Source organism: Bos indicus x Bos taurus, chromosome 7 (assembly GCF_003369695.1).
Source record: "Bos indicus x Bos taurus breed Angus x Brahman F1 hybrid chromosome 7, Bos_hybrid_MaternalHap_v2.0, whole genome shotgun sequence".
Taxonomy (NCBI): Eukaryota; Metazoa; Chordata; class Mammalia; order Artiodactyla; family Bovidae; genus Bos; species Bos indicus x Bos taurus.
Window position 1 is genome coordinate 66,433,261 of NC_040082.1, and position 123,215 is coordinate 66,556,475.

General features: G+C 48.5%; 2 protein-coding genes across 3 annotated transcripts; one reads left to right on the plus strand and one right to left on the minus strand.

The window, feature by feature from the left end:
• The first annotated feature begins 59,076 nt into the window (after positions 1–59,076).
• BTBD2 (BTB domain containing 2) lies at positions 59,077–82,045 on the plus strand. Its single transcript, XM_027546524.1, has 9 exons — positions 59,077–59,474; positions 72,790–72,909; positions 76,014–76,170; positions 77,140–77,245; positions 77,330–77,527; positions 80,006–80,198; positions 80,326–80,413; positions 80,654–80,800; positions 81,069–82,045. Exons 1-9 carry the CDS (start codon positions 59,092–59,094, stop codon positions 81,228–81,230), a joined length of 1,554 nt encoding a protein of 517 aa, XP_027402325.1. The 5' UTR covers positions 59,077–59,091; the 3' UTR covers positions 81,231–82,045.
• A 12,179-nt stretch (positions 82,046–94,224) lies between these two features.
• CSNK1G2 (casein kinase 1 gamma 2) lies at positions 94,225–118,518 on the minus strand. Of its 2 annotated transcripts, XM_027546525.1 has the most exons (12): positions 118,254–118,518; positions 103,009–103,440; positions 96,977–97,017; positions 96,782–96,851; positions 96,557–96,705; positions 96,227–96,461; positions 96,068–96,153; positions 95,898–95,982; positions 95,650–95,798; positions 95,463–95,546; positions 95,258–95,364; positions 94,225–95,137 (listed from the first exon to the last, which is right to left on the minus strand). In XM_027546525.1, the coding sequence occupies exons 2-12, from the start codon at positions 103,190–103,192 to the stop codon at positions 95,083–95,085; spliced, it is 1,245 nt and encodes a 414-aa protein (XP_027402326.1). In that variant the 5' UTR covers positions 103,193–103,440; positions 118,254–118,518; the 3' UTR covers positions 94,225–95,082. The 2 variants fall into 2 exon arrangements, with proteins under 2 accessions (XP_027402326.1, XP_027402327.1); XM_027546526.1 differs by lacking the exon at positions 118,254–118,518 and having other exon boundaries at positions 103,206–103,309.
• Between the last annotated feature and the right edge of the window lie 4,697 nt (positions 118,519–123,215).

The following is a 123,215-nucleotide window of genomic DNA, read 5'->3' on the forward strand; positions in this document are numbered from 1 at the left end:
TCAACTTTCCTATGCTATTCAGTAGTTACTTTTTGATCATCTATTTTATATATTTTACTGTGTATATGTTAATTCCAAACTCTTAACTTCTCCCACTTACTTCTGAAGTTTGGGGGCTCTGCAGAGGGCAAGAAGTACTCCAGGTCCCTTGTGGAGGCACGCTGCCTGCCACATGCTCCCGGCTCCCTCAGCCCCAGGACACTCCAGCCTTGGTACCTGAGTCAGTCAGGCTCCAGGGATGTGACACCAGCCCAGGTCACTACGGCCTGAGGGGAATAGAACCAGCATTTCTTTTTCTGTATTTTTCTGTTTTTGCCCTACGATTTGAACTGGAGTATATAGGTGAATTACAATCTTGTGGGGTTTTTTTTTTTTTTTTCCCTTTTCCATCTCATGCAACTTGATTTTCTTGGTGACCAGAAGTTTCTTTTCTAAATCCATTAGGCTGTGTTTCTTTGGAAAAGAACTTCATTTGTATCCATTTTTAGATTACACCTAGAGGGGATATCATATAATACTTCTCTCTCTGTCTCCCTTACTTCACTTGGAATGATCATCTCTACTTTATTTCCTGTGGCTGGATGGCATTATTTCCTACTTCCTTATCATTGAGAAATATTGCATTGTGTACCTGTGCCCCATCTTATATTTACATTCTTCTGCAATTTCTACATTTATCTTGCTTCCCAGACTTGACTACTGTACGTTGTTGGGCCAAGATTTTAGGGGTTCCCATGTCTTTAAAATTTTTCATTTTCTATGGGTTTAAGCCCAAGTCTGGGACTGCTGGGTCCTAAAGTACTTGTGTTGCAGTGAAAAGGGAAAAAAGAAGGAATTTGTTGCAGTGAAAAGAAAAAAAAAGAGAAATGAAATTTTGTGTTTCCCCTTCCTGAGAACAGAGAAGATAGAACAGTGAGCAGACCTGAACATTCCTTGTTTGTTTGTTTAACTTTAGTCCCTTCTAGCTCTGCATGCGGAGAAGGCAATGGCACCCCACTCAGTACCTTCTGAGCCACCAGGGAATCCCTTGAAGGTTAAGACCTATGCAGATAAACCTAGACAATTGGCCACCTGGCTACAAGTCCCCTCAAAGTTTTAAGTTTAAATTAGGATTCAGGCTTAATTTTTTCTAATTTGTCTATTAATGTTCAAGTTGTCATTCCTCCGACTATTTCTGAGTCCGAATGGCTCCATCCATTTGGACAGGATGACCCAAGCACTGACCCTATCTTGACCACAACCAAAATCATCATCAAACGTAACTTGGTTCTTACTCCTTCTTTGACCCCTAGTTACAATAACTCTTTTACTGATCTATGACCTCTGTTTTCTTAAACTACCTGTTAAGACTTGTCTCCTCCAGATGACAACAGTTACATCAAGATAATAATGATGTGGAGAGAAAACCCACACCCCCAAAGAGATTACAGCCACTCCTCCAAACAGATCCTGTGGGAATAACCACAAAAGTCACTCTGGGGCCCCTTAATAACACAGGGCAAGAGCTCCGTGACCCTGATTAGATAGGGTCTATGAGTCCCATGTCAGCATTGAAGAAGTTACAAAAGATTACCCTCTGTCCCTCATCACCTCAATAAAGATTTCTTGGGGTTCATGTCTCTCAAGAAAAATTTGAAGTAGGAGATAGATGGGCCCCTGGGCTTAACAGCTGGTGATTGTCAAACAGCAAAACTGAGGGTTTGTCTTCAGCCAGACAACAAGAACAACACCTCTTTCCCTTTCTCCATTGATTTGGAGGAAATAAAATGATGGGGGAATTTGTTGCAGTGAAAAGGAGAAAAAAAAAGAGAGAAAAAAAGAAGAGTGAGTTTTTTTTATTTTCTTTCCTGAGACCAAAGAAGATAAAGAGAACAGTGAGCAGGCCTGAGCATTCCTGCTGCTGCTGCTGCTAAGTCGCTTCAGTCGTGTCCGACTCTGTTCGACCCCATAGACGGCAGCCCACCAGGCCCCTCAGTCCCTGGGATTCTCTAGGCAAGAACACTGGAGTGGGTTGCCATTTCCTCCTCCAATGCATGAAAGTGAAAAGTGAAAGTGAAGTCGCTCAGTCGTGTTTCACTTTCACTTGAGCATTCCTAGTTTTGTTTTTTTCCTTTTTACTTTAGCGGCTCCTAACTCTGCATGTCCGTAACTTAGTTTTTCTGCTCCCTAACTCTGCAGGAGCGGCGCTTCACACCTACTGTCCGTTGCTTACCCTTACGACACCTTCCCCTTGTGGTTACACATCAGAAAGAAGGCTGCAGAGCCAACGAGCTGCCAGCCTCAATTGCCGGGTTACTGATGCCAGCCTATGACTGTTTTTGAGAAGATTCTAACAGTTGTTCCTCATCACCAGCCCCTTACTGGGAGCCTTGCCCTATATGAGCCCCTAGACGCCTCATGGCAGGTGCAGGGCACAGTTCTTGGGGCATTAGCCTTCTGGGTTGCCCTGTCCACTGGCTGAGGATTAAAGCCACCTTTCTGTTTCCTCCAAGCTCTGTCACCTTATTTTTTTATTCAGCTTCGGTGGACAGAGAAAGCTAAGATTTTGGCCAGCAACACTTCTGTGTTATTTTTAAGTGGCCCTCCATGTATTCTCCTAAGTATGCTGTGAACAGCGTGCAAGAGCACTTTCTCTCCACACCCTCTCTAGCATTATTCTTTAAGATGTTTTGAGATCACCAATCTGATGAATATGAATGCTTACCTCATTGGACTTTTGATTTGCATTTCTCTAGTCATTAGTGAGGCTAAGCATATTTTTACGTGCCTATCTGCTATCTGTAGGCTTTCCTAGGAGAAATATCCATTTCAATCTTTGGCCCATTTTTTTTTTTTTTCTTGGTTTGTATGTATTTTTGATATTGAGCCGCATGAGCTGTTTGTTTTGGAGGTGAATTCCTTGTGAGTTTCTTCTTTTGCAAATATTTCTTCCTATTCTGAGGGTTGTCCTTGTCCTTCCTCGAGGGTTTTCTTTTGGTATGCAAAACTTTTACGGTTAACTTGGTCCCGTTTTCTGATTTGTGGTTTATTTTTCATTCTTCTAAGAGGTGGATCCACAAAGAACTTGCTGCATTCATGTCAAATTGTGTTCTGTTTATATTTTTCTCAAGAATTCCATAGTATCCATCCTTACAATTAGATTTTTAAAATCTGTTTGGAGTTTATTTTTGCACGTGGTGTTAAGGAGTATTCTAACCCCATTCTCATTTCCATGGCTAAAGGAAGCTTCACAATGGCCTCCACAGTGGCTGTTACCAATTTACATCCCAAGCATCGGTGGAGGAGGGTTCCCTTGTTTCCACACCCTCTCCAGCAGTTACTGTTGTTATAGTGTTTGGCCGTGGCCATTCTGACTGGTGTGATGTGATACCTCGCTGTAGTTTAGCTTTGTATTTCTCTAATAAATAGTGGTGTTGACATCTTTTCTTGTGATTATTTTAAAGGGTGTGAGTTAAACTTCTTGAAATTGGCTTCATTATTGCCTGCCTTGTTTTGAATTCTTTTCCTATGACCATCCCTAAGGCGTTTCTTCATGCCTTAGGAGGGCAGGTGTTTTTTACTTTGTGAAATGAAAATATCTCCTGCCATATTAATAAACAAGAAATGCCACAGCCATCAGCAATTTCTGGCCTCCAAATGTGAATGAGGGCTCCTCAAACTGCGATCCAGCAGATGCTGATGATTGCTGAGGAGCTGGGGGACTGCAAGAAGCAAGGTGAACAATTGGTCCCAGACAGCTGAGGCGCATAAGGAATGAGTGAGCGCAGCGAGTCCAGAGGCTTTCATCTTCCCATACACAGAATGCTAAATTCCTTAACTTGATATCTGATCTTTGCTGTTCAGACTGCCTGCTCCCTTTGTTGCAAACTTGTATATAGCCTGACTCCCCCTCCTGCCTCCTTGGAGCAGTCTTCTCAGAGCTACTGAGATGCTGTCTCCCAGGCTTGGAGTTGTAAACATTCCTACCAAGTAAAATAGCTTTCTACTTTCAGGTTCAGTTCAGTTCAGTCGCTCAGTCACGTCCAACTCTTTGCGACCCCATGAATCGCAGCATGCCAGGCCTCCCTGTCCATCACCAACTCCCGGAGCTTACTCAAACTCATGTCCATCGAGTCGGTGATGCCATCCAGCCATCTCATCCTCTGTCGTCCCCTTCTCCTCCTGCCCCCAATCCCTGCCAGCATCAGTCTTTTCCAATGAGTCAACTCTTCACATGAGGTGGCCAAAGTACTGGAGTTTCAGCTTCAGCATCAGTCCTTCCAATAAACACCCAGGACTGATCTCCTTTAGAATGGACTTTCAGGTTATGAAACTTTCAGGTTATGGCTATATATTTTAGTTGACAACTTACAGACCTTGAATCCTTGTGAATGTTAAATGCCCAGCAGGCCTGCTCTTCATGGTGCTGTTACACGCTACTGGCCACAAGGGGGCAGCACGTCTTCATGCAGCACTCTTTTTTTTAAACTGTTATTTCCTTGTTTTCTATTGGAATATAATTGATTTCTAATGTTGTGTTTGTTTCAGATGTACAGGAACTCGATTCAGTTATATTAATACATAGACTTTTAACTATTTTTTGTTTCTTTTTCACATATAAATGATCACACTGTGTTCAGTAAACTTCACTATGCTATTCAGTAAGTACTATTTGATATATATTAATGTGTGTGTGTGTATATATATATATATATATATATTTAAGGGACTGTTACTTCCAGTCCCTTAAGTTATCCCACCTACATCTGGAGGGCAACAGGCACTCCAGGACCATTGTGTAGGCCCACTGCCTGCCACATCCTCCCAGCTCCCTCAGCCGCAGGACCCTCCAGCTTTCGGACCCAAGCTAATCAGGCTCCAGGGATGTGACACCAGCCCAGGTCACTATGTCCTGAGGGAAACTGAGTCAGCACTTCTTTTTTGCTTTTGCTGTTTTTATCTCATCGTTTGAACTGGAGTGTATAGGTGAATTACAGTCTTGTGGGTGGTTTTTTTTTTTCCTTCTACCACAACTAGTTTCACTTCTACTAATACATATTGAGCTTTTTCCATATAGGTTATTACAGAGTGTGGGGTAAGTGTCCTTGTGTTATACAGTGGGGTCCTGGTCATTTACTTTATAAATAGTAATGTGCATATATTAGTCTGAAGCAACTCATTTCTTCATGCCACACATCTTTATATCTTGGTGATTCGAAATTTCTTTTCTAAGTCTGTGAGGCTCTGTCTCCAGGCAAGAAGTTCAATGGTATTCATCTTTAGATTACACCTAGAGGTGATATCCAGAGAAGACAATGGCAACCCACTCCAGTACTCTTGCCTGGAAAATCCCATGGACCGAAGGGCCTGGTGGGCTGCAATCCATAGGGTCGCTAGGAGTTGAACACGACTGAGCGACTTCACTTTATTTTTTTCACTTTCATGCATTGGAGATGGAAATGGCAACCCACTCCAGTGTTCTTGCCTGGAGAATCCCAGGGACGGGGGAGCCTGGTGGGCTGCTGTCTATGGGGTCACACAGAGTCGGACACGACTGAAGCAACTCAGCAGCAGCAGCAGAGGTGATATCGTATGATACTGATACTTGTCTCTTCCTGTGTCCTTTACTTCACTTGGAATGATCATCTCTACTTTCTCTCCTGTGGCCGGCCTTGGCATTATTTCCTCCTTCTTTATGGTTGAGAAATATTGCATTGTGTACATGTACCCCACCGTCTGTATCAATTCAACTGTGCTTCTACAATTAGCTTGATTCCCAGTCTTGTCTATTGTACTTTATGGGGTCAAAATCACAGAGTTACCCATTTTAAAAAATATTTTGGCTGTATTCCCGACCCCACCCCAGTCCAAACATGAGACACAAGCCTGCTTAGGCTCCAGGGATGGGATAGCAGCCCAAATTAGGGAGGTTGAAAGGAATAAACTGGGCATTGATTTTTTTCTTTTTATTTAATCTCATGCTGAAGCCATGTCAGAGTACAGTCGATCTGCAGTTTTGTGCTTGCTGTTAGTGTACAACCACCTGACTCAGTTACGACATATACATACAGCGTGTCTGTTCCTTTTTGGATTCTTTTGCCATAGAAGTTATGGCAGAAGCTCAAGCTAAGTTCTACTTGCTGAACATCAGGTCCTTCTTGAGCATCTATGACAGCTACAGATTTCTGGGTATATAAGGAAGGAAGGAAAGGGATAATCCTTTTGGATTATCTATTACGCATACAGATTTCTGTGTATACGTAAGTCCCTACCTCCAAAGTCATCCCTGCCCTTTCTTTTTTTTTTTTTTTTACTGGAACCCTCTGTGTTTGAATTCTGAGTCTCTTTTTGGGTTGAAACTTAGTTCCTTTGTATCTCTTTTTAAGTTTTTCCTACAAGGGACTTCGGAGAAGGCAATGGCAACCCACTCCAGTACTCTTGCCTGGAAAATCCCATGAACCGAGGAGCCTGGTAGGCTGCAGTCCATGGGGTCACTAGGAGTCAGACACAACTGAGTGACTTCACTTTCACTTTTCACTCTCATGCATTGGAGAAGGAAATGGCAACCCACTCCAGTGTTCTTGCCTGGAGAATCCCAGGGACGGGGGAGCCTGGTGGGCTTTCGTCTATGGGGTCGCACAGAGTTGGACATGACTGAAGCGACTTAGCAGCAGCAGCAGCAGCAACAAGGGACATCAAAGACTGTTGTCTTCCTCAGTCTGACTGATTTTACTTATTGTATGATTCTTCAAGGTCCATCCTCTTAGCGACAGTGGCATAATTTCATAATTTCAATGGTGCTTTTTCATGGCTGAGTAATGGTCCACTGTCTATAAGTAACACGCCTTCTTTAACCTTTAATCTGTCAGTGGACACTTTGCAGGTTCTCTTTTAGCTGTCGAAAGCAAAGCTGCAGTGAATGTTGGGGTGCACATGTTTTTATTGAATGATGACTTTCTCAGGATATTCGCCCAGGTGTGGGAATGTCTGATCCTAGGACTGACTCTCTCTCAAGATTTTTTTTTTTTTTTTTACATTCGGAGGCTGTGCTTTCTAGTGGCTATTGTCAATGTCCATTTCCACTGAACATGCGGTGGGGTTACCTCACCTGCCGACTCTCTCCTGCTTTTATTGTTTGTAAACTTGTGAGGATGGCCAGTCTGACTGATGGGATTTGATTTGCCATTGTTGTTTTGATTGGTATTCCTGCAGCATTAGGGAGGTTTGCTTTTGTTTTTTCTTGTTTCCTTGTGAGGAAAATTTACTGTGGCAATTGACTTCTTGAGACTCTGCTGTGTTTGAAATTTATTTCTGCAACCCCCACCCTGGGAGATTTCCTGTGGGCAGCTGTCATTAACAGAAACCCCAGGGCTTGTGAATTAGAGGTGCTGGTCAGCCTCTCTGGTCAAGTTGTAGTTACAGGAAATGTTTACAGGCGACTGCACTTTTTAAAGCACATCTCTGGTTCCTGGGAAAGTCAGCATCCTGGGCTGTGGATTAGAGTGAATTGTACCTGAGCAAACACCTAAGGGCTTGTGTTTCACTACTTTTCCCCCATAAAGCATCACACACACACATACATATACCAGACTAATTACTACTGGGTCCACAGCACCCTGCTGAGTGTGCTTCTGTGCCTAGGAGGCTGCACTCCAGAAAGGAGGCTTGAGTTGGAAGGCCCAGCACGAGGGCATATTCAGGGTTCATAATATTTGCTCCCCAGTCCCTAGAGGGCTGGATCCTGCTGGGAAGTCTGGTCCAAGCCAGAACATATCAGACAGTAGATGTTTAAAAAGGGTTCAATGAAAGGCACCCTGCCAGGCTGTGCCAAACCAACCCTAGTCCAGCAATGGGACCTAAGTCTGCTTGGGCTCCAGGGATGGGGTAGCAGGTCCAGTCAGGGAGGTCGGGGGAATACAGTAGACACTGCTTCTCTTTCCTTCTCTTTAATATCATGCCGATGTTATACTGCAGTATGGTCTATTTGCAGTGTTCTGATTGTTGTCATATACAGCCGCCTGATTCAGGTATAACGTATCTATGAGATACGTCTATTCTTTTTTGGATTTTTTGCCATAGAAGGTCAAACAGAGTGGTGAGCATCAGGTACTGGTGGATTATGTATCTCAGATAGTTTTCTGTGCATTCAAAAAGGAAGGTAGGAGATAATTTCTGTGGATTCTCTCCTAGAGATACAAATTTCTGTGTATAAGTTAGAGGTATAGGTTCCCATGTATGTGGGAAAGGAAGGAAGGAAGGGAGAAAGGAAGAGGCTAATCCTTGAGAATTATTGATTACACATACAGGTTTCTATGTCTGTGTAAATTCAGATCTCCTAATTCATTTTCAGGCCCTTCGCATTCCTTTCTTTTTTCTTTTTCTTGGAACCCTTTGTTTGTGTTTGAAATCTCAGAGTTCCTTTGGGCTTATAAATTTGATACTTTGTATGTCTATTGATATTTTGCCTAAAAGGTACATCACACACTGTTGTCTTCCTATGCCTGACTGACTTCTCTTAGAAATGATCCTTTAAGGTCCATTCCTGTGGTTACCTGTGGACATGTGACCCCAGTTTCAATGTCTGGGGAGGGGGGTCACTCTAGAGACTGTGGACGTGTGACCCCAGGTACAGGGTCTGGGAGGAGGGTCACCTTCGAGAGTGTCCACATGTGACCTCAGGTGCAGGGTCTTGGGGTTGTGTGGGTCTCACCCCTCAGCACAAATCAGGATCGTGTGTACTCGGAGACCTCCTCTCTCTCCTTTTCTGGTAACGTGTCTTGTTCCCCTGAGATTTCCGACATCTTAGTTGAGGGTGTTGCCCTGATTTACCTGTGATCCTTTGTCTCCTCTTGTTGCATTCATATGAGGTCAGGCGCCTTGGGGCAGCTGTGCTCTATGCTCTGCTAAATGACCGATAGCCCTTGGTGTGCAGTTCCTGAACCCCAGTTGAGATTCTGGTCCCAGCAGGTGAACCCCGTCCGCTAAGCCCGTGTTGTGGGGAAGGAAAGGAAGCATGTGTTGCAGGTGCTGAGCAAGGGGTCCAGGGCAGGCCGTGCTCAAAAGGCTCACATTCTCTGAAGGCTTCCATGGGAAGTTTAAAGCCACGGTTAAGGAGGGGGTGATCTGCTCAGGGACCTTGTCCTGATTGGCTGGTGGTGAGGTCATCAGGACTTAGCATCATCACCTTCTGGTTCTAACGAGTCTGGAGTATGCGTGCTTGTGGAGCCTGCAGTCAACTTCTCCACCTGGTGGGGGTTTCAGAGTGTATAAGACAGCTCAGAGGTCGTGGCTCAGAATATTATCTACAGCCCTTGAAGAGGGACATAGGTCCTTGACTTTGGTGGTGGTTTAGTTGCGTCTGACTATTGCAACGCTATGGACCGTAGCCTGCCAGGCTCCTCTATCCCTGGGTTTCTCCAGGCAAGAATACTGGAGTGGGTTGCCATTTCCTTCTCCAGTGGATCTTCCCTACCCAGGAATCGAACCTGGGTCTCATGCATTGCAGGCAGATTCTTTACCAACCAAGCTACGAGGGAAGCCCAAAGTCCTTGACTTGGTTTAATGGCTAAGTCATTGTTTTGTCTTCTTTAACAGTTTTCCTTCCTTTCTGCTTCTTCTCATTTCTCTTGTTAAATGTACTCTTTGGAACTCAGAGAAGCCTGGGAGTGTAAAGGTTTTCTACAGACAGAAGGCAGGCAGAGGACATGTTATGTTTTCCCTTAAAATTTGATCATATTTTGGATTAATGGATTAATCAATGCTTTGTAGGATCTTCTCCTCTTGTTTTATTCCCACCTCTTCCCAGGAAGGTCAATTTCAGTGATTAAAGGTCATGGTAGGGACTTCCCTCGTGGTCCAGTGGCTAACAGTCTGTGCTTACAATGCAGGGGCCCCAGATTCATTCTCTGGTCAGAGAACTAGATGCCACATGCCACAGCTAAATGATCCCATGTGCCAGACCAGCCCCTGTCAAATATTATGATAAATAAATTACAAATATAAAAAACCAAAATTTTTAATTAAAATATTTGGTAAAACCCATACATGGCCATTCTTGCAAGTCCTTATTCAGAGAACATATGGCCATGATACATGTCTGCAGACAGGATCCTGTGACAGTTAGAGAGATGTCACCAGAGAGGCCATGCCTCTGATACCAGAACTACAAGAGGCAGAGTTCTTGGTAAACAGGCAGGATTTGTGATTGCTGAGTTCGTTCACTTGTTTTAATCTTTCCTTGGATGTATGTCTGTGCTTGAAACAGAGCAGGACCCTGTTGTCCTCCCCGCCCCCCACCACGTCCTCCGCCTGCCTTTTGTCTGTGGACGTTTTAGTCAAAAAGTAAGTTTAATCAGAAAAGTGAGAAATGCTGAAACAAAGGAAAACAGTCAGAGGAGACTAAACAATAATAATGCTGTCATTAAGCATGGTCAAGGACCTTTAGTTCTTTCTCAAGGTCTATAGATAATATTCTGAGCCACATCCTGTGAGCTGCCTTATAGACACCAAAACACCAGATGGAGAAATTAACTACATGATGACCAGACTGAACCCAGGACAGGAGCCGCCACAGTTCAGAAAACTGGCCACAAAAAAATGGGAACACACTGACCCTGGAACTGAAGATTAACTGTACTTGAAACAAGATGACGCTGGTCAGACCCCGATGACCAATTTCGAGATAACTGTCAGAGCTGACTGTGCTGTTTCTGCGTGTAGTCCCCCCTCCTCTGTTCCTACCCCCTACCCCCCGCCCTCATCTATAAGAGCGCTCAACCCTTGCTTGTCGGTGGTGGGAACGGTCTTTGGATAGACGTCCCCCACCCCGTTCCCCACAATTCCAGCATCTAAAATACGCACACTTTCCTTTCTGCCAATCTGGCCTGTTTGTTGGTTTTGAGCAGCAAGCAGCCAGAGCCCACGTACTCGTTCAGTAACATGCTGATTAACAATTGTTTTAATAAATAATTAGGTATTGGTTTAGGTTTTTTTTACTGTTAACTATTAGTGGGTTTATGTATTCTGATATAAGCTTTATGCAAGGAGAAACATTTCTTGTTACTAATATGAACAGTATTGCTTCTATTAATTAATAAGTTCAGTTCACTTCAGTCGCTCAGCCCTGTCCAACTCTTTGCAACCCCATGGACTGCAACACGCCAGGTCTCCCTGTCCATCACCAACTCCTAGAGCTTGCTCAGACTCATGTCCATCGATGGATGGCATCTGCCATCCAACCATCTCACCCTCTGTCTGTCCCTTTCTCCTCCTGCCTTCAATTTTTCCCAACATCATGGTCTTTTCTAATGAGTCCATTCTTCACATCAGGTGGCCAAAGTATTGGAGCTTCAGCTTCAGCATCAGTCCTTCCAATGAATATGCAGGACTGATTTCCTTTAGGATTGACTGGTTTGATCTTCTTGCAGTCCAGGAGACTCTCAGGAGTCTTCTCCACACCACAGTTCAAAAGCATCAGTTCTTCGGTGCTCAGCTTTCTTTACAGTCCAACTCTCACATCCATACATGACCACTGGAAAAACCATACCTTTAACTAGACAGACCTTTGTCAGCAAAGTAATGTTTCTGCTTTTTAATATGCTGTCTAGATTGGTCATAGTTTTTCTTCCAAGGAGCAAGCGTCTTTTAATTTCATGGCTGCAGCCACCATCTGCAGTGATTTTGGAGCCCAAGAAAATAGTTTGTCACTGTTTCCATTATTTCCCCATCTATTTGCCATGAAGTGATGGGACCAGATGCCATGATCTTTGTTTTTTGAATGTTGAGTTTTAAGCCAGCTCTTTCACTCCCCTCTTTCACTTTCATCAAGAGGCTCTTCAGTTCCTCTTCACTTTCTGCCATAAGGATGGTATCATCTGCATATCTGAGGTTATTGATATTTCTCCCAACAATCTTGATTCCAGCTTGTGCTTCATCCAGTTCAATATTTCATATGATGTTCTCTGCATAGAAGTTAAATAAGTAGGGTGACAATATACAACCTTGACATACTCCTTTCCCAGTTTGGAACCAGTCTGTTGTTCCATGTCCAGTTTTAAGTGTTGCTTCTTGACCTGAATACAGATTTCTCAGGAGGCAGGTAAGGTGGTCTGGTATTCCCATCTCTTTCAGAATTTTCCACAGTTTGTTGTGATCCACACAGTCAAAGTTTGGCCTAATCAATAAAAAAGAAGTAGATGTTTTTCTGGAATCCTCTTGCTTTTTCTGTGATCCAACGGATGTTTCTCTGGTTCCTCTGCCTTTTCTAAATCCAGCTTTAACATCTGGAAGTTCACAGTTCACGTACTGTTGAAGCCTGGCTTGGAGAATTTTGAGCATTACTTTGATAGCATGTGAGATGAGTGCAATTGTGCAGTAGTTTGAGCATTCTTTGGCATTGCCTTTCTTTGGGACTGGAATGAAAACTGACATTTTCCAGCCCTGTGGCCACTGCTGAGTTTTCCAAATTTGCTGGCATATTGAGTGCAGCACTTTACAGCATCATCTTTTAGGACTTGAAATAGCTCAGCTGGAATTCCATCACCTCCACTAGCTTTGTTCATAGTGATGCTTCCTAAGGCCCACCTGGCTTCAGACTCCCAGATGTCTGGCTGTAGGTAAGTGATCACAACATCGTGGTTATCTGGGTCATTAAGATCTTTTTTGTATAGTTCTTCTGTGTATTCTTGTATAATTATTAAATTAGCCTGGTATTAATTAGTAGTTTATGTATTTATTATTGGTATTTAGGTGATTGTGCAGTTGACCCTGAATGCTTTCTTAATTGATAACTGCTTTTAAACTAACTGTGGTATTGTATATGTTTATTCTCTAGAGACATCTGTTGTTGCTGTTTAGTTGCCCAGTCATGTACGACTCTTTGCCACCCCATGGACTCAGGGTCCTCCAGGTTCCTCTGACCATGGAGATTCTCCAGGCAAGAACACTGGAGCGGGTAGCCATGCCCTCCTCCAGGGGATCTTCCCAACCCAGGGATCGTCAAGTCCCCTGCATTGGCAGGCAGTTCTTTACCACTGAGTCACCAGGGAAGCCCAGAGACATTTGTACCGTGTAACTAAAAACCTGTATCTAAAAACTTATATCTTTTAAAATAACACTGAAAATTATGTTAAAAGTTACATTTTTAAGTAATATTTAAAGTAGAACTAAAGTTCTTTTCTGGGAACCAGCTATCACCAGGCTTATAAGGCTTATTAGCTTTACTCATAAATCATAGGATGAGTTCTTGTAAACTGTCCGTAAGCAGCTCCTCTGGCTCCAGGAAATTTAACTTCTTTCATCATCCTTTATGATATTTTGTCCATAGCACCAGCTTTAAATTTCTATCTTCTACACAGAGGTGCTAAGTGAGTCTTTTATTTACTTATTAGAGTTGAATCTGGTGGGAAGTTTTGTCTGGTTTTAGCACAAAGTGTTCTGAGATTTAAAATCTCCTCTAGGCTTCACTTTGATCCATCCAAGCACACTTTCCAGGATGCTGATCTTGTCAGGACTTATCTCCTCTTGTATGTTAGGGGCTTATTAATGGTTATGAAGTTATTGATATTGGAGGGGATGACTATGTGTGCTTAATGGCTCAATCAAGCTCTCTATTCTTTATTTACCATTAAATTATCCTTTGGTTTTTGTATTTCCTAAAAACTTTTGTGTAAGTTATGTTCCTGAGGTACAAAATGTAGCCTCCATCTTCCCTTCCCATGGGCTATGCCTTGACTGAACATCTGATAATTATGGTAATTATGCCTTCTGCTGTTCTTCACCAGGGTTCCCTGAGGATGGGGTTTACCAGAGTCTGTCAATTATCAAACAGGCTCCTCTAGAGAAGCGTGAATCACTGCCAAGTTCTCTGACTTTTAAGCTGATGCCCATCCTGTTCTGCTGAATAATTTTGTTGTTATAATTATGTTAATGTAGGGCTAAGCACAATCCCAGTGTGGATCTTCATTGGTATAATCAGAAGTGTTAAAGTCAGCTTCATAACTTATTTATATATTTTTATTATTTTATTTTTAATTTAAAAACTTGTCTTCTACTTTTATTGATATGTACTTGACATATACAGACTGTATAATTTTAAAATATACACACCATAATAAATCGACTTACATATATGATGAAATGATTACCACAAAAAAAATTTAGTGAACATCCAATCATATAAATACAGCATTAAATAAATAGGAAAAGTATTTTCTTTGTGTTGAGAACTCTCAAGATTCTCTTAACTGTCATATGTAACATGTTAATAGCTGTGTTAATTAACCATGTTAATTTTATTTCATAGCTTATTTTCTTTTAGCTATGGATTTTTACACCTTCACTAGGACTTAACTTTATTTTGAGGTAATCCTTAACATGCTTCACACTGGATTTCTACTGATATGAGTTAATCTTAGGCCAAAGTGGCTGACATACAGTGTGCCAGCACTAATTAGTTAATTTAGCTTACTCAGACTTCCTCTTGTGTGTGCTTGGACTCAGTTCATGTACAACTCTATGCAACCCCATGGACTGTAGCCCACTGGGCTCCTCTGTCCATGACATTCTCCAGGCAAGAAACTTGGAGTGGGTTGCCATTTCCTTCTCCAGGGGATCTTCCCAACCCTGGGATGGAACCTGCGTCTTCTGTGTCTCCTGCATGTCAGGTGGGTTCTCTACCTGCTGAGCCTCCTCTTACGGCTTCCCTTTCATCCCTGCCGTTTCCCACGGGGCAGGGTTACACAAGGCATAGTTTTTGTGCATCTGGTGTCAGCTCCTTTTAATCTTCTTTGTTTAGAGACCATTCTCACCAGATGCAGATAATTGCATATGTAATTGTATCCATATTAGACATTAGTAGACTGGAACTTGTGTGTTTATGGGGTTATTAAATCCATCCAGGTATTTACAGGGCTTCCCGTTAATTATTAAGCTACATCACCAGGTTGAGTAGGACTTTGTATGTATAAGATTTACGCACTTAAACGATATATTGGTATTCAGTGCAGTAGTTTGTATTGGGTTAAAATTAAAATCGAAATATTTAACATTTTTTTCTTTTGAAGATTATTAAAATGTACTTTATTGCTTATTTTGTTTGAGGAACATGGCAGGTCCAGAGGGATGTCTTTTTTTTTAACATACATTGTCTTTTTTATTGGGGTGTAGTTGCTTTACAATCTTGTGTTGGTTTCTACTGTACAATGAAGTGAATCAGCTAAGGTATACATGTATCCTCTCCCACTTGAGCCTCCCTCCTCCCCATCCGGCCCCTGAAAGCCATCACAGAGCACAGAGCTGGGCTCCCTGTGCAAGGCAGCAGCTTCCCACTAGCTGCCTGTTTTACACATCAGATCAGATCAGTCAGATCAGTCGCTCAGTCGTGTCTGACTCTTTGCGACCCCATGAATTGCAGCACGCCAGGCCTCCCTGTCCATCACCAACTCCCGGAGTTCACTCAGACTCACGTCCATCGAGTCAGTGATGCCATCCAGCCATCTCATCCTCTGTCGTCCCCTTCTCCTCCTGCCCCCAATCCCTCCCAGCATCAGAGTCTTTTCCAATGAGTCAACTCTTCACATGAGGTGGCCAAAGTATTGGAGTTTCAGCTTTAGCATCATTCCTTCCAATGAACACCCAGGGCTGATCTCCTTCAGAATGGACTGGTTGGATCTCCTTGCAGTCCAAGGGACTCTCAAGAGTCTTCTCCAACACCACAGTTCAAAAGCATCAATTCTTTGGCGCTCAGCCTTCTTCACAGTCCAACTCTCACATCCATACATGACCACAGGAAAAACCATAGCCTTGACTCGACGAGGTGGTGTATATATGCCAGTGCTCCTCTCAATCTGTCCCACCTTCTCCTTCCCGCACTGTGTCCGCAAGTCTGTTTTCCAAGTCTGTGTCTCTATTGCTGCTCTGCAAATAGGTTCATCAGTTCCTTGAGTCAGCATTTTACTTCAGTAGACAAGGACATGGGGGCTCGTACACAGTTTCATTAGCTGGGGCACAATTAGCTCCTCGTGCTGTCTACTCCTTGCCCAGTGGCCGAAGATAGACTGGTCTGGAGGGGGAGGGGCATGTATTCAGCAAAACTAACTGGAAAATGGGACATCAGGGAAGGCAAAATTGTGGTAATTTAAAGTGGCTCTACATGGTGGCTTTTGTTAAAAAAACAAAAACTCAGTTCCAGGAGCCTCTCCAGATCCAAGCCTGCAGCTAACACAGAGCATCTGTATTAAACCCAGCCACGCCACTCTCAGCATGTTGCCACACAATCATTTACATGGAGTGTGTCAATTTATTGGGCTTCCCTGGTGGCTCAGCGGTAAAGAATCTGCCTGCAATGCAGGAGACCTGGGTTCGATCCCTGGGTTGGGAAGATTCCCTGGGTTGGGAAGATCCCCCGGAGAAGGGAACAGCTACCTACTCCATTATTGTGGCCTGGAGAATTCCATGGACTGCATAGTCCATGGGGTTGCAAATAATCGGACACGACTGAGTGACTTTCACTTTGATTTTGTCAATTTATTACAGCTGCTACACTCAACAACACTTTGATATACTACGGGTATCTCTGCTGTTTGCTATTGTAAAATCACACAGAATCTGTGGTGATACAGCTCAGTTCAAGTGTGGCTTTCCATTAAACAGCTTCAGTTTACTCATCCATATGATAAACTTTTAACCATGGTCAGAGTGGGCCTACACAGCTCAGAAGATGGTTTTAAAAGTCAAATGAAGTAATTCATTTTTCATTAATTTGTTTGCCTATTTTTGGCTGTGCTGGGTCTTCATCGCTGCTCAGGCTTTTCTCTAGTTCCAGCAAGTGGAGACTACGCTCTAGCTGTGGTGCATGGACTTCTTGCAGTGGCTTCTTTGTTGCGGAGCACGGGCTGTGGGTGCAGCTTCAGTAGTTGTGGTGCACAGGCTTGTAGGATATTCCTGGACCAGGGATCGAACCCGTGTCCCATGCACTGGCAGTCAGTCTCTTCACCACTGGACCACCAAGGGAACCCATGAGGTAATTTTTATACAGAGAGATTTTACGGAAGCCATACACGCAAACAATTCCAGTAGTTGGAATTCTTCAGAAGGAAGTAATGAGCGTATCATTTCAGTTTTACATTTAAAGCTTTGCTTGCATAATAGTTTAAAATTGTTTCTTAAAAACGCAGCAATACACATGCCTCTAAGCAGGAAGTTGATGTAGTGGGATGCTGCGGAGAGACAGCAAGGAACTGTGTATATCTACACACACACTCATCAGCAATGTCGTTAGTGACTGTTTTCTCTGGGTAATGGAATCACAGAAAATGTTTAAAACTTTCTGTTTGCTTTGCAGTAAGTTATGAATTTTCTCCCATATATGTATAACTTTGATAATTTTAAAAAAAGATAATACTTGGGGGGGGGGAATCAATGTTTCCCTGTAAAATAGCATTTAGATAGCTCTCCCCAGAATTTTCATTCTACAGAATTCCATTATTCGAGGCTTGCGGTAGAACAGTAAGTGCAAGGCCATTCCCGAGTGCTATCAGAAAAGTCTGTTTAGCAAAATTAGTGCCTTTCCAAGTAATCACACCAGCAAAAGGATTTCTTTTCCATCTCCCATCATTATGAGTTTAAATTAAATTCTCTCTTCTCTTTGTTTCCTTGTTCTCTTGTCTGTGTTGTTTCACTGTGGCTTAGAAGAGGATCATTTTGTGACACTGTCTTGTCTCTTTGGAAACTCTAAGAAAATACAGAAAGAATTGGCCAAGTTGGAATGAACACAAACAGTGAAATCCATTTCATAGTCCTTTTGTGGACTGTGATTGTCCAGCACATCTCTGTCTTTTCTGGTTCTGATGCTGAAATGCTTCACCTCTCATTTTGTACGGCCTCGGCCACCTCTGAGACACAGTGTCCCTCCTAGCTGAGGAGGAAGGATTTACTCCCAACATAAAAGCACCAGCAGGAAAATTGTTCTCATCCCCCCAATGTGTCTAGGGATCTGAGATAATGGAAAGGATGCTTTACTTGCTTTGTTTACTCCTTCTCTTGCTCCCGGATGGAAGCTTAGGCTCCTAAATGTTTTTGTGTTCTACTTATTCTACTTATTCTAGCAAAAGGTTACTTTCTTCCCTACTGAACCTCAAATGAGAGCTTTCAAAATGTAACTTCTCTCTTCAGGTCATGCAATAGTAACACATATACTGACGTGTGTGTAATATAGTATATACTTTGCCCAGATGGGCTTGTAATAGCAGAAATCTCAATGAAATTATTTATTATGTATTGTTTTCCAAAATATGCACTGTTGAAGACCAGCTCAGTGGATGGACTGAATAGAAGCTCCAAAGCACTTCCCAAAGCCATACTGGCAAGAAAAAACATGTCATGGTAAACGTTTAGTGGTCTGCTGCCAGAACTGATCCACTACAGCTTTCTGAATCCCAGCGAAACCATTACATCTGAGAAGTATGCTCAGCAAATCAATGGGATGCACTGAAAACTGAAAGGCTTGCAGCCAGCACCGATCCACAGAGTGGGCCCAATTCTTCTCCATGACAATGCCCCACCGCACGTCACACAGCTAACACTCCAAAAGTCGAACGAATTGGGCTTCGACATTTTGCCTCAACTGCATATCCACCTGACCTCTCACCAACTGACTACCACTTCTTCAAGCATCTTGATGACTTTTTGCAGTGAAAACACTTCCACAACCAGCAGGATGCAAAAAATGCTGTTCAAGAGTTCATCATATCCCGAAGCACGAATTTTTTTTTTTTGCTACAGTAGTAAACAAACTTATTTCTCATTGGCAAAAATGTATTGATCCTAATGGTTCCTATTTTGATTAGTAAAGATATGTTTGAGCCTAGTTATAATGATTTAAAACTCACAGTTTGAAACCACAGTTAAGTTTGCCCCCAAATAGTAGATGGACAACAGGCACATAATAAGAGGCTCAGCATCACTAATTATTAGAAATGCAAATCACAATGAGGTACCACCTCACTCCAGTCAGAATGGCCATCGTCCAGCCCTTCTTGTAGGCAGAACACAAGTCAGAGATCTTTTTGTGTCTTTTACTATAAAAATGATTAATAACAGAGAGGCAGAAAGTAGCATGATGTTTTGAAAGGTTCTTAATTCTCATCAAATGAAAATTTCTAGCAAAGTATTTATTTTAGATAAAACTGAAAGATGGTATTAAATGTGAAATTTTGAAAAAGAAGGAACCAAAGAAGCTCTGATGCAAACATTGTTGAATTCTTTTGTCAATCTCAGGGAGAGAGTACTAAATGTTTAATTGCATTTTAATGATGATAACCTTGGAGTTAGATTTCTCCAGCAGTGTTAATGCTGAGGGAGGCTATTTAATACATTTTAAAAATGTCATGTATGTGGGATTCACATAGATAGCAGCAGTTATATGCACATGCAGATAACTAACATTTGCTTTGCTAATATGTATCACTGTAAATCTAAGACAGGGCACAGAACTATAGATTCAAACATTTATCCAACCAGCAAAACAGGCAAATTAGCTAGTTGCCAGGGGATTTTTAATTGGAAAATTGCTGACTAGATCCAGGTATGGTACGGTATTTTAAATTAGTGTCTTCCTTTATCAGATCATTTCAATAATTTGAGGACATAAGAAAGAAGCTGCACATATTGTCTTTCATAGTTCGTGCATGAAAAGGGTGTTGATTCTACATCCGAAAGAGTGGAAGGCTCTTAGTCCTCAGGGCAACAAGCAGTATGCTGTAACTCTGTTCCCTTGGGCACATGGAGCTTTGGAACTTCCTGTAAACCCAAGTCCAATGCTGTTCCTTTGCTTAAGTCTCAGGTCTCTGAGTAAGCTAGTAGGCATGCTACCATCAAGAGGCATGGGCAACCAAGTTTCATCTAGAGAACAAGAGTGCATGCCCAGAGTTTCATGTAGAAAGAAAACAATCCCTCAGATCCATCAGACTGGCTTTTACATGGACATTCCTGGGGATGAATGTGTGTGATTTAATCTGCTTCTCAAACCCAGGACACTTGAACACTTGCTTGAGATCCCAAAGGAAAACAGAATCATGAAAGGACAAAGCAAGCTTCATCACCAAAGCCTTTATGATGGTCTCTGGTGGTAGACGTGACAACATGGAGAACATGCCTACATCAGATGGTCCCCAGAGCCCAGGACTCCAGCAGGAGGACCACAACCACAACCGTGGGCCGCCCAACCTGGAATATCAGAACTTCAGTCCCTACCACATCTCCCAGCATGCAACAATTAAAATTGTTGAATGGGTGAGAGAGTATCACTCTCATGACAGTGAGAGATGATCTGGAGCAAAGAGCTTGGAAGGAGCAAACTGTGCTTGTCTGATCACCTGCTGAAAGGTTGTTGTTGAATCACGCGAATACACCGGGATTCTTGGCCCCCGGAGGAGAAGAATTCAATCCGGGGCCAGAGACGAGGCTTGATCGCTCAGAGCTTTTGTGTAATAAAGTTTTATTAAAGTATAAAGGAGATAGAGAAAGCTTCTGACATAGGCATCAGAAGGGGACAGAAAGAGTACCCCCCTGTTAGTCTTCAGCTGGATGTTATATAGTCACTAGCAGTCTGTTAATGAAAGAAAGGAATGTCTTAAAATTCAGAATGGCACCAGGCCCCTCACCCATAAGATGCATTTTGGGATAATCTTGGCACCAAATGGTTTATCCTGGGCCATAAAATGATTAACTTGAATCTTGAAGAAGGACAGATCACCATACAAATAGTTTCATTTACATAGATTAGGAGAACAATATCCATACTGGTTTGTCAAGTAGGTTCTGGGCCAAGAGGCGGAACCGACTTGGAGACAGAGTTTAGGGTAAAGGCATAGTACATTAGCATAGCTTAAGACGAACATTTCCATAAGAAAAAGGCATTGGTTATCTCTAGGCTCCAGAATAGCTAACTTCAGGCGAAACCAGGTGTCATTATGGCAACACAGTATTTTAAGAGAAACCTCCCTTTAAATTTGTATAGAGAAGGAAAAAATATTGCTAGTTTGTTTCTTCCTGCCGCTTAAGAGAGATAAAAATGTCTGACATTTGCAGGCTGTTTCCTCCATTTGGAGACCCCTGGCCTTCCTGCCTGTTACCCTCTCACTACTAGGGCTCATCTCTGTGAACTGTGAAACTCAGTGGCCTTATTCTGCACAACACCACACACAGAACACATACACAACACACATACAACATATACACAGAACACACACAGAGAACACATATACAGCACATGCATAGAACACAGCACACATAACACACACACACAGAACCTTTGTCATAGGAGTAGAGTGAGGGGAGGGCCTTGGTCCCTTTAGGCTGCTATAACAAAAGATCACAGCCATCCCTGGTGGCTCAGAAGGTAAAGCATCTGCCTGCAATATGGGAGACCCAGGTTCGATCCATGGGTCGGGAAGATCCCCTGGAGAAGTAAATGGCAACCCACTCCAGTACTCTTGCCTGGAAAATTCCATGAATGGAGGAGCCTGGTTGGCTACAATCCATGGGGTCGCAAAGAGTTGGACAAGACTGAGCAACTTCACTTTCACTTTCAGGGAGGCTTATAAACAATAGATGATTCTGGAGGCTGAAGACCAAGTGTGACTGGGGTCACGGTCAGGGTCGGGTCCATGTGGACCTCACAGGGAGAAAGGGGGAGGGGCTCTGTGGTCCTTCTGAAACAGCACTGACCCCATTCCTAGGGCTCCACTCTCACGATGAAATGTCTCCCCTGGACCCCACTTCCTAATATCACATGGGCATCAAGATCTAATGCATGAATCTGGGGGAGACACGAACATAACAGGAGCTGAAGTGAACATCCCTGGGCTGTACTTTTGAGTTACTGCTTTTTCTATCTTTTCACTTAACAAGATAAATTTAAAAGCCAGATATGATCAACCAGGATTATTCTTTTTAAAATTAAAATTAATAGAAATGTTGCACCAACTTTGCATACTTGGGATAAACCACCCTTGATTGTGGTGAATAACTATTTTTATACATGGTTGGGTTCTATTTGCTAATATTTTCATGTAGATTTTTACGTTTATGTTCATGAGAGATATTGGTTGGTAGTTTCCTTTCATTTTTTAGAATATACTTTTGGCTGTGCTGGGCCTTCATTGCTGTGTGGGCTTTTCTCTAGTTGCAACACACAGGGGTAACTCTCCATTTGTGGTGCGTGGGCTTCTCACTGAGGTGGCCTCTCTGGTTGGGAAGCATGGGCTCTAGAGCACAGGTTCAGTAGTTGTGGTGCACGGGCTTAGTCGCTCTGTGGCAGGTGGAATCTTCCCGGAGCAGAGATCAAACCTGTGTCCCCTGCCCTGGCCCGTGGATCCTTATCCACTGTTCCAACAGGGAAGTTCATTATATGATTTCTGTTGTTCTAAATTAGTTAAAGTGTGTGAACCAGAATGTGGTATGGTATAGCTTTGTGAATCTTCCATGTAAGCATGAGAATAGTGTGTGTTCTGTTGTTGCCGTAATTCATAGATGTGAATTGTATCCAATTGATGAATGTTATTTTTCAACTATTTATTTATTTGGCTGTGTGGGGTCTTAGTTTGGCGTGCGGGACCTTCATTGCATCATGTGGAATCTGTTGCTGCAGCTCACAGACTAGTTGTGACGTGCAGGCTCAGCAGTTGGGGGGTGTGGGCGCTAAAGCACGTGGCTTCAGTACTTGTGGCACACCCTTGGTTGCTCTGTGGCATGTGGGATCTTAGTTCCTGAACTAAGGATTTGGTTCAAACCCCGAACCAGGGTTTAAACTTGTGGCCTTTGCATTATAAGGCAGATTCTTAACCACTGGACCACCAGGGAAGTTCCTACATGTTATTGTTGAGTTTAACTGTGTCCTTCCTGATTTTCTACCTGATGATCTAATAGACAGGTGCTGAAATCTCCAGCTCAGATAGTGGATTTACCTATGTCTTTTGCAATTCTATTAGTTTCTCCTTCACACAGTTTATCCGTTATTAGGTTTATTCACATGAAGGATTGTTACGTCTTCCTGGTAATTGATCCCTTTATCATTATTTAATGCCCTCTTTATCCGTGATATCTTTCTTTGCTGTGAAATTAATGGGCTACTCCTGCTTTCTCTTGACTACTGTTTACATGTGTATTTTCCTTCATCTGTTTGTTTTTATACTCAGCGTGAGTTTCCTATAGACAACGTATGACTGAGTCTGCTGTTTTGATCCAGCTTACAATCAATTATTGGTCATTTAGAGCACTGACTTTCAAAGTGATTATTGATGTAGTTGGATTAGTATCTACCATATTTGTTACTGTAGTTTATTTGTTGCCCTTTTCCATCTAATTTTTTGACACTTTTTCTGCCTTTTGTGATTTTACCTGAACATTTTGTATGATGTCATTTTCTCCCTTTTATTAGCATATCACTTAAATATTCTTTTTTGCCTTTTTTAGTGGTTGCCCTAGAGTTTGCATCATACATTTACAGCTAATCGAAGGCCACTTTCAAATAATGTCATAATTCAAAGGTAATATAAATACCTTAAAATAACAAAATAATCCTAGTCCCTTCTTTCAATCCCTTGAATCTTTGCTGTCATTTTTAAAATTTATATATAAGCACATTGTTGTTGTGTTTAGTACTAAGTTATATCCGAGTATTTGTGACCCCATGGACTGTAGCCTGCCAGGCTCCTCTGTCATTGGGATTTCCCAGGAAAGAATACTGGAGCAGGTTGCCATTTCCTTCACCAGGGGATCTCCCTGGCCCAGGGATGGAACATGCATCTCCTGCATTGGCAGGTGGATTGTTTACGGCTGAGCCATCTGGGAAGCCCATATACAAGCATATATAAGTATATAATATATGCTTACATAATTGAATATATTGTTGGTAGTATTATTTAACTAAATGTTATCCAATAGATACATGAGAAATATGAAAAATAAGTTTATTTTGACTTCACTTATTCTTTCCTCAATGCTCTTTCTTACTTTATGTAGGCCTGAGTTTCTGACCTTCTCTCTAAACAACTATTTTTTCCTTCTGTATAAACAATTTATTATTTTCCTTCTCTAAGCAACTTATTTGTACCATTTCTTTCAAGGCAACAAATTCACTCAGTCTTTGTGTGTCTGAGAAAGTTTATATTTCTTCTTAATCTTTGATAGGAAATTTTGCAGGATATAAAATTCTAAGTTGGTTATTTTTTTCTCAACACTAAATACCATACTCTCTTCTTGCTATCGTGGATTCTGAGAAATCATATGTAATCCTTAGCTTTGTTCCTCTAGGGTGTTAGAGAATGATTAAAGAAAATTCAGGAAACACAAACAAACTTGAACCCTTCATGAAGCAAACAGTCTCCATTTGGAAAACTGCAAAATGAGGGAGAAGGCAAGAAGCTTTTCTAAGAAAGAATGAATAACAAGATGGAGACAAATAGAAAATTTCTGACTGGTTGGGCAAAACAGTCAATCTCGTCTAGGATGAGAAGGAGCAAGGTAATAAGTATAGATCCCAGAATTGGTTTGGCCTTTGGGGATTGACTGACTGGATATGCAGTGTTTCTGGTCAAGAGGAACATGTCTAGAGACACAAAAGTCATGTAAGTTTCAATTTGCTGCCATGGCACTCTAGGCAGGAGCAGTTCAATCTTGGACCTAGAAAGTTATTTCAACACCAGACAAAGTGCTTTGTTTTTGTCCCCTCTCCCCACCCCCATGTCTCTCAGGATTTCTTGTTTATCTTTGGTCTTATGTAGATTGAGCATAAAATTCCAGCCAGTATTGTTTCATAGCCCTAAAAACAATGTCATTCAAGTGCTGCATTCAGTATGCCAGCAAATTTGGAAAACTCAGCAGTGGCCATAGGACTGGAAAGGTCAGTTTTTATTCCAATCCCAAAGAAGGACAATGCCAAAAAATGTTCAAACCACCACACAACTGTGCTTATTTCACATGCTAGCAAGGTAATCCTCAAACTCCTTCAAGCTGGGCTTCAGCAGTATATGAACGAAGAACTTCCAGACGTACAAGCTGGATTTAGAAAAGGCAGAAAAACCAGAGGTCAAATTGTCAACATCTATTGGATCATAGAAAAAGCAAGAGAATTCCAGAAAAACATCTACTTCTGTTTCGTTAACTACACTATAGCCTTTGATTGTGTGGATAGCAACAAAACTGTGGAAAATTCTTAAAGAGATAAGAATACCAGACCATCTTACCTGCCTCTGAGAGACTTGTATGCAGGTCAAGAAGCAATAGTTAGAACCAGGCATGGAACAACAAACTGTCCAAATTTGGGAAAGGAGTACGTCAAGACTGTATATTGTCACCTTGCTTCTTTAACTTCTATGCAGAGAACATCATGTGAAATGCTGGGCTGAATTAGTTACAAGCTGGAATCAAGATTACTGGGAGAAATATCAACAACCTCAGATATCCAGATGATACCACTCTAATGGCAGAAAGCAAAGAGAAACTACAGGGACTCTTGATGAGAGTGAAAGAGAAGAGTGAAAAAGCTGGCTTAAAATTCAACATTCAAAAAATGAAGATCATGGCATCTGGCCCCATCACTGCATGGCAAATAGATGGAGAAATAATGGAAACAGTGGCAGACTTTATTTTCTTGGGCTCCAAAATCACTGCAGATGGTGGCTGCAGCCATGAAATTAAAAGACACTTGCTCCTTGGAAGAAAAACTATGACCAATCTAGACAGTATATTAAAAAGTGGAGGCATCATTTTGCCAACAGGGGTGTGTCTAGTCAAAGCTATGGTTTTTGCAGTAGTCATGTATGGATGTGAGAGTTGGACCATAAAGAAGGCTGAGTGCCACAGAATTGATACTTTTGAACTGTGGTGATGGGAAGACTCTTGAGAGTCCCTTGGACAGCAAACAGATCAAACCAGTCAGTCCTAAAGGAAATCAACCCTGAATACTCATTGGAAGGACTGATGCTGAAGCTCCAATACTTTGGTCACCTGATGAAAAGAGCCAGCTCATTAGAAAAGACCCTGATGCGGGAAAGATTGAAGGCAGGAGGAGAAGGGGAAGACAAAGGATGAGATGGTTGGATGGCATCACTGACTCAGTGAACATGAGTTTGAGCAAACTGCAGGAGATGGTGAAAGACAAGGAAGCCTGGAGTGCTGTAGTCCATGGGGTTCCAAAGAGCCTGACATGACTTAGTGACTGAGCAACCACAAACTGTTTCATAGATTTCATTTGTTTCTTTCTCTCTGCTCCTTCAGTTAGGCTCCAATGATCCTAACCAGGTGAGTTAGGTTCTCGCTCCTAGGTCTCCCCAAGTGCAGCCTTATTAAGAAGATCAGAGTGCTCTCTCTCTCTGTTAGAGCATAAAGGGTTTTCTCACTGATATTTAATGTGAGGATCTGGTTGAGCTTCTCAGGGTAAACCCCACAATCTTGTGGGTGTTCCCCCCATCATTAGGTCCTTCTGGAGTTTTTAACCCACGTTGTCTCCACTGAGGCTCTGGCAGTCCATAAATTACAGTTAAGGCTTTCCTACCCCAGAACTGGCTCCTGTGGTAATTTCCACTTGTGTGTCTCCACTCCAGATGTCTCGTTCTCCCATGTGGGATTCAGGAGCAGAACAGAGGTGGGTAGTTCCTGGCCCCAGGGCAACTAGGCAGTGAGGAAACCTGAGTAGGCTAGCCTCTGAAAAGTGGTTTCTCTTGAGGACAGGCCTGGTAAAGGACTGGAGCATTGGGAAAAAATGATACTCAAACATAAAAGTGTCATGAAAAAGTCCTTGGACCTTATAAGCAAAAGCAACCTTCCTTAGTGCCAATAAAAAGTGCACATTAGGTTTTGACCTGACTTACTGATCATCAATCCTTGAGTTGAGAAGATCCCTTGGACAATGGAATGGCTGCCCACTCCAGTATTCTTGCCTGGAGAATTCCATTGACAGAGGAGCCTGGGGAGCAAGTCCATGAGGTCACAAAGAGTCGGACACAACTGAAGCGACTGACACACTTTTGCTTCTTATCCAGTGTAATGGAGCAAGGTGTCACCAGTGACATGTTTTCAATGACATTTATATGATAACGTTTAAAGCTTTGAGAATGCAGTTTTGTTACTTTGACTTCATCCTCTCTATACTCAGAAACCGCACATGGTAAGTACAAGCTGGGAGGACATCTGTGCAAGTAATTCAGGGAAGTTTGAGAACGTGACTGTGTGATGAACTCCATGGCAGACCAGTGTGTGCGAGTGACTGGTTTTCTTGGAGATGAGATATTCAGGGCCACATAGGAAGACAGTTCAGACATGATTTTGACCAAGGCCTTCCCAGCAGGGTAACGCCTAAATGACAGACTCTGAAGAATAAGTCTGTTCCTGGGAACCACGTGAGTGTCTCTCATCAGATATCTGTTTACATGACGAATCATTGCCCGAGATACTGAGCCACCCTGAATCCTTGACATGCTGTTTTTGTGCAATATAGAAACTCACAAGCGTTGTCCTACGTGACTGTACAAACCACCCAAAACATTTTACAGATTCAAGGCCACTTCTCCTTGCACCTGCCTCATTCTTTTTAGAGAGAGAGAGAGATCTGTTTTTAAGGTAGGGTTCAAATGGTACATGAGACCAGAATCTCTTTTTCCCTTTAAAAAAAAAAAAATTATTGGAGTATAACTGCCTTACAGCATTCTGTTCGTTTCTACTGTACAGCAAAGTGAATCAGCTGTATGTATAACTATATCCCTTCTTCTTTTCGATTTCCTCCTAATTTAGGTCACCAAGGGGGACAGAGAGGTTGGATGATTTGGGAGATTAGGATTAACATATATATACTATTGACACTATGAATAAAATAGATAATTAATGAGAACCTACTGTACAGCACAGAATCTTTTTTAAGAAATTTTATTTATTTGTTTATGGTTTTGCTGGGTCTTCATTGCTGTGTGGGTTTTTTCTAGTTGTGGTGTGTGGTGGCTTCTCTTGCAGCTCCTGGACTCTAGAACACAGGCTCGATAGTTGTGGCACAGGCTTAGTTGCTCTGCAGTATGTGGTATCTTCCCAGACCAGGGATCGAACTCATGTCTCCTGCATTGGCAGCTGGATTCTTTACCACCGAGCCACCAGAGAAGACCCCAGAATCTTTTTTAGAATACTCTTCTCTCGGCAATCAGATTGATACACTTTTTAAATAATTTTAAGTTTCTTTTTCTTTGAGTAGGGGAAGTTAATACTGCTTCAAATATTTTCTGAAATTAGGTTTTAAATTTCACATTTGTGTATCCCAGGAGGTAGGCGGGACTTCCAATATAACCATAAGGGTCAATCGCACAAATTCATCTTTAATCATAACATGTTTACATTGTGGAAATGTGCATAAATTATTAATTACAGCTCATTAAATTTTTACAAATGGCAACTCACACCAGTATTCTTGCCTGGAGAATCCCATGGACAGATGAGCCTGGCAGGCTACAGTCCATGGGGTTGCAAGGAGTCAAACATGACTGAGCGACTAACACTTTCACTTTCAACTTTTCTCAAGCAAAAAAAATCTAGGTATCTTTTGTTCGTACTCTCATAAATTAAGACTGTCTTGTTAAGATCTATTGGGACTGTACCTTGGTCATCATGGTCTGAATTTCCGCGGCTTCTTCTCAAAATGCCTTCAGTTGTCACCAGAGCTACTCCTGTTCTGTACTCAAAACTTGCCCCCCCCCCAACTTTTAGCAGGAGTGAGCATACGTCTTTAAGCTCAAGGGTCCAGAGATCTCAAGCCAGGCCCCTCAAGAAGTTTATAGACAGTTTTTCAGGGGCTGTAAATCTAATCCCAGAATACAGACCAAGATGACGACTCATCCAGGAGACAGCTTCTCCAGAAGACCCGGGGAGCGAGCTCCCAGTGTCAGAGGCTGGTTGTCCTCTTTCAGTCTGCTCTCCTGTGTTCTCTCCTTGCATCCTCGCTTTCTTTTTCACTTACTTAAGAATCTAGATTATTAACAGATACTCAAACCTCTTATCTACAATGTGTATATGTTTCCCATCTTTAATTTTTCTTTTCATGCTTTGAGTCACTGCTTGTGTGTCTTTTGATTAAGATGCATGTTTAGTATAATTATTGTTTTTTACTTGTGTTCCTTTGAATGACAACCAGCTTCCTCTGATGCTAGTTCATTGCAATAAGAAAGGTTCTTTTCTGTGTAATTGGAATCAAACAATAAGTGCTTTGTAAATGACAAAGCAATGGGTCAAGTGGCCAGAAAAATAAAACTCCCATCAAACCTAGACATGAAGATGTCTGCCTGAACAATAACAACACTTGGCAACTTTGTAGTCCATGTTTCACAGAAATAGAGCTTGGACACCCTTAGCTCTTGCTGAATACAGGACTACAAAGCCTGAGATGTGTCTTTCTTAGTATTATTCCATGTTGCTTTGCTCAAATGTGTCATCACCAAAATCTGAAATACTGAGAAAGAGACTTTGTCCCTTCAAGTGGTCCAACAAGTGATCTTTGAGCAAAAAGAAATAGAAAATCTGACAGTGATAATTCTGAAAAACCGCCACCAGAGCCTTACCATATATCCACAGCTCACCAAAAAGCAGTGAAGATGGAAATCGCTTCTGTTTGCAGACAATGGTGTTGTAATATACATCCTGAGCTGACATGGATGTCAAGGGGGAGGGGCTGAGAGCTTAAACCCATGTGGCTTTGGTTTTCCCTGTGATTAAAAACTATATATCCCCAAGATACATTCCTGTTACTCCGTGAAGGCTGCGAAAATTAAAAGACAGGGTAAATCTGGCTCTGGGAAACACTCAGCCCAGAATATCAACTGTAAATCAGCAAAAACACCTGAATTATCAAGTTCAGTTCAGTTCAGTCACTCAGTCATGTCCGACTCTTTGCAACCCCATGAATTGCAGCACGCCAGACCTCCCTGTCCATCACCAACTCCCGGAGTTCACCCAAACTCATGTCCATCGAGTTGGTGATGCTATCTAGCCATCTCATCCTCTGTCATCCCCTTCTCCTCCTGCCCCCAATCCCTCCCAGCATCAGAGTCTTTTCCAATGAGTCAGCTCTTCGCATCAGGTGGCCAAAGTATTGGAGTTTCAGCTTTAGCATCAGACCTTCCAATGAGCACCCAGGATTGATCTCCTTTAGGATGGACTGGTTGGATCTCCTTGAAGTCCAAGGGACTCTCAAGAGTCTTCTCCAACACCACAGTTCAAAAGCATCAATTCTTCAGCGCTCAGCTTTCTTCACAGTCCAACTCTCACATCCATACATGACCACTGGAAAAACCATAGCCTTGACTAGATGGACCTTTGTTGGCAAAGTAATGTCTCTGCTTTTTAATATGCTGTCTAGGTTGGTCATAACTTTTCTTCCAAGGAGTGTCTTTTAATTTCATGGCTGCAATCACCATCTGCAGTGATTTTGGAGCCCCCAAAAATAAAGTCTGACACTGGTTCCACTGTTTCCCCATCTATTTCCCATGAAGTGATGGGATCGGATGCCATGATCTTCGTTTTCTGAATGTTGAGCTTTAAGCCAACTTTTTCACTCTCCACTTTCACTTTCATCAAGAGGCTTTTTAGTTCCTCTTCACTTTCTGCATAAGGGTGGTGTCATCTGCATATCTGAGGTTATTGATATTTCTCTCAGCAATCTTGATTCCAGCTTGTGCTTCCCCCAGCCCAGCATTTCTCATGATGTACTCTGAATATAAGTTAAATAAGCAGGGTAACAATATACAGCCTTGATGTACTCCTTTTCCTATTTGGAACCAGTCTGTTGTTCCACGTCCAGTTCTAACTGTTGCTTCCTGACCTGTATATAGTTTCTCAAGAGGCAGGTCAGGTGGTCTGGTATTCCCATCTCTTTCAGAATTTTCCACAGTTTATTGTGATCCACACAGTCAAAGGCTTTGGCATAGTCAATAAAGCAGAAATAGATGTTTTTCTAGAACTCTCTTGGTTTTTCAATGGTCCAGCAGATGTTGGCAATTTGATCTCTGGTTCCTCTGCCTTTTCTAAAACCAGCTTGATCAGGAAGTTCACGGTTCATGTATTGCTGAAGTCTGGCTTGGAGAATTTTGAGCATTACTTTACTAGCATGTGAGATGAGTGCAATTGTGCGGTAGTTTGAACATTCTTTGGCATTGCCTTTCTTTGGGATTGGAATGAAAACTGACCTTTTCCAGTCCTGTGGCCACTGCTGAATTTTCTAAATTTGCTGGCATATTGAGTGCAGCACTTTCACAGCATCATCTTTCACGATTTGAAAGAGCTCAACTGGAATTCCATCACCTCCACTAGCTTTGTTCATAGTGATGCTTTCTAAGGCCCACTTGACTTCACATTCCAGGATGTCTGGCTCTAGGTGGGTGATCACACCATCGTGATTATCTGGGTCGTGAAGATCTTTTTTGTATAGTTCTTCTGTGTATTCTTGCCACCTCTTCTTAATATCTTCTGCTTCTGTTAGGTCCATACCATTTCTGTCCTTTATCAAGCCCATCTTTGCATTATCAATACTGTTGAGCAAACTTGGCTCAGAAATGGGTCTCATATGCACATGAGTATAAAGCTATTGTGTATCACACACTTCTGGGTCCCACGGAGTTTCTGACCTCACAAGACTCGTCTCACAATCTGTCACCCAGCCAGACCCTACAAACCCATCACTCCACTCTTCCTGTCTGGGCTGTTAAGATTCTGCCAGGGTGTTTTCGTTTCTTATTTCAGCAAATCCAGCAAAGTAAGCCTTGTCTGCTCAGTGGGTTTTTTGCTAAAGCCTAATGGCACCCCAGGAGAAGGCAATGGCACCCCACTCCAGTACTCTTGCCTGGAAAATCCCATGGACGGAGGAGCCTGGTAGGCTGCAGTCCATGGGGTCGCTAGGAGTCAGACACGACTGAGCGGCTTCACTTTCACTTTTCACTTTCATGCATTGGAGAAGGAAATGGCAACCACTCCAGTGTTCTTGCCTGGAGAATCCCAGGGACAGGGGAGCCTGGTGGGCTGCTGTCTATGGGGTCGCACAGAGTCAGACACGACTGAATCGACTTAGCAGTAGCAGCAGCAAAGTTGGCAAAAGCTATAAACACAAAAATCAATAGTTTATCTAGGCATGCATGCCTAGAAATAGAATTGGGAAACATCTTTCCACGATACATACAGCAATAATAAAATGCCTAGAAACAATATCCACAAGAAAGGCACATGATCTGTATAAACCAGGCAGTCGAGTCATTCTGAAGAAAGTAATGGAAAATGCCCACAAAACGGAAAAGTGTGAGAATAATAAAAGTATCAATTTCTCCCAAATTATCATAGAATTCATACAATCTTAAAGGACCACAATACTTTACAAACATTTTACCATGTTAAACAATTAGCACCATTCTCAAATTGGTAGCTCTAGATGAAATATGAGTGGAGTGTTAACATCCGTAATTTATTTTGGCAGGTAAACAATACTAAACTAGATAAGCATATAGTCTTATCTTTATAAAAAATAAATAAGACTTAATTACATCTTAAAAGCATTTACATTCAGCTTAATTTAAGTCATTCTGATTTCTTTATATTTTTCATTCTAATTTATTTTTTACTTTTAAAGATAATGTTGAAGTAATATAATTTTCATTGAACAAATCAAGGTGATCTGTTGAAGGGAAGGTAATGTTTAGATAGAAAAAAATTGAGTCATATCTTGTAAACTTTTATTACCTTCATCTTAGCAAAATCACTGTTTTCAATTATTTATATAAATATCCCTTCCCCTCAACAGAACATGAAAGTTGTGCAGTGACAGTCAGCGCTCTTGGATATTTTGTCAGATTTCAGTCACACAGCACTCATAATTTCACCCATTTTAAAGTCTTGTTTTGAAGATTCACATATTATTTGATCGTTTATTGGCATTTGTAATTTTATGTTTAAAAATGTAAACACATCGCACACTCACCTCACTCGCACTGTTGCTCACGACTGTTCGACTGTTCGGAGGGGCTGCAGGAGGCTCCCTGAGCTCGTCTGATCTGAAAAGCTGGCGAGGGGTGGGGAGGGGCGGGGTGTGAGGAAGCACAGGCGTCCCCAGGAGCTGGAGAGGGGATGCGGCATAGGTGGGGCCTGGAGGAGCTCTAGGCCCAGAGAAACTGTGGAGGGACTTTGACCATGGTTTCTTGACCGCAGTACTTATTTATTTTATTTTTACTGTGGTATCTTTTATTTGTACATTTTACTACTGTAATACAGACAAAATAGAAGACCAGTATTGGACTGGTAAATTCAGCACTGTCATGTCACTTAAGAGCTATCTGGCCTTTGGTGAGGATTATTCTCAACGTCATGCTCTATGAAGCTATAGCATCAATTATTGTAAAACCCACTTTACATACAAATGAAAATTCAGTATCATGGGTCTGAAATGTTTCTGAGACAATCTCATAAGAAATAGAAACTTTTTATTTTTAGTTTTTTAATATTTATTGTTCTGCACCTGGTCTTGTTTGTGACGAGCAGGATCTAGTTCCCTGACCAGGGATTGAACCCTGGTCCCTTGCACTGGGAGAAAAAATATTTTTTTCCCCTAATTTTTATTTAGTTGTTAGCTCTAAATACGGCAGCTAAGGCTCTATATAGGAAGACTAGGTCGGCTTATGATGAAGAATTAGAATAGAAGACTTCAAGAGGAGTTTTGTTGTGGTAAATAAAGTAAAACAGGGGAAAGGGCAAGTAACACTTTGCTTTAAATGTGAGACAAGTGCAAGTTCAAAAACAAGAAATGTGGTAGAAAAGGCAGGGATTGAACCTGCATCTCCTGCATTGGCAGGCAGCTTCTTTACCACTGAGCCACCAGGGAAATACATTTTCAATAATAAATTACAATTATTGTGCATTTTTGAGCTGAACAAGGTAACACAGAATCAAATTTTGATATTTTTCTATTAATGAAACAATAAGTTAATGTGATGAACTAAGGGTAAAGTCACCTTTGAAACTGTATCAGAGAAGAAATATCTAATTAAATTAACTTTTAACACAAGAAGTCCCTGCAGTTGTGATCTGAGAGTGATTAAAGTTGTACTAAAACTACAAAGTGAAAAAAAAAAAAAACTACAATGTGTTTGCACAAAGTGTTTCACAAGAGAGAAAAGTTGTAACTGTGCTTCTAGGTAGATAGCTTCCCTTCCTGAAGTTGCAGTGCCTTTCAGAAATGTATGTCTTTACCCCTGTCCCAGAATCGATTTTCAAGTGTGCACAGTTTCAATCATTAATTAGTAGGGAATCGTGAGAAATAAATCCTCTAGTTAGACACACTCATCGTAAGCACTAACATCATCCTTGACTTTCGTACATCCAGACATCAACCTTTCACCTCTTTGTTGTCTACCTTTGGATTCACATACATTTCTGATATTTTTTGATACCATAAAAGCCTAAGGAAGAAGAAAGTGCAACAAATAAGTAATTATGTTGTTTTCTCCGTGTGTAGTGGTGAATTGGCAACAATTTCTCATTTTTTCCCATGACCTGAGTTTAGTTTTCCCTTAGTGACTTTTTCTTCACACCTTTAATATGTGCTGAGTTTTATCACAGAAAATGCTGCTTTCCAATGAAATCCAATCTCTTTGAAAACTCTCAGAAATATTTGGCCTTGTGTGAACAAAGGAACAGAAACCAGCTAAAACAAATCTGAAACTGTAATATCTGAACACTGTTCTCCACAAAGAAATAAACAAGTGTTTTAGAACAAGAAAATGGTAATATAACAAAAATAAGATTGGGAGTCACAGAAGAATCAACCAGTAAGGTTAGAAGACACTTTTTAGCTCAGGAAAGCAAACATAAGTCCTGGATAATCCAAAGTCTGTGCTCAAACAAATTAGTCACTGAACTTTCAAGGTGAAATGCAGATTGCTTTGTTTACAGATCCTTCTTTTTATCTAGACAGACATCTTGATGCTGTAACCAAGTGGAAGATAGCTAAAAGTACATTATGTGTGCACGATGATGATATCATCTCCATAGTTTGAATAATTCTGGGTTTGTATATTTACACTAAAAAGTTTTACTGGAAATCCAGAGCCACAACTAAATTTGTCCAAAAGGTCAACGGTGTTGATAGATAAGAAGCAAAGTCAGGTGTAATCAGCTGGAGAACAGAGCAGAAACTATTTTAAAATAAACACCACTTTAAACTGTTTTGACTATGGCATTTGGTTTGCATGAATAAGCATGATATTGTTTCATACAACAATTTAAAAACAACATGAAAAACAAAACAGCCTTCCAAATAAATGGCTTAATGTCCATGTTATAGTACTGAAATAAAAAGGACAAAGATTTTAAAAAGAGAAGAATCAATAAAAACATATTTCTGAGGAGATCAGAGTACTCACTTTTTGTTTAAATAGTGTATTGATTGAATATTGGCTCTGATTATAGCATTCAGCCTTTGAAACAATTCCAGCCACAGCACTGATGCTGACTTTCAAGGTAATATCAGGGGTGAGTCACCAGAATCGGATGGTGGAATTTTACTAGCAAGGCTTTGTGCTGCCCCATTTCAGTGAGGACCACAGGAGAATGTGGGAGACTTTGCAGGGCCTCAGGCAGAATAGGGTTCGGATGTGCATGGTTGCCCTAAGTTGATGTGCTGGTGATAACTCACATTCTAAGATGCGACTTCAGAAACAGGTATTATTGAATGGTAACAATTCAATAATTCAACAAGGGGAAAAAAAGGATATTTAGCCTTGATATGAAATTAACCCTCAGCCCTCATTACTATGTATAAAATAGACAAGTAATGAGAACCTCCTGTATGGCCCAGGGAACTCTACTCAGTGCTCTGTGGTAATTTGAATGGGAAGGGCAGAAATGAGAGGATTTATGTATACATATAGCTGATTCACTTTGCTGGGTGGGTAGAAATGAACACAACATTGTAAAACATCTATACCTCATTTAAAAAAAAATCTGATTGCCTTCAAGGCACTTGTGTAGGCTCTAGGGTTGCATTGGATAAGCAACCAAAAGCTCATGGAGATCAAGGTCTAGTAGGGAGAAAGAGAAGAAAGGGATTAATGCATCCAAAACAAAGGAAACTGAAGAGATATAGGTCATTAAGTGCTGTAAACAAAACAAGCAGGGAAGCAATTTAGGGAATTTCTGGTGATGGTACAGTGTTTGTAAAGATGGCTAAGGATATCTCTCTAAGAAGGTAATATTTGAACCACAGCCTGAGAGTGCAGGAGCTCTGTGTGTGCCAGAGACGAGTGGACACTTGTGGAGGCGTGTTCTCAAGAGAGGGAACAGAACCTGCAAAGACCCCACGGCAGGGGCACAGCAAGGAAGCCTGTCTGTCTGGGGCCAGTGAGAGAGAGCAGGACCAAGGAGACGCAGGGCTTGCAGGTTATTTATTATGATGACTATGGCTCCTGCTCCAAATGACAGAACGTCTTTGCAGGGGGTGGTAAAGAGAGGATTTGTCGACTTAGTGTGAACAGACGTTAGACTTACATTTAGCCTCCAATTCTATCACACCAGGGATTTGTTTTTAAGTTTCCAGTATGATATTAAGGCTTCTTAGGTGGCGCAATGGTAAAGAATCCACTTGCAGAGCAAGAGATGCAAGAGACACAGGTTTGATTCCTGGGTCGGGAAGATCCCCTGGAGAAGGGCATGGCAATCCACTACAGTATTCTTGCCTGGAGAATCTCATGGACAGAGGAGGACTACAGTCTATGGGGTTTCAAAGAGTTGGACACAACTGAGCTACTGAGCATATTGTCAAATGAAGAAAAGCATTAGAAATGCCCCGGGATCCAGTGGCAGCTGGAGAATGCAATATTGACTGTCTCATGAATGTGAAACCATCTTAGGAGATGACACACACTTTCTCTAGTATACAAATCCTTGTATAACCATAGTACACTAAAAAAGGCACTTTTCCACTTTCAAATATTTCATGTGTATATATTCTTTCTGTTGTAAAGAATGTAAGTTAATACTAGCACGCTTTATTGACCATTAGAAAAATTTGTTTAACAGAAGTTGTTTTTAAAAAGCAGATACCTGGAGAAGGAAATGGCAACCCACTCCAGGACTACTGCCTGGAAAATCCCATGGACAGAGGAGCCTGGTAGGCTACAGTCCATGGGGTTGCAAAGAGTTGGACACAACTGAGTGAGTTCACTTCACTTCACTTCATAACTGAATCAGGGGTTTTAAAAGACACTGTGAATCTACTGGATTCCCCTATACAATAAAAATTAATGCAAAATGTAAAAAATAAAAAAATAAAAAGCAGATAGACACTCAGCAGAGATCATTAAAATGATTTGTTTTTTAACTCCTTTCTTAGAGTATGTCACTGTAGTCAATAAATGTGTTATTCATACTTTTCAGCATGGTTATAGTTTTGCTATTTAAGACTTACAGCATGGACCACTTGTTAGTCTTATTTATTATTATTTTTTTGGTTTTGATTTTGATTTTATTTTTGGCTGTGCTGGGTCTTTGTTGCTGCACTCAGGCTTTGTCTAGTTGCTGCGACAGGGAGCTACTCTTGAGTTCCTGTGAGTGCCAGGGCTTCTCATTGCCGTGGCTTCTTTATGGAGCATGTAAGGGGCTGTTGGTGCAGGGGGTTCAATAGTTGTAGCACTCAAGCTTAGTTGCCCCGCAGCATGTGGGGTCTTCCCAGACCAAGGATGCACTGACAGGTGAATGCTTACCGAGTGGACCACCTGAGAAGTCCCACTTGTTAGTCTTGATACTTGACACTGTGCCCCTGGATCTTGGCGTGTTGGTTTTAGGCTCACAAACGCTTCACACCCCTGACTCCACACAGGTGTGATGGAGGGCTCGTCGTCGCAGAGGGGCGGTCTGCACTCGGGCAGCCCCTTCCCCTAGGGAGGTGGAGATGCCCGCGATGCGTGGAGAATTCTGATGTTCCACTTGGTCCCTGAATGAGAGAGAGCGCGCGCATCTGTGCGGGAGCGGGAGCTGGGGGCGGGGCAGGCTAATCCAGGGACTGGACGCTGGGAACCCGAAGGCAGCAGAAACTCCGAATGTCGAATGTCGTTTTGTAAAAAGGAGACAGACGTACTTACCTGAGGGCATACGACGCAGGACACAAGGCACTCGTTGCTCCTCTTCATCTCATGTCTTTGGTCTCAGGGTTAGGTGACCTCACAGCCCAGGTCTCGCTGAGGCTGTAAACACTGGTGGTCGGGTGGAGGTGATTCATTGCCTCCCTTTGCCTTGTGGTTGCTCATTCAAAGTGAAAGTGTTAGTCGCTCAGTTGTGTCCGACTCTGGGGCCGCATGGACTGTAACCCATCAGGCTCCTCTGTCCATGGGCAATTCCCAGGCAAGAATACTGGAGTGGATTGCCATTCCTTTCTCCAGGGGATTTTCCTGATGCAGGGCTCAGACACATGTCTCCTGCTTGACAGGCAGATCCTTTACCACTGAGCCCCCTGGGAAGTCTGAACTGTTCCTTCAGTTCAGTCACTCAGTCGTGTCCGACTCTTTGCAACCCCATGAATCGCAGCACTCCAGGCCTCCCTGTCCATCACCAACTCCCGGAGTTTACTCAGACTCATGTCCATCGAGCTGGTGATGTCATCCAGCCATATCATCCTCTGTCATCCCCTTCTCCTCCTGCCCCCAATCCTTCCCAGCATCAGAGTCTTTTCCAATGAGTCAACTCTTCGCATCAGGTGGCCAAAGTACTGGAGTTTCAGCGTTAGCATCAGACCTTCCAAAGAACACCCAGGACTGATCTCCTTCAAAATGGACTGGTTGGATCTCCTTGCAGTCCAAGGGACTCTCAAGAGTCTTCTCCAACACCACAGTTCAAAAGCATCAATTCTTCAGTGCTCAGCTTTCTTCACAGTCCAACTCTCACATCCATACATGACCACTGGAAAAACCATAGCCTTGACTAGACAGACCTTTGTTGGCAAAGTAATGTCTCTGCTTTTTAATATGCTGTCTAGGTTGGTCATAACTTTCCTCCCAAGGAGCAAGCGTCTTAATTTCATGGCTGCAGTCACCATCTGTAGTGATTTTGGAGCCCCAAAAAATAAAGTCTGACACTGTTTCCACTGTTTCCCCATCTATTTTCAATGAAGTGATGGGACCAGATGCCATGATCTCCATTTTCTGAACGTTGAGCTTTAAGCCAACTTTTCACTCTCCTCTTTCACTTTCATCAAGAGGCTTTTTAGTTCCTCTTCACTTTCTGCCATAAGGGTGGTGTCATCTGCGTATCTGAGGTTATTGATATTTCTCCCAGCAATCTTGATTCCAGCTTGTGCTTCTTCCAGCCCAGCGTTTCTCCTTAGGTGAGAGCAAAGCCAGGGAGTGGAGATCGGCCCCATCTGAGCAAACAGTGCACCTCCTCCTTCATCAGAGAAGGCACCCTGGGTTCATCTCCTCCAAATGTGTCTCACTGAAAATAAAGCTGTGATGACTATCAGTCTACTTACTCCTGAGAAACAGTCATCAGAAACAGTAGTCTAATTTTTATTGATGTAAACACTGTTTTTCACAGTGAACCACAGTAGGCGCTGGAATGTTTCTGTCGTCCTTGATGAGAACAAGTTTTCCTTTGTTTTGTGTTAGATTAGTAGTCATGAGTAAACAAGTGTAATCTTTTTTTTTTCTTGACACACCTGGGTAAATAATTCAAATGTAACCCTTTCTTATAAGAATTTATAAATTGTCTAATATGTGCTCAACTGACTTTGTGCTTAAGATCACTAACAGTGAGACTAAAAATGATAATAATGAAATACCGCCATTATTTCTGCTGCTGATGAACTTATAATAGTAAGTACAGAGCTGAGCCTCTACTATTCTCTTGCCATTTAACATGAACCAAAACTTTCCATTTTAGATCCCATTACATTGTATTATAATTGTGGAAATTGTCACAGTTCCCTACTCTACACTTTAGGAATGTGTTGTAACAAATTTTTATAAGTCAAGCGAGTTGTTTCCACTTGGAAAAGTAACAGGGCTCTGGGAGTGCAGACTCAGCTCTCTGCACATCTTCACGAAGCATCTCAGTGGGCTTCTGTAGTTGGCAGAATAACATGACAAAAAGAGAGTCAATTACATGCGAAAGATAAGAGCCACCTGTACCAGCCATAGCATGCATAGTTTTCTTGCAATAAAATGATGGCTATATTCCTTGTTTATCTGAAGTGTTTAAACGCTGTGTTACAATAATATTTTCCTTCAGCACATTTCACTTTCTTGTAATATTTCTTTGCAATCATATAACATTACTCAATATTCTTATTTAGTAAAAGTGGACCCAATTTTTTTTGTTGTTTTTCTTAAAACTTATTTTAGTCTGGCTGCCCTAGGTCTTGGAGAAGGAAATGGCAACCTACTCCAGTGTTCTGGCCTGGAGAATCCCAGGGATGGGGGAGCCTGGTGGGCTACTGTCTATAAGGTCACACAGAGTCGGACACTGAAGCGACTTAGCAGCAGCAGCAACAGCCCTAGGTCTTAGTTGCAGCATGTGGAATGTTTCATCTTCATTTCAGCATGTGAACTCTTGAGTCGTGGCATGTGAGATCTAGTTCCCTGACCAGGGATGGAATCCATACCCCCTGCACTGGGAGCATGAAGTCTTAGCCACTGGACCACCAGAGAAGTCCCTGGACTCAGTATTTTTGATTCATCTAATTGCCACTGTGCTTCCTTTTATGGTACATTTGGTCTTGTGCTTGAGCATTTACTATTTGAAATAAATTCACTATGGTTCCATTTTTTATATACTTTTCTCTACTGCAACACGGTATCTTAGATCCATCTGCTTTAGGTCATGGAGATGAGAGTGAGTGATGAAGTGTCTATGGAGCTAATAGTACCATCAGTCGCAGTTTTCCTAAACATGAATTTAGAAATATCCTTCACTCCTCTGTCTCTGAGTCACTCTATTCTGTGGGACACACCAAGCACAGCTGATCAAATGGACCTTTACTGTTTTCCTTCAATCTATCATTGTTTATGGGCTTCTTTGGTGGCTTGGATGGTAAAGAATCCACCTGCAATGAGGGAGACCTGAGTTTGATGCCTGAGTTGGGAAGATCCCCTAGAGGAGGGCATGGTAACCCACTCCAGTATTCTTGCCTGGAGAATCCTCATGGACAGAGGAGCCTGGAGGACTACAGTCCATGGGGTCGCAAAGAGTCAGACATGACTGAGCACCTAAGCACAGCATGGTGCACTATTGTTTATATGCCCATTACAGGCTTAGTGGGTAAAAAATCCGCCTGCAATGCTGGAGCCACAGGAGATGCAGGCTTGATCCTGCATTGGGCAGATCCCCTGGAGGAGAAAATGGCAACCCACTCCAGTATTCTCACCCGGAGAATTCCATGGACAGAGGAGCCTGGCAGGGTACAGTCCATGGGATCACAAAGAGTAGACGTGACTAAAGCATGAACCCAAGCATATGACAATTACACTTCAGTACGTCAATGAAACAGTTTAAGAAACAATAACCACCAGTAATCTAGATATTTCCATTGTACTTCTATTAAAGTGATATGAAATATTTTTTTAATTGGGTCTTACACTCACTTTGTTGTTGTTCGGTTGCTAAGTTGTGTCCAGCTCTTTGCAATCCCATGGACTGCTGCCTTTTCACACTGTTCATGGCGTCTTCCAGGCAAGAATATTGAAATGGGTTGCCATTTCCTTCTCCAGTGGACCACATTTTGTCAGAACTCTTCACTATGACCTGTCTGTCTTGGGTGGCCCTGCACGGCATGGCTCATAGCTTCATTGAGTTATGCAAGCCCCTTCACCAGGACAAGGCTGTGATGTATAAAATAGATAACTGATGAGAACCTACTATATAGCACAGGAAACTCTATTCAGCGCTCTGTGGTGACTTAAATGGGAAGGAAATCCAAAAAAGAGGGGATGTGTGTATACATATGGCTGATTCATTTTGTTGTACAGCAGAAATTAACACAACCATGTAAAGTAGCTAACTATATACGCCAACAAAATAAAAGTTAAGAAAAATAATAAGACTGTTACAATTCTGTTTAAAGGCATTAGAATGAACACAGCTCAGCTAGAGATACCTGAATCTTCTAAAGCCTTATGAAGTACTCAAAGCATAATTCGTAAGATAAGAAAATGATGAATGAGAAGACGGACGTTAGCTGAGCCTACAGTAGTAATCATTTCTCAATACATATCAATCGAAACTGTCATGCTGTATGCCTTAAACTTATACAGTGATGTATATCAATTATTTCTCAATAAAGATGGAAAAGTCATAAAAATCCATTTTAAAATTAAAAAACAAAAATTTAGGTCTTATTGAGGCCATTTAGATCAGCCCCATGAGAAGACTTCTGTCTTCAGGGGGCCTTCCTTCAAACACCAAGATCCGAAATTTCCATGTTTCCTCAGTTCCTATGTGCAAAGTTCAAAGCCTCTGAAATCATATACAGAAGTGCTCCTAACCTGAACCTTGTAAATCACCTTCTCTTATACCCAAAGACTTCTACGTCTTAGGTATGCAGAGTCATTTGTGATTACTTCTGTTCATCGCCTCTGCACACGTTGTTCTTTCCTGACTTGCCTGGAAAACTTCCAGTATCCAGTAAGAGGTAACCTGAGGCTTAACTTCTCTAAATTGAATCCTATTCAGGGAGTGCACTTGGGCACCTCCCCTGAAAGGCTTTCTTCTGGATCCTGGACCTGCTTTCCCTGCTCCGGAGCCTGGCCCAGCCTGGCGACCTGCTACGCTGAAGCCCCACAGTGAGCTGTACGTGCCATGAATAATTTGCATCCTAACAAACGTCGGACACCACTGAGCGAATGAACAAGGACTCACAAGCACAACTTTTACGGTTGCTATTGCAGGGAATGCCACAAGGTGGCAGGCTTTTCTCAAGCCCAATTGTGATTACCTGGGAAATGAAAGCTTTTGAGAGTTTTGACTCATTTGAAAAGACCCTGATGCTGGAAAAGATTGAAGGCAGGAGGAGAAGGGGAGGACAGAGGATGAGCTGGTTGGATGACATCACCGACTCAGTGGACATGAGTTTGAGTAAACTCCGGGAGTTGGTGATGGACAGGGAGGCCTGGCCTGCTGCAGTCCATGGGGTCTCAAAGAGCTGGACAGCACTGAGCGACTGAACTGAACTGATTGAATTCACGGCTGTAAATTAACGTGGAATGTACCTGAATGAACACCCCAAAGCTTTTGCATTTTTCCTGAGTATTATTTTTTAGATTAACCTTTTTTCCATATTATAGTAACATTGATACACAACATGTTGTCAATGGTGGCAGGTGAACTGAATTTATTTTCTATTTTGCTGTTCTGTTATTTCTGCCTTCTCACCATTGTACCCTGATTAAATTCTAGAGACATAACTTATGTTTCTTTTTAATTTACCATCTAAGCCACTGGGGAAGACCCTCATCTGCATTAACAGAACAAAAATAATACCACCAATGTTAGAAATCTGATTATGAAATAGATTATTTGGAAGTAGTTAGGTCTTTCTTTTTGAAAGGAATGGTTTTGAAATAACCCAAACTTTGGTCCATCTTGCATTTCTGTGTTAAAATAGCAGAGGTATGTGAAACATTCTTTCTATTTACTTTGAACTCTTCTCTGAGAAACTAAACCCACGCAGTGCTTTTGCCCATTAGGCTCAGGCAGTTTGATAAAAAAGAATGAAAAAACAAGGCACCTCAGATGTCCTAAGACAGTCTGGTAAGTAATTTGTCTCACAAGAAAATTCAAGGCTTGAGTTCACTGCAGCCGATGCATAATACACCTCATAAGCATGGAAGGGTCACTGATGTACATACAGGTCATCGAGCATAATCTTCTATCAACCAGAGACCAAGGGTTTCAGGAGCTGTGACAGGAAGCTCTCACTTCCCGTTGACTCTGAATCTCTGTGACTTCCTGAACTCCTTGAAAGTGAAAATCTCTCAGTTGCGTCCGACTCTTTTCGACCTCGTGGACTATACAGTCCATGGAATTCTCCAGGGCAGAATACTGAAGTGGGTAGCTGTTCCCTTCTCCAGAGGATCTTCCTGACCCAGGAATCAAACCGGGGTCTCCTGCATTTGCAGGCAGATTCTGAGCTCCTTACTTTAGTGAATTCTGTCCCCTTGCCCTTCCTTCCTGTTGACTGATGGTGACAACAGCCCACAGAGCAGAAAGTCTGGTCCAATAACTGACGATGGGCTCTTCTCTTCCCTTTCCAGTCCTGCCTTTTCACCTCTTTCTCTTTTCTCTGCTCGTTGCTCACCTTTGCCATTATCATTGGGAGGTGGTGGACAGGCATTATTCTTCATCCAAAAAAGAACAAGTAAAAATGCATTGTTATCCCAGTAGAAACATTTTAATTTAGACATAAGAGCAGCTCATAATGAATATGGACTCGTACAGTTTTCCATAGGTTTGTTGTTGTTCAGTCGCTTGGTTGTGTCTGTTTGCGACCGCATGGACTGCAGCACATCATGCTTCCCTGTCCTTCATCATCTCCAGGAGTTTGCTGAAGTTCATGTCCATTGAGTTGGTGATGCAATTCAACCATCTCATCTTCTGTCACCCCCTTCACCTCCTGCCTTCAATCTTTCCCAGCATCAGGGTCTTTTCCAATGAGTTGGCTCTTCACATCAGGTGGCCAAAGTATTGGAGCTTCAGCTTTAGCATCAGTCCTTCCAATGAATATTCAGGACTGATTTCCTTTAGGATGAACTGGTTGGATCTACTTGCAGTCCAAGGAACTCTCAAAAGTCTTCTCCAACACCACAGTTCAAAAGCATCCATTCTTCGGCACCCAGCTCTCTTTATGGTCCCACTCTCACATCCATATATGACTACTGGAAAAACCATAGCTTTGACTAACAGACCTCTGTCAGCAAAGTAGTATCTCTGCTTTTTAATATGCTATCTAGTTTGGTCATAGCTTTTCTTCCAAGGAGCAAGCATCTTTTAATTTCATGGCTACAGTCACCATCTGCAGTGATTTTGGAGTCCAAAAAAATAAAGTCTGTCACTGTTTCCATTATTTCCCCATCTATTTGCCATGAAGTGATGGCACTGGATGTCATAATCTTTATTTTTTGAATGCTGAGTTTTAATCCAGCTTTTTCACTCCTCTGTTTCACCCTTATCAAGAGGCTTTTTAGTTCCTCTTCACTTTCTGCCATTAGGGTGGTGTCATCTGCATATCTGAGGTTAGTGATATTTCTCCCGGCAATCTGGATTCCAGCTTGTGCTTCCTCCAGCCCAGCATTTCGCTGATGTACTCTGCATATAAGTTAAATAAGCAGGGTAACAATATACAGCCTTGACGTACTCTTTTCCTGATATGGATCCAGTCGCTTCCCCCAGGGGCCCTTGTTGGCTGGGGGGAAGTGGCTGCCACATGAGCAGAGACACAGCAGCTCTGGAAAGGCACAGGTGACCCAGAACTGGGGCCTCCCTCCTGCCCTCACCTGTGTGGACCACACAGAGGTGGATGCCTCAGCTCCGTCCGGCCAAGCCTTCCGATGCCAGCAGCGCACATGACATTCTGCCTACCTCCTCCAGACACCGAGCTCCCAGATAACCTGCCCCATTAAGAGAAGGAGTGAGAAAACTCTTTCCTAAGCTTATAAATTCTGTCAGGAAGCAGACGGTGATGATGGTAGCATCCTCACAACTGAGCTTCTATCCTCAGCCGCTCGTCTCTGTAGTCTGGTCCGGCCACCTCCACCCCTGTGTCTCTGGCCACAGTGGCCTTCTCTTTACCCCATGTGTTTACCGAAACTCCCACTCTCTCGGAACTTTTAAAAGCCCCCTCATGTGGTACAAGGAAATTGACTCTTTCAGAAATGTATTAACTCATACAGATTTCAAATGTATTATTCTTCCAAACAGCTGAAAACTTTCACCTTTTAAAATTATTTATTTATTTATTATGTGTTCATTTGGCCACATCAGATCTTAGTTGGGGCACATGGGATCTTTGCTGTGTTATGCGGGATCTTTTGAGTCGCTGTGCAAACTCTAGTGGCTCTGCAGCTCAGTAGTTGTGGCGTGGAAGGTCAGTTGCCCCTTGGTATATGGGATTTTAGTTCTCTGATCAGTGATTGAACCCAAGTCACCCCTCGTGAACTCGGGACACAGAGTTTCCAGCCAGAAATGGGAACTGTTCCATATTTCAGCCCAGGAGCTTAGTGCACAGAGTTTCTGGCCTGAAATGGGAACTTCTCCCTATTTTGGCCCAGGAACTTGGGATGCAGAGTTTCTGGTCTGAAATAGGAACTTTTCCCTATTTCAGCCAGGGAATTTGGGGCCCAGGGTTTCCAGAGTTCTGTCCGGAATCTTGGGGTGTGGATAAAAATATGGGAAACACATCTTCAGAAGTAACACCTTTTGAATTGTTTCAAGTGGAGAAATAACTCCAGAAAGAATGAAGGGATGGAGCCAAAGCCAAAAGAATACCCAGCTGTGGATGTGACTGGTGATAGAAGCAAGGTCCGATGCTGTAAAGAGCAATATTGCATAGGAACCTGGAATGTCAGGTCCATGAATCAAGGCAAATTGGAAGTGGTCAAACAGGAGATGGCAAGAGTGAACATTGACATTCTAGGAATCAGCGAACTAAAATGGACTGGAATGGGTGAATTTAACTCAGATGACCATTATATCTACTACTGTGGACAGGAATCCCTTAGAAGAAATGGAGTAGCCATCATGATCAACAAAAGAGTCCAAAATGCAGTACTTGGATGCAATCTCAAAAATGACAGAATGATCTCTGTTTGTTTCCAAGGCAAACTAGTCAATATCACAGTAATCCAAGTCTATGCCCCAACCAGTAAGCTGAAGAAGCTGAAGTTGAACGGTTCTATGAAGACCTACAAGACCTTTTAGAACTAACACCCAAAAAAGATGTCCTTTTCATTATAGGGGACTGGAATGCAAAAGTAGGAAGTCAAGAAACACCTGGAGTAACAGGCAAATTTGGCCTTGGAATATGGAATGAAGCAGGGCAAAGGCTAATAGAGTTTTCCCAAGAAAATGCACTGGTCATAGCAAACACCCTCTTCCAACAACACAGGAGAAGATTCTACACATGGACATCACCAGATGGTCAACACCGAAATCAGATGGATTATATTCTTTGCAGCCAAAGATGGAGAAGCTCTATACAGTCAGCAAAAACAAGACCAGGAGCCGACTGTGGCTCAAATCATGAACTCCTTATTGCCAAATTCAGACTGAAATTGAAGAAAGTAGGGAAAACCACTAGACCATTCAGGTATGACCTAAATCAAATCCCTTATGATTATACAATGGAAGTGAGAAATAGATTTAAGGGACTAGATCTGATAGACGAGTGTCTGATGAACTATGGAATGAGGTTCATGATGTTGTACAGGAGACAGGGATCAAGACCATCCCCATGGAAAAGAAATGCAAAAAAGCAAAATGGCTGTCTGGGGAGGCCTTACAAATAGCTGTGAAAAGAAGAGAAGCAAAAAGCAAAGGAGAAAAGGAAAGATATAAGCATCTGAATGCAGAGTTCCAAAGAATAGCAAGAAGAGATAAGAAAGCCTTCCTCAGCGACCAATGCAAAGACATAGAGGAAAAGAACAGAATAGGAAAGAGTAGAAATCTCTTCAAGAAAATTAGAGATACCAAGGGAACATTTCATGCAAAGATGGGCACGATAAAGGACAGAAATGGTATGGACCTAACAGAAGCCGAAGATATTAAGAAGAGGTGGCAGGAATACACAGAAGAACTGTACAAAAAAGATCTTCATGACCAAGATAATCATGATGGTGTGATCACTCACATAGACCCAGACATCCTGGTTTGTGAAGTTAATTCCAGTTTAGCTATTTCAAATCCTGAAAGATGATGCTGTGAAAGTGCTGCACTCAATATGCCAGCAAATTTGGAAAACTCAGCAGTGGCCACAGGACTGGAAAAGGTCAGTTTTCATTCCAATCCCAAAGAAAGGCAATGCCAAAGAATGCTCAAACTACCACACAGTTGCACTCATCTCACAGGCTAGTAAAGTAATGCTCAAAATTCTCCAAACCAGACTTCAGCAGTATGTGAACCGTGAACTTCCAGATGTTCAAGCTGGTTTTAGAAAAGGCAGAGGAACCAGAGATCAAATTGCCAACATCCGCTGGATCATGGAAAAAGCAAGAGTTCCGGAAAAACATCTACTTCTGCTTCATTGACTATGCCAAAGCCTTTGATTGTGTGGATCACAATAAACTGTGGAAAATTCTGACAGAGATGGGAATACCAGACCACCTGACCTGCCTCTTGAGAAACCTGTATGCAGGTCAGGAAGCAACAGTTAGAACTGGACATGGAACAACAGACTGGTTCCAAATTGGGAAAGGAGTACATCAAGGCTGTATATTGTCACCCTGCTTATTTAACTTATATGCAGAGTACATCATGAGAAACGCTGGGCTGGAAGAATCATAAGCAGGAATCAAGATTGCCAGGAGAAATATCAATAACCTCAGATATGCAGATGACACCACCCTTATGGCAGAAAGTGAAGAGGAACTAAAAAGCCTCTTGAAAGTGAAAGTGGAGAGTGAAAAACTTGGCTTAAAGCTCAACATTCAGAAAACGAAGATCATGGCATCTGGTCCCATCACTTCATGGGAAATAGACGGGGAAACAGTGGAAACAGTGTCAGACTTTATTTTTGGGGCTCCAAAATCACTACAGATGGTGACTGCAGCCATGAAATTAAAAGACACTCCTTGGAAGGAAAGTTATGACCAACCTTGATAGTATATTCAAAAGCAGAGACATTACTTTGCCAACAAAGGTCCGTCTAGTCAAGGCTATGGTTTTTCCTGTGGTCATGTATGGATGTGACAGTTGGACTGTGAAGAAAGCTGAGCACTGAAGAATTGATGCTTTTGAACTGTGGTGTTAGAGAAGACTCTTGAGAGTCCCTTGGACTGCAAGGAGATCCAACCAGTCCATTCTGAAGGAGATCAGCCCTGGGATTTCTTTGGAAGGAATGATGCTAAAGTTGAAACTCCAATACTTTGGCCACTCATGCAAAGAGTTGACTCATTGGAAAAGACTCTGATGCTGGGAGGGATTGGGGGCAGGAGGAGAAGGGGACGACAGAGGATGAGATGGCTGGATGGCATCACTGACTCGATGGACGTGAGTCTGAGTGAACTCCGGGAATTGGTGATGGACAGGGAGGCCTGACGTGCTGCGATTCATGCGGTCGCAAGGAGTTGGACACGACTGAGCGACTGAACTGAACTGAATTGTTTTTGAAAACATCATCAAAATTTTTATGTATCTTATGATGGTATTCATTATCAGAGTGTGGGCTTGGTAAAATATGACTTACCCATGGCTTTCTTGTTCTTATTTATCTAACTGATAGATTCATTGGCCTCTTTGACTAGTTAGTTCTTTTTGAAGCAAAGATTGAAATGGTCCTTCTAGTTTGTATGATTTTTAATAATCTCATCCAAAGTAATTTCTCAATTGTTTTTTCTGTTGTATAATATTTCCCATTTTCATTTTGTTCCTCTTTTCTTGTTTTCATTTGTATTTATAGCTATATATCCATATTTTTTTGTAAGAAGTACAGTTGATTAACATAAGTATTTTTGTGTTGTGATACAGCATAGAGATACTATATTTTTATGTAATCCACTTTATTGGAATATTACCAAATTGTGAGTTTTTTGTTGGTTTTGGAGATAAATTGCTTGTGGGTATCTTGGTTTGCAAATATTTCTGTGCATTCTGAGTTGACTTCTTCATTCCTGAAGGTTTTCTTTTTTGGAGACCTGAAATTGAAGTATGTCGCATTTTCCTGGTTTTGGTTTCATTGCTCTAGGGGATGGATTCCAAAAGAAGTCATCCGAACCCAAAAAGACCTTGTAGTTTATATCCTCATGTGTCCTGCCTATGTTTTCCTTAAGATTTTCATAGAATCCCTGCTGACCTTTAGATATTTATGATTTGGAGTTCATTTTGTGTATGATGTTAGAGAATGTTCTAACCTCATTCTTGTTTCTTCTTTTAATAAGCCTCGCACAATCCTTCATAGTGTCTGTTATTGACATATATTGCCAGCATCAGGGGAGGAATATTCCCTTCTTTCCACGCCTTCTCCATCAGTGTTTGTCAAGTTTCTGACTATGGCCGATCTGAGTCCTGTGAGGGGATTCCTTCCTGTGGTTTTGATTTGTATTTATCATATTTAGCGAAATTGACCTCTTTTCATGTGATTTCTTTTCAAGGGTGAGTTCATGTTACGTCTAGATGCAGCTTCCTGTAACTCGGCCCTGTTTTAAATTCTTTTCTGATGACCACCCCAGGCCTATTGTTGAGATCAGCTGTTTTTGCCTTACAGACCCTTTGACCCTGAGAATACTCAATGCCCATCAGCACAGCTGTTCAAGCTGTTGTTACAGAAAATGGCCGCAAGTCAGCAGCATTACTCAGTCCCATGCATTTCCCACATCCCTGTCATTTCTGTGTGGTTTTATATTGGAATAGAAGTGATTTCTGATTTTATGTGTGTTTCAGGGGTACAGGAACTTGATAGATTCATGGATGAACACTTATCTATTCTCTTTCAAGTTCTTGTTCCCAACTAGGTGATTACAGTGTGTTCAATAAACTTCCACCTGCTATTCAGTAGGTTGTTTTTGATCATCTACTGGATATATATATGAGTGTCTATGTTAATTTAAATCTCTTAATTTACTCCGCCTGTACCTAGAGATTGAGGGCTCCTGCTGAGGGCAAGAGGCACTCCAGGAACGTCGTGGGGTCACACTGCCTGCTGCATCCTCCCAGGACCCTAAGCCCAAAAAAAATCCAGCCTTGGGACCCAAGCCTGCCTGGTCTCTAGAGATATGATACCAGCCAAAGTGACCATGGGATGAGGGAAATAGAGTCAGCATATGTTTCTACATTTATTGTGTTTATCCAGTTATTTGAACCTGCGTATATAGGTGAATTACAAGGCAGTGGGTGGTTGTTTTTTTTTTAATTCATAGTCACTTGATTCACTCACACATTGATGTGTATATGCTATATTTCAGGGACTGTTCCTATACACATTATGACCAAAAATGGAGTGTCATTCCTAGTGTTACCCAGTAGGTCCTTGTGGCTTATGTTCTGAATAGTAATGTGCATATATTAGCCAAGTAGCTTATTTCTATGTGCCCAACACCCTTCTTCTCTGCTAACAGTAAGTGAGATGAGTTTTTTCTAATTCTTTGAACTTTTTATCTTGACTCAAAAAGCTCCTGTGTATCCATTTTTAGATTCCACATAGAAGTGACATCACACTCTGTTTCTCACTCCTTGTCTCTCTTACTTCACTTGCTATGATCATCTCTACCTTCTTGCCTGTGCCTGAACGTGGCATTGTTTCAGTCTTCCTTATGGTTGATTCATGTACCATTGTATATATAGAACCCATTTTATTTATTCATTTCTGTGTCCTTGTACACTTAGGTTGCAGCGGTGTCTTTCCTTTGGAAATCGGTCCAGCAGGGATGGCATGGGTACCCTGTCTTCTATAATGTTTCTTTTCCCAGACTGTGTGCCCAGGCACGTGACTGCTGTTTCCTCAGGCACCTCCATGGTTCGTTTTCTAAAGATCCTCCATATTGTTCTTTCTAGTGGATGAACCAATGGAGATTTTTAGTAATCCATCCAAATTAATTTCTTTTTTTTTTTTCAAATTAATTTCTTGATGGGAATTTCTATTCCTCAACTTTTCCCATTTTTATTTTGCTAACCTTTATTCTTGATTATTATTTCTTGTGTTTGTAGCCATCTATCCACTCCTTCTTTTTCAGTTGAGGTACAGTTGATTCACATTACTCTATTTGCTTTGGGATACAACAGAGTGATTCAGTATTCACATGGAGTGAAGTGAAGTGAAGTGACAGTTGCTCAGTCGTGCCCGACTCTTTGCGACCCCATGGACTATACAGTCCATGGAATTCTCCAGGCCAGAATATTGGAGTGAGTAGCCTTTCCCTTCTCCAGGGGATCTTCCCAACCCAGGGATCGAACCCAGGTCTCCCTCATTGCGGGTGGATTCTTTACCAGCTGAGCTCATGGAATATATACCATTTAAAGATATTTCAAAATCACGGCTCTGTTTCTCTCTGCTGCATAATATATCCTATTGTTTTTATTACATTATACATAGTGATTTTTATTTCTTAATTTCTTCTTCAATCTGGCGACACCCACAACCAAATCCCCACAGGTATCCAGGTATTAGTTTCTGGATTTGTGAGCCTCTTTCTGTTTCACAGATAAGTCCATTTGTGTCTTATTTGAGATGGAAATTAAATGTGATTTCCTATAGCCGTTTTCTCTATGTTTCTGACAACCTTGCCTTAGATGAGAGTATGTAAATAAATTCTCATGAAAGGAGTATAATTTTCAGGAATAGTATAATGTCAAATGGACTTTTCCCATCTTTCAGCCACAGAGTTTCTGGCCTGAAATATGAACTTTTCCATATTTCAGCCCAGGAACTTGGGGCACAGGGAACTTAACCAAGGTATAGTTTACTTACAGTTACCTGCACAGATCCTAAGTATGATTTGAGGCGTTTAGGCAAATGTGAGAACCCATGTCACCTACACCCCATCAAGACCTGGAATATTTCAGGGACTTAGCTGGTGTTCTAAGGGCTAAGACTCCACACTCCCAACACAAGGTATCTGGGTTCAATCCCTGGTCAGGGAACTAGACCCCACGTGCTGCAAATAAGAGTTCATGTTTTGCAACAAAGATGGAAGATCCTGCGTGCCACAACTAAGACCTGGCACAGCCAAATAAATAAATATATATATTTTTAAAAGACCTAGAACATTCCAGCATCCTAAATAGTTCCCTCCACACCCCAGACAACTGTTTTCCTGATTTCTAGCACTCTAGAAATCACGCCTTTTCTGAAACTTCATTGAGTTGGTCGTACATGAGGTGTCTTCAGGGTCTGGCTAAAGAGCTGTGACTTTACAGATGTACAGTGTGAGGTAAGAAAGTTTGTGTTCAGTGAAATTTAAAACTTTTTTTGTTTTTTACTTGAAACATAAACACCTTTATGGATAGATGTATTGGTATCTTCCTTGGCAGACATGGAAGGGTGAGATGTTTAAAAACTAAAGATCTTGTACTTTATTTCTCAAAAGTAATTTAACCACCTTGACCACCTATGGGTCCTAAAAATGGTGATTTGAAACAGCATCATTGGGACTTACCTGGTGGTCCAGAGGTTAAGGCTTGTGCTTCCACTGCAGGGAGTATGGGTTCCGTTTGGGGAACTAAGATGCCACAGGCTGCATGAAAATGTTAGTCACTCAGTCATGTCCAACTCTTTGTGACCCCATGGACTGTAGCCCGCCAGGCTCCTCTGTCCATGGGATTCTCCAAGCAAGAATACTGAAGTGTGTTGCCATTTCCTCCTCCAGGGAATCTTCCCGACCCAGGGATTGAACCCACGTCTCTTATGTCTCCTGCATTGGCAGGTCCGTCTCTTACCACTGGCTCCACCTGGTCACATCTAGAGGCTTTTATAAAAGGATTTCAGCTTAAAATAAAATGAATAAGATATATTAAAACTGATACTTATTTCTCACATTTCAGAATATTTTCTTATGTGTTGCTAAAAGAAATGTCTCAGGATTTTAGGTTTTGAGTCATCCTTTTAGCAACAGAGTATTAATTACTAGATGCAACCTTGGGGACAAGCAATCACCTATTTCACTTCCTACAAATACTTGTGTTTTTGCATCCATGTTGAAATGGCTAAAGTTTTCTGAATTCTCTACATTTCCTTTAATAAAAACCCTACCAGTAGGTAAACTACTATTCTAAAAAACGTAAAATAAAATGTGACTATGTCGGACACGACTGAGCAACCTCACTTTCACTTTTCACACTCATGCATTGGAGAAGGAAATGGCAACACACTCCAGTGTTCTTGCCTGGAGAATCCCAGGGACTGGGGAGCCTGGTGGGCTGCCGTCTATGGGGTCGCACAGAGTCGGACATGACTGAAGCGACGCAGCAGCAGCATGGCTTTATACAAAAATTTGTTATGATCTAACATAGTGATATCTTTTGAAGCATCATTTGTGAAAACCTTTTTATTGTGAACTTTCTGTCTGGTTTCTTTCTCTCTCTTTCAGAATATTTATTTATTTAGCTGCACCACGTCTTAGTCGCAACACTAGGGCTCTTCAGTCTTCTCATTGTGGTATGCAGAATCTAGTTCCGTGGCCAAGGATCAAACCCTGGTGCCCTGCACTGGGAGTACAGGGTCTTAGCCACTGGACCACCAGGGAATACCTCATGTTTGCTGAGTTTTGACAGATGCACACATCTGTAAAAGAGATCTAGAACCTGCTTGCCATGGCCCTGGTTCAGTCCCTGGTTGGGGAACTGGGATCCCTCAAGCCTCTGGGCAGCCAAGAAGCAAAACAAACAAAACAAAATATTGTATCAGGTATTATGACTAATCTAGAAATAATATATGTATCATTTGTGTATAAGTTATAGGCCATACTACAACTTATAATACTATGCCATTTTATATAAGGGACTTGAGCATATTTGGATTTTAGTGTGTGCAGGGGTCCTTGAACCAGTCCCCTGCATTATAGGATGACCATGAAAAACCAGAGTGTCAGGGATTATTAAAATAGGTGGAAGAACAAAGTCACATCCATGTCCCTCATTACTAAGAGGTGGCCACCAGGGCCAATTGCACCAATTACCCACCTGTAGCCATGGGTACCCACTCCAGTACTCTTGCCTGGAAAATCCCATGGACGGAGGAGCCTGGTAGGCTGCAGTCCATGGGGTCGCTGGGAGTCAGACACAACTGAGTGACTTCACTTTCACTTTTCACTTTCATGCATTGGAGAAGGAAATGGCAACCCACTCCAGTGTTCTTGCCTGGAGAATCCCAGGGACGGGGGAGTCTGGTGGGCTGCTGTCTATGGGGTTGCACAGAGTCTGACACAATTGAAGTGACTTAGCAGCAGCAGCAGCCATGGGTAACAGAGAAGATGACTCTGCTTGCTTAATTCCACAAACACGTTTATTAGTTTACAGAACAAATAGCCGCAAGCTAGGACAGTCTCCAGGCTCACCCAGCAGGCTTTTCCTCTCTTCTCCTTGGCCAGAACTGGTCATGTATGTGCCTGGTCCCTGAACCAATCAGTGGGCGAGTCACTCACACTCATGCAGATAGCTTCTGTGATCTTAGGTCTTAATTTCCAATTAGCAGTTATTTTATAAACTGTTGATCTTACTTTCATTCCCTGGATTTATATTTTATGTTGACAGATAAAACAAGGCAGAAATTACATAAGTTGTAATAGGATCTTCAGAGACTTACAGTTCATCAAATGATAAGAGTAAAATTATACTTTAGGTAGGGCATTTACAAAGCAGGATTCTGCAAATTTTTTCTGTAAAGGGCCAAAGAGTAAATATTTTTTGACTTTGCTAAGCATAACATCACTGTAGCAACTACTCAAATCTGCCCTGGAAGCTGGGTAGCAGCCGTATTACCCTGTAAATGAGTGTGTGTAGCTGTGTACCAATAAAGCTTTATTTACAACCAGGGGTGATGAGCAGGTTCTGGTCCTCAGGGAGGTTGAAGTTTCGAGGACAGCCATTATGCAGTTGTGTTAGAACTAAATTAGAAATAACAACACAAACTCCCAATCTTTGAAATTTATTATTTCCACCTGACAACTGAAGTAGCCTTTAATGTTTTCCACCACAGATTTATGTGCAAATAGAGAAGAGTCCCAATATTGGCTCAGTGGTAAAGAAACTGACTGCCAAGCAGGAGATGCGGGTTGGATCCCTGGGTTGGGAAGATCCCCTGGAGGAGGGCACGGTAACCCACTCCAGTATTCTTGCCTAGAGAATTCCATGGACAAAGGAGGCTGGTGGGCTACAGTCCACGGGATCGCAGAAGAGTCGGACATGACTGAGCAATTAAATAACAACAGCTTAATATCCCAATGCAGCCTTCAGGATTTTCCCCACCCAGAGGAATAAGGGCTCTTTGGAGACTAGCTGGTTTTATGTTTCAGGGCAGGCCAGGTACATTGTGGGCCTGGGGTATTTCACTGCCAGAAAGAAGGGGTGCTTCTCCAAGTTCTGGGGTGCTGAAGGCACACAGGAGCCCACTTAATGGTATCTCTCATCAATACTGATGAGTTAATGACCAATTCAGCTACTCAAATCTGAATGCCATGAATTCATAATTATCCTCAAAGACAAGAATCAAGATTTTTGTTCTTTTTGAAAAAAAGAGATTTATTTTATTAGGATTTTTGTTCTTTATGAAGCTGCTAGTTCAGTATTCACAGCCTGATTTTATTCTGATGAACCATTTTTAGCATCCCTACATAAAAAGACTGACATCCCTGTACCACATGATCTGTATTCATGATCCAGCTGTATCTAAAGATTTTCTCTATGTGTGTGCTCAGTCGCTCAGTTATGTCTAACTCTCAGTTATGTTTGACTGCATGGACTGTAGCCCACCAGCCTCCTCTGTCCATGGAATTTTCCAGGCAAGAATACTGGAGTTGGTTGCCATTTCCTACTCCTGGGGATCTTGTTGAACCAGGAATCGAACCCATGTCTTCTGGGTCTCCTGCATTAGTAGCTGGATTCCTTACCACTGAGCCACCTGGGAAGCCCATAAAAAGATTCTACTCTTTGTAAAAAACAAACAATAGAACAGATAGTAGATACAGTATTAATATTGGTTAGTTTGGGATTTAATATAATGGATGAAGCACACGTTCTTTTCTTGAAATTTTCTGGCAATTCCAAGTTCTCTCCTTTATTTATATATTATGTTTAGAATGAAAAAATAAATCTTTGCAAAAATTTTATCTACAGGTTCAAGATGCCTTTGTCTATGGTTATCACATGGTTTGCTTGACCTTCAGGAAATGTCTCACCCCAAGGAGCAGAGGATGGTAAAGTGGGATTTTATAAAAACCTAGAGCCCAATGCTGGGAGTACATCCTCTGAAAAGCCACTGGTAAAATCTGTAGTGCTGGGTCCTCAGCCCCCAAGGGTAGAGGTTGTCCTCGGGTAAGGGGGACTGACTTTCAATTGTGGGAAAGATATGGAGGGCTTTAATCATTGCCTACCAGACACCTGGCTTAAGTTGGGAGGAGTCTATATTCTAAAAAGAGTAAGGAAGGTTAGGTGGTTTGGGCTGAGGGTACGGGTTGTCTTGGAGGGGGCTGGGCAGTTTTAGGTAGCCTTGGAGGAGGAGGAGGAGGGACTGGACTACAGTGCAAACTTGGGGCCCCTTGTTAAAAAATTATTATGAATTTCAAGATGGTGACAGCAAGTGCAGGGGCTGCCCGTGAAGCCGGCCCCTGTGGAGACTCAGGGTTCAAAGTCTACTTTGGATGTAAGAACTGGCCAGGATTCTGGCAGAGACTGGACGCTGAGGTGGAATTTCTTGCCTATGGCTCTCCTGGGTGTCCAAGGTCCATGATCCACAGGCAGAAGTCCTTTCTCCATGGGGGAGACCAGGCTCTAGACCCCTGGGGGGTCTCCCAGTCACTTTTTAGATGCTAAATTGCCACAGGTGTTACTGAGGTCTTGTGTTCAGCTAGGGTCTGGCAAAAACACCCTTATGCCTCCCTCTCTACCCAGCCCCTGCCTTCTGGGATATTAAACAGAGTACCCACCCCCGACTCCCCATTCATCTTCCTGACTCCTGAGTCACTGGTCAGCCTCCCTTCCTTTAGGAAGGCCTCCAGGCTCCCCCTGCACCCCTGAAGTCATATCTTCTGTTACATTCTTCAGGCTGCATCTCCAGGTTGTGACCCCCAGGTTGCTCAAGACACCCTGTTTTATGGTCTAGCTGCCTGTGTCTCTTCTTCAAGGCATTAGGGCACTCTGACATTGTGGGTGCAGTTAGCTGTTTGTGGGCTGCAGCTCTGTGGACACCGGGCAACTGAGACCTGGCTCAGAGGAGGGACCTGTATCTCTGTTGATTCTGGGATGCACAGCCCTCCCCTGCATTCAGTACTCCCCCCACTGTGGGGTCCCTTCAGCTGACCACCTGGGGTTGGGGCTAAGGTCCAGGGTCCCAGCTATGGGGTTTGGACTCTGGAGTCGGGTCTGCATTTGTGTTTGGGGGGTCATGGGTCAGAGACTGGGATCTGGGGTTTAGGGACTGGAGTTGGGGTCTGAGTTCTGGCGTCCCGGGTCTGGAATCTGAGGTCTGGAGTTGGAATCCAGAGCCTGGGTTCTGAGGCCCAGGATGTAGGAGTGGAATTACGAGGACTGGGGTCTGAGGTCTGAGGCCCCTGAGGTTGAGGATCTAGGATCTGGGCTAGTGACTCCAAATCTGAGGTCAGGGTTTTGAGGTTTGAGGTCTGGGGTCACAATTTCTGGATCTGGGACATAGAGTCTGAAGTAAGGGGTCTGGGTTTAGTACCCGGGTTCTGAGGTCCAGGATCTGGGATCTGCGGTCTGAGGTACAGGATCTAGAACCTGGGGTCCAGTGTCTGAGGTAACAGATCTATAACCCGGAGTTAGGGGTCTGAAGTACAGGATCTAGAACCCGGGGTTGGGGATCTGAGGTAACAGATCTAGAACCCGAGGTCCAGCGTCTGAGGTAACAGATTTAGAACCTGGGGTTGGGGGTCTGAGGTACAAGATTTAGAGTCTGGGGTCGGGGTCCCAGGACTGAAGTACGAGATCTAGCACGTGGGGGGGTCCCACGTCTGAGGTCGGGGCTCTGGGGTCTAGGCCCAGGGTCTGAGGTACGAAGTCTCCATGGGCCTCTGCTCGCCCCCGCCCGCCCCGCCCCTCCCTCTCCCTCTCCCTCTCCCTCTCCCTCTCCATCTCCCTCTCCGGCTCCCCTCCTCTCCCCTCCGTCCCCCATCTCCTCGCTCCTCCCCTCTCCTCCCGCCCCTCCCCCGCCAGGCCCGCCCCGCCGGGCGCCGCACCGACAAGATGGCGGCGGGTGGGAGCGGCGGGCGCGCGTCGTGCCCGCCGGGGGTCGGCCCGGGCGCGGGGGGCGGCCCCGGGCCCAGCGCCAACACCGCCCCGGCCCCCGGCAACGCGGCCGCCGCCGCCGCCGCCCCGGCCCCCGCTGTCCCCGGGCCGCCCCCGCCGGTGTCGGTGTCGGGGCCGGGCGCGCAGGCCGCGGCGGGCGGGGAGCGGGCGGCCGAGGAGCCGGGGGCGGCGGCGCTGCTCCGCGAGCCCGTCTACAACTGGCAGGCCACCAAGCCCACGGTGAAGGAGCGCTTCGCCTTCCTCTTCAACAACGAGGTGCTCTGCGACGTGCACTTCCTGGTGGGCAAGGGGCTCGGCGCGCAGCGCATCCCGGCGCACAGGTGGGCCGCCGTCCGGGACCGCCGCCCGACCCGGGACCGGGTTAGCACCGAGGCCCGCCCCCCGGGACTCCGTCATCCCCCAAGACGCCGCCGCTTCCCGGGACCCGGTCATCCCCAGGACTGGACCCCTACCCCCACCCCCTCCCCAGGATTCAGTCATTCCTGGGATCCCGCTCCCCGCCTCCCCTCAGGAAAACCGCCAGCCCCGGGGACCCAGCACCCGCCATTCCTGGATCCCCTGCTGTCCTGGGGGCCTGCCCTTCCCCACCGCCCCCGGGCCCCAGCACCCTTAAGGCCCTGTGACCCTGCCAGGCCTCCGTCCAGCCCGGACTTCCAGATAACTAGCCATGGTCCGCTCCTGCGACCCCTGCCCCTCCACCCTCATTGGAGTCTCCTGGCTCTATGATCCCTGACCCTGCACTCATGCCCGAAATCTCCCAGGTCCGCAGACCTCTTTCACTTGCTGCATCTCTGTGACCCTTCAACCCCTGCCAGGCTGGCCAGCCTGGCCAGCCGTAGGACCGCCAGAGACCCTATCTCCTTCCGCCTCTTCCATCTCCTTCCCCTCCTCCACTGGGGCCTCACGGGCCCCAATGATCTTCTCCCCTGAGTGCCCCCTCCTTCTGGGGCTGGGATCCCCCAGAGCCCCGCTAGACTCCCACCTCGTGAACCCCAGACCCTCATAACCCCCGTTCCCTGACACCGTACATCCCAGGTCTCCTCTTGAATGGGGTTTTCCTTGGTGCAGGCCCACACCTCTGCCAGGCTCAGGGGTGCAGCCTCCAGGCTCAGGGGTGCAGCCTCCAGATTCCTAGGTGGGGCGGGGCTGTATCAGAGACCACTCTGCCCACTGCTTGCTGGGGGATGCTGGGAGGGTTCTGTTGGGGAAGGGGGCTGGGGGTTCTTGCAACTCTGCCTGGAGAGTCCCCAGCCCGCTGTGAGGGTTGTCTTCACCATTCAGATGTCTGGCTTTTACTTGGCCTGTGTTTTTGAGATTCTTCTCTCTAGCCCTTTCTTGGTTATTTATGTGCAACTGGGACTAGATTCCTGCCCGAGGGAGCTTCCAGGCCGGTGAGGGGGTCCCCAAGACCTCCTGGGGCTTGTCCCTGCCCTAACCCTCTCCCCTCCCCTGCGAACTCCCCGTAGGGGGCTGGTTGCCTTGTGACCCAGGAGCCCCCAGCCTCCGTCATGCCTTTCTTGTTTCATATTCCTGCTCTGTGGATCCTCTTGATGGAAGGTTCTAGTTCCTTTTCTTTTCAGCCTTTGGGTTGTTATTTCATGTGCATTGTGAAATGTTACCTACCGCGAACAGGTGCATAAGTGACCCTGGGCTCTCTGGGCCTCAGTTTCCCTCCACCCCTATGACCTGGGACCAACCATTAGACACTTCCTTCCTGGGGCCACTGGGAGGGTGGACCCTGTGACCAACCAACCCTGGGACTAACCAGGTCCTATCACAGTGCCCGGGCTCATTCTCCACACAGGCTGGCCTCACAGGCTGGTGGGGATGTAACCCGGTGCTCCAGGAAACACTGGAGCATTGCTGCTGGAGCACAGACAGGAGTAGGGAGAATTCCTCACAGCCTGTGCCCAGCTCCAGGCTGACCTCACCCCCGCCTCCCTCCTGGATGGGCTGCATTAAGGGACTGGCTTGTAAGGAGCAGATTGAAACCCCACCTTGGGGAAACCCAGCAGATGCCCCCTTAACCATGTGGCTAAGTTGATGGTCCTGGGGGTGTCAACACCCCCAGCAGGAAAGAGTCCTCCCCCTGGTGTGCTCCACCTCCAGCCCTGAGTCCCAGTGTCGTGGGTTGATGGTGGCCCCCAAGTTGTGTCCAAGTCCCAAGGCCCAGAACCCATGAACAGGACCTTATTGGGAAAAGGGTCTTTGCAGATGTGATTAAGAGTTTCAAGAAGAGATCATCCTGGATAATCTGAACGGCACTAAATCCAAGTGTTAAGTGTCCATGTGAGAGACGTGGAGAAGAGGGACCAGACAGAGACTGGAGGGACGTGGCCACAAGCCACAGTCTGCCCGGGGCCCCCAGAAGCTGAGAAGGGCAGAACCTTGCAGGGAGCACGGCCCTGATCTTGCACCTGCAGCCTCCAGAACATGAGATTCTCTCATCACCCAATTTGCAGTAATTTGTTAGAGAAGTCCCAGGAACCAGTCCACCTGGAGAAAATAACCAGATAAACCCAGTGGGGCGTGCCTCAGGACCAAGACACCGGAGGGTCCCCAGGACAGTCCTGGGAGGAGCCCGAGGACACAAGTAAATGCCACGTGGGATCCAGAAACAGTGCCTGGGGTGGGAAGGGTGTTAGTGCAGAGCTGGTGACTGCTGAACCGGACCTGAGCTTACTTCACAAAGCAGACTGAGGGCAGGGCTCGTGCTAACTTCCAGAAAGGCTGTGGGGCCTGCAGCCACCATTTCCCAGGATCCAGGCTTGTGATTTCAGGCTGGGGCTCAGAATGGCGTGGACTCTGGGTGAAGGGCGACCTGGTGCATGGGGCGCAGGAGGGCCTGGCATATGTAATGGCAGAGGGGCCAGCTCTGGCCAGGGCAAGCTCAGGCCTTGTTCAGAGTCTGCCTCCCACCCCCATCCCCTCTCCACTGTACTACTTTTTCATCGCTCTTTTTCCTTCTAACTTTCTCTGTGATGGCTGTCCTTGGCTTGCTGTGAGCAGTGTCTTGCTGCTCTCCCTCCTGCCAAGCCCAGGAAAATGCCTGGCACACTGGGTGCTTAGGAAATGCATCAGTCCAATGTCTATACTCACAGGGCTCCCTCTGAGGAAGCACTGAGCATCTTCAGGGTAGCACTGTACAATTTGATTGCCCCACGTTAATATCTAAAATACCTTTATTCACATATCACTGGAGACTTAGCAGCGCAGAGATGTCCCCAAAGTACAGCAATCTCTGTGTGTGCTTAGCTAAATAGCACGTTTTTTAGTGACTGTGGCTTTATGGTGGATATGACAACTGCTGTGGCTGTTCTTCCCAGTTTTGCTCAAGACTTTTTGTGAAGACTTTTTCAGCTCGTCTCACACATTTAGCTGTTTCAGGATCAGTTACCCATCTGTCTATCCCTTCCTCCTGTCCATCCCTTGCTCAATCAGCAGTCTCTGAAACGGTGCTAACAAAAGACATCTCTTTCCCTGGAATTTACCTTCTAGCACAGTACCAGCAAATTTTTGTAAAGAGCCAGACAATAAGTAGTCTCAGTAGGCCACATGGTCTGTGTTCCAACTGCTTAATTCTGCTGTAGCAGTATGAACACAGCAAAGACAGAAATGAATGTGCATGGCTGTGTGCCAATAAAACTTTATTTACAAAAACAACTGGTGGGCTGGATTGGGTCCAAGAGCTGTATTTGACCAGTCCCTGGCTCAGTGGTTCCCTATAATCTTTTTTTTTTTTTTTCCCTATAATCTTTAGAATCAGTTTGTCAAATGCTAAAGAAATAACTGGAGGGGTTTGTCTTAGCAAAGATACCAGGTTGGGAGAGCTGACAGTTCAGAATACAAAGTATGGGCACATGTTGTCTCTCCATTTATGTATGGTGCTTTTGTGTTTCCGTAGGGAAGTTTTGTAGTTTTGGGTTTTTTTTTTTGGCCACACTGCCGGATTTTGGGATTTAGTTTCCTCTCTGGGGATTGAACCCAGGCCCCCTCAACAGTGAGAGTATGGAGTCCTAACTACTGGACGACCAGGGAATGCCCAGTTTTATAGTTTCTTCACATAGCTCTTGTGTGCAAGAGCTATGGCACTCCACTCCAGTACTCCTAGCCTGGAAAATCCATGGACGAAGGAGCCTGGAAGGCTGCAGTCCACGGGGTTGCTAAGAGTCGGACACGACTGAGCGACTTCACTTTCACTTTTCACTTTCATGCATTGGAGAAGGAAATGGCAACCCACTCCAGTGTTCTTGCCTGGAGAATCCCAGGGATGGGGGAGTCTGGTGGGCTGCTGTCTATGGGGTCGCACAGAGTCGGGACACGACTGAAGCAACTAAGCAGCACATAGCTCGTAAACATTTATTGCTAGGTGTTGTTTTTGTTGTTGTTGTTTTTTCTGTTGTGAGTAATTTCTCCGTTACATATTTCCTAGCTGGTTCTTGCTGGGAAGCTGTGGGGCCTTGCACATTTATTTTTATCCACTGGAATGATTTCTTTCTGAATCCTCTTTGGTGTTAATAGCTGTTCCATTGATTCCATGGTCCAGTGCTGTCCAGTAGACTTTTCTGTGACAATGGGAATGTTCTAGATCTGTCCTCTCCAGTCCTAGCCTCTAGTCACACATGGCTACTGAGCACTTGAAATGTGGCCCTCACAACTGAGGAACCAAATCTTTTGTTTTCTCAGCTACACCACATGGCTCGAAGCATCTTAGTTCCCTGACCAGTGATTGAACCTTCGACCTCAGCAGTGAAAGCATAGAGTCCTAACCACTGGCCTGCCAGGGAATTCCCAAACTGAATCTTTTTTTTTTTAATCTATTTATTCTTGGCTGCCCTGGGTCTTTGTTGCTGTGTGGGCTTTTCTCTAGTTGCAGCGGGCGGGGGCTACGCTCTAGTTGCCGTGTGCGGGCTTCTCATTGCAGTGGCTTCTCCCGTTGTGGAACACAGGCTCTAGTTTTGCCATTTGTAGAAATCGCATATAATTAAAATGACAGAATGTGTAGGTTTTGATCTGGCTTCTTTCATTCAGTGTCTTATTTGTGAGATCTATCCACATCCTTGAATGGACAGCTCATTTCTTTTTATTGCCAAAGTAATTCATCTTACTGCTGAATCCCATTGCATGGATGGACCACACTTTGTCCATTCACCAGTCATATGGGTTATACGGGCATACAGGTTAAACAGGTTATTTCTAGCTTCTAGCTTTTCATTATAAGGAATAATACTGCTATGAACATTCAACATTTGTGCAGAAATCTGCATATGGAAGTACTACTGTTCCTTTTCTCTTGGGTAAATACCTAAGGGTCAAATGTTGGAACCGCAAAGTAACACTTACATGTGACATTTTAAGAAACCGCCAAACTGGTTTCCAAAGTGGCTTCCCCATTCCCCACCCGCCATGATGCCCAAGGACTCAGTAATGTCTTTGGCCTCATAGGTGAATTGGAAAATGTTCCCTCCTCCTCTGCTTTCTAGAAGAATATGCAGAGGGTTGGTGTTAATTTCTTCTGGGAATGGGCTTTTCCTTGTGGGGAGATTTTTTCTTTTTCTTTTTTTGCTGCACTGTGGAGCTTGTGGGATCTTAGTTCCCTAGCCAGTGATCGAACCTGTGTCCCCTACAGTGGAAGCTCAGAGTCTTAACCGCTGGACCACCGGGAATTCCCTGTGGAAAGATAGTGTGTTTAATTGGTTGTGTTGGGTCTTCGTTGCTGCATGAGGGCTTTCTCCAGTTGTGGTGAGCAGGGGCTGTTCTTCATTGCGGTGTGTGGGCCTCTCGCTACAGTGGCTTCTCATTGCAGAGCACAGGCTCTAGGCACGTGGGCTCAGTAGTTGCAGTGCATGGTCTTTAGTTGCCCCACGGCATGTGGAATCTTTCTAGATCAGAGATTGAACCCATGTCCCCTGCACTGACAGGCAGATTCTTATCCGCTGTACTACCAAGGAAGTCCCAGATTTTTAGTGACTAGTTCACTTGTTATTTATTTGTTTAGATTTCTCTGTCTTCAGTGAGTGTTGGCAGTTTGTCTTTACAGGAAGTCATCCATTTCCTCTAAGTTGTCTTTGTTGACATAAAGTTGTTTCAAAGTTCTTTTACCATTGGTCTTAGTGATATTCCGTTTTCATTTCTGATTTTGGTAACTTGTGTCTTTTTGCTTGATCAGTCTAGCTAAAATTCTAGCAGTGGTTTAAATTTTTTTTTTCCCCTCAAAGAATGACCTTTTGGTTTCATTGATTTATCTCTATTTTCCCATTCCCAGTTTCATTAACTCCTGCTCCCACTTTACTGTCTTCTTTGTTCTTTGGGCTTGATTTGCTGTTTTCTAGATTCCTGGGATGGAAGATTGCCTTGCTGATTTTATTTTTTATAAATTTTTGATCACTCTGTGTGTGTCTTGTGGGATCTTCATTCCCTGACCAGGGATAGAACCTGGACCCCGGCAGTGAAAGTGCCAAGTCCTAACCACTGGATTCCCAGTTAATTCCCAGAAGCTTAGGTTGCTGATTTTAGATCTTTATTTAATGGATACATAATGTTTACCCCAAGCAGTGTTTTAGCTGCATTCCTTATAGTCTGATGTGCCCTGTGCATTTTTGTTCCGGTCAAGATCTTTTCTCATTCGCCTTGTGTTCCTTCCTTGACCCATGGGTTACTTAGAAGTGTTGTTTCATTTCCAAATGTTTGGGAATTTCTCAGAGGTCTTTCTGTTATTGGTGTATAATTTTAATTCCTCTGTTTGGAGAATAAGCTTTGACTTCTTTCAGTGCCTGTAAGTATATTTGTTTGACCTTGTACTTGGTCTGTCCTGGAGAATATTCCTAGAGCGTGCCTTCTGCCATCACTGGGCTGAGGGTTTTGTTTGGGGAGTTTAAGAAATCCCCAAAAGAAATTTATTTGGCTGTGTCAGGTCTTGTTTGCAGCATGCGGAATCTCTAGTTGTGGCGTGCAAGCTCTGTAGTTGTAACATGGGGGCTCAGTTTCCCCATGGCCTGTGGGATCCTAGTTCCCTGACCAGGGATCCAAACTGAGTTCCCTACACTGGAAGGTGGATTCTTAACCCCTGGACCACTGGGGAAACCCCTGGGCTGAGGGTTTCGTAAAGGTATGTTGGTGGCGTTGTTCAGTCTGGCTGTTTGTCAGTTGTGAAGAGTGAGGTGTTGAAACCTCCGGTGGAAACTGTTGGATTGTCTCTTCTGCCTCTTTATGCTTAGTTTCTCTTTGTGTGGTTTGGGACTCAGTTGTGTGTTTGTTTGCGCTGTTACCTATTCCTGTGTACTGACCCTCTGTTCATAGGAAATGTCCATTTTCCAGTAACATTCCCTGTCTTCACATCTGTCTTGTCTGCTGTCAGGGCAACCACTCCAGCTCACTGGTGCTTTCTGTCTGCAGGGTATGTCTTCCCTCATCTTTCTCCTTTCACCCCCTTCGTGTGTTTAATGTAAAACTTCGGAGCCTGTGCTATCCATCTGTCCCATCTCTGGTGACGTGAGCCTTGGCCGCAGGGCAGGTTTCTCCACTGGGATGTCCCTGCCATCCCCTCGTCATCACCCTTCTCTCCTGAGGGGTGCTCTGTGTAGACATCCCCTTTCCCCTCCTCCTTTGCCCGCTGTTGGAGTATGTGTGGATGGTGGTTCTAGCTGGAAAGAGTTGTTTTACTCTGGCATCTGCCATATGGTGATTTCCTATTTCCATAACTCCTTCTCCATTTGTTAACTGGGATTCTGAAAGGAAAAACTGTCCCTTCCCCCTTGCTCACATACCTCCTCCATTATATATTTATTTCATCATGGACTCACAGTTGTTTATCTTTTGGGTCATTGTCCGGTATGAACGTTACTGTCCCAGATTTGGCCACTGGAAGTCCTTACAGTTAGCTCAATTCCTTTTAACACTGGTGTGTCATGTCGGGAGAATGTCTTTACTTTTTGGCCCCACAGGATACCAAGCTCATCTCATCCTTCCCCTCCCTCAGCCCAGGAATCAACCATTTCTCCATTTAGTGGAAAATGGTATTTAGAAACCAAGATACAGGTGCTGGGTGTGCTCACTGCTGCTGGGGTATTGTTGTTAAGAGACCTTCTTAGCAGATAGAGCGAGGAAATATACCAACACACAACCTCTATTTCTGTGTCTCTGTCTCCATCTGTCCATCTAGTCTGTCCATCCATCCATCCATTCACCCACCTAAAAGCCAGGAGATCAACTTGAGTCCCTCTGACTCTGGCTCAGCCTTGGAGAGTTCATCCCAGCCTCCCTTCCCCTCACCTGTAACTCTCTTCTCCAGTTCTCAGAACCTGGCTTTCATTCTGCACATGTCTGCTTAGTGGCACAACATGTGTAGTTTCAGAGCTGCTTTTCCTCTCCTGTGAAAAATACTTTTTCTGCATAAAGCACAGTATTTGTATGCAGTTCTTTTGGCCTTTAACCTGTTTCCCAAAGCTGCTTAGCTGGTCTTTCTTCCCTGTCCCTTCAGGGTAGTGTGTCATTCTTTCTTTCTTTTTAATTTTTAAGTTGTAAAATACACATACCATAAAATTCACCCTTTTAACCATTTTTAAGCGCACAGCTTGGTGGCACTAAGCATATTCATGTTGTTTGCAACCATCCCACCAAAACTCTGTCCCCATGGAACACTGACTCCCTATCGCCTTCCCCAGCCCCTGGCCCCACCATCTTCTCCCTGTCTCTTGTGGATCTGACTCCTTTAGGGACCTGTGAGTTGAACCAAACTCTGTGTTCTTCTGTGTCTGGCTTCTCTCACTGAGCATCATGTTCTCAACGTCTGTTCGTGTTGTAACATGAGTCCAAATCTCCTTCTTAAGGTAACTAACACCCCTTGTATGGACAGACCACTTTGTATGGATGACGTGCTCACTGCTCGTCTGTCATCTCTTGATGGACACTGGGTCGCTTCCATCTTCAGGAGTCTGTGGATCATGACATGCTGAATACTCATGCACAGGTTTTGTGCGGATGTGTGCGTTCACTTCTCTCAGGCACATACCCTGGGAGTGGCACTGCCGGGTTGACAGGAACTTCATGTTTCGCCCCCTGGTGAACCACTGGCCTGTCTACCACAGCTACACACCTCATGACCCCCGCCCCTGTCACCCTGCTTGAGGACTCTGATTTCTCCACATCCTCAGCAGTTCTCGTCATTGTCTAGGTTTTTTATTCTAGCTGGTGGTCCAAGGGGTAAGGTCATGTCTCATGGTGGGTTTTTTTGTAACTGATGCTTTTGCTTTGATACTGCATTTCCATCATACTTTCTCATTAATTTTTATCTTGCAGAGGCTTTTGACTCTTATCACTGTAAGTGCGTGCGTGCGTGCTCAGTTGTGTCCGACTCTTTGCGACTCTGGACTGTAATGCACCAGGCTCCTCTGTCCATGGAATTTTCCAGGCAAGAATACTGGAGTGGCTCATGGTGGTTTTTTTTTTTTTTTAATTTATTTGGCTGCATCGTATCTTAGTTGCAGCACTCAGGATCTTCATTGCCTCATGTGAGATCTTTGCTTGTGTCGCATGGAATTCTAGTTATGGTGCACGGGCTCACTAGTTGTGGCACGTGGGCTTAGTTGCCTGGGGCGTTCAGTTCAGTTCAGTTGCTCAGTCGGGTCCGACTCTTTGCCACCCCATGAACTGTACACACCAGGCTTCCCTGACCATCACCAACTCCCGGAGCTTGCTCAAACTCAGGTCTGTCGAGTCACTGATGCCATCCAACCATCTCATCCCTTCTCCTGCCTTCAACCTTTCCCAGCATCAGGATCTTTTCAGATGAGTCCTTTCTTCGCATCAGGTGGCCAAAGTATTGGAGCTTCAGCTTCAGCATCAGTCCTTCCAATGAATATTCAGGACTGATTTCCTTTAGGATTGACCGGTTTGATCTCCTTGTTGTCCAAGGGACTCTCAAGAGTCTTCTCCACTACCACAGTTCAGAAGCATAAATTCCTAAGCACTAAGCTTTCTTAATGGTGTAACTCTCACATCTATACATGACTGCTGGAAAAAACCATAGTTTTGACTAGATGGGCTTTTGTCGGCAAACTAATGTCTCTGCTTTTCAGTATGCTATCTAGGTTTGTCATAGGTTTTCTTACAAGGAACAAGCATCTTTTAATTTCATGGCTGCAGTCACCGTCATCTGCAGTGATTTTGGAGCCCCTCAAAATAAAACATGTCACTCTTCTATTGTTTCCCCATCTATTTGCCATAAAGTGATGGGACTAGATGCCATGATCTTTGTTTTTTGACTGTTGAGTTTTAAAGCCAGCTTTTTCACTGTGTTCTTTCACCTTCATCAAGAGGCTCTTTTTAGTTTCTCTTCACTTTCTGCCATAAAGGTGGTGTCATCTGCATATCTGAGGTTATTGCTATTTCTTCTGGCAATCTTGATTCCAGCTTGTGCTTCGTCTAGCGTGGCATTTTACATGATGTACTCTGCATATAAGTTAAATAAGCAAGGTGACAATATACAACCTTGACATACTCCTTTCAATTTGGAACCAGTCTGTTGTTCCATGTCCGGTTTGAAGTGTTGCTTCTTGGCCTGCATACAGATTTCTCAGGAGGCAGGTATGGTGGTCGCTATTCCCATCTCTTTAAGAATTTTCCACAGTTTGTTGTGATCCACACAGTCAAAGGCTTTAGTGTAGTCAATGAAGCAGATGTTTTTCTGTAATTCTCTTGCTTTTTCTATGATCCAAAGGATGTTGGCAATTTGATTCCTGGTTCCTCTGCCTTTTCTAAATCCAGCTTCAACGTCTGGAAGTTCTTGGCTCACATAGTGTTGAAGCCTCGCTTGGAGAATTTTGAGCATTACTTTACTAGCGTGTGAGATGAGTGCAATTGTGTGGTAAACACTCTTTGGCATTGCCTTTCTTTGGGAGTCCTGTGGCCACTGCTGAGGTTTCCAAAGTTGCTGGCCTATTGAGTGCAGCACTTTCACAGCATCATCTTTTAGGATTTGAAATAGCTCAGCTGGAATTCTATCACCTCCACTAGCTTTGTTTGTAGTGATGCTTCCTAAGGCCCACTTGACTTCATACTCCAGGATGTCTGGCTCTAGGTGAGTGATCACACATCGTGGTTATCTGGATCATTAAGATCTTTTTTGTATAGTTCTTCTGTGTATTCTTGCCACCTCTTCTTAATATCTTCTGCTTCTGTTAGGTCCATACTGTTTCTGTCCTTTTTTGTGCCCGTCTTTGCATGAAATGTTCCCTTGGTATCTCTGATTTTCTTGAGGAGATCTCGGGTCTTCCCCATTCTGTTGTTTTCCTCTATTTCTTTGCATTGATCACTGAGGAAGGCTTCCTTACCTCCTTGCTATTCTTTGGAACTCTGCATTTGGATGGATATATCTTTCCTTTTCTCCTTTGTCTTTTACTTCTCTTCTTTTCTCAGCTATTTGTAAGGCCTCCTCAGGTAACCATTTTGCCTTTTTGCATTTCTTCTTCTTGGGGATGGTTTTGATCACCACCTCCTGTACAATGTCATGAACCTCCATCCATAGTTCTTTAGACACTCTATCAGATCTAATCCCTTGAATCTATTTGTCACTTCCACTGTATAATCGTAAGGGATTTGATTTAGGTTATACCTGAATGGTCTATGGTTTTCCCTACTTTCTTCAATTTAAGTCTGAATCTTCCAATAAGGAGTTCAGGATCTGAGCCACAGTCAGCTCCTAGCCTTGTTTTTGTTACTGTTTAGAGCTTCTCCATGTGGGATGAATCAAACCTGCGTCCCCTGCATTGGTGGGTGGATCCTTAACCACTGGACTGCCAGGGAAGTCCACTCATAGTGGTTTTGATTTGCCATATTCATCATCATGGTTTTGAGGATGGACGGAGAGGTGGGGATAGGAGACTCCTGGCAGGAGGCCAGTGAGGGGCCTGGTGGGCAGGGCTGCAGGTGGAGATGATCAGACTCCCCTGGACCCAGTTGCTCTTCCAGGCCTGAAGTTTGTCACCTTGTCCACCAGGAACACTGAGGACATGTATACCCCACCATCCTGGGCCCTGCACAGACACACCAGGCCCGGCTGGTCTGCCTTTTATGTCCTGCCAATGAATTGTCAGGGATGGTTTTCCCCATAGGAGATCAAGATGCTCTGTTGTATCTAGGAGAAAGGAGGAACAGGAAAGCATTGCATATATGGATTGTGTGTGGGGCTGAGGACCCAGATGCCATGATGAATGAGTGGGGCTCCAAGGACACAACAGGGCTGGCAGCTGAACAGGGCATGGGCATCCTGGGGTGGCCAGATGGTGGGGCAAACCACATCAGTTATCCTCTCTTGGAACCCAGAAGTCTACTATGGGGTATGGCAGGGCTGTGCTCCCTCCAGAGGCTCCTCCAGCTTCTGGGGTCCCAGGCATCCTTGGCTCTTCAGTCTCTGCTTCCCTCATCATGTGGCCTCTCCTTGGTGTCTTATTATAAGCCATTGCGTCAGGGCCCAGCCTGGATGAGGGTAGCCTGGGCTTAGCAAGTAACATCCACAAAGACCCTGTTTCCAGACGAGGTCCCATCCTGACATTCCAGGGGGATGTGACTTTGGGGACACTCCTTTCATCCACTGCATTTAGCTTCTCACCTGGCTCCCATCTCTGTCCTGGCCTTTGGAGTGCTGTTAAGCCCTGGGCAGGACTGGGGGCCAGACCAGTGCCTGGCAGAGCTGGGAGCACACATCCACGATGGAGGAGTGGGTAGGAGCAGGGGTGGACGGGCTTCTTTCAGGGAGTGAGGGATGCCTGGGTGGGGTTTTCTGGGCGCTGTGGGGAGCGTCACTGGGCAGAGAGAAGCCGGGGAGTGGGCTGTCACTGCTGAATCCAGAGATTTTGCAAGGGGGTGGGTGCTCGGAGCCCTGCATGGGTCACAGTAGGACCCAGGGAGCAGGTGTGATGCAGGCATGGTGGCTTGCAATCCAGAGAATAGGGCTTTGCAGGGGGCTGTCCTCTTTGGGGGAGGCTGTCATGGGGCAGGCCTGGGGACCGTGAGTACACAACTGGTGGAACCCTGAGGCCCCCGAGGCCACTCACATCCTAACGCTCCCTTGGCCTCGACACCCTTCCCCACAGACTCAGCACGGTCCTAATGTTCTCTCCAGGCCTTCCCTGGCAGCCTGACCCTGGGGGATGTGTGTAGAGCAGTGGAGTGAGTGAGTGGTTGAGCAATGGTTGAACAAGTGAATAAATGAATGAGTGAGAGAATGAGGGAGTGACGTGGTTGAGAGAATGAGGGAGCAAGTGGTTGAATGAATCAGTGAGTGAACGAGTGAGTGAATGAACGATGAGTGAGTGAATGAATGATGGAGGGAGTGAACGAGTTGGGGGGTGCCTGAGCTGCCTGTGGCGTGTGGAACTGGCAGAAAGCTGTCGTCCATGCAGCCCCAGGGAGATGGTTTTGCATCTGTGCCCTCTCACTGTTGATCCACAGGAGCTAACTTCTCAGTCCTCAGGGCCTGCCTTCCAGAAGCATCTAGGGCAGGATGCTCTGGGCAGGGTGTTACTACTGCAGGGATGCTCGCCATCCACATCCCAGGGCCTCAAGAGACCCCAGGCTTGGGCAGTTGGGGACTGGTGGGTCTCACAGAGGGTAACCAGGTCTTCTCTGACTCCCTAGGTTCGTGCTGGCTGTGGGCAGCGCTGTCTTCGATGCCATGTTCAACGGGGGAATGGCCACCACGTCCACCGAGATCGAGCTGCCCGATGTGGAGCCGGCTGCCTTCCTGGCGCTACTCAAGTAAGACCTTCCAGGTCCTTCCCACCCAGGGGTAGGACAGACATACCTGATGGTTAATTAATAGAGCCCTGGGGACATTGCCTCCAGAGTCCCAGAAGCGACTCCCTTGAGATTTCTAGAACTCAGCTTCTCAGTGAGGGGTGGACTCTGGACATCCCCCACCATTTTCATATTTTGCATTTTTTGTGTCAAAATATATTTCACATACTGTTCAACTCACCCTTGAAAGTGTACAGTGTACTATTAGTGGCATTTAGTTTTTCCACAGAGCACGCAGCCACCACCTCTTAATTCCAGAACAGTCCATCCCCAGAACCGCACCCTCCCCAGCCCCTGACAACCAGGAACCCACCCTCTGTGTCTGTGGATCGGCCTGTTCTGGACGTTTCCCACCAGTGGACTCACACCCTGCGTGTCCTGTGTCCGCTTCTCTCACTGAGCATCGTGGTTTCAGGTTCACCCGCGTGTTGGTGAATCTCCCAGTTTTCATTCCTTGTACTCAAAGAGTTTTTAAAGAAATAGCCTAACGTAAGGATTTTTAATTCAACATATATTTTTTCTTTCCGAGTTTCAATTTTTTTTCTCAAGGACTTTAAAACAAATCTAGTGATTTGGGGTAGAGGTGCTACACACAGACTGCAGGAAGCCGAGGAGGCAGCACCCCCAAGGAGGCAGCACCCCCGTGGAGGCAGCACCCCCGTGGAGGCCGGCGAGCTCTGTGGACCACACGTGTAGCCTGAAGGCTATCCTACATGGTCAAACAGCTTTTTAAACGTGGAGTTTCCTTTTTTGCCTTTTTTGTTGTTGGCCTCAGGACATGGGGGACCTTAGGAGTTCCCTGACCGGGGATCAAACCTGGGCCCTCAGCAGTAGAAATGCAGAATCCTAACCTCTGGCTGGCCAGGGAAGTTCTTTTCCCTTCTGATTATAAAAATGGCATTGATTCACACAAAGAGAGAGGGAGGGAGAGAAAGAGAAAAGAAAAAGTGGAAGAAAATGGAGTGGACCTGCCCCGCTCTGAGCACCATGGACAAGGCCTTGCCTGGCCGGTCCCATTCATATCCAGTCCCATCTGTGTTCTGCGCTCCCAGCCGCCTGCCCCAACCGTGTCATCTTCTCCCCTCTGGTATCCACAGTTACCCTCGGATGTAAACCAGTTCCTGTTAGCTCCATCTAACCACGCTGAATTCTGCAGGCTGACCACAAACAACACTTGGTGGAGTAATCTCACTTCTGTCTCTAGGCAGCTTTTCAGACCAGGGTCCACAGGCTGCCTGCGAGAGAGGGCAGGGGGTGCTGCTTCCACTGCTGCCTGCTGATCCTGCAGAAGCGGCCTGGAAGAATCTGTAAACTGTAGGCAGGGCTGAGTGCCAAGAAAAACTTATTTACAAACCAGGTGGTAAAATTACAGTGAGCTGTCACTTCACACCCACCAGGATGGCTATTATCAATATTAAACAAACAAGTTGTCTCGAGGACATGGAGAAATGGGGGCCATGATGCACTTCTGGGGGAATGTGAAATGGGGCAGCCACTGTGGAAACAGTCGGAAGATCCTCACAATCTAAACATAGAGTCACCATATGCTCAGGCAATCCTACTCTGGGTACAGATCCAAAAGAAGGGGATGCAGGGGCTTGAAGAAAGATTTGCACACCCACGTTCACAGCAGCGTGATTCACAACAGCCAGAAGGTGGAAACACCCCAGCTGTCATGAACAGATGAGGGATGAAGAAGGTGTGATCCATCCACATGCTGGAGTATTACTTGGCCTTCAAAAGGATTCTGACACTTGCTCCAACATAGATGGACCTTGAGGACATGATGAAATAAGCCAGATGCAAAAGGACAGGTACCGTCTGATTCCACTAACAGGAGGTCCTAGAGGAGTCAGATCCAGAGACAGAAAGTGGATGGTGGGGCCAGGAGCTGGCGGAGGGGCGGGGAGTCAGTGTTTCGTGGGGACAGAATTCCAGTTTGGGAAGCTGAGAAAGTTCTGGAGATGGATAGTGGGAATGAATGCACAATGAAACGAATGTAACTAATGCTACTGATGGTCAAAATGGTAAATTTTATGTACATATTACCATAATTTTTAAAAATTAGAATGTCTATTTTTTAAAAAGACAAAAAAAGTGATAGATTGCAGTTGGCCAAACCCTCCCTTTAGTCTAAGCTTGGTGAGACATGGGGTGAAAGGCTGTTCTGTCTCGTCTCCATCTCTGTGTCTGTCTTTCTCTGTATATGTTTGCTGTTTCTCTTTCTGTCCCTGGGTTTTGATGACCACGGCTGTTCCCCTGAGAGGGTGGACACTACCTCCGTTGTATGTGAGGGGCTCACCTATCTGCTCCCACATGTCCTGGTCTGTTCCAAGGTCCCCCTCAGCACTGCTGACATTGATGGCCATTCTGTCCCTGACCCCGCCAGATCCCTGCTGCTTCTGTGTAGGCTTCCAGTGCGTTCTGGGGGTGCTGAGTGCCAGGAGAGGGGGCACCTTCCAGGAACTTGCTCTTTGGGCTGTTCCAGTGGGTTGGGCTTCCACCCTTGCTCCCTTGTACTCCCGCTCTGTGCCTGTGGATGACACTCAGGTGGTTTCCTGTGCATTGTGCTGCTGTGAACACACATCATTTCTCCTGCATACCCAGGGCCGCCCTGAGGTGCTTCCACCAGACGGGCCAAGGGCTGCTTTCTCAACTCTCTCCCTGTGGTTTTGTAATCGACCCCACTTCTGACCCACACAAAGAGTTGGCCTGAGGACAGGTGGTCACCTCGGCCACCATATCTGCAATTCCAGCTGGCACTTCTGGTCCCATCAGTGGTTGAGCTTGAGCTGGCTGTGGCTGGGCCAGAGGGTTGTTCAGAGGGTTATGGCCCCAGGGCAAATCCCATGCTGCCCACAGAGGAGTTAGAGGCTGCCTGCTGTGTAGATACGTTCCGTGGGTATCATGTGGGTAGTTTAGCTCCGCTCCTTTTTCCTGGTAACTGCTTTTGAGGGGTCAAGTCCACAGGTCAGAGGGCAACTGGTGCTGGTTTGGATGGTTCCTTGGGCCGGTCTGGAGGGTGAGGGCAGGGAGGCTGTCCTCACACCCGCCTCTGCCCCTAGGTTTCTCTACTCAGATGAAGTTCAGATCGGGCCTGAGACGGTCATGACCACGCTGTATACTGCCAAGAAGTACGCAGTGCCTGCTCTTGAGGCCCACTGTGTGGAGTTCCTGAAAAAGAACCTGCGGGCTGACAACGCGTTCATGCTGCTGACGCAGGTGCAGGGCTGGGATGCAGGGGGCAGGGCAAGGATGTGGGGGAGGGGAAGGCGTGGGACCTGCTGGGGCATAGGTGCGGAGTCTGGACAGCGATATAGGTGGGTGAGGATGCCGCCGCTGGGGCAGGAGAGGTCGGGTTGGTGCATTTGACTTTTAGGTGTCTGCTAAATCTTGTGGAAGGGTAAGTTCCTCCCTCACTGTACCCTGCACCCTGCGGGTGAGTTTCCCTGGTTACTCTTGCGCTCCTGTGGACGTTTTGGTGCCCTTGTGCAGGGCTCAGGTGTGGGGAGAAAGGTATTCCGTTACTAAGTTAGAGGGGCACGTCTGAGGCTGTCTGGTCCCACTGACTGTGGCGGGGCTGGACCACTGAGAGGCCGGCTGGGATAGGGCAGCACCCAAGTGTAGTTGTGGCTCTATGACCCCTCGCTGCCGTGGTGTCTGGGCCCCGGCACATCTGCTGAGTTGCTCTCGAGTGCTAGAGCCTGGGCTGTCATATGGGGACTGTTCCCAACCATTTCCTGAGAGCTGCAGCCACGTGGGGCATCCTGGCCTCCTAGCCCAGCCCCAGGCAGAGCACAGTGCATAGGGGTGTGGGTTTGGGCTGCCCCACAGCTTCCCGGGCATCCCTGGGCCCCACCCTGTGCATGAGTTCTCATATTAGGGGCACATCTCTGCAGTGTCCTGTGGGTCCTTCTCTGCCTTCTCCCCAAGGCTCCTGCCTGACCTGGGGAGGACTGGGCCCACCTCCAGCCTGAACCTCTCAGTATCCTGACTTTTGAGGTGCAAGCCTGCCCTTCCCCCGCCCCCATCCCCAGACAGTGGTTACTGTGAGTCTGGGACCCTGGAAGATGATAATCTCTGGGCTGCTGCTCGGCTCCCAGGACTTGAAATCCATGCCCAGTGTGGAGCCAGGGTTCATGTGACTGGGTGTTGACACGGCTCTTCTCTTACTGCCCTCCCACTCTCCAGGCAAGACTTTTTGATGAACCACAGCTTGCCAGCCTATGTCTGGAGAACATTGACAAGAACACGGCTGATGCCATCACAGCTGAGGGCTTCACGGACATCGACCTAGGTGAGGCACACTGGTCGCTGCCCAGGGGCCATCAGACCTCATCCCCGAGGTGGGGCCGCGCCCGCTGACAGCCCCTCCCTGCAGACACACTGGTGGCGGTGCTGGAGCGGGACACGCTGGGCATCCGAGAGGTGCGCCTGTTCACAGCCGTCGTCCGTTGGTCCGAGGCTGAATGTCAGCGGCAGCAGCTGCAGGTGACACCCGAGAACAAACGGAAGGTTCTGGGCAAGGCGCTGGCCCTCATCCGCTTCCCACTGATGACCATTGAGGAGTTCGCTGCAGGTAACAGGGGCACTGACAAGGAGTGTGACCCCGAGTGTGAGTCATGTGACCCTCAGCCTGGCCACAGTGGGTCAGGCGCCAGCTGTGTCCGTGTGAGAACAGGACTGGGCTTGAGACCCTGATGTTGGAATGACCCCCAGAGGCCAACCATCCTGAGTCCCCACATCTCAAGTGTCCACACACGTGTGTCTTGAGTGTTGCAGATCCCCAACAGGGGCTCATGTCCGGGGGATGGGCTGTGGCCTCCGGGTCTTCCATGAGCCTATGAAGGGCTGAGAGGTGTCTGGAGCCATGCTGCAGGGCTCAGGTTGGGACTCAGGCCTAGGCGGGGTTGGCCCTGGCCCTACCTCCTGCCCCATGGGGACCCTCCAATCCTTTGGGCCGTGTGGCAGTAGCTGCCAACTTGGCACCCTCCCCCAGGGAGGCTGGGCCTCCCCTTTGGGTCATTTTCGTGGCTGATGCCAACCCTGGTCCTGGAGCCACACTGGCCTGGGAGGTTCTGGGTGGAGCTCTAGCCCACAGCAGGTGCACCACGTCCTGTCTCCCAGGTCATGCTGCTCCTATTCCCGCTCTGGTTCAGGGTCTCCAGATTGAACAGCGACAGCAAACAGATCATTTTCCAGTGTGTCTGCCATGCAGTGGCGGGGAGGCACTTCTTCTATGGGTCAGCTCTCTATGATCAGAATCTGACTTGACCAGGTGACCTGTTTTATCTGGCAGTCCCTGGTGGCACAGCAGAACTTGGGTACAGCCTCAGAGGCCGTCTCTGGTACTCTGGGGCTCACTTATCCATCAAATACTTAGCACTTCCTCATACCAGACCCTGGCAGCACCACAGTGACGGGGCCGTCCTGGGTGCTGTGGGGTGTGGAGCAGCCTCCCTAGCCCCACTCCCTCCATGCCAAGAGCCCCGCTTGTCTTCTTTAAGATTTTAATTATTTGGCCGCGTTGTGTCTTAGTTGTGGGACGCAGGATCTTGCATTTCGGTGCATGGACTCTGGTTGTGGTGCACAGGCTCTAGGGTGCAGGCTTCAGTAGTTGCAGGACATAGGTTTTCTGGTTGTGGCACTGAGGCTTGGTTGCCCTGTGGCATGTGGGAACTTAGTTCCCCAACCAGGGATTCAACCAGAGTCCCCTGCATTGCACGGCGGGTTCTTAACCACTGGGCTGCTAGGGAAGTCCCACCCTTATCTTGATGATCACGGATATCACAAACATTGCCCAGTGTTCCCTGGGGAGCTGGGACCTCCAGGTGAGAGCCCTCAGCTATAGTGTTGAGCTGTCCCAACCTAAGATGCCTGTGTGAGCCTTGCAGGATTCCTCTTTCTCCAGCCCTGCTTGTCACCCTGAAATAGCTCTCCTCCTGGTCCCTCAGCCCACCTGGTTTCCAAAGCCCCCCAGGGTCTCAGGTCTCCTGGAAGTACCACCCTCCAGCCTTTCTTGGCCCCCTCGCCCCTCCTCCCATGAGGGTCCCCGGGCTGGAGCACCCGCCCCCCACACGCAAGCTCTTGGGGGTGTGTGCCAGACCTGGGCCTTGTCCTTCTGCTATGGGCGGGACCTCTGGGGCTTTGGCTGTTCGTCACTCAATTGTGTTTTGGAGAATTTTCCTGCCTCTTCTATTCCCCTTGAAAATATAGGAAAGTAGAGAGAAGGTTGGGAAAATGTCCCCCAAAGACTACCGTGGCTGTGTGCGTCAGGACTGAGGTCACAGGTGGTTTGCTTTCTGTTTTCTGTGTAGAGATTTAAAGAGCGGTTCCTGTCTGTGTTCAGTTTTGTATCTTATGTGCTCCACAGACATCTCTCCCCTGTTGCTGCAATATGCGTACATGGGGCTACCGGGTCTGTGAGCCAGGCCATGGCTGACCTGCCCCAGAAACGAGCTCAAAGCTGGTGAATGAGCGATTCCTGTAAAGGAGGGCAGTGCCATCTAGGCCTGTTGCAGGCACCTTGTCCTGCCACAGGTGGTGGGCAGGGCGGGTGTAATCCTCCCGCCCTGTGGCCCAGGAGACCCCAGCACACTGGTCTTCCCCACCAGAAGCTCCTCTGAGTTCTTGGGTTGCTGCATCTAGGCTCCCACCTCCAGAGTCTTCCCCAGCTCCAGGACTGTCTTGGGGCCAGCACCCCCGCATCTGTAGGTGCCTGGGGTAGACAGGCAGGGGCATGAGCTCTGTGGACCCATGGTGTTCCCCTAGGTAGTCCCTGAGGAGGTCAGGAGACCCGAGTAGCTGAAAGGGGTTTTGCCCAGTTAGCTAGCACATTGGAGCATTGGCCCCATGTCAACCTGGGACCGCTCCCCAAACGCTCTTGGAAGGGCCATTTCCCCCTCACTAACACTCCCCCCCTGCCCCCCCGCCCAGGGGCTGCCTGGACCCATGACAGTTTGCAGAGAAAAGAGGCTGGGTCTTATGTCTTGCCTTCTGGTGTCTTTGTGCGCTCACGGTTTGCCCCATCCTTCCCAACTCCCTCCTGTGCCCACAGGGCCCGCGCAGTCGGGGATCCTGGTGGACCGTGAGGTGGTCAGCCTCTTCCTGCACTTCACCGTCAATCCCAAGCCACGTGTGGACTTCATTGATCGGCCACGCTGCTGCCTCCGCGGGAAGGAATGCAGCATCAACCGCTTCCAGCAGGTGGAGAGCCGCTGGGGCTACAGCGGCACGAGCGACCGCATCAGGTGGGCGGGGCAAGTCTCATGGGCAGGGCAAGTTGTGGGGCGGGGCCTAGTTGGGGCCTCCCCATGGGGAGGGGCAGGGCCTGGTTGGTGGAGGTCACTCAGCATCTCCTTCCTCCGATGCCCTCAGGTTCTCGGTCAACAAACGCATCTTTGTGGTCGGCTTCGGGCTCTACGGCTCTATCCATGGGCCCACAGATTACCAAGTGAACATCCAGGTCCTGCCCCTACCTCTGGGCCCTGTCCCTCCAGATCACCCCTTCCTCTTCTCGCCCCTTCTTCACATCCCACCCCTCTTCCGCTAGTCAAGGGGGACCCAGGACCATGCCTCTCTACCCCCACCATTGGCCTCCTCCTTTCAGGTTAGCTTAGTCCTCACATCCAGGCTCCGTGGGGTCCTGTGGGTGGGCACCGGGTTGGGGGCACCGGGGTGAGCTGTGCCCGGCTCTGGCCCTTAGATCATCCACACGGACAGTAACACGGTTCTGGGCCAGAACGACACGGGCTTCAGCTGTGACGGCTCTGCCAGCACCTTCAGAGTCATGTTCAAGGAGCCGGTGGAGGTGCTGCCCAACGTCAACTACACGGCCTGTGCCACGCTCAAGGTGTGCCTGACCCCACCCCACCCAGGCCCCTGACCCCAGAAACCTACCCCAGGACCCCAACCCTGAACCTGACCCCCAGCCCAGACTCAGGGTCTCTGAGCCCCACCCAGGACCTCGCCTCCCAGTTTACTGCCCACCTCTAAGGATGTGAGGCTGGGAGGGCACAACCTTGTGTCCTCCTTTGGAGGCCTGCTGCGCACACTGGGTGGGCCCTGAGCTGTGTTCTTATGCAGCACATCCTTGCGGACCTGCTGGGTCCTCCCCACAGGGCCCAGACTCCCACTATGGCACCAAGGGCCTGCGCAAGGTGACCCACGAGTCGCCCACGACGGGGGCCAAGACCTGCTTCACCTTCTGCTATGCGGCCGGGAACAACAATGGCACATCGGTGGAGGACGGCCAGATTCCAGAAGTCATCTTCTACACCTAGGCCACTGGCCCGGCGCCCCCCAGCCCAGGCAGGCCGCCTGGCCCCACTGCTGTGCCTGCCGCCCACGCTGCTGCCCCCCACAGGGCCAGGAGGGCTCCTCTCTGCGTGCGGTGAGCTGGCTGCCTATTCCAAGGTGATGGAGGGGTGGGCAGGGCGGCAGAGACAATCCCCCTCAGGACTTGGGGGGCAGGGTCAGCCTAACCCCGCCCTGAGCAGAGGGTCCGCCCGCCCACCACCCCTGCAGCCCCACTCAGGGTTGGTGTAGGGTGTTGCCTCCTGTTTGTTTCAGCTGCACATGGCAATGCATCCTGAATTCCTGTTTCTCTGGTAGGAGAGCACGTGCGGGGCCGTAGCTGGCATGGGGGGCTTGTGTGCCTCTGCTCTGTTCACTGGGGAGGCTCAGGCCCCCCAACCTGCCCGAGAATGAGGGCTCAAGCCCTCCCAAGGTCCTGCAGGCCGGCTTCCTGCCAGGCCCAGGCCCTGCCCCTGGGCCCAGTAAAGGACCATCTGTGTCCAGCCTCCCTGGACGCCCCTCCCCGCCCCTGCAGCTGTGGACGCGGGCGGCAGACCGGGTCTGCCTGGGAGGGGCCATGTTGCGGGCCAGCCATGGTGGCCACGTCCCCACTGGCCCGCCTGCCCAACCTGTAGCCCCACTCCCAGCCCCCAGCAAGTACTCTGCCCAAGGTGCTGGAGGGTGCAGCCCCTACCCCACCCCCATGCTTCCATCTGGAGCCTGTGTCCTCCCCGAAGCCATGGAAGGTGTGTCTGCACACCACACCCCAAATGTTTTTGTTTTTTTTTTTAAATAAAGGAAAGAAACGTATAATCCCTGAGACATGTGCTGCTTCCAGTGTGATGGGGTCCTGGCAGTGGAGCCAGACTTCTCACCTTCAGGGCATCCAGATCACATGGGGGCTTGCCCTGGGCTCCTTCTGGAGCAGCCAAGAGTGTCAGGAGCCCCCCCACCCCCACCCCCTGAACCAGGAATCTTGTTGGCAGGGATGTAACCCAGAGTGGCCGTGCTGGCTCTGCCCAGGGGGGTGTCCTCCTGCTTCCACAACCCATCCTGGCCCCTCCTGTCCAGTGAGGACTCTTAGGGATGAACCGGACCCAGGACCAGGCTGGCTGCAGAGACTCTGAGCCCCTGAGCTCCAGCCCTTGGGCTCCTTGTCACTTCCTGAGACCTGCCACACTGTAGGCAGACCCCAAGTGAGGGGTCCATGGGGCAGGGGACCAGGCCTCCCACTGTAGCCCCCAGAGCAGCCTGTCCTGGGGCCACTACAGTTCAGGACAGAAGGACAAATGGTGTCAGCCTGGGGCACCCACAGGTTGTGGGCATGCCAGGAGTAAAGGCTGGGCAACAAGCCGGTGGGCTCATTAGAAGGGGTCCCAAGATGGCTGTGCCCCACTCCCAAGGCGTGTGGCTATTCAGGGTCACAGTGAGCTGCTGTGACTGTCTCCTGCCAATGGAACATGTGGCCTGCACTCTGGAGGAGGACCGCAGTGCAAGCTCCCTACAGCAGTGCACAGATACGAAGCGAGAGACAAAACCGAACAGATCTACATGTACTTCAGAAGCTGGAGTTATCAGCGTTCCTTGACATGATAAAGCCCATATATAACAAGTCCAGAGCTTACACCATACTCAGTGGTGAGAAGCTGAGAGCATTTCCTCTAAGATCAGGAACAAGACAAGGATTCCCACTCTTGCCCACTCTTATCCAAGAAGGTTTTGGAAGTCCTAGCCAGAGCAATCAGAGAAGAAGAAATGAAAGGGATTCATGTTGGAAAAGATGAAGTAAAACTGTCACTATTTGCAGATAACATGACGCTATACATACATTACCAGAAAACTACTAAAGCTCATCAATGAATTTGGTAAAGTTGCAGGATACAAAATTAATTTACAGAAAGCTGTTGCTTTTCTCTAACAATGAAATATCAGAAATTAAGGAAACAATCCCATTTACCACTGCACCAAAGACAAAATACCTAGGAATAAACCTACCTAAGGAAGCAAAGACCTGTAGGCCAAAAACAATGAGAGCCTGATGAAAGAAAATGAACACAGAAACATGCAAAAACATAGCATGTTCTTGCACTGGAAAAATCAATAGTTAAAATGTCCGTATTACCCAAGGCAACCTACAGATTCAGTGCAATCTCTTCCAAATAACCAATTGCATTTTTCATAGAACCAGAAGAAAAAATTTTAAAATTCATATGGAAACACAATCCTGAATAGCCAAAACAATCTTGAGAAAAAAGAACAGTAGAAATCAGAACACACTCATAACTTCACACACTACTACAGAATACAGTCATCAAAACAGTGTAGCACTAACAAAAAGACATGGAGCAACAGAACAGGCTAGAAAGACCAGAGAGACCCATGCACTTACTGTCAATGAATCTATGAGGCAAATGGACTTCCTTGGCAGTCCAGTGGTTAAGACTCTACAATTCCACTGCAGAGGGTATGGATTCAATCCCTGGTTGGGGAACTAAGACCCTGGATGCCATGCAGTGAGACTGAAAAATAAAATATGCTCCCCAGGTGGCTCTAGTGGTAAAGAACCTGCCTGCCAATGCAAGAGACTTAAAGAGACACGGGTTCAGTCCCCAGGTCAGGAAGATCCACTGGAGGAAGGCATGGCAACTCACTCTACTATTCCTGCTTGGAGAATCCCATGGACAGAGGAGCCTGGTGGGTTACAGTCCATAGGGTTGCAAAGAATCAGATGTGACTGAAGCAACTTAGCATGGATGCATATATATATATATATATATATATATGTATGTATGTATGTATGTATGTATATATATGTATGTATGTATGTATGTGAGGCAAGGATATACAATGGAGAAAAGACAGTCTCCACTAGTGATGCTAAGACCTGACAGCTAAATTTAAAAGAATGAAATTAGAACTTTCTCTAACATCACATATAAAATAAACTCAAAATGGATTAAAGACCTAAATGTAAGACTGGATAGTATAAAATCCCTAGAGGAAAACATAGGCATAACACTGACATAAATTGCACCAATAGCTCTTTTGGCTCCCCCTCTTAGAGTAATGGAAACAAAAGTAAAAATAAACAGATGGAAACTAAACTTAAAAGGTTAAGAAAGTCACTCTGTCATGTCCACCTCTTTGTGACCCCATAGTCTGTCCATCTAGTCAAGGCTGTGGTTTTTCCAGTAGTCACGTATGGATGTGAGAGTTGGACTAGAAAGAAAGCTGAGCGCCAAAGAATTGATGCTTTTGAACTGTGGTGTTGGAGAAGACTCTTGAGAGTCCCTTGGATTGCAAGGAGATCCAACCAGTCCATCCTAAAGGAGATCAGTCCTGAATATTCATTGGAAGGACTGATGCTGAAGCTGAAACTCCAATACTTTGGCCACCTGATGCAAAGTACTGACTCATTTGAAAAGACCCTGATGCTGGGAAAGATTGAAGGCAGGAGGAGAAGGGGCTGACAGAGGATGAGATGGTTGGAGGGCATCACAGACTCAATGGGCATGAGTTTGAGTAAACTCCAGGAGTTGGTGATGGACAGGGAGACCTGGAATGCTGCAGTCCATTGAGTCGCAAAGAGTCAGACACGACTTGAGCGACTGAACTGAAGTCTATAGCCCACCAGGCTCTTCTATCCATGGAATTCTCCAGGCAAGAATGCTGGAGTGGGTTGCCATTTCATTCTCCAGGTTAAAAGCTTTAGTACAGCAAAAGAAACCTTGAACAAAATGAATAGGCTGTCTAGCCTATGGATTGAGAGAAAACATTTGCAAACAAGTGACATATAAGGGATTAATTTCCAAAATATGCAAACAGCTCATACAACTCAGTATAAAAGAAAAAAAGGGCCCAATCAAAAAATGGGCAGAAGATTTAAATAGACATTTCTCCAAAGAAGACATACATATGGCAAAAGGCACATGAAAAGATGCTCAACATCACTAGTTATTAATACTAGGCAAATGAAGATCAAAACTATGAGGTATCACGTCTCTGATCAGAATGGCCATCATCAAAAGGTCTACAAACAGTAAATGCTGGAGAGGGGGTGGAGAGAAGGGAACCCTCCTACACTGTTGGTGGGAATGTAAACTGTTGCAGCCACTATGGAGAACAATATGGAGAGTCTTTAGAAAACTAAAAATAGACAATCCCACCCCTGGTCATCTATCCAGATAAAACCATGCACCCCTATGTTCATAGCAGCACTATTCACAATAGCCAAGATGTGGAAGCAACCTAAATGTCCATCAATAGGTGAGTGGTTAAAGAAAATGTGGTACATGTATGCAATGGAATATCACTCAGCCATAAAAAGAATGAAATAATGTCATTTGCAGCAACAAGGATGGACCTAGAGATTATCATACTAAGTGAAGTAAGAAAGAAAGACAAACATCATTTCACTTATATGTGAAATCTAAAAAATAATACAAATGAACATATTTACAAAACAGAAACAGACTCACAGATGTAGAGAACAAACTTACAGTTACCAAGGGTAAGGATGAGGGGTAGGGATAAATTGGGAGTATGGGATTACCTACTTAAAGCACAGGAAACTATCTAGTATCTGTAATCTATAATAGAATAATCTGAAAAAGAACATAAGTGTAACTGAATCACTTTGCTGTACATCTGAAACTAATACAAAACTGTAAGTCAACTGTACTTCAAGAATAATTTATCTCCTGCAAAGCATGGTCTCTGGCTAAAGTGGAATCACACTGGAATCAATCACAGGATAAAAACAAGAAATCCCCAGATGTTTGTTAACCAACTCCTTGACATAAACATAGGCTGAAACAGAAACTATATGGAAATAAGGAGCTATTTTGAACTGAATGATACTGTGATTATAACATACCACAATTTGATGATCCCACTGAAGCAGAATTGAGAGGGATGTTTATACTTTATGCATAGACTGGAAAAGAAGGTTTATTTTTATTATTGTTGTTTGGTTGCACTGTGTTACTTGTAACATCTCAGTTCCCTAACCAGGGACGGAAACCAGGCCCTGATAGTGAGAGTGCTGAGTCCTGACCACTGAACCAACTGGGACCTCCCAATAATAAAAGTTTAAAATCCACGGTCTAAGCTTTCATCTTAAGACACTAGAGAGTTAACAGCAAGTTCCACTCAAAACAGGAGAAATAACAAAATAATGAGGCTGAAAATGAAGCAGAAAATGAATGAAATACAAACCGTCAGATGGCTCTTTGACAAAAACACAGCAAAATGTTTCTTTTTGTTCATGTTTTGTTGTTGTTGTTCATTTGTTTTTAAAGAGAGATAACACATGACTAATACCAAAAGTGAGAAAGGGCCACCATGACAGATCCTACAGACATTCAGTAGATAGTAGAAGGGGTTCAATTTCTGGACAGGATATAGACTGATGTGGCAGACCACAGCTTTAGCTGGTTATAAAAAAACTAGAAAAAGAACAGACTCACTACAGGAATCATATATATGTACAGCCACAGTGGAAAACAGCATAGAGGTTCCTCAAAAAATTTGAAACAGAATTACATACTCTGGCCACCTGATGCGAAGAGCTGACTCATTGGAAAAGACCCTGATGCTGGGGAAGACTGAAGGCAAGAGGAGAAGGGGGTGACAGAGGATGAGATGGTTGGATGGCATCACCAACTCAACGGACATGAATTTGAACAAACTCTGGGAGATAGTGAAGGATAGGGGAGCCTGGTGTGCTGCAGTCCATGGGGTTGCAAAGAGTTGGACACAACTTAAGTGACTAAACAACACCAACCAGCAATCCCAATTCTGGGTATTTATCCAAAGGAAATAAAATCAGTTGTATTAAAGAGACACTCGCACCCATGTTCGCTGCAGCACTATTTACAACAGCCAAGACATGGAAACAACCTCAGAAACAAAGAAAATATGATATATATGTTGCAGATACATTATAATCACATTATTTAGTTAGAAATCATTCCTAATTTGCATACAGCAGAAATACACACATACGCATTATTCAGCCTTAAAAAGAAGGAAGTCTTCTTGCAATTTGCAACAACTTGGATGAACTTGGATGACATTGAGTGAAGACACAGAAAGATTAACTACCGTCTGATCTTGCTTATGTGTGGGACATATTAAAGGTGAAATCACAGAGTTCAGTTCAGTTGCTCAGTCGTGTCCAACTCTGCGACTCCATGAACCGCAGCACGCCAGGCCTCCCTGTACATCACCAACTCCCGGGGTTCACTCAGACTCAACGTCCATCGAGTCAGTGATGCCATCTAGCCATCTCATCCTCTGTCGTCCCCTTCTCCTCCTGCCCTCAATCTTTCAGGGTCTTTTCAAATGAGTCAGCTCTTTGCATCAGGTGGCCAAAGTATTGGAGTTTCAGCTTTAGCATCAGTCCTTCCAATGAACACCCAGGACTGATCTCCTTTAGGATGGACTGGTTGGATCTCCTTGCAGTCCAAGGGACTCTTAAAGTCTTCTCCAACACCAACAGTTCAAAAGCATCAGTTCTTCGGCGCTCAGCCTTCTTCACAGTCCATCTCTCACATCCATACATGACCACTGGAAAAACCATAGCCTTGACTAGACGGACCTTTGTTGGCAAAGTAATGTCTCTGCTTTTGAATATGCTATCTAGGTTGGTCACAACTTTCCTTTCAAGGAGTAAGCATCTTTTAATTTCATGACTGCAGTCACCATCTGCAGTGATTTTGGAGCCCAGAAAAATAAAGTCAGCCACTGTTTCCCCATCTATTTGCCATGAAGTGATGGGACCAGATGCCATGATCTTCGTTTTCTGAATGTTGAGCTTTAAGCCAACATTCCTCTTTTTCATTCCTCTTTAACTTTCACAGAGGCAGAGTGTAAAACAGTGATTGCCAAGGGCTGGGGCTATGGAAAAGGGAGATGCTGGTCAAAGGACACAAACTTTCAGTCATAAAATGAGTAAGTTCAGGGATCTCAACTACAGCATGATGACCGCCGTTGATGATACTGTATTTTACACTTGAAACTGGCCCAGAAAGTAGATCTCTCATCACACACACAAAAAAGTAACCACGTGAGGTGATGGATGTGGTAATTACCTTGACTGTATGCGTCTGTATATTAGATCATCGCATTGTATACCCTACATTATAATAATTATATATAATTTAAAATATATCGATGAAACATGGATGCTAAGAAATCGAGAAGAACTAGATTCCAGTGAGGAAAGAGCCCCTTCCAGGTGAGTGGCCCCCAGCAGCCTCGGAGGAACTGGGCACTGCTGGGGCCGTATGGGCTGGTGGGACAGCCCGGACCCTGGAGGGGCTAGAAGCACTGCCCAGGTTGTCTCCTATGGGACCTTGCCTTGCGCTGGGTGGGGAGTGCGTGGGGGTGAAGAGGCAGAGTGAAAAAAATGTTCTTTTTCTGCTATCACGCAGGAGTCGCAGGTCAAGACAGTGAACGTCAGGACACCTGGACTAGAAAGGAAGCTAACTTGGGGAAGTGCAGCCAGTCAGCCAGCTCAGCTCCTGTAAGGGCCCCACCCCCCACTGCTCTCTGGTGCAGATCTATGTGGCAGATCATCCTCATACAGTGCTTGGGATGTGGTAAAAATTTTGATACAATGAAGGAGGAAAATGTTATCTGAAATGAAGAAGGAACAACAGCTGGTAGGAGCAGACCTACAGGGGACTCAGATGTTGAAGTCAGTTGTCAGGGATTTTAAAAATTTCTGTAATGAATCTGTTAAAGAATATAGAGGAAAACAGCAGGAGGTTGAAAAGATGGAGGATTTCAACAGAGAAATGGAAACTTTACAAAGAAAGAAAAGGAAGTTCTGGGACTAGAAAATACTTAAGCAAGATTTAGAGAATGTGGGCAGCTTACAGGCAGACACAACAGAAGGGGGATGGATGTCTTTGAAGACAGGTCGAAATTACCCAAATGGAAGCCCAGAGGGAAAAATCAGGGGAAACAGGCGGAGTGCGAGAGACCTGTAGGATCACATGGAAGTCCTACATACAGGCAACTGGATTCCTGGGGGGAAAAATAGAAAACATGAGCAAAACAAATATCTGGAGAAATAATCATAAGAAATTTCCCCAAACTGATGAAAAATATCAACCCACAGATCTAAGAAGCTCACCAAATGGTCAGAAGGATAAGTAGAAAACTTGTCATACAGATCAATAAAAAACACACAAACCAATCAAAAAATGGGCAGGAAAAAAAGACCTACGACATTTCTCCAAAGACAACATACAGATGGCCAACAAGCACATGAAAAGATGCTCAACATTCCTAAGTATTCAGTTCAGTTCAGTCGCTCAGTCGTGTCCAACTCTTTGTGACTCCATGAATTGCAGCATGCCAGGCCTCCCTGTCCATCAGCAACTCCCGGAGTTCACTCAGACTCACATCCATTGAGTTGGTGATACCATCCAGCCATCTCATCCTCTGTTGTCCCCTTCTCCTCCTGCCCCCAATCCCTCCCAGCATCAGGGTCTTTTCCAATGAGTCAACTCTTCGCATCAGGTGGTCAAAGTACTGGAGTTTCAGCTTTAGCATCATTCCTTCCAAAGAACACCCAGTACTGATCTCCTTTAGAATGGACTGGTTGGATCTCCTTGCAGTCCAAGGGACTCTCAAGAGTGTTCTCCAACACCACAGTTCAAAAGCATCAATTCTTCGGCGCTCAGCTTTCTTCACAGTCCAACTCACATCCATATGTGACTACTGGAAAAAACATAGCCTTGACTAGACGTCTGGACCTTTGTTGGCAAAGTAATGTCTCTGCTTTTTAATATGCTATCTAGGTTGGTCATAACTTTTCTTCCAAGGAGTAAGCATCTTTTAATTTCATGGCTGCAATCACCATCTGCAGTGATTTTGGAGCCCCCAAAAATAAAGTCTGACACTGTTTCCACTGTTTCCCCATCTATTTCCCATGAAGTGATGGGACCAGATGCCATGATCTTCGTTTTCTGAATGTTGAGCTTTAAGCCAACTTTTTCACTCTCCACTTTCACTTTCATCAAGAGGCTTTTTAGTTCCTCTTCACTTTCTGCATAAGGGTGGTGTCATCTGCATTATCTGAGGTTAGTGATATTTCTCCCGGCAATCCTGATTCCAGCTTGTGCTTCCTCCAGCCCAGTGTTTCTCATGATGTACTCTGCATATAAGTTAAATAAGCAGGGTGACAATATACCACCTTGACGGACTCCTTTTCCTATCTGGAACCAGTCTGTTGTTCCATGTCCAGTTCTAACTGTTGCTTCCTGACCTGCATACAGGTTTCTCAAGAGGCAGGTCAGGTGGTCTGGTATTCCCATCTCTTTCAGAATTTTCCACAGTTTATTGTGATCCACACAGTCAAAGGCTTTGGCATAGTCAATAAAGCAGAATAGATATTTTTCTGGAACTCTCTTGCTTTTCCGATGATCCAGCAGATGTTGGCAATTTGATCACTAGAGAAACACAAATCAAAACTACAATGAGGTACCATCTCATACTAGTCAGAATAACATGAAAATGTCTACAAATAACAAATGATGAAAAGGATCTGGGAACCCTCCTACACTGTTTCTGGGAATGCACATTGGTGCAGCCACTGTGGAGAGCAGTATGGAAGTTCCTTAAAAAAAGAACTTCCCTGGCTGTCTAGTGGTTGGGAATCTACACACCAGTGCAGGGAACACTGGTTCGATCCCTGGTCTGGGAGGATCCCACATGCCAAGGGGCAGCTAAGCCTAAGCACCACAAGTACCGAGTTCAAGCTCTAGAGCCCATGCTCCACAACCAGAGAAGCCACCACACCACAACCAGAGAGCAGCTCCCACTCCCACAACTAGAGGAAGCATGCACAGCCCAATACATAATTAATTAAAAAAAAACTAAAGAAGAGCTGCCATTAGATCCAGCAATTCCACTGCTGGGCGTACCTCCAGACAAAACTCCAATTTGAAACGATACATGTACCCCAATGATCATAGCAGCACTATATAATAGCCAAGCCATGGAAGCAACCTAAATACCCACTGAGAGAGCAACGGATAAATAAGATGTGGTACAACTGGCTATACCCGAATACAAAAAAGTTTTTGGTGTTAAAAAAAAAAAAAATGCCATAAAAATAAAGATATGGTACATACATACAGTGGAATACTACTCAGCCATAAAAAGGAATGAAATAATGCCATTTGCAGCAATATGGGTAGACCTAGAGATTATCATAATAATCGAAATAAGTCAGAGAAAGACAAATACCATAAGATGCCACATATATGTGGCATCTAAAATATGACACTTATTTACAAAACAGAAATAGACTCAAAGAAAACAAACTATGTTCATCAAAGGGGATGGAGACTGATGGAGAAATAAGTTAGGAATTTAGTATTAACAGATACACAGTGGGATATATGAAACAGATAACAAGGACCTACAGTATAACACAGGCAACTATATTCAGTATCTTGTAATAAACTATAATGGAAAAGAATCTGAAAAAGAATACTTATGTTTATATATATACACACACACATATAATTGAATCACTTTGCTGGTACATCTGAAACTAACACTAAATCAACTACTCTTTAAGAAAACAACAAACCTCACATCTGAATCAAATAAATTTAAAACTAAGATAAAACGCACACAGGACAAGAAAGGACACATTCCTTTGAAGGAGACAGTGCCCACTCAACTCTCACTGGGAATGATGGAGCAGCATCTTCAAAACGCTGAGGCCAACAAAGTCACACCCAAGCCACCTGCCGAACCAAAGTTCCATTCCCAGCAAAAATACCTCCTGCTGATGCAGGTGAAATAAAGGTATTTTCAGGCCACCAAAAGGTGGGAGAATTTGCTGCCAATGAACTCACACCATGGGCATTTTATAGGAAGCTCTTCAGGAACTCAGAGAGAACCTCTGGTAGATCTGCAGGAAGCCTGACCATGTGGGTAAACACACAAAACTCTTTTAAAAATGTGACTGAAAGACTTGACCATATAAAGCAAATATGACTACAGGGGAATCATGGGCTTATATAATGTCAGAAGTACAATAAATGGTAAACAGCACAAAGCAGGTCTAAGTGGGAATGGGCCAACAGCATACAGGTGGTCTTCTGTTCTGCAGTTGTTCCCTGTTTATAACAAAAACTGCCCTGTGAACCAACGCCTCTAGGGCTCCATCACCACAGGGCTGGGCTGGCCTCCTCTGCCTGCCCTCCTGACAGCACCATTTCCACTTCCCCATGACACAGAGATGGCCTCCATCACCCCACTCCCCCATGCCCAGTCAGGCAGAGCTGACCTTGAGGCCTCAGGGCTGAAGAGACGCCTAGGACACACATGGAAGCCTCGGCTCAGGGTTGTTTCACCAGCTTCCAAAAAGGCTGCAATGCCAGATCTTCCGGCCTGGGAGTACGATGCTACAACTTCGCCCTCAGGCATGATTAGTCGTCACCTTTAAAACCCAGCTGTCTTGTGAGGACATGTCTTGTGGGTGACTGTCCTCTAACTCACAGTGGAGACTCCAGGCTCTACCTGGAAAAGTTCCCTTCAGCAGCAGTTTTTTTTTTAATAATTCATTTTTATTTTCAGCTGTCCTGGGTCTTCAATGCCTTGCGAGGGCTTTCTATAGCTGCAGTGCGTGGGTGCTTTGCATTGCAGTGGCTTCTCTTGTTGCAGAGCGTGAGCTCTAGGGCACATAGGCTTCAGCAGTTGCGGCTCCTGGGCTCTAAAGCACAGGCTCAGCAAGTGTGCTTAGTTTGCAGCTCACAGGCTTAGTTGCTTCAGGGCATGTGGGATCTTCCTGGAGCAGGGATGGAACCCGAGTCCCCTGCATTGGCAGGCAGTTCTCTGGCTGCTCACTGCCAGCGTTCTCTTCACGCCCTTCTTCTCCTCCCCAAGCCTTTTCTCTGATCTTCCTTGGAGCCTCACGCACCTTAACAGTTTACTCTTTGTTTCTAAATGAAAATTTCACTTATTTTTACCTTTGCTTCCCAAATCTGATTGGCTGGTTCTGGGTCCGGTTTTTGTGTCTGTCCTTCATGTTTGAATTTCTGATCCTAGGTGGTTTCACATCTTCCACTGCTGGGAGAGTCTTGTCCGTCTCAGGTCCCATGTTACATTCTGGGGAGCCTAGGGCTCCCGGCTGTGGGGATGCGGGACCTCTACCCATCTTAGCTGGCTGCTCCCAAGGCCCGGCAGGGGTGGGCGGGAGGCCAGGCTCTGGAGAGGCTGGGCACATTACTTATTTCATGGGCAGGACATTGCATGCCTCGGGGCTTCCTCATGTTGTCGTCAGTGACTTGGGGTCCCTGTGAAGCTGCTCCAGGAGCCGCTACAATCTGGGTCAGGCCAGCGTCAGAGGGCAGCATGGCCGGATCTTAGTGAGGGCCCACCTCCTGGCCTGCAGACGGCTGCCTTCCTGCTGTGTCCTCCAGATCAGTGGTCATTCTTCGTCTCTGTATAGGGACCCTGGCCCCATCCTGGGGGCCCAATCTCCTAAGACCAACCCCACTGAGGGTTTGGCGCAAACTCTAGGCCCCCAAGAGGGCGTTTCCTCAGCCATCCCAGGGCTCCTTGCTTTACTGCAGGTTTCACTGGAGACCCAGCCATCCAGACACTGGCTGAGGCCCTTCTGCTCCTGGAAGGGAATCCGTCTGAGTGGGGGTTTCAAGTGGACTTGTGTAAACTGGGGCAAAGTTCCCCACTCTTTACGTTTGTATTTGTGGCTCCTCTATTCTCACTGTTATGTAGTTAACTGATTTTCCACTTGCCCCATATAAACCAACCCGGTTCTTATCTCCACTTCAGTTCTCTTACCTTGTTTCCCACCTCCGTTTCTTCTGAGCAGGGCGTTGCTACTCCCTGGCTCCCTCCCCAAGTCGTGCACCTCCTTTCCGGACACCCAGTGGTGCCTGTCCCTTCCCAGACACACCCCTCTGACAGACTGGACACCACGCTGGCAAGTGTTTTCATTTTCCTTTATTTTTTTTAAAAAAGCCCCTAAGTTCTATGGCTTCCAGGAAGCATCAGAGAAACGGAAGTGCCATTTCTGTACACTTTGTAAAGCCAGACCTAGACGCACGCACCGCGAAGACGCCCCAGCTGCTCTGCCCGCAGCTCGCAGCCCCAGGGGACCACTGGGACCGCACTGACGGGGCTGCCCGCTCCACACACACCTGCGGGGCTCAGACGGGCTTTAAGGCGCTTGTCTCCAGGCTCGGCCGGCAACGCGGAGCGACACAAAAAGCCCACACACGCGCCGCCCACGGGCCTCGAGGTGGCTGCCCCCAGCCCAAGTTCAGGCCGGCGGCTCCACCGACAGGTGCACAGGACCCCTGAGGGCCGCGCCTGCCGGCCCAGGCTTTGGTGCAGCATTGTGGTTGGGGGCCGCCCCCACCCCGCCTTCCCTTCCAGTCTGGGGAGGCCCAGGGCGGGCTCACCCCCGGCAGCAACGCCCCGCAGCGCCCCCTCGAGAAAACGGCCTTTGGATCGAGGGAGACAAGCTGGACTTTATGACACTAACGGGCAGGCGGCGGTGCCGGCGGCCGCTCTACTCACTCAGCAGACGCGGGCGGGGGCGCAGGGCAGGGCAGCCGCTGTGGTTTCTCTTTTCCTTGTTTTAAATAGTTAATGCTCTCGGAGGGGAGGACTAGACACAGGTGTAGAAATCTCGGCCAAAGTCTTATGTGAAGGTCGTGACCCGGCGCAGGGGGCAGCAGTGCTGCCGGCCTGCAGTCTGCGTCCGGCTGTGGCCAACGCGGCCATGGACAAGCTGGCCCCGGGGGGCTGCAGCGGGAGGATTCGGGGGTCACTGCCCTGGGGTCACTTGTGTCGCTGTAGCGATTTTCTCTTTCTCCTTTTGAAGAAACAGCAGCACCTGGAAGGGGGACGCAAGGCTGGAAGGGGGCACAAGCTGCGGAAGGGGTGAGGGTGGAGGAGCAGGAGAAGGGTGAGGACCCAGGACATCCCTGCTTCCCGTCCCTGCCTCGGGCCTTACTTTGTGTCGTCAGCCACCTCCACCTCTGCAGGGGCTGTGATGGGGGCGTTGGAGTGCCCGGCGGTGGGGTCATCGGCATTCAGCTCCCCGTTGGTGGAGTTAAGTGCCTGCGGGGGGCGGGGGTGGGGAGTCATGTAGGCCCCGCCTGACACCCCCACCCCCCTACACACACACACTTTGGTGCGGTCCTTGGCCCGGCACTCACCTGGTTTTTGCTGTAGAGCAAGGCTTTCTCTCGAACCTGAGGCTGCGCGGGCAGGTCAGAGTGAGCCGTGCCGATGGGCGTGGGCTGCAAGGGAGCCAAAGGCAGCTGAGGCTCAGCTGGGGGCCCCTACCAGCCACTCTCACCTGCCAGGGGCCCCTCCCGTGCCAGCCCCCCTCCCTCCACGTACCAGGGGCTTCCCGGCCCAGTCGTACTCGTAGTCAAACACGAAGCCGCTGCGGTCAAAGAGATCGGTGAAGAGCTTGCGCAGGTAGTCGTAGTCCGGCTTCTCGAAGAAGTCTAGGCGCCGCACGTAGCGCAGATAGGTGGCCATCTCCTCTGCAGACACCAACAGGGATAGTGGAGGCCCGGGGCGGGGGCACCGGGCAGGGGTCTGCAGAGCACGGGGGCGGGGGTACGTGGGGAGACGATTCTCACCTGGGAAGCTCTCACAAAGCACCTCGATGGGAGTGGCCCGCTTTGTGTCCCCGATCTTCTGGTAGCGTTCCTTGAGCGTGTCGGCCTGCGGGGGAGTGCAGTCAGCACCTTGGCCCCCCCGCCCACCCGCGGGAGACCTCCCACCTGCCCACCCGGCCTGACCCACCCACCTTGAGCCCCTGCCAGGGTAGGCTGCCGCGCAGGAAGTACATGAACATGTGGCCCAACGCCTCCAGGTCATCACGGCGACTCTGCTCTGCGGGGGACAGCAGGTCAGCTTGGCCCTCCCAACCACCATCCCCTGCCCGGCCCACACTGCATTCACTCACCCTTGCCCAGGTGCGTGTTGATGCTCATGTAGCGTGCCGTGCCTGTCAGGCTCTTGTGCTCACGGTACGGGATGTGCTTCTTGGTCTCGGGGTCGATGTACTCCTTGGCCAAGCCGAAGTCGATGATGTGGATGGCATGCTGCCGCTTCGTGCCCGGCCGCCCCACTAGGAAGTTCTCTGGCTTCACATCGCGGTAGATTAGGCTCTTGGTGTGCACGTACTCCATGCGCGTGATCTGCCGGTGCGCGGGCGGTAGGTGGGCCTCAGCCCGCCCTCTGCGCCCCCCACTTCCGCCCCACCCCGCCCCTTCCGCCCCAGCCCGGCCCGCACCAGCTGGATGGCTATCATGAGCACCGTCTTGAGCGTGAACGTGCGGTCGCACAAGTCGAACAGGTCCTCTAGGCTAGGCCCGAGCAGCTCCAGCACCATGGCGTTGTACTTCCCGCACGGGCCGAAGTAGTAGACCTGAGGGACGCCCTCTGCGGATGGAGGACACAGACTAGCGCGGTGCCCAGGCGGGCTCCCCCGGTTTCCCCACGCCCGGCCCCGGGGTACCTGCGGCGCTGAGCTGCTTGTAGAAGCGGTACTCCAGGTGCAGCTGCGGCGCCCGGGACTTGATGGGCTCCTGGGAGGGACGAGAGGACGCATGGGCGGCACGCAGGGCGCAGGCCTGCCCTCCTCCCGCCCCGACCCTGGCCAGGTCCATCGGGACAGCTGCCGCTTGGGGCTAGGGGCAGGGCTTGGACTCACCAATTTGATAGCTACGTATTCATTTGTATAGAGATTCTTTCCTGTGGGAGAAGCAGCACGTCAGGCCCGCGGGACTTCCAGCCCACGAGACAGCGCACCACCCACCCCTCCAAGGGGCATCTCCTGTTCCCCTCACAGCCCTCCTTATGCTTGTCCCCTCCTTTCCCGGTCTGGGAGGGAAAAGGATGCCCGCAGGGGCTCCCCCCGGCTGTGAGCACCCCCACCCATCCCCGTCCCCAGGCCAACCCTGCATCCGCCCACTGGGGGCTGCTCCCCTGTCCTCAGCGGGATCCTTCCCGCCAGCACGCCCACGCACTCCAATTTCTCCCATCTGGAAGAGTGAACACAGAACAGAGTCCTGGTGACCCCAAGGCCTTCTTTAGCTCCGGAGACCTGGAGGAGACATCCATACCACCCCACGCCCCGTCTCTGTCCCCAGATGCTCTCTGAGCCCCCATCCACCAAGCCATTTGACCAGCACTCTCCCCTCTCAGTTCTAGGGACCCTCGAGGGCGCCCCCCAGCCCGCGCCCTGCCTGTAAGTCCAGACGTCTGTTGGACAAGCCCCACCCCCTCGCCGTGGAGCAAGGGTCCCAGGCCGAGCCCCTTCCCCAGCCTGAGGCTTGCCGCACAAAGCCGATCGGGAGGAAAGTAACCTGTATCCTTGGCTTAGAAACTGACATGCCTGGGGCAGGAGGTCTCTCGTAGCCCCTCACCAGCCACCTGGACCTCCAGGTGTGCATGGAGAACCAGCTACTGTGCTCAACCTCATAAAACTGCAAACACAAAAGCTCCAGAACCCCTGCCCTGGCCAGCTTTTCACCTGCTAGTTCCCATCCTTGGCTGAGCCCCAGACAGCGCCCAGGGGTGGCGGCCTGTGTGCACACCCAGCAACCTGCCGCACCCTCTCTGCCCCTCCCAGCACCAGCCGGCCACCCTCTGGGGCCTGAGTGCTAGCAGGCCCCATGGTGTGCTGCGCCCCCAGGAGACCTCACGCTGAATCCCCCCGCTGCTGCACCTTGCTTCTGAGACGGTCCAGCATGGGAAGAGGCCTCAGCTAACCCTCCATCCCCCTGCAGTGGGACAGTGTGAATGACCAAGGTGCTGGGCCCACCTGCCCCACCCATGGGGTGCGTGAGACACCGGTGTGTAGGACCACACAGGCAGAGGCCAGGGCCCACATGCCTGTCAGTCAGCTCCCTCCTTCCCCCATTCTGGGTCTCTCATCACTGTGGCCCCCGCCTGGGGTCTTCGGCTCAGCCCCTGCTCCTCCAGGGCCTCGGTTTCCGCTATGGTGCACAGTCAGGTGGTCAATTTCCCCAGAGACCTGACAACATGGCCCCCAATTCTGCAGAGGAATCACGCCTTGGGAATTAACGTCACAATGCGTTTAGTGCTCAGCATAGTGCGCATACCACCTTCGTTAGGTTTATCCTGGAGGCACCTGGAGGGTAGATTTTTAAATGTTTCTTTTCCAACTGTTGCTCCAAAGGAGAAATACAGCTGATTCATGCTGGTACACCCAGCAGCCTTACTAAACTCACTCCCTCCTGTTTACTGAGCAGCTACTCTGGCCTCCGCACATGGACAGTCAGGCTGTCTGGATGGGTCATGGTGTTTCTTCCTGTCCCATCTTTCCACATTTGGTCCATTCACTGCTGCTGTCGGGAAAGGGTACCCTCTGGGACCCCTCCTGCAGCCTCTATTCTTCCATTCCGATGAGTAAAAGACACCCGTGGGCAAGGAGAGAAAGCCTCCATCTAGTCCTGTTTGTCAGGTTTTGAGTAAAAAACAGGCATGCCTCATGTCCCCCAACATTTTATTATGAAAGCTTCAAATACAGCAAACTGGAGAGCCGGGTGCGCAAAGCCTGCACCCTTGCCACCAGGCGCATCAGCTCGCGGTCTGTTCCACTCTGCTGCACAGCTGCACGGTTGTCACCTGTTCATTCTCAGATGCGTCTCAAAAGTTGTAGACCTCAGTCCCCCGTTTCCTAAGTACTCCAACCTGCAGGCCACCTTTAGTCTGTACTTAGTCCCTGTCTTTCCCTTGGGAAGCGACATTTATCATTGAAGAGCCCTGCATCTGATGAGCTCTGTGCCACCCCACCCCGTCAGGACAGAGCGCATCCCACTCACCTCCCAGAAGAGGCCTTCCTTCAGCAGCGCATCACTTCCTGGCCAGGTCTGCTGGCTTGCCCTGCCCTCCACACCCCCAGTCGCCTGGCTGCTGGCTCCTGGGAGGTGTCTGTTTGGATCTCACGCCCAGTTTTAATTGTACCACCTGTCTTCTGACTGAGCCATACCCTTTTCCTGTGCCATGGACACTGGCATTTTGTCCAGGGGTGCTCTGCAAACAGCACCTCCCAGTACGCAGCTCACCTGCTCCTGCTCTTAACAACACTTCTGGACGTTTAAACTTCGATGATGTCTAACTGGTCCCTTCCAGTAAATGGTAGTCTTATTCTGTCTTGTGGTAGAAACCTCATGTTTTGCCATTTGTGAGCTCCGGGGTTCAGCTGAGTTGAAGGTGAATGTGTGATCTGTGCACACGCACACATGCATGCGGGCATCTGAAGTCTGTGGTTACAGTCTCCCCATGGACCTCAGGTATTCTGGGCTCGGCAGAGGGTGTGAAGAGTAACAGTCTGAGAGGCATGGTGAAGAACAACTCAGGCGGGACACTGTGAGCAGAAGGGAGATGCCAGGGGCTGCCCAGGGCAGGAACAGGGTGCAGGCACTGCATCCAGGGCATGGAGACTCCCCGAGCTCCCCTGCATTCGGCTGAAAACCCAGAGAGCCCATATATTGGGAGGGGGTGACTCCCGCCCTTAAATAAAGTCTGCTCTTGGGCCAGCCTATCAAAGCTGCAAGCCAGCCCCTCATGGGTTCAAGATGAGTCCCCAGGATGAAGCATAATCCAGACCTCACGGGTGCTATCCACGTTGTCCAACATATGATCAAACATCAGTACACATGTGAAAAACGGGAACAGGACCGTAAGAAGGAAAAACAGAATCAAAGGGACCATAGACACTGGCGTTTAAAATAGACACTGCAGACGGGAACCCTCCTACACTGCTGGTAGAAATGTAAGGTCGTGCAGCCACTGTGGAGAGCAGTATGCAGGTTCTTCAGAAATCTAAAAACAGAGCTGCCATATGATCCTCCAATTGGGCATATATCTAATGAAAACTCTATAAATTCAAAAAGACACATGCACCCCAATGTTCACAGTGGCACTGTTCACAGTAGCCATGATAGGATGCGGAAGCGACCTAAATGCCACGGACAGATGAGTGGATACAGAAGATGTGGTACATATATACAATGGAATACTATTCAGCCATAGAAAAGAATGAAACAATGCCATTTCCTGGTGGTACAGTAGATAAAAATCCACCTGCCAATGCAGGGAGCACAAGTTCCACCCCTGAGCCACAGTGACTGAAACCATCCGCAACGAGAGACGCCACCACAATGAGGAGCTAGTGCACCGCAAAGAAGAAGAGCCCCCGCCAGCCTCAACTAGAGAAGCCTGAGGCAGCAAGGAAGACCCCACAGGGCCAAAAATAAATTTTTTAAAAAGATGAAAAAAAAATGTCTGTATGTGTAACTAAATCACTCTGCTGTACGGTAGAAGTTAATACAACGTTATAAATCAACTATATGCCAATTAAAAAATGACTACTTTAAGTAAATTCAAGAATTAAAGGAAAAGATGGGCAAAATTAACAGATGGAAATAACAGGAAAAATAAGAGGAATCAAATGGAAGTGAAAAATATCATGTATGAAATGAAAATTTCAGTGGATGTACCTAATATATTACAGATGCTGCAGAAGCAAAAAAAGGGTGAACATACAATAAAGAAATGCAAGCTCTCCAGATTGAAGAAAGAAAACAGACTAGGAAAAAACTCAAAGGAACTTGAGGGACCTGTGGGCTAGCATCAAACACTCCTGACAGGCTTCTCAGGTGGCTCAGTGGTAAAGAATCTGCCTGCCAATGCAGATCCCTGGTCCAGGAGGATCCCACATGCCACAGCAACTGAGCCCATGTGCCACGACTGCTGCAGAGCATGCACCCTGGAGCCCGTGCTCTGCAATAGAAGCCGCTGCAACGAGAAGCTCACACACCGCAACTAGAGTGTAGTCCCAACTCAGTACAAATACAGAAAACCCCACACTGCAAGAAGACCCAACACAACCAAAAAGAAACAATTAAAACAACACTCCTAACCGTATGTGACTGGAGTATGAGAAGGAGAAGAAACTGAAGTAGAAAAAATATTTGCAGAAATAACGGCACTCCTTTCCCAAATTTAATGAAGAAGGAAATGGCAACCCACTCCAGCGTTCTTGCCTGGAGAATCCCAGGGACGGGGGAGCCTGGTGGGCTGCCGTCTATGGGGTCGCACAGAGTCGGACACAACTGAGGCAACTTAGCAGCAGCAGCAGCAGTGCAGATCCTACAAACTCAATCCCAAGCAGGATAAACAGAAAACCATACCTAAACAAGGCAGAATCAAAATCTGAAACCAAAGACAAAAAGAAATCTTTGGGGGCTTCCCTGGTGGTCCACTGGTTGGGACTCCACTCTGCAATGCCGGGGATACCAGTTGATCCCTGATCAGGCAAGATCCCACATGCCACGGGGCGACTAAACCTATGTGCCACAACTACTGAACCCACGATCTCAAGCCTGAGAGTTGCAAATACTGAGCCCTGCACACCCTAGAGCTTGTGCTCTGCAACAAGAAGTCACTGCTACGAGATGCCCATGCACTGCAACTAGAGCAGCGCCTGTTGCAAGAAGAGAAAGCCTGTGCCCAGCTTCCTGAAGACCCAGTGCAGGCCAAAAAAAAAAAATGAAAACAAGACAAACGATACACAGAACGAGGCTCGGCATTAGTCACTGGGGAAAAGCAAATGAATTCCATATTAGGCACCATTTCACACCCACCGACAAGCTCAGAATGGAAAGCCAGCAACCTGAAGTGCAGAGGCGGCTGTGGGACATCCAGCGCTCTCCTGTGCAGCCTGCAGGGTTTAAAGAGGTTCCCGGCTCCGGAAACCAGTCTGGTGGTCCCTCATAAGCACTTACACTCTAGAAGAGCGCCCTGGGGCGGTTTTATTCACAACACCCCAGATCTGGGCACCGGTCCCTAAGCAGGACGAGAGGAGAGAGGAACCCAGAGTCACTTAGGCAGGCGCAGGCAACCAAGTGACTGAGCAGCAGGGGCGGGCGGGGGTGGGCCCGGGAGCCGCGCTGACACCGCTGGCGCTCCAGCCCCGACCAACCTTTACACACGAAGGGCGCAGCACGCAACACATCGGTGTTCTGTACCTGGGTTTCGGAGCAACAACAGAACCTGGATTCTTAAAAAGCATTTTTCTGCTGAAATTACCCAGACCCGTGCGGTTCAGGCTGCCGCCCCAAATGCCAAGGGCAGGACCCAGGGGTGTGAGTGCATGCGCGTGTCCGTGAGAGCAGGTGCACATGCTCCATGGGCAGCAGGGCTGGGTCTCAGCCCCTGACGGGCAGTGAGCGGTGCAGGCCAGGCTGGGGGGAACCCTTGGGAAGTTGCAGGGGGGGATTCCTGTGTCTCCCCCGCCCACACCCCTGCCATCAGCAGCCTGGCCCCGCCCTTGAACCTGGAGCCCTAGAGCCTAGGCGGCAAGGCTCTGCTGGCCCCACTCCAGCGACCTCGCAATCTGCCAAGGTGCAGACTCTAGCCGGGCCTCCACCCAGCCCCATGGGGCTGCCGGACACATTTGACACTGGCAACAACAGCCACGAGCTGGGCAATGACCACTAGACAGGGACTCGGGATCGCCCAGAGCGATATATCCCAGCATATCCCAGGATATGCCCCTGGTCCTCTGCTCTGCCCCATCGGGTACCATGGGCCAGGAGCCCCCAGCACAACTGCTCCTTCCCAGGGGGGCAGAAGCCCCACGCACTTACCTGTGTCCCATCCCCACGACTCCCACCACCCCTGGGGCCCCAGACGTGATCGCACGGGGCTCACCTAGCCGGAGCTCCCCGAAGTTGCCACAGCCTATCTTCTTCCCGACCCGGAAGTTGGGGCCCACCATCAGGACCCCCGAGCTGGTCCCCGAGCTGCGGACGCTGTGGCTGGCCCGACCGGCGGCCTTGGACATTCTCCGGCCCTCCTCCGACTCCCCTTTCCCTCCTTTCTTGTCAAAATCCATAAGTTTGTGGTACCCTGGCCTCTCCACGGTGACTCAGCTGCCGTGCAAATCTGGCTCCACGGAGACCTGCGGTCGCGGCGGCTCTTCGGGGCTAACACCCCATGGCGCCCGGCGCGCTCCGGCTAGTGGGACGCGGGCGCACACGAGGGCCTGGCCGCAGCGCTCATCTCGGTGGCCTCCGGGTCGCACATGGGGGGAGGACTCATGCTGCTGACGGGTCCCGGGGGCTCAAATCTCGTGGCTCTCGGCTGGAGGAGAAACAGAGGCCCGGGTTAGGAGGACACGTGCCTCCCCATCATGCGCCCCGAGGTCCAGAGCACAGCTTGGCCAGACCTGGGACTGGGCGTTCACTGCTGGTGGAACCTCCTTCTGGAAAGATCTGAGGCACTGGTGCAACCTGGAGCCTTTTGGGGGCTGAGGGGTGGGAGGTTCAGGCCTCTTGAGAATCCCACATGCTGCCTGCCCCTGCCCCCCCAAGGACTGCAGGATGGCTGTGTGGGCAGGGGAGATGCCCAATCGAGTGATTGAGGTGCCACCCCCCGCACGCGGCACTGAGCCCTCAAAAGAGGACAGACGCAGAGCAGTACATGCAGGGGCCTCGGAGACAGGCCCCACCATTGACATGGGACTCCAGAGAGGCCCCTCCCTCCCCCACCCAATGTCCAGGCCTCGTTCCAGGAGCTCGTGACCCTGTGGTTAGGTGGGTGACCCGCTGCTTCGGGACAGAAAGCAGGCAAGGAGGGGCTGTGGAAAGCAACACCAGCCTGGCTTCACTTGGCCCAGCAGCCCCCTGCCTTGACAGGGCTGGCTGGGCACGTGTTGCTGGGGTGAGTCCGACCTGGCCTCGCCAGTACAAAGCTGGGGTTGTGGGTGGGATGGCAGGCACCCCCACAGTCCCCCAGGTTGCAGGAGAAGCAGCCCAAACCAAGGGGTGCAGACACATGGGGCAGGTGCCCTGAAGCAACCCAGGCTGTGTCTGTGGTGTGGGCTCCTCCCCCCGCACCCCTTCCTACAGTGCCCTGCATACCAGTCACCCTGTGTCTCGAGAGAGGAGGGTCTCCTCTGCCAGCCATCCCTTCTCTCAGCCACAATCACTGCACCCTCCAACAGGCCTTCCACCACCTCCTGTTCTCTCACACCAAAGTCACAAAAATCTCTCTAGAAAGAAAACACTAGCATCCTCCTCTAACACCTCCCTAGCCCCCCTAGGGCCCAGACTGGCCACTGTGAGGCTCACACCTGTGCCCCTCCCTACCAGGCACTCAAGGGCGGGCACCTGGTGAAGGCCATGCCCACTTAACAGCCAAGGTGAGGGGAGGCAAGGCCAGAGCCAGCTCCTGCCCAGAGGGTAGGGCGGACCAACACCAGGGCCCTGAGGCTTCAGCAGGATCAGCTCTGTAGAGCCTGGTGCCCCAGCCCCTAAATGGGTGCTCACACAGCCTCCAGCGCTGATACATGGAAGGGCCAGGCAGCCCCCTTGTATCACTGACGGCACAGGTGCCAAGAACAGGCTCCAAAGGGGGGACCCCCTGGCCACGTGCCCAAAGGCAGGACCTACAAGCTGGTAGGGCTGAGGCCAGGGTGCTCACACACACGTGTTACAAGCCCGTCCCCGCTCGGGCACAGCCCAGGAGAGTCCCAGACAGGCAGGAGCCCAGGCTTCAGGCCAAACCTCACTGCTTACAGCCGGCAGCGCCCACGCTTCCCAAACACATGAATAGCGTGTACAGACAATCCGACCCCAGCCAAGACCCGCGCACCCAGCTCCACCACTGCTCGGGTTCCTGGCGGCCACATCCGCCTGTGCTAGGGCCCAGCCTGGGGCCTTGTGAATGCGGCTCTTACCACCAGCAGCATGTGCCGCCGCCTGAGACCAGTGGCCTGGCACCTGTGGACAACACACCCATCACTGGGCTCAGGGGCGCTGGCCTGGCCAAGCAGCTGCTGCTCTGCCTTGACCTCCTATCTCCAATGGTTGCACTGTGGGAGACTGGCCAGAACCACTGCAACGCCAAGGGGGATCAGACAGCCCGGCAGGAGTGACCAGAGGGAGGGAGGGGCCTGACGGAGGAGCTGGGGGCTCAGGACAGAGCAGGCTGCCCAGGACAGAGCAGGCTGCCCACCCCCCTGCTCCACGGGCTGGCCTCCACCTCGAGGGGCCATGCTGAGCCCCACTTGCCCACAGTTCCCTGTGGGGGGAGGATGTTCAACCTCAAGGATCTGGGAGTTAACTGTGAACAGCTGCTACAAACTTATAAGGAAATAACTATATTAAAAACATTAATATGCAGTAGAGAGCAAACGACTAATAGGGACCTACAGTAGAGCACAGAGAACTCTACTCGATACTCTCAATGACCTATATGGGAAAAGAATCTAAAGAAAAGTGGGTATGTGTAAACCTATAAGTGGTTCACTTTACTGTATACCTAAAACTAACACAACATTGTCAATCAACTCTACTCCAATAAAATTTAAAAGCAGACAAAACGGCCAGCAAGCCCACTGGGGTGGAGACTGAATGCTTAGTTCTGAGCCCCTGGGACATCTTTATTCACATCTGGAGACGATGACCACAGGGGGCTTACAACCCCTTCCAGAGAGGACAGATCAAAGGCTCTTACTAGACCTTGGTTTCGGAGAAGGCAATGGCACCCCACTCCAGTACTCTTGCCTGGAAAATCCCATGGATGGAGGAGCCTGGTGGGCTGCAGTCCATGGGGTCACTAGCAGTCAGACACAACTGAGCGACTTCACTTTCACTTTTCACTTTCATGCATTGGAGAAGGAAATGGCAACCCACTCCAGTGTTCTTGCCTGGAGAATCCCAGGGACGGGGGAGCCTGGTGGGCTGCCATCTCTGGGGTCGCACAGAGTAGGACACGATTGACGCGACTTAGCAGCAGCAGACCTTGGTTTATGCTTGCAGAGTTGTGCTACAATCACCTCTGGTTCCAGAATGTTCCATCCCCCAAAAGGAGGCCTGGTCCCATCAGCAGTCACCTGCCTCAGCCCCTGACAACCAGGAACCCACTCTCTGTGTCCGTCTATCAGCCTGTTCTGGATGTTTCCCACCAGTGGGATCACACCCTGCGTGTCCTTCTGTGTCTGCTTCTCTCACTGAGCATCGTGTTCTCAGGGTCTGTCCACGTGGTAGCCATTGTCAGGGCTTCTCTTCTTTCCGTGGCTGAGGGATGCTCCTGGGTGTGGAAGGACACACTCACCCATGGAAGGACACCCAGCTGTGTCCACTCTTGGGCAACAGTGAACAGAGTGGCTACAGTGCTTCTGCACAAGTTTCCAGGAGGCCACGTGCTGTCCCCTCCCAGGCACTACCTACGGCTAGAATGGCAGGGTCAGGTGGAGGCTCTAGCTTAATTGCTGAAGGAACTGGAGGCTGCCTCCCGTCAACTGTCCTGCTCCCACCGGAGCTCTCCACTGCCTCGGGGTGGTTCTGATCTGCATTTCCCCAATGGTCCCGCTCCACCTCCAGATACACGCCTTCCCTAGCACTCCCTGCCCCCATCCAGCACTAGACACACTCCTGTGAATCACTCACTGCCTGTGGGAACAGCACCTGCAGGGGATGGGCTAAAGGGCTGAGGGTCTTCACAGGGAGGCGGGACAAGGGCCTTCCCACCTTGGGAGGAGGTGAGCCCGGAGGCCAGAGTGGAGCCTGGCTCAGAGCAGCTGGACACCTGACTTCATGGGAGCTTGTGCCCATGACTCGGTAACACGCCAGTGTGGGATTCCAGCAGAGCGAGCCCATGCCCTGCAAACATCAGGGTACCTCCTGCTCCCAGATATCACACCTGCATGGGTGACCCTCCTTTCTCTGAAATCCTACCAGATTCCACAAGTGGATACCAAAAGCCCCCTACCCCCGGATGGACACTCAGAGGTGGTTTCCTGCCAGATTTTTTTTCCTGTTGGAAATTAACTAAAACACAGGTCCGTGCATGCACCCCCACCCACAAAGGTGCACCAGAGGGGGCCGGAGAGCCCACGGGAAGCTCAAAGACAGCAAGGAGACACCAGCATTCTCCTGTCTCCTTGCCCGAGGACACTGAGGGCACTGCCACCAGGTGCCCCTGCCCACGAGCGGCAGAGGGAGAGCCAGGGAGTGTATGGCTGGGGCAGGACACTGCAGGCCCTCACCCAGGGGATGGAGGAGCCATGTGTGGAGGTCTGGAGGGACAGCAGCCCAACCAGGAAGACCAAACATGGGAACAAAGTAGGGGAGGGGAGGGCTGGAGACTGGGGCTCGACTTCCTGGCCAACAAGATGTGGGTGCATCCGCGTCGATGGAGGAATGGTGGGCAGGGGCACCCATTCTTGCAGTCCCCATGCTGCTGCTGTGACCTACTCATCCCACACAGGCAGGGACTGAGGTCTGGGTCCCACTTTGTGCAGTTTTTATGGGGCAGCATCACCAAACATCACTCTGCCCCGACAATACACACAAGGAACCCTCCAGGAGACCTCACTTCCCTGTGCCCCAACCCCAACTCTCCCAGAGGCCCTCCCCGGTCAGCAGCACAGGGCACCCAGACCCCTGGTGTCCTGCCCTGAGACTCCATTCTGAGCTGTGACCCCTGGTCCAGGCGGGTCATGCTCTCAGCCCCACCCCGAGATCCAGAGCGGCCTCGGCACCTCTGTCTGGCCTCCAGCTGCAAACCTTTCTGAGCCCACAGAGCTGCCTTCTGAAAGCCGCAAAGCCAGGAGGCCTGTGCCCTCGGGCTGGCTGGGAGGTCTCTGGGTGCAGGACGTGAGGCCCAGGGCAGGGACTCTGCCCCCGCAGCCCCTCCTTCAGCACTGCCTCTGGGGACCCCGGTAAGGCCCAGTGCCTACTGTAAGTGAGCCTTTGCACCAGGAGCGCCATGCTGGCTCCCATGCCGTGTCCCTGGGGTCCGGCGAGCAGCACAGGGACAGCGACCAGGCCTGAAACTAGAAGCTGTGGTGGGTGTGCTGCCCCAGCCCGGCCCCCCAGCCCATATGGCCCTGGCAAGACACCAGAGGCCCGACCCATCCGTCAGGCTCTGGACAACAAGGCAGGCGTGTGGCCACCACAAGGTCACCACCTGCAAGGGACAGTGGCCACCAGGAGACGGGTGAGGAGTCCAGACCCTAACCCTCCCAGAGACAGGACGCCAGTGCCTACTCACCCCGTGAACAGCAGCTACCACCCACCACACCATAGGGGTCTTCCTGGGTCCTCTCTCGGGACCTCAAGGGGGACGGCCAGAGCGAGTCACCCATTGGCCTGACGGGTGCAGGAACGACAGAGTGGACACAGGACTAAAAGTGAGCTAAACGCTGCCAGGAGCCGGAAGTCGGTAGGTGCCCCGGCCCACCTGGTGAACCAGGAAGCGGGTGTGTATGATGTCAGCACAGGCGCTAAAACTCATGGGGGGAGAAAGGGAGCCCAGCCCTACACCTGACCCGAAAGCAAGCCAGTCTCACCCCACCAGCATGGACCCCAGTTCCTCCCTCCCAAGGGCACCCGGACTCACTCCTCGCTCAGGGAAGGCCCCCAGGGGTGTGGACTCTGCTCAGGCCCTCGTGGTCAACTTAAGCCCCAGGCAGGCAGGGCTCCCAGCCCACCCCCAACCCCCCCAGCGACCCCCGGCCTGCCTTCCAGCTCAGGGGGCTTACCTGCTGCGTTCTCCTGGGGGTCCTCCATCTTGTCAGGGCCAGGCCCAGGCCCCCTGGCAGGGGCCCCAGGAACCCCCTTCTCTGACCGTCTCCACCCAGTGATGTCACAGTCCCCACTGACATCATGGGCACAGCCCTGGGCCAGAGTCAGGATGCATCTGGAGCAGTGGCAGCAGCTTCCCTCCTGGGGGTGGCCCCACCACACACTGCGGGCTCTGCCGTGGTAGCCACCCGGGAAGCGCAGGGCTCTGGGACGACCCTGGCCACAGCCTCCCTCAGGCACTTCCAGACACACACGTCCCCCTCCTCAGGCTGAGCCTACTGACTTGTATAGGCAGGGCCTCCCTCCAGGAGTCACCCAGGCCCTGGGCCCGAGAAGCCACGAGAACCCCAAGTGCCAGGTTGTGGCACCTACGCACCACTCCCTGAAAGGGACTCAGGCTCTGGAGATGCGCCAGCCAGGGGGGCCGCAGCCTGGAAGCCTGAGGTCACTGACAGTGTTACAGCAGAAAGAAAGGGACTGGGCCGAGAACGGGGACCAGACCCCAGGACAAGGCCAGCGTCCAAACAGTATCAAGCAGAAACGGTTCACGACATAGGATTTACGACAACGGAACACAACCCTAGATAAATGGGAAAGGAGGGAGCACCCGCCAGGCAGGGGCTGCAGCAAACCTGAGGGAAAGGCCCTGTGCGAGGACATGCAGGGTTCACTGAGAAAGGCAAGGAAGACGGTCAGAGTTCACGCTCGGGGTCATGAAGAGCAGGTGTGGGCAGATGCGCAGGTTCAGCCAAGTTACAGACGAGCCCAGAAGGATGTGGGACTCTGCACTTTCCTGCAGCTTTCCACGGACTTAAACACGTGCATGTCAAACCCCTCGGCCCCATTCCAGCACGCAGCAGGCGCTTCCATGGTGGGGGCGGGGTTGCTGGACATCAGGAATGGGTGGGGCCAGGCCATGGGCTTGCTGGAGTGACCAACAGCTCGCTCCCTGGGCACACTTGAAAGCCCCCACAACTGAGAGCTAAGAGAGGGATGTGGAAAAGAGGGATCGGGGAGGGACACAAAAGGCGCTCAAACGACGCATAACGCCTGGTGAGAAGGGACAACTGAAGGCACGGAGCTGGGGCTAGGCGGCCACACGGGCCACAAACGAGAAGACAGGTACACATACAGGAATGGCTGTACTCCCACAGAAGGGCTGGCGACTGGCAGAGCCCGGGGGCCTGGGGCAGAGAGGACGGGGGAAACGCGGACCCTGGCTGAGGACGATGCACCAGGACCAGCCCATCAGCTGCGATGTGAGTGACACTCAATGGAGGTGTGACCCACGGGGACCCCAAACTGACCCACAGACTCGCTATAAACCTAACATTGCTCTGAAACAAGAGTCTATTTAAAAAACAACCTCCACCACCTCTGGCAGCACCCCCCAGACCACCTCTCCCTCTACACGGTGCGAGGTGGGCACACTCCTGCCCAGGACCTTTGCACCCGCAGCCTAGCACCCGCCCAGCCCCTCGGCCTCCACCAGAGCACTCGCCATGCCACCAGTCCAGCAGGCACCCGTCCCAGGGACACAGTGGGCGCCAGGCAGGAGCACAGCTGCTCCTTGGCATCGGGGTCCACAATCCCCAAAGCAGAGCAGGGAGGCCAGGTGACACCCTGGCCAGAGAGAAAGATGGAGCCCCAGCTGAGCACGGGGAGGGGACACAAGCCCTGAAAATGATGGAAACGTGGACTCTGGGGCCAGATGAGGGGGAGACGCCTGATGACCTCTGGAATCCTGGCTGGCCTCTGCTAGCAGGTGCAAACTCTCCTGAGCTCAGAAAGGTGGAGAGGGGAATGGGAGAGCTGGGCTGGACCACCCTCCAGAGTGTGTAGCCTCAGCCCAGGGCAAGGGGCTGTGTGGGCAGACACATTAAAGACATTAAAGGGCCAGAGCACCTGCAGACCCACCAGAAAACCACATGCCCTGTCTCCCCGTCTTACCGGAGCTGGCCGAGCATCACTCATCCACCCAGCTCCCCTGCTGGGGGAGATGGCTCCTTTAGTCTGGACAGGTCCTCAGAGATTGGCACATCCTAGACAAGGACCCAGCCCCTCTGCTCAGGACTGATGGTGGGGGGAGGACCAGCACCCGCCTACCACATGGGATCCCGTGTCCCAACTGGAGCCTCCCCAGACCTGGTGCAGCAGGGAGAGGGCCAGGCCAAGGCACAGGAGCACAAGCCCCCGGGAGGATGGCTTCACTCCTGTGGGGGAAGCTGGAATGGTCTCTCTCCCCAAGAAGGAGGAGACCCACGGCCACTCCCAAAGGGGGTTGCGGAGCACAGCGAGCAGCCAGACCTGCCTGTTACACACCCATGGTGTATGGGGGTTTGGAAGGACGTCACTGACGCGTGAACAGTGCCCACCGCCTGATTCTGAGTGAGTTCTCAAAACTTTCCCACGCTTGGCCGAAACACCCATTTTCCTCAATGTGTGCGTGTCTTTTGCCCCTGAAAAACACCGACGACGGGATGGGATCTACAGTAACACGCGGCCAAGGCACCTGGCCCCGTGGGGCTGCAGTCCCTCCCGGCACCCAACAGGCCTGCTCAGAGGGGCACCAGGATGGAAGACCCCGGGCTGGCCTGGGGGTCTGAGACGCCAAGGGGCAGAGCCGCCCTGGCCCAGGTCCTCTGAAGGGCTGGCGCTCCAGAAACTGCAGGGCAGCAGGAAGACGGTCTTCCAGAAAATGGCCAGGGTTCCCAGGCCTGGAGGAGGCAGAGACACTATGACCAAGGGTCGGACCCTATAACGCAGGACAGGACGCAGAACCTGGAGAGGGAGCCTGCAAGGACGGGGACAATCAGGACCCTCCTCCACAGCAGGTGGCACAGAAGACGAAGCAGCCACTGTGGAAAAGACAGCAATTCCTCACAAGAGTCACCACTCGATCTCCTCAGTATCCACCCGCGGGAACCGAGAACACATCCACACAGACCCGTGTGCACAGCACGCAGGCATCCACAGCCGCTGGACTCACGACTGCTACGCGGCCCACACAACCCAGTGAACACACGTGTCCCTCCACACGGGAGTGTCCTTCAACCAAGAAAAGGGGTGACGCCCTGACATTCATTACCACATGGAGGGACCCTGAGAACACGATGCTCAGTGAGGGCAGCAGACACAGAAGGACCCACAGGGTGTGAGTCCGCTGATGGGAAACATCCAGAACAGGACGATCCACAGACAACATTGTGGGGTAGTGGTTCTCAGGGGCTGTGGTTCTTTTGGGGTGACAGATGTTCTGGAATTGATTCTGGTGATAGTTGCACAACTTGTGAATACACTAAAACCACCGAGGTCTCCTCTCCAGTGAACTTTACGGTCGGTGAGGTGTATCTTAATTAAAGCCAGTGTAGCATGTGGCATCACAATAAAGCTGTCAGGAAGGGCGTGGGGCTGGGCGCGCGGCCCAGAGCAGGGCTCCTCTGTCCAGTGTGGGTCAAAGTCCGACCCTCAGGCAGCTGCCAGAGCCACACCTCCCACTCCTGTGACAGATGCGGTAACCATTTCAGACAGGAATCAAGAGGTGTGCACCCACAGGAAGAGAAGCCAGGGAGAAGGCGGGGAGGGGAGGAAGGAGAGCTTGGTCCTCCCCAGCAGCGCTGGCCCAGGCCGAGGGGACACAGAACTCACCCACTGCTCGCCCAGAGCTCTTCAAACTAGCCAGGGCGGCCACCCGGCTCATGCTTACCCGCACCCACCCCGGGCTGCCCTCCCCACCCGAGCCACCCTGCTGGCCTCTGGCCCGTCTCTATCCATGAGCTGGCAGCACTCCAACCTTGGTCCCCCAGATTGGCCATGAGCTGGGGAAAAACCCCTGGCTGAGAGGCTGCATCACAATCACCAGATGCCCCACCTGCCCCCAGATGCTGGCTGGAAGGACCACCACCGGATCGCAGAGGTTCCACTCCAACCCACCAGCGCCAATGCGGCCCTGAGCCCCAGACGGACGGGAGGAGGACGCCAGCCTACGGTGGCCAGACGCAGATTAAACACCAGACGCCCAGCAGACAACAGAAGGTCAGATAAGCAATGAGTTAACCTTTACTGCAAGTGTGTCCCACATGCCACCCGGGGTAGTTTATGCCAGGCGACTTTCGACCGTTTGTAGGAACTACAATTGCGCCTGGCGCCCCACGCTTTATCAGCAATATCTGGCCACGCCTGACAGCCGTGCCGACAGCCTCCCGGCAGGACTCAATCCCCAGGGCCCTGATGTTTTTCTACTCAAGCTCTGTATTTGTTAAAATAGAGTGTTTCCAATGAAAATTTAAGCTTCCAAATGGTGATAAGCCACACACACCCAAATATGAAGGATGTAAACTATCTCAACAGTAACCTCTCACACCGACGACGTGTTTGACCGTTTCTCAGATACCCCAAACTAAATGAGATAAACAGGTCACCTGTTTCTTTCTACTTTCTAACCAGCATACTGCCCACCATCCACGTAGCTCTCATCCTGTCCGTATTGGGGGCAGGGGCTGTGGGTCTTGACAGATATGTCTGCCTCCAAAAGACTCGGGACCACTTCCCCCCAGGGCACCAGCATGACCATTTCTGACTGGGAAGTCGAGGCCAGGGTGTGAGAGGCGCCAGGCATGCCCTACAGCCTGCCTGGGTTGGGGGCACAAGTTGGGGGCACAAGCCAGGGGCACGTGGGGACTAGCCAGGCTGGAGCTTCTGGGCCAAGGGTCTCATCATAGACTCCCCGGGCCGGCCACACAGGAAGCCCCAAAAGCCCAGCCACAGCCTGGAGACCAGAAATAAACCAGGAGGGACCGTGCGGGTCACCCTTGGGCCAGCAGGAGAGCGGCCCGAGGCAAGAGCAGGGGACACTGCCCTGTGGGGGGACCTCAGCCAGCCACCACGTCCAGTCCACAGGAGCAGTATCCCTCCTGACTTGCTTCCACAGACTTCCTGCTCCCGAGGGCAGAGGCATGGGGCTTGTGGAAGCCCAGAGACAGGCTCAGGGAGGCCCTGAGATGGGCAACCGCAAGCCCCTCAGCTGCAGCTCACTGCGCACTGCAGGCTGGTGGGAAACGGCGAGGTGGGTGCTCACTGGACCCGACTGCCTTGACTTGACACCGGGCAATGCCTAGACATTGTCCCTATGTGGCTGCCCTCGAGAATGACCTGCTCCAGCACCCACAGGGCGGAGGGGACAGACCTGGCCTAGAGAGCACGTCCCTGCCTACAGCTTCAGAGGAAACAAGCCCATGTCCCGGGGCCGGCACGGGGAGGGAGGACTAGGCCTGGGCAAAGAGCCCCACAGCTGCTCCCTGCTGGTGTGAGAGTAGAGGCCGAGGCAGGGCACTGGCGGAGGACACAAGGGGTCCTGGAAGCTGCCAGTGCCTCAGGTGAAGCCACACAAGCAAAGGGCTGCCAGGCCAGTGGGTCTCCGTGGGCGACTCCTAGCACACGGTGTGATATGGTTCCTATAAGATGCCAGGCTCCCAGTGTGGGCCCTGGAATAACCCCCAAGCCAATTCTAGAACCCACAAGGAAGGGAGCCCTCAGGGCTCTGCACTCTAGGCACCAACCCCATCCCTCTGTTGCACCCCTCTTCTCTCTCAAAGCCCTTGGTCTTCCCAGAATTATCTCCCTTGGATTCTTCATCTCAGCCTACTCCCCATCCAGGTGCCCCACACGCAGCCCCGCTGGGTCACCCACCAGGCTCCCAGAGAGCCCTGCCACGTGCCCATCAGCTGGGCCCTGGGACTGCAGTGAGCACGAGGGTCACTGAAAACTCTCATTGAGGTTCCATGGAGGCTGTGGGTCCCACAGGGAGTGACACTGCCCTGCAACCCTGCCCTGCAACCTGGGGTGGGAACAGCCGGACCTCCAAAATGGGGATCATGCTGGATCACGCCAGGGGTGATGTTTAAGCACAGCTTTTTAACACTCTGAGGTGTGTCATGAACCAACACAAAGTCGTGATGCATGAGGTGTATCTGTTTCTACCTTTGAACAGTGATGCCGTGACCCAGGACGACACAGGACACTATCTGCACCTGGGTGCCCCCGCCCTCCACCTGCTGGAGAGACTTCCGTTGCCTTTCCATTCACACAGAGGCACTGCCAGCGGGGGCACTGGCGAGAGCAGCCCTGCCAGTGGCTCAGGCGCAGGGACACCTGGCTGGCGCCGACGCACGCACTCACGCACACACGTGCGCATGTGTTCTGCAGGCTAGATCTATGCAGCGAGGGGAAGGGCTCGCCCTCCTTAATTTAAGCTACCTGGCTTCTGCCACTCACTGAAAGGGACTTACAGGAAAGCTGCAGACACCTGGGCAAGCCAGATCAGTGGACCATCCTGGGTGCCGAGGGGACACGTGGGGTTCTGAGAAGGAAACGCCGCCATTACCCCCTGCCTGAGAATCCCACCGGCCATCTGTATGGACCCCCACATCACAAGGGTATGTAGGTTCTGCCAGGAGCTCAGTGGAAAATGGGCAGGACTGAGGGGCTGAGGCCAGAGGAGCCGGTCTTCCCACCCTGAGCCTCTTGCTCAGGCTGCATCCAGTGGGCAGAGAGGGTCCTGAGGAGCACAGGCCTTGGCAGAGTGAAGGTCCTCCTCCTGGAGATCACTTGGGCCTCGCTTACTCATATGTAGAAAGGGAGCTTGGGGACTCGCCCAGCAAGGCCCCCAAGTGCCCGAATAGGGTGGGGCAGGTGCAGAACTGCTCAAAGTGGGACCTTCTGCACCACCGGGCCTCGTTTCCTGACCAGGCAACAGAAAGAATCCTGACTCGTGGCTTAGCGCGCACCTGCTGCCTGGATCACAACAGCAAGGCCCCCATTCAGGTACGACAACCCCAGAGAAACACCCAACACTGATGGTGACCACAACCCAACCCACACATGCAGCTCCTTTACAAAAGCCCTTTCCAGGGAAACCAACGGTTCCCCCCACCACGCTGACCTGCCCGACGCGCCCCCAGCCCTGCTGCCAGCTCCCCCCCCAGACTAAGGCCTTGTAAAGCCTCTCTGTAAGGCCTCTGTGGTCCCGGGGGGAGGGGGGTAGGTCTAGAAACTTTTTAAGACAGAGACCAAGCCCCACAAGAGCCCTGAAGAGAAACGCTGCACCTCTGAGGCAGCCATGGCAAGTCCACCCGACGAGGCTTTCCTGGTGTCCCAGGCTGTCCAGGAGACATGCCCTGTCCCCAGGTACTGCCTTGTGGGGGCTGGGCCCTCCCTGAGCGCTACCCACCAGTAGATCCCCAAGGCTCAGGTGGCCCTGCAGCTGTCCGGAACACCTCTCAGCTGGCTGGCTTCCCTGGAGCTGGGATGAACAGATAGGACGCGTTCAGTTTATTAAAAAAAAAAAAAAAAAAAACCTCACCTACTTCCTCTTGCAACCCAGAGGTAATTACTAGGTAGTTAGAAGGAGGAGGTGGTTCAGATGGAATCAGAAGCCACAGTTCAGAGGAGTCTGTGCTCACAGGACCTGCTGTCACAGTTCAGAGCCAGGTGACTAGATGCCTGTCCCCAACCCGCCTCAGAGAAATGACAGAGATCCAGAATCAGATGGGAAGGCCTGACAGCAGGGGGGTCAAAAACCAGAGCCCTGCCCAATGCCTGCTGCAGACCTTGGGGTGTTGCCTATAGCTGGGGTGGAGATCCAGCCAGCTCCTTCCAGATCTCCTTCCCTCTCTCCACTGCCAGATGCAGCAGACACAACTGGCCCCCCGAATCTGGGAGCTGCCCCCCACCAGCTAGATTCCCACCCCACACTCACCACCCCCATTCCATTCCTCAGAGGCTGGGCCACAGATACCACCGCAGGGGTTGAACTAAACATCTGGGGCTCAAGAGACAATAAGATGGGCCAGTAAAGTCTTGTCTAGCCCTGTGTGTGCTGCTGAGGGAGCTATAGTCAGCCTGCCCTCCCACCCCCACCCCAACCTCTGCCTGCAGAGCCCAGAGGAGGCCACAATTCAGTGGAAACACAGCAGATAAAAACAAACTCCTGGCAACGACCACAAACTTCCCCCAGCAGCTCAGTCTGCTCCCCTCGGGGGCCACATCTAGCCCCCCAGCGGCTACCCCCCCTTCCCTATCAGAGCCATCCTCCCCCTCAGATTCGTGTTTCCCCACTCATCCCTCACACCCTGAGCCAAAGGAGCCCCTGGGGGGGGGGGGGTCAGGAAACGCCAACTGAGCCTGTCTATGTCCCTCAGGGCAGGGACGAAGGTGCCCAGAAGCCCCTCAGGATGGATGTGTGGGCACTCCCAGGAGCTCCAGACACTGGCCCGGCCTGGAGCCCCCTATTGAGGGGACTGGGGAGAGAATGCTGGACTCCACCTACGTGCACGGAACCCTCCAGGCCGTTTCCTGCAAACAATGCCATCCGGAGGCCAAGGGAATAACCCAGCTGCCCAAAGCCGGCCCAGGACGACGCCCCGGACGTCAGAGCAGGGCTTTCTCTCAGGCCCCCAGCCCGGTCCTGAACGCCTCCCCTGAGAAAACTGGGGCAGAGGGAGCAGGGGAAGCGCAGGACAGGGAGGGGGTGGTGTGGCTGCCGGGCACGCAGACGTCGGCCCCCCCCTCCTTCATCTGAAGTGTTTCCGGAAAACAAAGCCGGTGGCGAGGGCGGAAGGAGGAGGCGCAGCCCGGCGAGCGCCGGGAGTTCCTGAGCTTCCCACAACAGGTCCCCCAGCCCAGACCCCTCCTGCTGTTCCCCTTTCCTGCCCGCAGCTCCCCCAACATATCTGCAGGGCCACAAAGGGGCGAGTGTGCGCGCCAGCGTGGGGAGGAGCGACGGGCCCAGCGGAGAAGGCTGGAAGGGTGGGAAGCCAGGGGGAATGGGCAGTGGGCTTGAGCACTGGGGGGGCAGTGAAGGAGGGAGGTGGGGTGGGGCTGAGGGAAGGACAGGCCAGCAGTCAGGAGTGACGAATCCGTGGAGAACACTGAGGTCTGGAGTGAGGGAACAGTAGAGTGTGGAGAGAGAAATGGAGGAGGAGGGGAATAGTGAGGTCAGTAGTGTGAGGATCTGTAGGGAGTGACAAGTGGCAGGACCTGAGTTTGGGAGTCACTGGCAACGACAAGGTCTGGAGTGCAAGGGGGTGGGAATGAGGAGTTGGGTCGACAGTGTGGGGGTCACTGGGCTGTAGGGGCAGTTGGGGTCGCCGTGGGGGGTGCAGTCGGGAGTGCAGGGCTTCACAAGAGCAGGTCCACATTGTGGGCGTCTGCGAGGTCCGGGAGTCCGAACTGCGGGGAGTAGGGGGTGCGGGGTCTGAGGAGTCTTCGAGACATATGAGCAGAGGGTCTGGGGGTCCGCGGGGGTGGGGCCGCAGGGCCAGGGCGCGTGTCCGCCGCCGCCAGCGAGGGCGCGCGCGTCGTTACCTGACAGCCTCCGCCGCGGCCGTGGCCCCGGGGCCGGACTGGGCGGCTCGGGCTCCCTCAGCAGCGCTGCGCGGACCCCCGCTCCGGACCCTGTTCGCGCTCCGGCTCTGGCTCCGGCGCCCGCCTGGGTCCCCGCTCCCGCTCCCGCGCCGCCGCCGCCGCCGGCCTCCGCATGTTGGGCGCGGGCCGTCCCCGCCGCGCGGGCGCCCGGCTCGCCCCGGTCTCGCAGCGTCGCCCGCGGCCCGCGCTTACGCCGCCAGCGTCGCGGGGGAGGGCCCGGCGCCCACTGCGCAGCCGCTGGAGGCCTTGGGGCGCGCACGAGACGTCACCGAGGGCGGGGCCGGGGCGGCGCGCCCGCCGCTTTGCGGCAGCGGGTGACGCCGCGCGACAACCGCCGCGCTTTGCGGCCGCTCCGGGGTGGCCGGGCCACAGCCCGCCGGACTACAGGAGGCCCGCGGCCGTGAGGACACGCAGGGGCTGAGAAAGAACTGGGGCCGAGAAAGAACCGGGCCCAGTCCACCCTCCCGGGGGGGCGGGGCTCCCGCCGCCGCCGACCTTGGCCCCCCCCACCGTTGCTATGGTGACGCGTGGCCGGTCGCTCCGACACCGCCCCACCGCGCTTCTGTGACGTCAGGGTCTCGCCACTTGACGTCACGGCCGGGCGGCTCCGCGGGGCGTGGTAGCGCGGGGACCCGCCGACTTCCGGGGCGGGCGGCTGGAGTCGGGTTGGGTGGGGCTGGGAGCGGCGAGGGTTGTAGGTGATGGGACGGCGGTGGGTCGGTGCTTCTCTGCGTCGTAATAAGCGGTGACGTCAATGAGCCAAGGAGGGGGTCACCCAAGGTCCTGGTCCAGCTGGGCCTTCCGGCCGAGCAAGGGCCCTGGCACGCAAGCTGGCATTCAACAAGTGTGGTCTGCAGAGTGCTGGCTCACGCACCGTGTCAGTCAGGGGCGACTGGCAAGGGGCCCGCAGTGAGACCCTGCTCCACCTGGAGCCTCTTCCTGCGGGGAATTTTTTACGGTGGAGGGAGACTCATCCACTCTCGTCTTAGTATTTAAGTGCCTGCTAGCGGCTCTCGGAGAAGGCAATGGCACCCCTCTCGAGTACTCTTGCCTGGAAAATCCCATGGATGGAGGAACCTGGAAGGCTGCAGTCCATGGGGTCGCTGAGGGTCGGACATGACTGAGCGACTTCCCTTTCACTTTTCACTTTCATGCATTGGAGAAGGAAATGGCAACCCACTCCAGTGTTCTTGCCTGGAGAATCCCAGGGACGGGGCATTCTGGTGGGCTGCCGTCTATGGGGTCGCACAGAGTCGGACACGACTGAAGCGACTTAGCAGCAGCAGCAGCAGCAGCGGCTCTGAGACCAGAATGGTGAACTAGACTGTTGGCATGGCTTCCCAGTGGGTCCTCAGTCCTGAGCCCGGGGGATAGACAGGACAGAGACTAAATAGACATGACAGTTTCAGGTGGTGTTATAAGGTGGCTTGGAGCAGAATGACCGAAGGGCAGACCTTAAAGGCCAAAAGCTAGATGTGGCACATGGAAGGAAGATTTCCGTGGTCTCTGATTATCGTCCTGCTGTCCCGCAGCCACAAGCGGGGAAGGAGAATTAAACCTGAGGGGAAAGGAGGAATGGCAGAGCTGTAGAGCTGGTTCTGCCCCACTTCTCCTCCTTCAGCCCCCTTGTAATGTCGACACCTCCAGGAAGCCCAAGTCACGTCCCCGTGTTGTCCTTTCTCAATTGCTCCTCACCCTCTCCAACCTGAACCTACCTTCGTTTCAAATCCACCTCCTCCACCAGCCATGCTAGACCAGGGACCACATTTCTTGCTCACTGCTGTGCCCACACACAGTATAAACTCAGTCTGTGTGGTCACCATGTGTGGTTCATTTGTTATGAACGAAACAACCGACGACTCTAGGGTCCTTCCAGATTCTGGAGAGCCGGGAATTGTATTTCCTCAGACTTCCTGGCCCCATCTGTCCTCTTCTCTTCACTCTTTGACGTTCAAAAAAAAAAAAAAAATCTGCTCTCCAGTGCTCAACTCCCAGAAGAGCAGGGGGCATGGTAGCCTCTCCTCCAGAGGTGTTTGAGCCTTAAACTTGAGCACCAGCCTTGCCTCTGTAAAATGCACGGTGGCTTGTGCAGATGAAAGACTGTAGAAAAAGCCACAACTGGGGTTGGGCCAGCCAGAGGCTGTCTCACTGTGGGTAGGTAACTGACCCCTTCTGGTCCTCTGCATCTTCATTTGTAAACTGTAACTAATGATACCCCACTCCGGTACATCATGGGAATCCATAGGTTAGTGAATAAAGAACTGCCAGCATAGGACCTTCTGCCTCACATGGACATATATCTAATCACCTAGGATCTGTAAAAAAGCAAACAGGTTTCAAAGCTTCCTCTTTTTTTAACCCACTTCAAGTGCAGCCCACATGTTCCTGCTTCGTTTCGGCTTTGATCATGGGGACACCATTTGGGAAAGTTGGGATAGGAAAAAAAACCTTTTGGGGCTCTGACAAAATAATAACACTGTAAAGAAGATGAGCTTGTCTCCCCATTGCCCCCATCCCTCAAGGGTAAGTCAAACAACATCCCAGCTTTCTAATAAATCCCAGACATCTGTGGATTTCAGCAAGAGACAAACAGGAAATGCTCTCTTCTGTTCCTTTTACCCATGAAAGAGGCAGGTCTATGGAAACATCCCAGGATAGGTTCAGGGCTGCATCCTGGTTGTCCAGCTCCAGCACACAAACACAAGTTGGGGGGCCACGTGCTTTTGTTGAACTGAATGGAAATAGCCCTCCCTATGGCCAGGTCTTTCCCCCAGTGGGGCAGGGACTTGGACACAGATATTCTCATTTTTGAAATGTGGAAAGTGAGGCTTACAGAGCCCAAGTAAAGTGCCCAGTGTCTCCCAGAACTGACCTCCAATTCAGCTGCCCTCCAGCAGAGGGTAGAGGGTGGGCCCAGCACCCCCACCCCAATCCCAGTGGCTGCAGGGGAGATCTGGCAACATAAGCTAACCAGTGATTGGTATTGTGAGCTACGGAGCGTAAAGCAAGGTCAGAAGACAAGAGGCTGTGCGGAGCAGCCATGAAAACTCTGCACTTCCACTGCAGGGGGCACTGTTCTGCCCCTGGTCAGGGAATGCTGCATGGTGCAGCCAAAATAAAAAGAGAAACCAAGGCCTCAAGGATGTAGAAGCTCCTGGGGCACTTCATTCCAGGAGTCTACCCATCATCCTCTGAGAACAGCCCCAAGCAACCAGGTCTGTACCATGTGACTACCCCACCATCTCTGATTGGCTCATGAGCCAATCAGCGTCTCCTCTAGGGACTGGTCAGGAAATTGAGGCCAAAGGATCTGATTTGTGTGAAATATGTCCCAGACAATGGCCTTCTGCCACTGCAGGGTCGCCATTGTTGTGATACAGTGTAGGCTGACCAAGCATCTCAACTTCCCCGGGTCTCCTGGGACCCTGACTTCTCATTGCTAAGACCTGAAATCCCACCAAACTAGAAAGGCTTAGTCCCCTGAGCACAGGACATACAGTGTCCTACTTGTCCCCAAGGGGGGTCCCCATGAGGAACTCTTTTGCCCCACTCTTAGAGGCCGAGGTCTGGGCAGATAAAGGCTTGGATTTATTGTTTAGTCGCTAAGTCATGCCTGACCCATTTTAGCACCCCCAAAATTCATATTCCACCTGAAACCTCAGAAGGTGACTTTGCTTGGAAATAGTGTTTGCTGATGTCATCAATTAAGATGAGGTCATGCTGGATCATGCCTCTTGATGAGGGTCAAAGAGTAGAGTGAAAAAGCTGACTTAAAACTCAACATTCAAAAAACTAAGATCATGGCATCCAATCCCATCACTTACTGGCAAATAGATGAAGAAAAAGTGGAAACAGTCACAGATTTTATTTTCTTAGGCTCCAAAATCACTGCAGATGGTGACTGCAGCCATGAAATTAAAAGACGCTTGCTCCCTGGAAGAAAAGCTATGACGAACCTAGATAGCATATTAAAAAGCAGAGACGTTATTTTGCTGACAAAGGTCGGTCTAATCAAAACTATGGTTCTTCCAGTAGTCCTGTATGGATGTGAGAGTTGGACCATAAAGAAGGCTGAGCCCCAAAGAACTGATGCTTTCAAATTGTGGTGCTGGAGAAGGCTGTTGAGAGTCCCTTGGACAGCAAGATGAAATAGTCAGTCCTAAAGGAAATCAACCCTGAATATTCATTGGAAGAACTCATGCTGAAGCTTCAATACTTTGGCCACCTGATGTGAAGAACTGACTCACTGGAAAAGACTGATGTTGGGAAAGATTGAGGGCAGAAGGGAGCGGCAGAGGATAGCATCATTGACTCAATGGAGAGGAGTTTGAGCAAACTGTGAGAGATCATGAAGGACAGAGAAGCCTGGGGTGCTGCAGTCCATGGGGTCACAGACACCTGAGGCCAGATCACTCCAGGGTCCAGGCTGTGGTCCTGCCCTCTCACCACGCAGGATGCTTCAGAGGATGGTGTCCTTTTAGCATCTTTTGGTCCTTACAGCAACCTTTGCTCACACCTGAACAGGGTCTGACTCATGGTCCCCAGTCACCCACCTGCCAAGGTCCAGCCCCGGCTGATCCAGGGTATTCGCCCACCAATGCCACGGGCATCGGCCAAGTTCCCGTAAATTAATTTACTCTGAAGAATCAACTCCAGTGACCTCCAGGCTGCCTCAAGAAAGGCGCCCAGCTGACCTGTTGGGTGAGCAGAAACCATGAGGCAGTGGAGAAGACATTTTGGGTCTAGTTGGTGATAGCTTAGGTCACAGGAACAGAGATGAAGACTGACCAGGCAAGCAGGCGTGTCTAGGGGTGGCCAGAACAAAGCACCCTGAATGGGTGATTTACTCTCCCCTGGTTCTGGAAGCTAGAAGTTCAAGGTTGAGGTGTCTCAGTGGTGTTC

Coding starts and splice junctions, on each gene's coding strand:
- BTBD2 (XM_027546524.1), top strand. CDS start 59,092: ATGGCGGCGGGTGGGAGCGGCGGGCGCGCGTCGTGCCCGCCGGGGGTC. Junction 76,171..77,139: donor CGTTCATGCTGCTGACGCAG/GTGCAGGGCTGG, acceptor CCCACTCTCCAG/GCAAGACTTTTTGATGAACC. Junction 80,801..81,068: donor CGGCCTGTGCCACGCTCAAG/GTGTGCCTGACC, acceptor TCCTCCCCACAG/GGCCCAGACTCCCACTATGG.
- CSNK1G2 (XM_027546525.1), bottom strand. CDS start 103,192: ATGGATTTTGACAAGAAAGGAGGGAAAGGGGAGTCGGAGGAGGGCCGG. Junction 96,852..96,976: donor AATACGTAGCTATCAAATTG/GTGAGTCCAAGC, acceptor CGTCCCTCCCAG/GAGCCCATCAAGTCCCGGGC. Junction 95,138..95,257: donor GAGGTGGCTGACGACACAAA/GTAAGGCCCGAG, acceptor TCCCCCTTCCAG/GTGCTGCTGTTTCTTCAAAA.